Raw genomic sequence first — 144,179 nt, 5'->3', positions numbered from 1 at the left:
TTACAAATACAGATTCAATAAAAGCGGTATGCTGCCACCACTGTGATACATACAAAACACATGAGAGGGGCATCAGTCCACTGTCTACCCAATGAAAGCACACTTTGAGTGCCCTCCAGGCTCTAATGGAGCCATCCTTACACTGATCGCCGGAGCTCTTGGGGGCGTCTGTGTAAGTAGGTCAGACTGTATGTCCTACCTAGGGCAGATATTCTGATGTAATATATTGTCTGTTCTTCAACACCGGTGAAAGTTTTGCCAGTGGCATCTTAAGAATTTTTGAAGCCTCGAGCAAGGCATTTCTTGGGATTTCCATCTTTGCAACTAATTGTGTTTTGGTACCCATTTTCAACTAATTCAATGGCACACAATGCCAAACAATATTAAATCATTCACAACATTTTCAGAAAAAGGGATCACATAAAAAAGGCAAAATATGCCTTGGGGTAGGCTGAGCGAGGTTGAGCTAGAGAAATAGAGGTGACGAAGAGAGAAAACAAACTTTCCAGGGGGGCCCCTTGGAAGTTGGGGGTCCTGGGCAACTTTTGCCCATGCCTTAAAACGTCTCTGAGTCTTGCAGTCCTGAAAAAACTGCCCCATCCCCAGGGAGAAAACTCCCAGGGTGCTGCTTTGGGCGTTAGGTTATGTAAAACAAACGAGGCTTTCTAAGAGGCTGCATAAAAAGTGGTAGCTGCTCAATAAACTTTACGTTCCTTCAGAAGAGTCACAGTATTGGCTGTTCGTCTGAAAGCATAGCAATCTTGGTCAGGCAGGCAGAGATCTCCAAATATGGTGGCTTGTATGTTTTCAAAGCAATCGGGTATATCCCAGTGCCCGGGGTGAATGAAGTACAGGCCGGAGAGGTGAAAAAAAAACCATAGTTTTGCCCTCATAATTCTCCTGTTCCGTCAGTGGATCAACCACCAAATGTAATCAACAATTTTTAGTCTTTAGAAATTATCAAGATTAAATCTTCAAATTTGTTTGTTTTCACAACACGACTCAACTTTCAGAAAACTATTCCCCCCAATGCTGTTAGTGCTGGCTTATTATTGCAAAGTTCAACTAATGTCTTTGATTTGGAGAATGCTTTTCTGGATTCCCAATGTCTTCCAACAAACTCCAAAGGAAACAATTGTTCTTTACAATAGGAAATCGCAATTCAATGTAGCAAGTTCCTAGCAGCAGCAACATTGCATCATGGTTGAGTAGCAAAGACGCCGTGAAACATGAGGGAAGTCATATCCCACTGCTGGAAAGCAGAGTCAATCGTAGGGGCGCCTTCATCTCTTGAATTATCCACCTGCAAAACTCACTCCAGAGTCAAAGTCAAAGTCAGAAGATTTATATAGCGCGCTACATACCCAGAGGGTCTCAAGGCGCTTGAAGAAGGGTGGGGAATTACTTGTCGAATATCCAAGTTTTAAGTTGCTTTCAGAATGCTAGGTGGTTCTGAGTGAGGCGAAGGTGAGTGGGGAGTGAGTTCCAGGTTTTAGCTGCCAGGTAGGAGAAGGATCTACCTCCCATGGTGGTTTTGTTGATGCGAGGTACAGTAGCAAGGGCTTGGTTGAGGGATCATAGCTGGCGGGAGGGGGTGTAGAAGGAAAGTCGTGTGTTAAGGCATTCGGGTCCGAGTTTGTAAAGTGCTTTGTGTGCGTGGGTTAGGAGGCGGAAAGTAATCCTCTTATTGACGGGGAGCCAGTAGCGTTGACACTCTGTGAGCACGGCTAGCCTTTCCCACACTGAGATGGACTCAGCATGAGTGGGCTTGAAGTACCGCTCCGCACCCCGCCAAGTCTTACACTGTAAACCATACCTCCTGGTATGCCTACTGTCAACATGTCTTTGGAATAATGGGTCAGCATCCTGAAATGAAGGAAGGCTTGTGGATCGTGAGGAGGTTCTTGATGGCATCAATGTGCCAGTATCTGTTGAAAGGGTCCTGGTGAGGCGTCGTCATCAAGGTTGAACATTTGTGTGACACCTGTATTCTCCCTATTGGCCCCAAGGTTTGGTTCTGAATATTCTGTCAGAAGGCACCGTCTTTAAATTAGAAACAGTGTAATGCTGATAATCAATCAATCAAGGTTTTGTAAAGCGCACTACTCGCCCGTTAGGGTCTCAAGGCGCCAATCAAATTGAATTTCTGCCCTCACTAAAGCAAGCGCCTTCGCTAACACTTTGTAATTGAAAACTTTCCCTTGATCAAAGTGAAAATTGCATGCCTCACACATTGCAAGAAGCATAACAGGTCCTTTAAGACTGCAAGCTCGCCTAGAGCGACTACCAATATGTGTGTTTACGTTGATTGAGAGAAGTGGACGGATGTGATTGCGATAGACCACATCAAAGGGTGCTGCTGCTTGGATGAGAAGTCCAAGCGGTTGCTGGGAAACTCTGCACTATTTATTAACTGAAATATCGCCCATTGCAGTTGATCATGTTTCATTGCCTGTGCATTTGTTGGAACACCAGCAAGAGCAGAATCCTATACACACGTGACCTGCCTTGATTAAGTCAAGTCAGGCATGTAGCGGACAGTACAGGGTCACTACATCACCTTCAATATGTCGCATGACAAATCAATTGCAACCACTACATCAACATTACCACTACATTGCATGGTATGTCTAGTATAAATGCATGTGGAGTTCAATTCAATTCAAATGATCTTTATTCGGATTTAATACATCCATAAAAGTACATACAGAATGAAAGTACATTAGAAACATTAAAAACAATTCTTACACAAAAACAATGATCCAATTAGGTTAAGCAGCAAGATGACTTAAAGTGCATAATATAATGTACAAAGTGCATGGTGCGTAATACTAAGGAATATTAATCCATCAATGTCCACAGTTACCCAATATAGAAGTATCTCATACAAACATTCAATATTATTACTGTTTAGTAACTGATACTCGAGTACATAAACCAGCATAGTGCTATTATCCATTATCCAAGTTCCATGGTTGCCCTCGATTTCACACAGGCTTTTATGAAACAGCTAACAGAATAAATAACATCATCCATATGCAGCATTTGCAGAAATTGCAGAGCAGGAATAGATTCACGTAGATTATATTTGCGTAAGATTGGTCTTAAATATTGACATGTATACAATTTGTAGTGGCCACAAAAGAAGAAATAATGCAATAGATTTTGTCGTCCACCTAAAGAACAGGGACAATCCAATTCTTCTAAATTTTTATTGTAGCCAATGGGGAAGCTAAGCAGATAAACTAAGCTTCCCTCCCGGAACCTAAATAAAAGACTCCGATTCCATCTACCTATCGGCAATGTCAAGTATCTAATAAAATTGTTAGGGTTATCAGCATCTGGATCACAAATGCGTGAATATTTCATGACCACAGGTTTACTAGATTCTGATCTCATCCTTTCCTCAGTATATACCTCCAAAAGTGCCCGTTTAATACTGTTTTTGTGAGCGGGTACAATTAAGTTGGGGGAACTAAATAAGGATCCTAGTCCCACCTGTTGCAGACTGGTTTTGACTGCTTTTAACCAAGGTATGTGTTGAGATCTGTCACTAGACAAACAGTCGGATATAATACTACGAGTCAATGTTGCTGCTGGGTTTAACCAGATTTTATTCCAAAATAGGGCAGGCCTTGACTTTATAAAATCAACAATGTATGGCAGCCTCAATTCATTATGACAAATCAGAGTGGGAGCACAAGGGACTCCCCCTAGCACCCTCCTACAGAATCTATTTTCCGCCACCTGAAGGGTCGAGCTGTTACAATATCCCCATACTTCTGCACCGTAAGTCCCAGTTGGTCAACATTGGGTACGGTAGATGGTAAGAAGAGGGGTAACAACATCAGCTAGTTTCGGTTGGCGAAGGGATAGGATCGAGTTAATTGACTTGCCAATTTTGTTGCTTGCAAAAGCGGCATGTTGCTGCCATGAGCCTGAATTGGAAAATAACAACCCTAAATAAGGAAAAGTGCTGGTGCATTTTAGAATGTTATTACCCGATTTAATGGATGCAATGTTATACTTCTTTGGTCCGCAATTCATTATAAAAGATTTTTTAAAATTGGTATTTAAACCAAGGTCGGACATGAAGGTAACAAAGCCAGAGATTAAAGTACGTAGTGCATTCGGCGTACGCCCCATCAATACAGCGTCATCCGCATAAAGAAGAGTAGTGATGGGGGAGCCGTTTATTATGGGAACATCCTTAATAATCTCACTCAAAGTGTTGCTTAACCTGTTGATATATAAGATAAAAAGCAGTGGGGCGAGTACGCAGCCCTGTCTAACTCCTCAGCTGATAGGGATATCGTCAGACAGATCACCATCATTGTTAATTCGTACTCGTGCTTTTAAATCCCTATGTAAATAAGAAAGGAAATACACCAATGAATCGTCTAAACCATAATCGAGCAAAAGTGACCACAACCTAGAACGGTTAACAAAATCAAACGCAGAACTCAAGTCCATAACACCTAAATAAAGAGGGGATTTTTTAACAATAATATATTTAGCCATAATCAGGTTTAGATTTAAGCATTGTTCTGTGGTACCCACCTTACTTCTAAAACCCAATTGACTACAGTGAAGAATATTGTTATCTTCAGCCCAATCCCTTATCCTTCTGAAGATTACTCTTCCCAGAACTTTTAACGTGTTGTCGATCAGTGAAATCGGGCGATAGCAGGCGGGATCCGGCCTATCGCCTTTCTTGAATATGGGCACAATGACACTGTTCGACCAGGATTCGGGAATTGAGCTGTCATTTAGGTTATTAAATAGGTTGCATAAGAGAGGGGCCCAGAAGTTGATTTCTGATTTTATTTGGTCAATGGAAAGACCATCAGGACCTGGGGCTTTATTGCTAGCACTATCAGTGATCGCATCCTCGACCTCAAGTAATGAAAAGGTCAAGGGTTCATCACTGAGGGATAGAGAGACAGTGTCTGAAGGGGTAGCTGATATGGCATAGATTTGGGAGAAATGCTCTACCCATGCCTCGCCAGTTATATTACTATTAATTTGGTTGATGTTAGAACCAAAGGATCTTAACGACTTGACTTCTTTCCAGAAGCCCATTGAGTCCTTCAATTTGGCGGTGCGCGTAAGTGATTCCCAGTGATTGATTACTAGGGCTTCAGATCTAATGTGTAAGACCCTTTTATATTGTGATCTTAATGCTCTCACAAGTTGAGGGTCCCTCGGGCTGGTATTAAGTGCAGCCCTCAAATCCCTGTTGGCCCTAGAGCAAGAAGTATCAAACCAACGGGGTCCCTGGGAGATATTCTGCCTAACAGGTTTGGATGATTCAGTTTTAATTGCCCTGCATAGATCACCAAAAGCGCCAACCACCTCCTTGCCAGGACTTGTATATGACAGGCAAGTCTCGACTGTCTCAGGGTATTTTTTAATTACTCTGGAAAGTATCCCTTTATTGTCAGCTCCCTTCCATGCTAGTCTCAATCTATCGGTTGATAATGCTAGGTTTAAAGGACCTACATCTGGTTTCACTGCAACCCTTGAGGTCTGGGGATTGTGTATGTTAATTTTAAGCGGATAGTGATCACTATATGCAGAACAGACAACTTCAGCTTTTAAGATTATTTCACTTAACTCAGGGCATGTGAAAATATAATCAATCGTAGAAGCACAGCCCTGACCTATGAAAGTGGGGGTTGTTACGTTATTTATACTTGTACCTGCAAATTCCATAGCATTAACTAAGTCATGGGAAGCTATAAAATCTTTCAATTCTGCCCCATTCTTACATATTGGGCTATGGCGATACAAGTGTGCATTAAAATCCCCTCCGATGCAGATACCGTCGAAAGATCCATGCTTTTGCCCCCCCATAATTTCATCTATAAAATTAAACAATAATATAAAATTGCCATTTGGGCGGCTAACAAAATCATTATTATAAAAATTAATAATACATAATTTCAATCTGTTAATGTACTTGATAGCCATAAAACAACAGATACCTGGTGTAGGGATCAATTTAGTATGCACCCCGTGTTTTATCTTGGACCAAATTGATAGTCCCCCACTAGGTCGACCCATGGGAGACGGCAAAGCCTTAAGATTGTGACAGCAGAAGCCCTCAATTGTTGGTGACGTTGTACTCCATGTTTCTTGTAGCAACAATATATCACAATTATTATCAACCCACTTAAACCACTCTGAAATTTTCAATTTAGAATTTAGACCTGCTATATTCCAGCTAACAATAGACAGTACTGAGTCCAGAGGCAAATGAACAAGGGTCTGAAGTGGTTTGCTCAGGGTTCTTTGAGGCGAGTTTTCTGGGGCAATCGGGAGTTCGGATACCGGAGAAGAATCGACAAAGGTAGTCGAAGGTGGTCAGCCTTGCATGTCCAGGTCCGAAAATGGTGCATATCTATTGTACATTTGTAATGGGAAATAAGGTTGGTGGAATTGCATAGGAGGTGGGCGAAAATGCACAGATGGTGGTTGAAAATGCATAAATGGTGCTGGTTGTGGATGCGTTAATGGCACTGTGAATTGCATAGGGGTGGGCGAGGTTGTGTGGCCGGTTGTCTGTAGAAATAACTCAAGGGTAACATAGTTGCAACAGTTGGGATGGTTGAATAGTTACAATTTCTGTTTAGGAGGTTTCTTACTGTCCCAGGATTATTAAAGTTGAGGACTACGCAGTCACCTTCCTTGTCCTTGAGTAAAGGGCCAACCCACGATACCCTACGCGCAGATATAATCTCTCTGGAGATGTCGAAACCAACACCTTTGTGTTTGGTTAGCCAATCTATGCTCTTATTCCGCAATTGTACCCACGATTCCCCCTGATCCTCCCTCAATGGCGGGACACCTGCTAGAACCAGAACAAAAGGACAGGCATCCGGTGGCAGATGTAATGCTGGTCCTTGATGTTTGAAAGATTTAGTAGACCCTTGGGAGCCAGTGCCCACGTTGTTGTTAACCGCTGTCGGTTTTGGAGCTGCGCTTAAATTGGTTGGGCCACTATTGTTGCTTGGAACAGAGGTATTAGAGGTCGATGGAATAACAACTTTCCTAGGGGCAGGTATAGGAGTTGGTTTCGTGGATGTATTAGCCTTACTCATAGCTGGCCCCTTTTTAGTGGTTGTGGGTTTAACTGATGATTGTTCCGTCAAAGGAGAAGCGGAAACAGAATTGCTTAGTGCCGAACCCGAGGTACTGATGTTAACCTGTTTTTTTGATGACAATATATTGTTTGCATTTTCCAATTCCTTCAAAAGGCTATCTGCTCTAACTTGGTCCAAGATGATTGACCATTTCCTTTTTGTTTCACCAGTTTTAACCAGGTTATCCAATCTATCAAGTCTTTTAAAAACATTATTAAACTGGCTGATCATTTGTTTTTCAATCCGATTAAAAATAGTATCAACTATGGTTTCTATCATATTTCCGTTCTGTCTGGATAGATTAAAATTATCACCCATTATTGTAGTTTGGGTCCATGTAGTTTTAGAGTTCCCACATGGATTAGTAATGGATACATCAGAAATACTATCCAGGTCTGCAGAGTCTTTATCCTCTTTATCCTCTGTCAAGACGATTTGTACCCCCGATGATTTGTTTTTATTCCACAGACTTTGAGGTGTTGGTTGGTTTTTGTGGAATACAGGCTGTTTTCTTTTATTCGCACTTTGCTTAGATGTGCCTCTTTTACGTTTCTCCCTGCCCGGCTTGTTACTACTAGAGTCAATGATGTCCACATTAATGACATCATCCTGCGAGGCAGTTACAATTGTAGTAGCACTCTCTGTCTGAGGGGATACCGGGGATGTCGTTGTCAGTGTTGGCTTTGGCGTTGCTGCCACTGATGTTGTGGAGGCAGAAACTTGTGCTGTGTAGATGACAGTGTTTTCATCATCCAGAATAGTGGGTGTTAGAACTGGCTATTTCTGGTAGGCTAAGGCGGACGCCAAAGCCAGGCAGAAACCACCAATCTAGTCAGGGCAAGGAAGTCACACGCCCAGCTAACCCCTGCTCACCCCCTTGGTAGCTTGGCACGAGCAGTCTAGGCTAAACTCGGAGGCAATGTGTAAAGCATTTGCGTCAGCGCACAATAGCAACAACATACTAGATACACCACAAAAGAGACTCCACACAAGGTTATTATAAAAATACCTTTTGTATTGTAAAAGCATATCAGATAACATCACACATATACATGGTGCCAATTGGCACGGGCAATATTCACATGGGATTATTCACAAGATAGGGCCACAAGGGCCACTGTCACAATCAACACTTTAGTAGTAATGAAATACTATCAGAACTTAGACTAAAAGAGTATATAAAATCACTGTAGCACAAAGTAACAGTTATTAATCACATCCAGTAACTACTGGGAACAGGTAAGTACACACTACGCAACCCTAAACACCTTAGGAGCATGTCACGCAGGTACCCAGGACCTCACTAGGACCACCTGTACTAGAAAGAACAACCACCTAAGGATGAAATCCACTTAGGGGTATAACTCAGAACACACTACCCATGATGCATGAATATACATTCAGAGGAGTAGTAAAGAAAGAAAACACATGATGTATAGACCTACACATTCAGCGGTGTTAAGGACAGAGCACATGATGTAATCACAATACATTCAGGGGTGCAGCGCAAGAAGACACATGATGACTAAACATTCAGAGGTGCAGCGCATGAAAAGAAAGACACATAATGCATCAAACATTCAGAGGTGTCAAGAGTAAAGCAATAGCGCAAAAATCACATGAGGCCTAAAAACCTTCAGAGGTGCAGGAATAACACATGATGCAAAAGATCACATTCAGAGGTGCAATAACCATACCATTGCGCAAACTCACATAAGCCACCACCTGTGGCAGTCCCTAGGCCAATGGCCTTGTTGGGGCTCAGGCGCCCTGAGTCTCAGTGTCAGGGTGCGCTGCCATGCAGCGCCAGTCTCGACGTTCAAAAAGCCTAAACGTGGCAGGTGCCCACAAAGTGCTGGGCACCTGGAGAACAACAGAACTGCGCCACCTGAGCCACACAGGCTCTCAAAACACTGAGCCAAACGTTGGAGCCACACCGGCTCTTAAAGCAATGGTGCCCCCATGAGCCTCACCGGACTCTAGCCCTCACACTCAGGGCCAGGAAGGGACGAGCACCGACAATATGCCCCGAAGTCCCCCCCCTCTCGAATATGGCCCTCTCGGGAGCCAAACGGGCTCGTAAACATAATGCGGCCCCTCTGAGCCTCTCTGGGCTCATGCGCGTTGGGGCGACCCACTGCCAACTGGGGCCGCCCTCGAAGGCTTTGTAATGCGTTGGGGCGACCCACTGCCATTCGGGGCCGCCCTTCCTTGGTGCCTCGACCGGCACCACGAGAACCCCTCTGCTCCCTCACGGAGCAGCCGCATCACGGAGCCCCCCCCCCAGCCCTCGGGACTCACCGGGCTGTTCTCGGCGGGGGCTCTTCTCGGCAGGCCGTCCTCGCGCTCCTCCTCAGACGCGCCCCGCCCTCCAGCGCTCACTCGCGCTCTGGCCCGGCCGGTCTCAGGCAGCTCTCCGCCCGCTCTCCGTCCCTCAGTGAGCAGCGGGGAGCAGAGACGGCAGGCCGGGGCTGAGAGCACTCGCTGGATTCCCTCGGCGAGGTCGGCAGTCTTTCCCCGGTCCCGGCGAGGATGAGGCGGCTCTCGAAGGGGTCCCGATGGCAGGGACCAATCCTGTCGCGGCACAGGGGGCGAGCCTCCAGCAGCACCCGGGAGTCAGCCAATGGCAGTGCGGCTCCCGGGCAGGTAAACAATGACGCTCCGCTCCGTGGGCCAATCACGGCCCACTATGCTGATGACGCTGCGCCGCACGGGCCAATCCCGTCGCGGCCCCTTCGTTCTCCTCTCCTCGGCTCCTGATCGCCTTCAGGCCCCCGGGCCGCAGCGGTGACAACACGGGCAATGCCGGGTGGGCACCGGCCTCCATTAACTGCAGTATAAAAGCGCTACTAAGCGCTTGGGGCCAGATAAAGCGCTCCAAAGCGCTAAACACGATCCACAGCGCTACGGAGCAGGAAAAGCGCTCCTAAGCGCTACAAAGTCCAGAGAAGGCGCTCTCAAGCGCGTGGGGGGAAATTAAGCGCCACAGAGCTCCAGACAGCAGGCAGAGCGCTCCCAGGCGCTCAAGGGGAAGCACAGCGCCTCCAGGCGCTAGAAATCCACTCCAGCGCTCTCCCCCGGATAAAGCAGCTTCTCCATGCTGCCAGGGTCCCAGAGCTTCCCCAGGGGCAAAGCCAAGTCCCCCCTTCATCCCAGGCAGGGCAGAAGGGTCCCCCAGGAGTCCAGGAATCCAGGCACCCAGGGGCTGGGCAGCGCCCACCCCTGGTAGATCCAAGTCAGCCACAAGAGCTAGAACAAAGACAAGTTGGAGGGAGACACAGCTCCTTCTTATACTCAGGAATGCCTTTGAAGAACTTCGTGTAAGGGACCCCGAGTACTGGAATGTTTCTGGTTTACGTCTTCCCTGACAGCTTCAGGGCCAGAGGTGACAGTGGGCCGTCAGGATGGAGAGCTAGCAGGGTGGCCGACAGGCACGGCCCGGCACCACCAGACGCTCTTGCCTCCCATCCCTGACAGCAGAGGGGCCTTTCATCCACGGCTGACTCAGACCCCCTCCTCTGGGGCCTTGCAGACCCTGCAGACCCTGTCCTACTCAAACCGGACAGTCCATCCACCAGCAGGTCCAGGCACTCCTGGGCAGACTCACCAGCCAATCACACGCTAGCACCAACTTACACAAATATACCAACTTCCAAAAGTAGTACTTCCAGACTAGGCACAAACAAGCTGCATACATCATTTTGCAGCATTCATTCTCACGAGTTCACACATATCAAACTCGACCCCTGCACTCCCCATACAAAAGGAACTACCATGGGCATACATATTCCCCATTCATTCCTATGGGAGGGCAGGTCACTCACTCTTCATACAGAGAGCTCAAGCACTTTACACTGTACCACAGTGAAAAAAGTGCGCAGAGGCCTAGAATCACCAACACCAGGTTCCAGAAACAGGCTAGGAAAAAGCAAAAAGTCTAGGGGTAAACCTGCCCAAAGGGCCGGGTCCAACACAGCCCCCTTCCAGCCAAAACGCAGGGTAGACCAATCACTCCACTGATGGGCTTCACTGCTTTGGGCGACAAAAACCACGGACACGGACCTGCCCGGCAGGGACAACCCCCTGGTTTTTCGCCACTCTGAACCTACCTGGTTACCTCTAAACAATAACTCTCTGACACAACTAGGACACCCCACTGGGACTCCCTAGTCATCCACAGCCAAGACCATCCAAATCACAGGTCCTAACCAATCCACAGAGCGGTGGGCAATAACCCCTGGCACACAATAGCCATTCTCCACTCTCTCTCTCAGTGTAGCTACAACTACCACTGATCCAACAACCTAGGGTCCACACCCCCAAGCTGACCAGAGGTCTCAGGCAAGAATGCCCCAACCTACCTCTACTTCTGGGTTTCCGCACCCTCACAGAGAAGCACTCACCAGAACACAATTCTCCTACCAGATCAGGACCTCACTCCATCACTGGTCTACCACCTGGAAACTATTTCACTTCAGAGGTACAAAGCACACAGCACAGTCCCTCTTCAAGCAGGTGGGGGGACACAGCACACCGCAAAGCCCCCTTTTCTCTACCTTAGTGGAAACAACAAACTGCAGGTGAGCCCCAGAACACACAGCAAGGGCAGCCCCCTCAGTCTCTTCAGCTGATCCACTTCGGTAGAGATTCCTCTTGACCTAGAAGTTTCCTAATCTCCCAACCTAAGATCTAAACCCTCAGGTTGCACCGGGGTCAGAAGTAAGGACACCGTCCCTCTGCACCCCCTTCCAGTTCCATGACTACAGGCCCAGTATGTCTCAGGCTAGACAGAGCACACGCCAGCGGCGTATCAGCGACACACTCTCCTCCAGTACTCCCTATCACAGGGTGATTCTCAGTATGTCCCAGGCTAGACAGAGCACACGCCAGCGGCGTATCAGTGACACACTCTCCTTCAGTACTCCCTATCACAGGGTGATTCTCAGTATGTCCAAGGCTAGACAGAGCACACGCCAGCGGCGTATCAGTGACACACTTTCCTCCAGTACTCCTCGCAGGTCAGGCCACCACCCCAACCCGGCTTTCCCCCCTCCTCGGGGAACAACCTCCAGAGGCCCCACAAAGGGTCAAGCACTCTAGACGGTCAAATGCTCAGCGAGCCAGGACTTCTGCACCCTCCACTTAGGAGCGGTACTGCCAAACACTAGGACCGCCGGAGTTCTGGTTACAGACACTCCCCGTCCTCTAGACACAGGAAGATCCTCCTCAAATGACTTGTATGTACAGCCTAGGCCCCTGACCTGGCGCTCCCTTAGGGAACCCTCCGGGCCCTGAGATAAGGTTTCAGGCCAACGTGGGACACACCGTCCCACACTCACTCCGCCTCCACTGAGACAGGACGTGAGCCCCTACACCCCTACCATCCTACTGGGATCTAGCTGGGCTACACATGAACCTCTTCACCTACACGGATCATCAGATACACAAGCCACTGCTTTTAGAATCACTCCCTAATGCCACTGCAAGACACCTAGCACACCGCCAGACGTCCACCTTCTTGTCCAGTTCCTTTGCAGGACCTCCTGCACACCACCAGAGATACACCTCTCATGCAAGCTCTTTAACAAAAAGAAAACTCACACCAACTCCTCCAGTTCAGCACATAACTCATGCGCACACTCCCCCCCCTCGGACTGGTAAGGCAGTTTTTACCACCCCTGATTCTTCAACCTGACCACACGTGACACAGGTACCAAACTCTGGGAGCGGGGAATGGGATTTCCCACGCACTGGACAAATTTAAGCTGCCACCACTGGATCCTACCACACTGGGGAATCCAGACACACACACTACACTCAGGGAACAACCACCCCCTGAGCTAGTCTTTTCTCCTCACACTCCCTCTCTCTCCTATCTACCCACACACACACATGGGGATAGGATTTGGGATTGGACCAGGGACCCAGCAAGGGATTCCTAATCTATGGGAACCTCCCCCTCTACTGGCGTCCCGCCCTGTCACTTTCTCTCATCTGCCGCTAAACATAAAGCGCAGGAACACATTTGAAAATGACACTCTTGAGGAAAAAAATCAAAAACAATAATCCCAAACATGTGACTATCTGAAAAAAACAATTGCAGAGTTTTGTAATGTAGCCAGTTGTCGCTATGGCACTGAGCAAACGCAAGTCCCAAATCCGCACCGCTGACCCACCAATGTTAGAACTGGCTATTTCTGGTAGGCTAAGGCGGACGCCAAAGCCAGGCAGAAACCACCAATCTAGTCAGGGCAAGGAAGTCACACGCCCAGCTAACCCCTGCTCACCCCCTTGGTAGCTTGGCACGAGCAGTCTAGGCTAAACTCGGAGGCAATGTGTAAAGCATTTGCGTCAGCGCACAATAGCAACAACATACTAGATACACCACAAAAGAGACTCCACACAAGGTTATTATAAAAATACCTTTTGTATTGTAAAAGCATATCAGATAACATCACACATATACATGGTGCCAATTGGCACGGGCAATATTCACATGGGATTATTCACCAGATAGGGCCACAAGGGCCACTGTCACAATCAACACTTTAGTAGTAATGAAATACTATCAGAACTTAGACTAAAAGAGTATATAAAATCACTGTAGCACAAAGTAACAGTTATTAATCACATCCAGTAACTACTGGGAACAGGTAAGTACACACTACGCAACCCTAAACACCTTAGGAGCATGTCACGCAGGTACCCAGGACCTCACTAGGACCACCTGTACTAGAAAGAACAACCACCTAAGGATGAAATCCACTTAGGGGTATAACTCAGAACACACTACCCATGATGCATGAATATACATTCAGAGGAGTAGTAAAGAAAGAAAACACATGATGTATAGACCTACACATTCAGCGGTGTTAAGGACAGAGCACATGATGTAATCACAATACATTCAGGGGTGCAGCGCAAGAAGACACATGATGACTAAACATTCAGAGGTGCAGCGCATGAAAAGAAAGACACATAATGCATCAAACATTCAGAGGTGTCAAGAGTAAAGCAATAGCGCAAAAATCACATGAGGCCTAAAAACCTTCAGAGGTGCAGGAATAACACATGATGCAAAAGATCACATTCAGAGGTGCAATAACCATACCATTGCGCAAACTCACATAAGCCACCACCTGTGGCAGTCCCTAGGCCAATGGCCTTGTTGGGGCTCAGGCGCCCTGAGTCTCAGTGTCAGGGTGCGCTGCCATGCAGCGCCAGTCTCGACGTTCAAAAAGCCTAAACGTGGCAGGTGCCCACAAAGTGCTGGGCACCTGGAGAACAACAGAACTGCGCCACCTGAGCCACACAGGCTCTCAAAACACTGAGCCAAACGTTGGAGCCACACCGGCTCTTAAAGCAATGGTGCCCCCATGAGCCTCACCGGACTCTAGCCCTCACACTCAGGGCCAGGAAGGGACGAGCACCGACAATATGCCCCGAAGTCCCCCCCCTCTCGAATATGGCCCTCTCGGGAGCCAAACGGGCTCGTAAACATAATGCGGCCCCTCTGAGCCTCTCTGGGCTCATGCGCGTTGGGGCGACCCACTGCCAACTGGGGCCGCCCTCGAAGGCTTTGTAATGCGTTGGGGCGACCCACTGCCATTCGGGGCCGCCCTTCCTTGGTGCCTCGACCGGCACCACGAGAACCCCTCTGCTCCCTCACGGAGCAGCCGCATCACGGAGCCCCCCCCCCAGCCCTCGGGACTCACCGGGCTGTTCTCGGCGGGGGCTCTTCTCGGCAGGCCGTCCTCGCGCTCCTCCTCAGACGCGCCCCGCCCTCCAGCGCTCACTCGCGCTCTGGCCCGGCCGGTCTCAGGCAGCTCTCCGCCCGCTCTCCGTCCCTCAGTGAGCAGCGGGGAGCAGAGACGGCAGGCCGGGGCTGAGAGCACTCGCTGGATTCCCTCGGCGAGGTCGGCAGTCTTTCCCCGGTCCCGGCGAGGATGAGGCGGCTCTCGAAGGGGTCCCGATGGCAGGGACCAATCCTGTCGCGGCACAGGGGGCGAGCCTCCAGCAGCACCCGGGAGTCAGCCAATGGCAGTGCGGCTCCCGGGCAGGTAAACAATGACGCTCCGCTCCGTGGGCCAATCACGGCCCACTATGCTGATGACGCTGCGCCGCACGGGCCAATCCCGTCGCGGCCCCTTCGTTCTCCTCTCCTCGGCTCCTGATCGCCTTCAGGCCCCCGGGCCGCAGCGGTGACAACACGGGCAATGCCGGGTGGGCACCGGCCTCCATTAACTGCAGTATAAAAGCGCTACTAAGCGCTTGGGGCCAGATAAAGCGCTCCAAAGCGCTAAACACGATCCACAGCGCTACGGAGCAGGAAAAGCGCTCCTAAGCGCTACAAAGTCCAGAGAAGGCGCTCTCAAGCGCGTGGGGGGAAATTAAGCGCCACAGAGCTCCAGACAGCAGGCAGAGCGCTCCCAGGCGCTCAAGGGGAAGCACAGCGCCTCCAGGCGCTAGAAATCCACTCCAGCGCTCTCCCCCGGATAAAGCAGCTTCTCCATGCTGCCAGGGTCCCAGAGCTTCCCCAGGGGCAAAGCCAAGTCCCCCCTTCAGCCCAGGCAGGGCAGAAGGGTCCCCCAGGAGTCCAGGAATCCAGGCACCCAGGGGCTGGGCAGCGCCCACCCCTGGTAGATCCAAGTCAGCCACAAGAGCTAGAACAAAGACAAGTTGGAGGGAGACACAGCTCCTTCTTATACTCAGGAATGCCTTTGAAGAACTTCGTGTAAGGGACCCCGAGTACTGGAATGTTTCTGGTTTACGTCTTCCCTGACAGCTTCAGGGCCAGAGGTGACAGTGGGCCGTCAGGATGGAGAGCTAGCAGGGTGGCCGACAGGCACGGCCCGGCACCACCAGACGCTCTTGCCTCCCATCCCTGACAGCAGAGGGGCCTTTCATCCACGGCTGACTCAGACCCCCTCCTCTGGGGCCTTGCAGACCCTGCAGACCCTGTCCTACTCAAACCGGACAGTCCATCCACCAGCAGGTCCAGGCACTCCTGGGCAGACTCACCAGCCAATCACACGCTAGCACCAACTTACACAAATATACCAACTTCCAAAAGTAGTACTTCCAGACTAGGCACAAACAAGCTGCATACATCATTTTGCAGCATTCATTCTCACGAGTTCACACATATCAAACTCGACCCCTGCACTCCCCATACAAAAGGAACTACCATGGGCATACATATTCCCCATTCATTCCTATGGGAGGGCAGGTCACTCACTCTTCATACAGAGAGCTCAAGCACTTTACACTGTACCACAGTGAAAAAAGTGCGCAGAGGCCTAGAATCACCAACACCAGGTTCCAGAAACAGGCTAGGAAAAAGCAAAAAGTCTAGGGGTAAACCTGCCCAAAGGGCCGGGTCCAACAGTGGGCACGTCAGCAAAGGGATGTGATGATTTTACCACAATTATTTCTGGATTTATATGTGCATTACCATTGGTGCCGCTGGAGCTACTTGTGGGAGTCGTTTTGTTATTAGTGGGAAAAGAAACCATAGAGAACCTTCTCTCGGTCTCCACTATTTCGTTGAAGGCAGAGTCTATCATTGACTCAAAGGATGTAATAAGGGAAACAGAAGTGTCAGCAATCTTGTTTTCTACATCAATGTTCTCGCTGTCGCCCATTTTAATATCCGTAATAAGTGCTCACCTTAAGTAAAGTTGTTAGAGGGGTGGCCCGCCCGTCCACTGCAGTCCACTGACGGCCACAGACGGCCCCGCCCTTGTCCCGGGCTTCTCCCGGGACGCTCCCGCACGCTCCCGCTTGGCACGACCCACAGCAAACAAACCGCTACGGTGCTAAGGTTTCCCACGTCGATCTGGCCTCTCAAGCCTTTTGATGGTTACAGGCGGGGCGTGTGTCCAGGGAGAGCGGCCAGGTGACGAGAGGCGCGGTGTGCAGGGGCTTCTGGGATTTGAAGTCCTGCCCCGCACGCTCGCAGCCCTGGACCTTCACGCACTGGTACAGCAAGGCTCCCCTGTGGCGCTGGTGCGCAGCGGGACCCGCGAAGCGGGTTCCGCAAGTTGTAAATCCGGCGGAAGGGAGAGAAGGGTCCAAGCAGAGTCCACGACCCACAGCAAACAAACCGCTACGGTGCTAAGGTTTTAAAGTTAAAGGAGTTAAAGTGAATATGTACTTACCCTGGAATGCAGTGGTAATCTATTTAGTGGATAAGATATTTTTTGTGTATGGCGATATTATCGATAGTGATATATTAACATAAACCCTAGCAGTCACTAACTGCTAGTACTGATATATTAGTGAGCAAGCCAGATCCCGATTGTAGCAGCGATCTTGCATACCTGAACAGCAGATTTATCAACTTGATCCCCTGCTGAAAAGCTCTTTGAGTGGAATCCCTCACTTTGGAGCGCTATAAAGATGTGCTTTCTGTAAAGCAGGAGTATGCCTTGATTTCAGATGTTTTTCAATAGTGTACCTAATACTGAACTCCATCGCCTCAAAGGCGCCCTAAACTGTTGCACAAGCATCTGAATGGTGGTATTTTGTACCCTCTGCTGGCTGCGCTGAACGTCAGGATAGAATATATTTGATTTATGTGTATATGAGTGTGGGTAGAGGGTAGGTATGGGGGTATTTGCAGAATAGCTGGTTAACACCAAAGAATCTCTGGTGCAGTGAATGTCTGCACTGGTCTGTGTTGTTGCCCATTGTAGTCATCTAAAGTGCAGCCTATCAAAGTGGGAAAGCTGGCTCTGGTGACAGCTTCTAGGATGGTTGCTCGTGACAAAAGTATAGTCTTTATTTTATTGAAAATTTTCAAACCATAACAAGCATCAGTATATACCACTTGCAGCTATAGTTTGAAACAAAAAATAATGACCTTTAGTTAATAATATAACACTACAAGGGGAGAGAGGAGACAAAGAGAGAGAGAGGAAAAAAATAAACAACAATGAGGGAGAGAAAACAAAGCCAACAAAGGGATGCAGTACAAATTCATTTTGTTACTTCATGTGCTCAATCACGGGCTCCCATATCTGTATGCCCAATTTCCGTCTTCTTGCCGTTTAAAGAGAATAAAGACTAAATTCCAGATTGTAAATAGCGTAAAATTTAGCTCTCGACATCTCAAAGGAAGGAGCATCCTTCCGTAACCACACGGATGCATTACATTGCCTAACGACAGCTGTGGCCATAAAAATTAAATCGCGAAATGTGTACACCCCCTGTACCTGCGTAGAGCTGTCCTCAACACCTAATAACATTACAATTGCTCTCAGTGTGCAACTCTTTATAAAATGCATGAAATATGTCGAGAATCCCCTCACTCGCTTCCCCTATCCTCCTCCCAGAGTCAGTCATGGTGCCAATTATTTTGGGACGCTTCCTCAGCTCATAGCCTTTGTGCCAAACAACGCCCTGTGGCTTCCCCATATTTGTAGATCTCCTCTCTATATAGCTTGTATTTACTAGCAATTTCCTTGCTCCACACTAAATTAACCTTGGCTTTACAGCATGCTATCGTGGTTTGTAATGGCTTGATAGCAGCAGCTGTAGATATTCCTTGGACAAGCTTCTCTTCCGCAATTCTGAGATCATTCAGGAGATCCTGCATAGTAATTTGGAGTTGTTTCTGTCTAAAGAGTCCATAGCAGAGAACTTCCCCTCTTAGTCTAGCCTTTAAGGCATCCCATACTATAGCCCTGGAGGTTGAGTCCCTGTTAATATCCAAGAGTTGCAACAACCAGATTTTCATATGGTTAAGAAACAAAGTGTCCAATAGAGGCTTCCTATCAAAAGAAAAGGATCTTGCTGGGATGATTTTAATAATGGCGGGGACATCTAACAGCAGCCGGCCATTATCTGTCGTAATTCTCGGCCACACCTGCATTTTAGCCCCGGATGTGAGTGCCCTTGACATAACAACATAGTCTAGCCGGACCAATTTGTGATGTGAATATGAATAAAAAGTATATCCTGGATCCGAATAATTCAGAGTATGCCACACATCGACAAATCCATGATCAGCCACTAACTGCTGTAGTGCTTTGAACACGTTGGGTTTTCTACCCCAGTAATTGTTATTATTTAGCCCCGATTCCTGGCAACATAGGCGAATATTAAAAACCCACATAAAATCAGGGGAGTAGACCATAATGCTAATTCAACATTCAACCCTTCCAAAATTGTTGCCTCATTTAAATTTGATCCATCAACTGTACACGCTACAAACTTGGCAGCTCCTACCACACATTCTGTGGTAACTGATCTGCCATAGTTATCTGCCAGTATCCTTCCCATACCCTGAATCCTCTGTCGTGCCAAGATAGCCACTCCCCTTTTTGTGGTAGCCTGTAATGACCCAGCAATCAGTGTATAGCCAAACTCACAAAACCCTGCGATTACCCCACGGAATGTGTGTTGCCTGTAAGCATAGAATGATAGGTAACCGTAGATCCACCGCTACCCGCTGCCTTTTTCCACTACTGTTCAGGCCACACACATTGAAAGAACATATATGTATCCCTAAAGGTGTCATCCTACCCCCATACCTAACTGCAGTCCTTCCTGTGCATATGTTGCATCTGTTAGTATTAACAGACCTAAAGCAGTCCAACTTCCTCTTGCCATGGATTGATTTTTTTCTCGCCAGAAACACACCACCCCCATCACCACCCCCACTCAGCCTGACCCAGCCCTGTGCCCCCTTCTACCCTCCCTCCCTCCACAACCACAGCCCCCACCATCCCGGCTCCCTTCCCCAAAAACTAGGCAATAGGACCCAAGGTCCCATGCGATGGGAAGCTCCCCTCCCACCCGGTATCCCCCTCTTTACTTGCCCAACCTACACACCAAAGATACAAAAACAAAAACACATCCGCTACGATCCTATCTCCGATTCTCCTACATTTATTGCAAGAAAAAAGAGAAGAAAGAAGAAAGTTTAGCCAAGTATAATCATTAGATGTCAAGCCTATACGTGAGTTTTTTTAACAAGCTGGAGGTACCAAATCCTGTGTTTAGAAACTGTCCATAAATAGAGTGAAATACTCCTTAGCTTGCACCTCTGATGTTAAAAAGCGTGTTTGCTCCTTATAGACGATTTTGAGCGTTGCGGGATTCAACAGAAAAACTTGTGCTCCCTTGCCTTGGAATGGTGTAATGAATTGGTGGAGTTGGTGGCAAAAATCAGGTCTGACAAAGAACTGAGTATACTTCCCCTCCTGCTTCCTATCCGTGCTTAATCATATACTGCCTGGCGAGCGAGGAAATTATTCAAGCATATCAAAATAGCCCTGGGCTTTTGAGCAGGTTGCCCTGCTTTAAGAGTTGGATGTTTAAACCGAAACCTATGTGCCCTTTGGATTTCAAGTTCCCAGTTTCATACTGATAGTTTTGGAAAGGCCTTTATAAACAAATCCACCACAAATTTCCGAATATCCTTTTCCTCACTTCCCACTGGAATGCCCAGAATTCTCAAGTTTTTACGCCGCAGGCAGTTCTTTAAGTCAACCATTTTCCATTGGGTGTCATCCTTATGTGCATATGTGCATGCATGGCTTCCGTAACAGATTTCTGGGCGGCCACTTCATCCTCAAGGGTGGATATGCGTTCCTCTGCCTCATTTCATTGATCCTCTCCATGAATTCGGTACAGGATTTTGCATTCCTCCTGACCGTGTTCTGACGTTTCCGACAGGCACCGTGTGTTTCCTGACTCTCCATTCGTGTCTCCGCTTTGTGATCCAATATACTTTGGTATATATCCGCCGCAGAGATCTCTTCATCAGGGTTTTCTGGTGGGGCTTCTGCTGTGTGACTGGAAGACGCCCCCACATTGTGTGCCATCCCAGGTGATGGAGAGTAGTCCCATAGCGGACTCTCTGTATCCTCTGGGTGCATTGTCTTTTCCATGGGTGCCTGCTTCTTATGCACCGTCATCGCCCATATTGTCTTGATCCAATTGTATGCTGCTCAACTTGCTGCCGCCGCTGCCGAATGACCCTTCTTGTGATTGTATTCTAAGGCCTGCCTCAACTTCATCATCTGATGTGTTAGAGGGATCTTACATAGAATTCTCCAGAGTCCTTTTCCTTCCCTAAATCCTGTAGATCCTGTTGTTTGCCAGCGGATTCCGCCCCTTGCCCTCTAGCCTAGCCCACCATGGTTGACTCCATAGACACAGTGTGCTGTACGAGATTGACCTTACCCCCCCCCAAGATGTGGGGATAGAATCTTTTGATTTTCCACCTTTCCTTAGAATTCAAGTTGGACCAGGACTTATTATTATTTAGCTGCTCCGGGTGTTACAGAGCCAGCTGAACATTTTCCTGGGGCAATTTATTTACCTCCGCAGGATCAGTGCTTTGCAAGACAGCCTCTGTGCTTAACCAATAGTGGATCTTGTGTCATTGTGGAATTCCTTTTGTTGGCAGACAAGAATAATGCGGGAACCTTCCCCCCCTCCCCCCTCCTCACCCCCATGAGGGATGTCCAGATTTCCCACTGCTCCCTCCTGTGCATCAGCTCCACTGCGCTGCACACAGAGAACAGCACCTCCTCTGCCGATCCCAGCTGTATCCGAGGCCACCTGGGTCTTCCCTCCTCTGGCTGACTTGGGCGGCATGATGAGAGGAGATGTGGCCGAAGCAGGAACAGAGGAAGACACACTTCCAGGAGGATCCGGCACCAGCAACAGCCACAGAACCATGAAGGCAGGGAGCAGACCACACCAAAGAGGCTCCAAAAAAAAAGAAATTCCCAGCGACTGCACCAACAGCATTGCAGGACCTCCCAGGTACATGTCATCTTTATCGGATGCGCTTAAGACCGTGTTTGCAGTGTAGAGAGTGCGGCGGGATCGGGAGCTTGCTGCTTACACATCCGACCCAGCGGACGCCATCTTGTCTTCTCAAGTAGAATAGTCTTTTTGCCTTGATCAATGACACATTTCTCAATTGATGCAAAGCACTCTTTAGCAGCCAAATGAAAATATGATTTGGACCAGTCCAAGCATCCAGGGCCCACATAAGGCAAAAGATGCTCTCATAGCCTGCTTGGGTGGGGTAAAAATATAATGGTAATCAATTTATATCCACTTTTAAAGGGCTCTTCGGTTGGTGAGAGCATCTGTGCAATTGTGTAGATTTGTTTTTTTTGCAGTAACCTGTGATGATGGAGGAGAGAAGTGGATTAGAGGTTGCCCGATGTGCATACGGTGTTTGTTCCATTTGTGTATGTTTGTCGTTCTGACCTTAGCCTAGTGTAGTATGGATGTGGCCCCTCAGGTGAGTGGTGGATTGTGGCAGTAATATGCCCTTTGTGTGTTCTTGTTGTTGTTCACTGTACCTAGGGTGGTAGAGGTGTTGTCTCTTAGGTCACAGGTGATCTGAGGAGTTGGGGTATTGCTGATGTGTGTCATAGGTATATTCTTTCTGTTGAGTTTTGTTACATTGAAGGATGGATACTCGTAGGTTATAAAAGATCAGCACTGCACACGCTTGTGGCTTCACAGCGCCCGCGGCTCCTCTGACTCCAGCTCCACTTCCCACATGCCTGAGGATAAGCACACGCCACACATGCAACTTTTTTTAAAATGCCACAACACCCCTCACACTACTAACGTTAAGCGCAAAATACACTCACCACAGTGATTCTTTGCTGCTCATTAACCCTCTCCTGTATGTGCCATATATTGCTGCCCGCTCACCACAGTTGAAACCTCACACGTATTGCATCCACAGTGATACACAAATAGCTACCTTCAGGCATTAAAAGTTCATTACAGCAGCTTGGCCAAATGCCCCAATTCCAATGCTAAGTGCAGGTACAGGCTCCCGCAGGTCAAACGCTCCTTGCCTCACCGGTTCACTCCTCACCAGTGTTTCTCGTCCATATGAAATAGGCTGCCCTCAGCATCTGCTGCACAATTACGCCTGCCTGTTAAAATGCCCTGCTGTCTGTCTGGTGTAAATCGACACTGATGGGGCTACTAGGCGCAATTCTTCCTTACAGGCTTCAATTTCTTTCCCTGGTACATAGTGGCTACATCAAGTGCTTCCGCGTATTTGCTGGTTAGTAGCACGCCGCGCTCCGGAGAGGGGTGCGAAGATCCCTATGATGAAGCATGACACCAAGGGTTTGCTGTCTGTTGTTAGAATATGTAGTTGTTCTTAGGATGGGTTGTGCGTGTTATTGTGAAGAAGGGAGGTATGTAGTATACTGTGAAATTCCTAGGGCAACTTCAAAACATATTTAAATAAACATGCTATAAAAATGTATTAAGGGGAGAAACAAGCAAACACTCAAGATTAGAAAAATACAAAAATATTTGTTATTTATTCTTTTCATTAAATGTAGTTCAACATATACATTTCATAACAGAGAAGTGAGCACAATGAATCACATACATACTGCATTCATCCCTCTATTCATACATACATCTCAGACATAGGTTTGAATGGTTCACATTAATCACTTATTTGTGTATTTCTGATACATAGTGATTTCAACTATGTGAGGACATTCCCCATTATGCACAACTGATAGAATATGTTAGTTGATTCTATAAAAAATATATGAAACAAACAGGGTGAAAAATGTGGCAACTGTTCTATGGAAAAATGTGATTGTCAAGTGGTTTTGCTATCATTTCTTCTATGCGCGTTACGGCAGAACCTGCCTTCTTCAGGAAAACCACCTCAAATTCACCTCTCAATATATATGAGTCACAATAGTGTTCATTGAACAGGGTTGATAAAATGGACTTGCCAACATTTTTTCTTGTTTGGACTTATATGTCCATATGCAAAAATGATGCTCCTTATTCAACGGGAAAATGCCTCCAAATTGTGATTTATAAATGTAACTGTATATAGTAATATCCTGTGTGCATAGGATTGGTATTTGCAGATCTAACAAGCATTGGCAAAGTCAATAGGTCTTGTCTATGCAAGAGCTATTTGCTTTGCCAATGTATTTTAGCCATGTTGCTGCTGTTCAGGGTGGTTAAATGTTTGTGGCGTAGATGAGAGTTGCATTGAGTGGAGTGGCATAGAGTAGAGCAGCATAGCATAGAGTGGAGTGGGGTAGAGTATTGTGGCGTAGCATAGAGTGTTGCACAGTGGCATAGAGTGTCGTAAAGTTGAGTGTTATAGAGCGGAGTGTTGTGGAGTAGAGTAGAGTGTTATGGTGCAGAGTGGAGTATCATGAAGTGGAGAGGTGCAGTACAGCAGCCAGGGCGCCTGACTACGGAGTGCAAAACTCACGGTTCAATTACCAGCTCCGGTGGCAGCCCAGCACCATGTGACTCTGGGCAATAACTCACTTAATCTCCCCAAAGGACCCCAGCGTCTTGAGATCCTTAGGGGTGAGTAGTTTGTGCCTTACAAATATCAGATTGATTGATTGATTAATTGAGTAGAGTAGAGTTGAGTAATGTAGAGTGGCATGAGTAGAAGGCTGCCGGGCCCAGGCACAGTTACCGCAGCGACCCCCCTTGCTGATGTTACCACATTGCGTTTTGGTGCATTTGCTGCTAGTGCTAGGCCCACCCACACAAATGGGCTACTATTTTTATCAGGAGACAAGTGAGAACTCTGTTTGAATTGTGTAGATCCCTGCAAATTTGGGAACTTTCCTTCACAGATATGTGAAGAATGTGTGCTTTTAACCAATGTTTGAGGTTTGCATGGGCTTCTCCTTCACTCGAGTTTTTGGAAATGTCGGAGTTTGGTAAGTTTCCTTGGATGGTGGCTGACTTAGGGCCCACAATCTGAAGTTACCCACATTGTAAAAACAAGTATTGATTTTGCTAAGGAAATGTGACATCTCCAGGTCTTATTTTGGAGCGTTTGTGTCATATTTGTATTGGTAATCAAGGAAGTGAGCAACCCGGAATACCCTTGAGGGCTTGGGTAATGAAAGTAGAAGGGTAAAATTGCCTTCAAGGGACTTATTCAGTCTATATTTGTTAGTTGAAATTATTCTAGAAAGGATCAATGGATCATCCTTGGGGTGAATTAATCAAAACTGATCAATTTATATTATCAACATATAACATATAAACAAAGACACAAGGTGTATACGAAAAGGTTTTTATCAAATAGTTCATTAAATCAACTTCATATACAGATAAATAAACAAATAAGATTTTAGGACTGTGGGTACACATATAAATAAATTGCTAAGTGACTCAACAGAACCTAAAAAACACCTATCCCAAAACACATTGAGTAAAACAAAGAGGGGGATGAGATGTATTGTCGACGTTTCGGTTTCTTAATAATGATTTGATGAAACCATCCTCAGGACCATTATCAGTGCTGATCTGTATAGAAATATTGTAATCTGCTCGCAAATCGCAATCACAGTTTCACGCAGTGAAAACGTTGGTGGATCACAGTATCCTAATGCCTTAACTAGTGGATGTGGAAAGCACTCATCAAGGCTGGATATGAAGTCAAATCTTCACTCCCATGCATGTATATTATAACGCAGAAATCGCCCGGTGTCACTCGTGCGGAGTCTTATCTGCTTTTTAGACACAGTCTGAAGTAATTGTGACCAGTATGAATTTTAAACAGGTCAGTAAACAGTCATTTGTCCTGCAGCGCCTAGGATTCTGGCGAAGTGGAATCACAAACACGTCCCGTCTGAAATGAAGTGGCTTCATTTCAGACGGGACGTGTTTGTGATTCCACTTCGCCAGAATCCTAGGCGCTGCAGGACAAATGACTGTTTACTGACCTGTTTAAAATTCATACTGGTCACAATTACTTCAGACTGTGTCTAAAAAGCAGATAAGACTCCGCACGAGTGACACCGGGCGATTTCTGCGTTATAATATACATGCATGGGAGTGAAGATTTGACTTCATATCCAGCCTTGATGAGTGCTTTCCACATCCACTAGTTAAGGCATTAGGATACTGTGATCCACCAACGTTTTCACTGCGTGAAACTGTGATTGCGATTTGCGAGCAGATTACAATATTTCTATACAGATCAGCACTGATAATGGTCCTGAGGATGGTTTCATCAAATCATTATTAAGAAACCGAAACGTCGACAATACATCTCATCCCCCTCTTTGTTTTACTCAATGTGTTTTGGGATAGGTGTTTTTTAGGTTCTGTTGAGTCACTTAGCAATTTATTTATATGTGTACCCACAGTCCTAAAATCTTATTTGTTTATTTATCTGTATATGAAGTTGATTTAATGAACTATTTGATAAAAACCTTTTCGTATACACCTTGTGTCTTTGTTTATATGTTATATGTTGATAATATAAATTGATCAGTTTTGATTAATTCACCCCAAGGATGATCCATTGATCCTTTCTAGAATAATTTCAACTAACAAATATAGACTGAATAAGTCCCTTGAAGGCAATTTTACCCTTCTATATTTGTATTGGGACAAATGTGAGAACACAGAATAGTAAAACGTTTGTAACAACCAATTGGATTTCTCTGTATTTTGGGCTTTCAAATGTAAGCCACTGTACAAGAAAGAAGATATTTTGTAAAATGGCCTCATGAATCACATGATGGTATGGGTACCCACAAATTCAGAGGTATTCAAATAACCACTTTTCCTAAACTCTGTATCTTGTGTACATTCCATGCCCATTTTTCACTCTTTATATTTAACATATGAATTGCTGAGTATATGTTATGCCATGAAAAGCAATTGCACGGTACAGCTTAGTTGTTTTTGGAGAACCTACAAACACTGCATATCCCAGCGACCAGAAGTGCCTATCAAGAATAACAGTATATTGCTTTGTGACAAAAAGTTACAGATGAAACGATTGTCAGAAATAGCAATTTTTTCCTACTCAGTTTCATTTTTTTTTTATTTCAACACTTAGTTTGTAGGAATACCTGGAATGAGTTATACAAAGGATCCCCAGCTGAATTTAAAATGTTTTCAACTTTTCTGAGATGCATAGCGTTCCAGGATCACCCCCATGGATTTCACACCTGTTTCTATCACAAACTGCAAAAAGTCTGAAAACACACAACTTTGGAAAGCAGACTACCGCTTAGAAAAATGAAAAAAACCTATGGGAATTTCTTTTAGATACAACTATGCTTGTTCCTGAAAGCTGAAAGGAAGGTAAGCCTAGCACAGCAAACCTTTTGTTGTTGCCGTTTTTAGGGGGGAAACATACCTTTTCTTGCAGAGGACATTTTTGCCATTTTTTCCACACAAAATAATGCGGGTATTTTAGCGATTTTCTCGGTTCCTATCTTCTAGGGGCAAATACAAACCCTGGGTGTCTTTCGAGTCCCCAGGATGTCGGGGGAAAAGGCATGCACATTTGGTGTGGATACCTTTTGCGGAAAGAAAGATTTAAATTCGGGATACCCCTAATATCCAAAAAAGTGCTAATTACTGTGGGGGTGCTGGGAGCCAGTAGGGAGCCATAGCAGTCAAGAGGTTAAGCAGGCAGAGCAATATTTCTAAATGTTCAAAGCTGCAGACAGAGCAAAGAAAACAGAGCACGTATTCATTCACACAGAAGACATGAACATCACAAGGATCAATTCAGTTTGGCTTGAAAATTATAGAAGCAGAAACATCTGGGACATTAAGAAAATACCCAAAAATGAAATATCATAGGAGCAGCATGAAGAGCTCAGACGTGGACATAAAGTGACTCTAAAATGGCCTCAGAGGCAAGGGAAGGGCCAGAGGCTCAAAGTTGGCCGCTCTTCGTTGTTCCCCTGATCTGCCCTCTGGGTGGCAGATGGGAAAAGGCATTGCCTTTTAGTAATTGTTGTCATTTGTCAGTAAAGCAACCAGATGGAATAGTGTCGAGAGAAACACAGAGCCTGCTTTGAACCAGTGAAACAGTAAACAGTCATCACTCTCTGTGACCTCACCAGGCACCCACAGTATAGATTACAGATCCAACACACTCCAAGCACCTCTTTCTCAGCAAACCACAAAGAAATGACAACATATCACAGACATCCAAGATGAATTCCTGGAATTTCAGCAGAGTGCTGTCATTGTCATAATCCAGACGGACGCCAGATGGACAAACTGGGAACATTGGACTTACTGCTTTACTGAGGTCACAGGGGATACCAAAGTACAGGGCAGAGCTGAAGGGGAATTTGGAATTTTCTTTTGTCCACATTTGTCAATTTGTAAAGTGAAGGTATGCCAATCCTGGTCAACAAGGCGGGTAAACTTCCCACCAGAGGAGGTCTCATTCCTGCTGGTGAAGACCAGGAGTTGCGGTAATCGAGCATTAAAACTGTGGCAGTGAAGGATAACAAAATGTTTAGGCAGCTAAAGGTGTTCTGCTATCTAGCAATTGTATCATGCAACTACCTCTAGTGTGGCATCCTAGAACTCAAACTGACAGGAGTGATGACATGAGGACCTGTATGTTAGGTTGGAGAGGGTGGTCTTGTAGTATGTGCTTTATGGGAGGACTTGGGTTTGGTGGGTGAGCTCTTGACACATGCTATGGTGCTATAGCAAAGAATATGACAATTCTGGTATGTGTACAAATGTTTATGATATATGCGAGAACAAATATGGCACACACTTGGCATCACATATTCTATGTCCCTTATTGAAGAGATGGTGTGTGGTGAGTGCACTGCCTGGTCTTCCTTGCTGGAGGATGTAATGTAATGTGTCTTGTAAAGCGCACTGCTGCCCTGAGGTGTCGTGGCGCTGTAGACCGCTGGGGAACCCGTCCTGGCTATCCCTGTGAGATGGTCCCTACTGGGTATCTCCAAGGTGAAACCAGGCATCCCCGGCAAATGTGGGGGGGCCGTTGTAGAGATGAGGCAAGCTAACACCCAGAGTTGCCGAGTGTGATCCCTGGTTAGAGTAGGCACCGAGGCAAGAATTATCGTGTCCGCTGACCCTGGTCCACGACCCTGCCGCGTCGGAAATTGAACCCTGGTCCCAGGCCGTTCCCTGCTTCTGGGACTGCCGCCTCTAACCAGTGAGCCACACCACTCCACTCCAGGATAGGATAGATTGGTTGTCTACAGCAACTCTCACAGGCCATCCAATATGTGTTCCTAGCATCGGTGTGGTAGGATGTTGGTAGGTGTTGTCTTATAGGGAGATTAAGGATCACTCTTGGCTCTCAAGCTTTACGACCCCCAGGGAACGTAAGGTGGTTGTGTAACTTTTATTTCTCACTGGGGAGGAAGTTTTAAAGGTTACGGGCTTGGACTGAGAATGAAGGACCTCCATGCGGTGTTTTTGTAAAGCGTGGCACTGAAATTTGCTAGTGTATTGATAAGGTAGCTCTTCTAAAAGTGGCAAATGAGATAGAGTTCTTGAGGACACCACCTCTATGAGCAGTTTTTAGGAGGGGATTGGCACAAACTGGCTAATGAGAAGTGACTACCAAAATATCAAAAGTATACAAACGAGCGATGAGTGGAATGCATGAATTAATCTGAGCCACTGGTAATTACTCAAGTTGCATCCATGCCCACCATATCACCCCGGTTTAAACCCAGCCATATTTAAATCAGTCTTGACCCTGCTTCAATAGGATCAGTCCAGCCCAAACTTCTTGATCCGGAACACAAGCAACCCAAGACTAACTATACCCTGAGTGGGGCTCTTCAGTTGGGTGCAGCTTAATACTAATGGCACAGGGAGCATGTGACCCATGTCTGAACATATTCACCACACTTAAGGTGTTCCATTGAAGTTTACAACAAAGTCATCAGCGGCATGCTTGAATCAATCTCAGCAACTGGTATTTACTTGGGACTACATCCCAGTCCACCGCTATTTTGCACATCATGCACCTCGTGTTGGGCCCAGACATATACAAATCCGTTTATACCCCACTCCAATAGGAACAGTCCAGCCCTAACTGCCAGGTCAGGTCCTCTCTGAACTGGAACCGGAACACAAGCAATCCATTTCACCCTGATTGGGACTCTTCAGCCAGGTGTCGCTTGGTTCCAGTACAACATCCACATCTGGGTATACCTTTCAAACTTAGGGCGCCACAATGAAGTATACAAAATTGTGATGGGTGAAATGCTTGAAATAATCTCAGCTACTAGTAATTTACACAGGCATCGACCTGGTCCTTCGTTATTTTGCACACCATGCCAACTCAGTTTGGACCCAGCCAAATGCAAATCAGTCTTGATCCTGCTCTTCAGTTATTTGTGCTCTGGTGCAGGGAGGACCTTTCTTGAAAGGTTTGGCTGGACTGCTTCTGATGGAGCAGGGTCATGGCTGATTTGCAAATGGCTGGGTCTAAACTGAGGTGGCCTGGTAGGCAAAGGACAATGGTCTGGGATGTGGGCTGAGTCAAGTGGCTGAGATTAACTGAAGAATTCTACCCATCACTTTTTTGTATACTTCAGTACCAACATGTGAAGGCTTATTTTCGAGCTGCACTTATATTACTGCATCATATCGACCAGCAGTCTATTGTCAAGGTATGTAGATGTGGAGTTAGAGTTGAATATGCTGGAAGGCAATATGATGCAGGTGATATCAGTGCAGGCCAATATTTTTCAACGTGATATTCTGACACGCACCCGAAACAATCGCAGTATCTGGAAAATGATCCTTGGGTGATGGTAAAGGCATCGAACTTGCAAACAGCAGTTCTTTATAGCCTAAATCAATCTTCGTTCTGGCACACAGGTCAGAGGAGACTGCAGGAAATGGTTGTTGCATTAGCTACAAACTACTTGCCAAATCTTTCAAATAGGGAAGCTTTTTTGATACCCATGTGTCAGACCACTAATCCCCCAGTGAAATCTCCAGACAACATCTCTTGAAACCACTGGCCTCATGGGGTGGACAGGAAAAAATCATGCACATACTGAAAGTTATAGCAGTAAGTTGAGAATGGCAGGCTGGATACTTCTGAAGAGTTTACTCTAGAGTTGTAGGCTGGCTGTGCAGGCAGACCGTTTTTTGCCTCCTTGCTGATAGGGATTGCAGTGGCAAGTAGCCAACCTTAGGCCCAGAATACCCTGGCCCTCCTTAGATGCTTTTTAATCTTATAGCATCAACTTCAGAAGAACCCTGGGCTGAGGGAAGAAGGTCGGCAGCAGCTCCTTCTCTTCAGAATATGTCCAGCCCTCCTCGCCTGGGTTCTTGTAAAAGAGTGTCAGATGTTCGCGAATTAGATCTTGCAGGTAGGTATTTTACTCCTGAAGGAGCTACTTTTCTCATATACAAGAGAAGGAAATCGGTATCCAGACACGTTTTCTTCCATGCCTTCCCAGGAAACAAAACACTATGTGTAGTAGATAGTTTAAGACCATGTGAAACTCATATTCTACACAGCAGATGCTTATTTATTTAATGCACCAGTACGGTCCAGTCTCCTGCTCCGCTTTAGCTCAATGGATCAGATGAATTCTATCTGAAGCAGGCATTGTTACCTCTGTTTTTGGTGCTCACTCAGTTAGAGGTGCACTAGCCTTCAAATCCTCTAATGTTGTTCCACGTTTGGACAAAAGTATCCAAATAGCTGACATGTGTATTATATAGTGGTATAAATTGTATCTCGTTATTTACCCACCATAGATTAGTAATTTAGACAAATTGTCTCATCTGGCAGGGGAAGCAGCCGCCAATCTGTGGAGACCAATGGAATGTCTTGTAGAATCCGGGCCCATGCTTGAGCATGGTTGGGTTTATGACGTCCCCTCTGTACCTCTAGTTGTATATTAAGACTCTCACACTCCAACCACTTGGACAGCTCCAGTCTCCATCGCTGTAAGGAGGGATTTGCAGTGGCCTTTCAAAACATAGAAATGTGCCTGTTGGAAAACGAGGCAGCATCTGTGAGGCCTGCACAAATAACATGACTACATTTGTCCTTCACTGGAAACCAATTGTAGAGACAGACTCTCAGAGGGTAGGGTTGCAGAGCAGTCTGAAGCTTAATCAAGGGAGGTGGTGTGGGCTAGTAATCGCCATTTGCAGGTGCACAACAATAACACTCTATAATTGATTGTCCAGTCTGTACTTTGCTTTATAAAAGTAAGAGTACAATTATTAAGCACACACACTACTCAATACCTATGCACCAATTTACAAATATACATAAGCTGTTGCAATTACTTTGTGACATTGCATAACATTTCCACCCCTCCCACAGGGGGGGGGTGAAGTCTAACACCACCACTCCCATGAATGCACATCATCTTGCCCCCTTATGCAATTAGTTGAACATAACCTGGGGAGTGGGCCCTGCGCACTGGCACCATGCCAGTGGCGACCCACCCCATTACCTCAACAAGCATTAAAAATGGGTACACCTACCTTGGTGACACATAACCCTGACTGAGCATCTCCTACTGACCATAAAGTATGCACCTTTAAATCTTCGGGCTAACAGTCTGGGTTGTTCCTCATCTAACAGCAGCAGTAAGAATACATGTTTAAGCATCACTTAGAATGACAGTACTTAGCACATTTGTGGATCATTTGAATGGATTGCAATTACAGCCCCTAAAAGCATCACAGATGAAATCACAGGATTACGCATGTACAACTAGACATCCTAGCAGGAATGTCTGGCAACATAACCCCCCTTTGCTTATGACATCACCTTTCACTAATACTTCACATTACTCTTCTGGTGTAATTACACCTCTTTACCTCCAGGAGATGCTCTTCACCAGACATCCCCAACTCAGCCATTCACTCCGTGATGCACTTCTCAATACACCCTCTGCTGCAGGACAAACGTTCCAGCCTAGAAGGTGTTAAATGCTGGGTGAGCCTTTGAGGGGTTATTCCTTTCAAGTACCCATGTGACTTAGGGAGGGACTTCCCTTCATGCTGGGGGGAGACTGCGCTTCTCCTCCAGCTCCCCAGCACCTTTTTCACCAATGAGGGTGCCCCCCCCCTCTGGGCATTATGGGGTGCTTCAGGCTCCATTCTATGAATATTTTATTAGCGGCTCTCCCGCTGCGCTGGGGAGAGCCGCGATGCAGCTGGCGGCCTCCCGCCTCCTCTGCCGGCCTCGGTGGGGGTCCCGGCCCCCCCCGTCATCCCAAGGTAAGTACCTCTGTGACTTGGGGAGACCACCCCCGGCCGCCCCACAGGCTGGTGGGAGCCCAATCCCACCCGGGCCCTGGGCGCTCCTCTCCTGTTCGTGGGGTTCTGGTCCCACCGGCTCCCTAACCAGCCAGCACCCTTGCGTGCTGCCGCGGGAGCGAGCACAGCAGATATGGTCTGCCCGCTACGGCACGCAGATGCTGAGGCTCACTCTGGCGGGATCCATCCTTGGGGGAGTGCGGCTGCACTCTTCCAGCCTCCTCCTTCCACACGGGGCCAGGGGATGGGGTCCCTGGCCCCCAGATATCTTCGAGAGGGGTGCGACGGTGCTCCCCTCTCTCCGGAGTCTTCAGGGGACAGAGTGGGCTCCTGACACCCCGATCGGCCATCTTCACTGGGAGCACGACGGTGCTCCTCAACTTGTCTTCTCCCTCTTCAAGGCCTGGGGATCGGGTCCAGCGCCCCTTTGGTGTATTTTCACGGGGGCACGATGGAGCTCCCCCTCCTCCGGCATCACTGGGAGCCAGGGTGGGCTCTTGGCCCCCTTCCTGGGCAGTTTCACAGGGGCGCAATGGCGCCCCCGACTTTGCTTCCTCCTGGGGAAGCCCCCGGGACCTGACGGGGGGAGTAATTGCGACCAGCGGGGGAGCCCCACGCGCTTCGTCATCGGTCCCAGACGGGGTCAATGGTCGCCTACCTTCTGGGGGGCATATCTCGGCCCCCAGGCTTACGCTTTGCTCCATTTTTGCGTCTTCTTGCTCTTAGTGGTACCCCCCACCCCAGCCTCTGGGAGCACGCTCTTTCACCCTCCTTGTCTCCAATAGGGTGCACTATGCAGGGAGCGGTCTTCACTGGCTCCCTGCGCCATCCTTTCACATGGCTCTCCTCCTGGCCCTCTCTTCTCCCTGCGCAGAGGCCCCTGCTTCTGCGCACCGTCATGGACTCTTCTCTTGGCGCTGTTCAAGGCCCGGGGGGCAGTCAGGGGGTTCCTCCTCCCAACTGCCCATTTCCAGTCTCCAGCATCTTCTGCCTCACCAGACCACACTCCAGAGAGAGCTTCTCTTCCTTTGCAAGCACTTTTTAAAAGTTGAGTAGGGGGCTGGCAGGAAGTCTCTTTTGGTCCTATCAAACAGCAACACATCACTTCCCTGCCCCCTCCTTGTTGTCCAGCCTCTGGGTTTGTTCAAAATGGCATCGTCCAGGGTCTCTGGCCACATGGTCTCTGAAAAAGACCCTTCTCCCCTTGCCGCCTTCCCTCCTTGGTGCAGCCTGGTGCCTGGCACCCAGTGGTAGCTGCTGATGGATGAGCCTGTAGCTCCACCTATCTTCTCTTTGTGGAGAGGAGGCCTTAGCTTGTGGAAGAAAGGTTATCAATCCATCCTGCTGAGGTCAGCCCTCAGCCGGGGTCTGGTTACTTCTGGCTCAGAGAAATATGACAGTTCTGTATGACCCAAAAGCAGTACAAGTATTACTTTTCACTCTCCAGAATACTCTTTCTCACATCCGTTACAGTGGTCTTTAGAGGGTGTCTGGAATCTGTAGGCCTTATGGAAGTTACTCTAGCCCATGGGCTCCACATCCCCATAGGGGAATAATGAAGTGAAAAACAGTAAAACATACTGACTTTCTCTGGCATGTTCCTTCCCACTGTATAAAGCCTATTCCATGTCACCACCCAATTCTGCATAAGTCCTGCCACACCATTCACGTTTAGCTGCTCCTGGACTGCGCACACTAGGAATCTCCCCTGCGCAGCCCTTACACGTGTGCACACGCATGTACACATGTGTCTGCATGTAATCAGCCCGTTGTCTCTTACTCCAGCTGCTGCGCAGTCGCCTGGTCGAGCCCGGGGGACACCAGTAAAATCCCCATGCAGTCTCTTTCATTATGAGTTTACTGTGGGTGTGTCCCAACTTATGAGGCTCCCCCACAGTAAAAGCTCTACAATTAGGTGCTCAAAAAGCATAAATTTGCGGTGGCCCATAGTGTCAGAACCACCTTCTAACAGTGCCGGAGCGCCAGGTTCACAAATCTGGAAGTGATCATTCTGGTGTGTGGTTTGGGAAACATGGTAAAAATATGCATCTTTTATTTAGTTGTTTAGGGGTCAGGTACACTCTGTGTAAATAATAGTACTGAAGTAATTTAAATAAGGCATTTCAGGAAGTCTGAGAGGTATATCCACACCACATTAGCCCAGTCTTAATTCATGTCCCATATCAGCTGTCTAGAGCGCCCGTAGCGGGTTAGGGTCGCATTTAGATTGGGAGAGTTAGACTTGGCATTCAATCAATCAGCATTTGTAGAGAGTGGCACTGTCACCACTGGGTGTATTGAGCCCTGTGGTGCGAGGTCTCAGTTGTACAGCTCCCCTTGCGACAGGTCTTGAGGAAACGGCTGGAAGAGGGAAGAAACGAGCAGAAAAGGCAAAACAGAGGTGCAGAAAAATAAGCAAGCAGAAAAGGCAAAACATAGGGCAGAAAAACATGCAGAACAGGCAAAACAGAGGCCAGAAAATCGAGAAGAAAGGCAAAATAGAGCAGAAACAGGCACAACAAAGGGCAGAAAATGTTTAGAAAAGGCAAAACAAAGGGCAGAATATAAGGCAGAAAAGGAAAAACAGAGGGCAGGAAAACGAGAAAAAAAAGTCTAAACGGAGGGCAGGAAAACGAGCAGAAAAAGGCAAAATGGAGGCCAAAAGAAGAGCAGAAAAAGTCAAAACAAAGGGCAGAAAAACAAGCATTGCATGCCATTACAATGCAAGCTGTTACAACGGCTTGCTGTCGGAGGCAAAAGCTGTTGGATTTTCAATCCAACACCTTCCCTACTGTTGCACAGACTGGAGTTGGAATAGTAAATTATACTATTCCAACATCCGGCGCCCCCCTACATCAAGTCTTTGTAATGACTTGCGTTGTAATGGTCTACGATGTTACAACGCGGTCGTTGTAATGACCATCCTCTAGGAGTACTATTTCTCATCTTATTTCCTCTGAATCCTGGCTTATGCACTATGCATCCAGCTATGATGCTCCCGCCCTCAATGGCACCATGGATGCACATCAGAATACGTCCTTGCTCCCTACCACAGACCCTCCTGTAACTTTTAGCTAGAAAGAGGTTAGGGATGCTATTGTCGACCTTCCAAAGAAAAAAGCCCAAAGTCCTGATGCATTAGTGCTCGATGTTTTTAAGTTAATTTGGACTTATGGGCAGCTACCTAACTCTCTATGTCAACACAGCTATTCAGAGAGGTATCCCTTCCTCGTAGTCCTATTCCGACATCATCTCCATTTTTAACAAGCATTTACAATGCAATGGTTTCGCCTTTGTTAAAGTTAGAGCTATTGGCATTGCTCTTGACATTATTTTTATTTATGTATTTTTTAACATAAATAAATGGCATTGTCATTTACAATGCCACTAGCTTTATCTCTCGCAAATGACACACACAGAGCCCCCCCCACACACACAGCCACACAAAGCTCCCCACACACACAGCCGCACAAAGCTCCCCACACACACAGCCGCACAAAGCTCCCCACACACACAGCCACACAAAGCTCCCCACACACACAGCCACACAAAGCTCCCCACACACACAGCCACACAAACCTCCCCACACACACAGCCACACAGAGCCCTCCACACACACCCACATGGCACAAGCAGGCAACAGGGGCACACTGAGGGACAAGGAGAGTGACTGGCGAAGGCTAGCTAATAAAGGCACCGCCACCCTCAATGCCAACAGCTCAAACCCTCACAACCGCGAGACCCACCGCACCGCAAATGCCCGTCTAGCAGGGAGGTGTGTCTGAAGAGAGTTTATTGTGCATGTATGTTTGCCAAACTATAGGTTTGATTACACGTGGAGTTTGTGTTCAAGTGTTCACGTGGAAATCTATTGGCAAGAACTCGAGCCTGTATAGAGTTATATGGCAGTAAACTGTGTCTTCACGGGGATACAGCCGCATGGAGCTGTGCCCACAAACAATTGTGCCTGCAGGATACTGAATGCGCAGAGCAAGCACTTTGTTTAGTCGCCAAAGAACACTTTGTATAAGCACAGATAGCTGTGTTGTGTCATCGAATAATAGTTTCCAAAGATATATGCACCAACTTGCCTAAAAAGTGGAGGCCCACAACGCTTAAATTCCGCTCACAAAAAATGCCTCTCCATTAGGGCTTCGATTGTACAAGGGTTAATAAATGTAAAGAGCTGCGCCAGCATCTGAACTGTCTATCATAACTCATACTTGTCTGAGATCACATATTTTTCTTAACTCTAAGTACAGTGATTTAATATGCATGATAAATAATGGGCACGAACGATGAAGGCTGCATGTTTGATTGAGACAGGTCAAAAAACACAAGAGCCCACTCAGTTGTGGCCAGCTGCCAAAAGAGAAAGTGCACTCAAAACAACCCTGTATGCACACCACACGTGCAGGAGCTCTCCCCATACCCACCCTGCCACGCTCTGCCCACAAGGTGGCACCTCGGGGACCCGGAGCCTCCGCTCCTCCGCAGTCCGCTCCGGGGTCAGAGACATCTGCAGGCTGTTCGCCACATCCAGGACAAACTCAACAGTATGCGCCCCACTACTACCCAGAGTGACAAGTGCGGCTCCACCTCCTCAAGCTGCACGAGAATTGTTTGCCTGTTCCAGAGTTGACAAAGCCGAGGAATGCAGCAGCCCGCCCAGCCCTCGACCACTCATCCCTCAAGAAAACGAACTCTAAGGTTTTCACAGATCACTTCCCTCCAAAAAAGAAGGCCTAATCACTCTCGTGTGACAGCACTTCTCTGTCCAACCCATTCCTGGTCACGCCCCCTCCTCGGACACAGGCACAGCACATAAACAACGCCACTTCAGAAAGGAACACCAGTCCAGCAAGCAAAACAAACCGACGGAACCAGCCGAGTGAATTTGGGGGCGACTCGACTCACGAAGGCCGACAGCAGAAATAGTCCTGCACATGCGGTGCAAACGGGGAATACAGCAAGAAAGCATCAAGTCCCGTGTAAAGGGCGTGGCGATTATATTTGATTTATGTGACTTTACACATTTTTTCAGCATGAAATGTTGCTGTTATGAGGCTTCAGCAGCTGGTGATAATTAGAAATAGCTGTACTTTAATATGCAGTGAGCACTTTATCATCACTTCGCACTTTAGTAGGGCAGTTAAGAAATATGGACACTAAGCACTTTAATTAATTTTTTAATGAATATGAATCTGTTATAGGTAAAATTGAGTCACTTGGTATACAAAGTATGAAGAGACTTTTGTGAATTTACACGCAATGGCATAAACCAACTTCAAACACAATGCACGTGGCCGAGTAACAATTCACCACAGACGTCTATGTAAACTAAAATATACGAGCATAATAAAATAAGCACGAGCTTGAAATAAATTTGAAGTAGACGTTTGTATCCAACCTCGATGTGGGCCAAGTCAAGTCAAGTCAAGTCAAGTCATAGAATTTATATAGCGCACTACATACCCAGAGGGTTTCAAGGCGCTTAGGAAGGGGAGGAGGATTACTTGTCAAATATCCACGTATACCACTGGGAGGCAGGGAGGCAGGGGAGCGACCACTCTGCTGGGAAGCGAAGCGAGTCACCAGGATGTAGCGCACAATGACCTTCACAAAAACACCAGATGAATTTCCCAAAACAGACAGTGCACAGACACCGCGTGCACAGTCACCTCACTTTCTATTGGTAGTGCTTGCACTACCTTATCTGCTGGCGGTGCCCTTTCATGCTGGCCTGCTTCTCTGCTGAAAATATATAAACTCTCCTCTGATGGGAAATGAAACATTTCATAACTCTGAGGAGCAACCACAAGAACAGAACAACAACTGCTGCAGCAGCTGCTGGCCTTTCAAAAACAAAACTACTCAGAACTGACGGCAAAAATGTGCAGACTCATAAGGAACAAACGAGGGTTCCTATTTTTCAATACATTTGTTACCTCATAGAACAAGTGCATTCGAATTCGACTTTAAACAATCAGCCTGCGCTTTGGAACACCTGATACAGATTGTTTTTGCTGCCGAGCACACGGGGGAACGTTCACATACAAGGCACGTCAGGCTGTGAACAAAGAAACCACATGGCTCTGTGTATTTATTCCAACGGTTTGATGTGCAATGTGCACAGTAGCATTTTTAGTTCACAAAACAAGAATTTGCACTCATCCACCGTTTTACCACATCTAATGTTACACCTAAAAAGTACGATTTCAGGAAGGGTTATTCTGCTTTCCGGGGAAGGAAGTGGGCGTTCCAACCGTACGGCTTTGTTAGCATTCACATACTTGAGAAAGGGACGCTCCCTCACAAGAGTAGAAGTAAACCTAGAGTTGGAAAGGGGTGTAAAATACACAAAATTGGTTGGGATGCAAGAAAAACGGTTACTCCTAGAGGACAAAAACGTAAAACTGCATCCTTTCTAAGCATTTACACTTGCGTGGATGTACACCATGTACTCCGGGAATATTTTGAGTTCTCCCTAAAAATTGTTAATTTACTTTAAATTTTCTTTTACAACTACTGTAGTAGGTTTACATATATTTGTAATCAGGCCCGGGGCAATGGCCCTGTTACTAGAGTAAAGAAGCTGCGGCTCCATGACCAGGATAAAGAAGGAAAAGATACACAAAAACTGATTTGAATAAAGACTCGTATCTCTAATTTACCCATATCTGTTTAATTCAGAAACACTTGCATGCATTAAGTATCCATGGAGTAACTCATCTAAGACAGTATAAGGAATTCATTAAACAAAGGGCGGGCATCTGAGACCGCGTCATGATGCTCATTCCACCCATGTTGTCCCAATCATATACCTGCTGACTGGAAAGGACTGCACACTATACACGCCCGGCAGGCCTCCCCAACTCCACCCAGCATGCCCTCACAACAATCCACGATCCAAAACAGCCCTCCAAACAGCGCACCCTGACCGGAGAGACCACTGTGCAAGGAACCGCAGCGTCTTTGCATCCCACACCCCAGTCCCGGCCCGCTCTCCTCGCTCCCATCGGCAACGACCTCAATCGGCGGAATTCCCTCTACACAGCGCCGCTGCCTCCCCTGACCCTGTGCACCAACACAAAGGGCAATGCAATCGCGCGACCACGCGCCAAGTGGCAAACGTGCCCCAAACCGAACCATCGCTAGACCCGAGGCCCGCCTGCCACGAGAAGGAACGACTCACCGCCACAGAACACACGACGACCGCAGGAAACGGGAAGACGCACAACGGCACCGGATCAGCGCAGAGCCCAGGGAAAACAAGCGGGAGGGGGAGCAAGGGAGGTGCCGGCAATGCCGGACCAGACACGGGGGCGTTCCCGGCGTCCCGTGACGTCGGCAAAAGCCAAAGAATGTCGGGAACGCCCCCGTGTCTGGTCCGGCATTGACGGACAGGCCCCTCGTCCAATGGCAAGGCTCCGTTTACGGAGCCAGCCAATCAACGACGAGGGCCGAACCAAAGCACCCTACGGTTCTCAACAGGATTTCGCCTGCGCGGAAAAGCTGCGCAGAGCGCAGCTTCCGCTAGGCGAAACCTAAAAAGGGCAACAAGCATGACCCTTGCTCTTATCAGTTCACTTCATTGATAAACTCAACAGTTAAAGTAATGGGGAGAGCACTGTTGAGTAGGTTAACAGTGTGGGCTAGTAAACATCAGCTTTTTTCCTATGTGCAATACAGCTCTCAGCCTGGGACATAATATTGGGCATGGGTTTTGATTAAACTATGGCTATTTTTCTCAGAGTTGTGGATTCAGACCTTATTGCAACTGTCCGTTATGGGCCCGTATGGGATTGTACATCCAAATTGTGATGTCAGACAGGCTGTATACTCACACCTTTTAAATTAATTTCATATATAAATAATCCGGAAAGAGTCCTAAGTGCAGAAGGGCATGATTTATCTAGGGTGACTGGACAGCCCATGCCTGTTTTGTTATATGCCGTTGACACAATCTTGATATTGAGAACTGCTTTCGGATTACAGCGGCTCTTGAGCAGTTTCATCTATTTCATGGACAGCCTCAATGCTACCACAAATTACTCCAAGTCTAATATCATGGTACTGGGTCCTAAAAGAACCAAAAGCAGAACCCATTATCTTAAAGGTAATATGCTCAGCAAAGTTAAGACATCTCCTCACCTCGGGATCCTCATCGACTCTTGTCTCAGTTGGTCTCCTTTGATTAGCGCCAGAAGACACGACTTCTCAAGAAGTCTTGTTTCGGTCTTTGACTTTGCTTCTAAAATTGAACTAAAGTGCATGCCTGCAATGATACACATCTAGCAAGCTAAATGTCTCACCACTGCAACATATGTGCTAAGATTTGAGGGTACTCTTATCACTTCTCCAAGCTATGGAGAACTGTTTCTTTAACCAGTTGGCTCCTAGTGGTTTTCCCCTCCTGTGCTGGAAAGTAAGATTTATCATTGTTCATGACAAGGTCAGCTCGTCATAAGCACAGCTCCACTGTGCCTCATGACGAGCTGAGCTCGTCATGAGCAGGGAAGGGGTTAAGCACTTACATTCTCTACATTACAGCGGGTCCTCCTTTAATGTTCACAAAGAGCTTGTTGTTGACTATGTCTCTGATCTAGTTCAGCTCCGCCCCTTGTCTTCGTGGTTAGCTGCTTGTATTAAAATGAACTTTCAGCTCAATGGAGTCCTCATTCCAGATTCTCTAAACCTTGGCTATGCCAACAGAATTCCATTGCTTACATATGTGAAGGACTGGCTTAAAAAAAAAGAAATCTTTTTATTTAATAAACAAGTATACAAACATTCCATCTTTATTGATAGTGATTACAGTTAATGCCATCAGTAGTTTCAGGTGGGGGATTCAGTATTGTCCACCACAGAGAGGAATCACCGCTCCCTCAGTTATTTTTAAAACTGTTCCTCCTTCGTTCCCCAACAATCATGTCTTCGTGTAACTAGGATCTGTACTTGTGCCATGGACTCCATATTTTCTCCCATTTTCTGGGGCACCCCCTGCTTTTGTATACAAATGTTTCTGCCAGGCAGCACCAATCTAGTTCTTGCTTCCAATTGGTGAGCTTTGCTAGTTCACATCCCCTGATGCAGTGGTCCGAGTCTGACCAGCCCAGTCTATAGTGAAGCGTCCGAGGGGTGTAAGATCTATGCAGGACTCTCAGCTGAACCAATCTAAATCTTGCCTGTATGTCAATTTCTCTGGGGCTCTGAATTACTTCCTGCCAATCGTCATCCTCTAATTTTCCCAGGTCAGATTCCCAGTTGGCTCTCGCTGGGAAACAAGAGGATCTGGGAGATTGTTCATAATATTCCGATAGGTTAGGGATGTTGATTTGTTTAACATGGGATCGAGTAACAGTCAGTCTTCTAGAGGAGAGTATTCAGGGATGGTTTCTCCTTTTGATATGTAGCGGTGCATGGCGTGTCTCAGTTGTAAGTAACGAAAATGCTCTGTTTCAGCCAGTTGATATTAGGTCTTGAGTTCCGAAACGTTTAGCATTTTCCAAGTCCGCCATACGTCTCTAATGGTGTCTAAGCCCATCAAGCTCCATTTACGAAATCCCTGTAGGTGCCCTACGTCGCCCAGTTCATCACTCTCCCAAAGTAGTTTCTCAGCTGAGTCAGCCTCGAGTCCCACCCCAGCAGTCTAGTATTGGAGTGCCATGCTCTTTTGGCTTTGTGTGTGTGATGGCAATGGTTTCCCTCGCTGGTTCCTGTAGAGGGTCGCTAAGTGTCCTCTGCTTCCCATCGCATCAATCCTGTATGCCGGTTCTGTCTGCGGCTCAAAGATCCAGCCATTGATGTTGATCAGTTGAGACACTAAGTAATTACTCCGAATGTCTGGGACTGCTAGTCCGCCCTCGTACATTCCGCACTGTAGTTTGAGCAGAGCTATTCGAGGACCTGACTCCCTCCCACAGGCGGTTGTGCTGCTCCCCTCTAAAGTTTTGAAGATGGAATCTGGGATTCTGTATGGGGTATTTTGCACACATAGAGCATGCGCTGCAGAGCCATCATCTTGAATAATGTTGCTCTGCCCATAAGGGAGATCGGCAGGTACCGCCAGTGCTTTATGTCTCCGCACAGTCTCTCCAATTGGAGATATATGTTAAGGCTTAGGAATTCCTCAGCTGCCCTTATGATCTATATGCCTAAGTATTTGAATTTGTCGTGGTGTACCAGGGCTGCACAGTCAGTCATGAGTGGTGGGAGTGTGCCCGCAAGAGTAAAGATAAGAGATTTGTCCTGGTTCATCTGGTACCCAGAGTAGGTGCCAAAAAGCTGAAGTATGTTTATTAGACTATGGAACGTTTGTTTGGGCCTGTGTGCGTAAAGCAGCACATCATCTACGTACAACAATATACGCTCTTCCCACCCCCGCCCATGTCTATGCCCCAGATTAAGGAGTCCCTTCAGATCCATGCCATCAGTGGTTCCAGTGCTAGAGCAAATAATATTGGTGACAGCGGGCATCCCTGTCTCGTGCCCCGATGGAGTGTGAATGTTCTTGAGACCGACCCATTGACAAGCACCAAGGCTCTTGGGCATTGGTACAAGAGATAAACCCAGGCACAGAAGTGTGTCCCGAGGCCCAGCCTGAGCAGCACAGTGTCGAGATAGGGCCACTCGCTGTTGAACACAGTTTGGGTGTCAAATGACATAAGAGCGGCTGGTATGTGTGGTTGTGCTGCCGTGGCGTAGATGACACTGTATAGTCACCTAAGATTAAGTTGGGTGCTTCTGTGGGGTATAAACCCAGACTGATCAGGGTGTAATTAGGTGGAGATTATAGGTATGAGTCAATTAGCCAGTACCATAGCTAGTACTTTGGCTTCATAGTTGGGAAGGGTTATGGGCCGGTATGAACTACATAAGTCTGCAGGTTTGCCTTTTTTAGGGATGACTACAATTGTAGCCAATCTTAGGTCTTCGGGAAGGCATCCCTCTTTCAGCACAGCATTAAACATATCCAGCATCGGCTGTGCCACATTTGTCGCCACACATTTAAGGAGTTTTGCTGCTAGTCCATTAGAACCGGCCGTGTTCCCAAATTGTAGGTCTCGTATGGCCCCCTTCCACCTCCTCTTTTGTTAAGTCCTCCCTGTCATCGTCCGTAAGAGTTGGAAGGGAGATGTCTCTGAGGAGTTCTACACTTTCGTCCCCCGATCTAACTGTTGCTGATTGGTAGAGTGACTCATAATAAGATACAAATACCTCTGCTATGTCTGCTCCCGATCCTCACCTTGTACCATCTGTTGTACAGATTTCAGTGACCAGGTTCCACTCTCTATCTCTCCACTCTAGCCATGCAATGAGTTTGTTGGCCTTGTCCCCCAGGTCGTACAGTTGTCTCTGTCTAGCTACTGCGTGGTGGCGAGCCGTCTCCTCCTCTAACCCCTGAAGTTCCTTTTGCTTAAGGCATATTGAATATAGCAGCTCACGAGTGTCTGCAGCGCCACCATTGGTGCATTTCTAGTAGCCTTATCTCATGCTTTAATGTATTACATTTAGAGCGTATCCCTTTCTGAGAAACATCACTTACAACGCAACTTTTACAACGACCTACCATTACAACGGAACTTTTACAACGCAAAAACTTTTACAACGCATGTATTTACAACAAATTTTTTTACAACGCAGGTACCTTTACAACGCATACCATTACAACGTAAGTATTGGTAAGTATATAATTATATTTTAAATGTTATATGTTTGGGGTAAAGGGGTATTTTTAGGGTTCAGGGTCAGTTTTTAGTTTTTGGGTAAAGGGGTATTTTTAGGGTTCAGGGTCAGTTTTTAGTTTTTGGGTAAAGGGGTATTTTTGGGGTTCAGGGTCAGTTTTTAGTTTTGGGTAAAGGGGTATTTTTAGGGTTCAGGGTCAGTTTTGGGTTTTTGGGTAAAGGGGTATTTTTGGGGTTCAGGGTCAGTTTTTAGTTTTTGGGTAAAGGGGTATTTTTGGGGTTCAGGGTCAGTTTTTAGTTTTTGGGTAAAGGGGTATTTTTGGGGTTCAGGGTCAGTTTTTAGTTTTTGGGTAAAGGGGTATTTTTGGGGTTCAGGGTCAGTTTTTAGTTTTTGGGTAAAGGGGTATTTTTGGGGTTCAGGGTCAGTTTTGGGTTTTTGGGTAAAGGGGTATTTTTGGGGTTCAGGGTCAGTTTTGGGTTTTTGGGGTACAGGGGTACAGGGTAAAAATAAATTAAAATTAAATTTAAATTAAATTAATTAAATGAAATGAAATGAAATTAAATTAAATTAAATATTTTTTTAATTAATTTACGATTATAAAATTAATATATATTTACCAATACTTACGTTGTAATGGTATGCGTTGTAAAGGTACCTGCGTTGTAAAAAAATGCGTTGTAAATACCTGCGTTGTAAAAGTTTTTGCGTTGTAAAAGTTCCGTTGTAATGGTAGGTCGTAAATGTATGCGTTGTAACGACACCAATCCTTCTTTCTTAATGCCCCTTATAGTGGCCTGCAAGTATTCCCTCACCACTACTTTGTATGCTTTCCACATAGTGAAGTGTGCGACCACCGACCGCGAATTTCGTCAAAATATTGCTGTGTTCGCTCGCTAAATTTATCTTGGAATTCTCTGCTCTGAAAGTGCTGGGATGCTATACGTGGGGGTGTGGTAAAATTCATGCCTAGGCGTTGGATAAGGACCTCTACTGGTGAGTAGTCCGAGATGCCTCTGGCTTTATGTTGTGCCCCTCGGACGTGTCCCACATGCATGCACTGCATGAAGAGATAGTCTGGACATGACCCAGATCCGTGTGCGGCAGAAAAGTGCGTATACTGTCTGCTGGTCTGGTTATGCAGTCTCCATAGGTCTGATAGACCCATTGCCTTCGCGAATATCCATAGCGGCTCTGTCCCTACCGTGCGGGTTTGAGCTGTGGTTCTGTCCAGCTCGTGTGACATCACCGCATTCATATTTCCACCCAGTATGTGTATCTCTGGTGGATTGTCCAGTAGTGTTTTGCTTGGTTCAGGAAGGGTGCCTGCATGACGTTTTGGTGGGAGCTATACTGAACATATATTGAGGTTTGTTCCCCCCCTCCACACTTTATCTAGCCAGTGTCACAAATCTGGCTAGTGAGTCCTGCCAGGTGGGGTCTCCAATCAATGGCACTGAGTTTATAACCAGTATGGCCACGGGATCCTGTTGTAAAGCCCACTTGAGCTGCTAACGTGTAGCTGTATCTATTAAGTGCTAGATACTGGTTGCCTTTCAAGTGTTTCTCCTGGAGAACGACCTAGTCGGGAGTGCCTATGTAGGTACTACATGACCATAGTCCTTTTCATTTTATCCCTCCGGCTATTCACGTTCCAGGTCAAAATGTTCAGTGTGGTCGTGGACTGCGGTGTTGTAGCCATGTCTGAGTGTTAAGCATGTGAGGGTCTATTTCCACCTCCCTCTCCACCCCTCCCTTATCCGATTGCTGCCAGGTGAGTTTGGTCTGAAACGATGGGTCAACGCAACAATAACGTATAACAAACATAATCGTATAGTAGAAAACAAATCCCCTTCGTAAAACCCCCCTCCCTGCTACCCTGCACTGTAGGTTTGAAACTACCCAACTCCCCAATTTGCAGAGCGCTTGTCGCCCTAATAAAACCATTTAACTACAACTTGGTGTTGGCTGGCTTCGCCACGTGTATACCTGCAGCAGCCCTCCTGCCCTTCTGCATCTGAGGGTTAGCCATGTAAGCAGTATGTTGTCCAAAGTCATAGACACCTCCTCAGCAGTCTTTTAGCATGTTGGATAGGCCCTGATTACCATACAAAGTCCTACGTTCCTGTTCTTACTTGTCTGCCAGGCCAGGTACGATCGTTGCATTTTCATTGTTGGTATTCAGATGATCCTTTATTCTCCCCTCTGCCCCCCGCCGCTCAGCGTCCAGCGTCGTCTCCAGAGTATATGTGTGCTTCTGTTTTGTCTGTCTGGGTTCCACAAGGAGGAGAATGCCTTTGAGCTTCCTGTTTCCGGCCTGAGTCCTGCCACTGCTGGTGATTCATTATTTTCCCTCCTTCAAGCCACTCCATACTTCATCAGGTGTTGTGAAATATAGAGATTTGTCTTGGTCAATGACTCTAAGTTTAGTGGGAAATAGCATCATATATTAGAGTTCTTTTGATCTTAGGGTTCTCTTTACCTCGTCAAAGGTGCATCGTTGCCGATGTACCGTGAGGGTGAAGTCTGGGTAGAAGAGGATTACAGAGTTTTCAAAGGTTAGATCGCCCTTTGTACCAGCTGTCTGTAGTATTATGTCGAAGTCTTGGAAGTTAAGGATGCGTGCAATTATTGTCCGCAGATGGACCCTGGAAATTGGCGGTGGTGTCAGTGCTCTATGCACTCTCTCCACAGAGCAGAAGTTCGAAAGGCTTGGGTTTGAGGTGGTTAAGTATGAGGTCTTCTAGAAAGAGTCCCGCGTCTAGGCCTTCCGCTCCTTCAGGCACCCGCACCACTCTGATGTTATTTCTCCGGGCTCGCCCTTCCTGGTCTCCGAGCTTCGCCACCATCACTCTGTGTTGTTGTGTGAGATACTACATCTGTTTCTCCATTCTTTGGGAAGTGGTTTGCAGTTCGGCGATATTTGTTTCTCCTGAGCCTACTTTTTCAGACGTCTTATTGAAGTCTGCTCTCAGCAAGGTCACTTCGATTTGACCATATCCATTTTGAATTAGAGCGTTGTCCCCAGTTCATGTATTGCTTCCATAATTGCCCCCAATGAAGGCTCCACGGGGTCCGGATTTCCGTGCGCCGCTGCCCCCTCTGCCATCGGTACCTTATCAAGTTAATTGGTCAGCTGCGGTGGAGCACTTTTGGGGCGCATTGTGTATCCTTCCACTGAGACAAACGGCAGGAAAGACACCGCAGGGTCTCAATCCGGACCAACCACCTCAAATGGCCCTCAGGGCCTTTCCCTGCAAAGCCACCTGAGATCTTCCCGCTGCAGCAGGCCCAGCAGCGGGGATTTCTTCATACAACGGTTCTATCTCAACAGTTTGTGTGATCGTCAGGCCGCCATGTGGTTCCCCACCGAGTGGGGCGGCGCCTGTAGTGCTCAGGTTCTTATTCAGGAGAAGGGATCAGATTGTTTTACAGGGATATCCTTTCCCCCTGGGACCATCCAGTCGGGCACTCCAGTGTCCCCCGGTGTGTTTGGAGCGTAGAACTAGCCCCGGGCCACATCACTTATTCAATGGCCTACGGGATCCACAGATCTAGGTCCTCACAGCTGCGGCTCGGTTCTTGTGTATATTTGCAGCGTCTCTGTGCAATGGCCTTGCCTCCGGGGGGATGGGGGACCCTGGGATGAGCCAGCCACTGTTGTTCATGGTCCCCTAGGAGACAGTGGACCGCCAGCCCCGACGACCAGTTCGCAGTCTGCGCTGCAACGTCAGGGCCCCTGTTGCAGTTCAACCCTGGGCCACGTCGTCAGCTCCACCCGGCGCATCTCAGCCAGTGGAGGAGGACTCCAGAGTGGGCAGATCGTTATTTGGAAGGTGGCCGCTTCTGAAGGAGACCACCAGTTCAAAGAGACGTGCCACTGCGCCGATCGGCTTCCACATCTCAGTCCGGATTCTCGCCATCGGCCTCACCAGTCTCTCCAAACGTTGGCCACACAGAGCCCAGCACCTCGCAGGGCACTGCCACAGGGCCGTGGGTCCGATCGGGCTTCAGGGCAGCCTCATTGCCGTCGGACCTTTCCAGACACCGATGCGGCCTCTCTACAATACAGCGCAATGCCCTGCTGCTGTGTAGGTGTCCAGGTGGACCTTGCCGGTCAGAGCCCTCTGTATGTTTTCGGATTTAGTTGAGGGTGGGAGGGCTGCAGCGGAGCTCTTGAACTACGCGGCCATCTTGGCTGGTGCCAGACAAGGACTGGTTTTTTTAAGCTTGGATGCTCCGACCTGTTCAGCTGCCCAGAATCCATATCTAAAGCTGACATTTCTTGAGTTAGGAAGACATTTATGTCACTTAAATTCAAAGCTAGAGAATCTACAGCTTTCACAGTGAGATCTTATGCCTTGGTCCAAACTTTGCCCTTACTGGAACCCTATCTCACATATGGGTTTTCTAATAATCAGTGTTTCTTGCTTACTTGCTTCAGGGTTAATCTAATACATAATGTGTTACGTGTTCCAAAGGGATGGGTGCATGATGAATTAGACACTTCTTGCCAATGCGACGGTCGTTCGGCTCGATACTTTGCACCTTGTCCTTATATGTCCTTTTTATCTGTCCATACGCAAACACTTCTTGAAACCGATTTTGGCAGGGTTTAATTCCAGATGTGCTAGGCCCGCCTTGCGGTATTTGCAGATGTTGGTTAATTTTAGAATTAGTTTTCATGTGGTGTGTTTTTTAATTCTGCAATCAAAGTAAGAAACACAGTGATTATTGACTGACGTAATGTTCCTAATGACCGCTTGCTCCTCTGTGTTGTTTTTTGATTTTTGATGTTGGATCCACAATGTATTTATTATTATATTGGTTTTATTAATTATACTGTGATCATAACAATTTTAGCATTTTATGGTTTACCTGTTTTAAACTGAATAAAGATTTTTGATTGATTGATTAATTAACTGACCATGCAGCTTGGTCCTTTCATGAAGCTATGAATCCTTGTTGTATGGCCCACACGTGAGTTGTAGTCATTTCCAAAGCCCACGGATACCTCTGTGTACATTTACTATACACACTGAACTGATCAGTGACCTCAAGCAGTCACTGATTGATTCTGCCATCAGAAGCAGTGACGGCTCCTTCACTAAGGTGGAGAAGCATCATCCCACTGCTTCAGCTGAATACAAAAAAACTAAATAATAATGTTTGTTATTATCATTTTGTTTTTTGTAGCACCTAAAGTGTGTATGTCGCTTTGAACGGCCGTCTTGGGCAAGCCAAAGCATCATGCGCACTCTGCATGTTCTCCACACAGGCTGTGCTAAAGCCTGGGTCTAGCACATGCCCAGCCTGCTAGCCCTTATCTTAGTGCCGAACCACGGGGCTCAGACCAATAACAGCCATGCTAAGGCAGCATTATGATTGGGCAGGGGATTCTGCTTCCTGCCGAGAGGAGGACGGAGAAAGAAGAGGCAGTAGCCGGCAGTAAAGAGGTGAGTACTGTTTTTTTATCATTCCAACCCCTTCCTTGTTCCCCCTCCCCCACCTTCCCTGGTCACTAGCAGCCACTACTGATATGAGCTGCTGTGAAATCATAGTGTCACATCATCTATGCTTTTCATTTGAGTTGTTTATTCAAAGGAATGATGGACCTCACATGCACCCCTCCGAACAGAGATGGGCACCCCTGCTGCTCTCCGATTGGAAACACCCCCCAGTGTGGCAAGAGACCAAGCCTGGGCACAACATTATTTACCCAGGGAGCAGTGAAGCAGTTCTTTGAACCAGTTTTTCTCAAACTGTGGGTCGCGACCCCCTGGTGGGTCATAAGTTGATTTTGGTGGGTCATGAAAGTATAAGCAATAAATAAAGATGACTTTAAATTCTGTATTTATCTTGTCAAATTTACAAGTGCTTTAAAGACAGAGGTCAAATGTCAGGCTGTTTTATTCCTTTAACATTGGTATTGATATTTGTTTTCTTTCACTGACTGCAATGTGGGAGGAGTTTTTTAAGTTAATTATGTGACTGCTCTGGCTCCCGGTCAACAAGAGGATAACCTTCAAGCTCCTCACCCACGCACCCAAGGAACTCCACAACACCGGACCAACGTACTTCAACAGATGACCCAGCTTCTACACCCCCACCCGCCAGCTCCGCTCCGCCGACCTCGCCCTCGCCACAGTCCCCCGCTTCCGAAGAGCGACCTCCGGTGGCAGATCGTTCTCCCACCTGGCCGCCAAGACCTGGAACACCCTCCCCATCCACCTACAGCAGACCCAAGACCTGCTGACCTTCAGAAAACTCCTCAAGACCTGGCTTTTCGAGCAGTAGCAGCATCCTCCACCCCAGCGCCTTGAGACTCTCACAGAAGTAGTGCGCTTTACAAATGATATGATTGAAGGAAGACATATTGCAGGAGACACACCTTCTCTCTAAAGACCACTTTAGGTGGAAATCCTGGGCTTTCCCCATACAGCTGTATTCCACTAAAACCTCCAGATCAGCTGGGGTTGCCATACTGGTTTCCTGCTCCTTTCGGGGCAGGCTCCTCTAGAAGGAGTCAGAAATGAAAGGTCGCCTACTCAAATATCAATTCCCCTTGGGAGGGGTGACTTTTGTAGTGGGTTCTATATATGCGCCCAACGACGGGCAGATCAAATTCCTCCTCCAAGCCCTTCAAGAAGTCGCTACTACGGCGGATCGCCACTTATTGCTGGGAGGAGACCTCAACTTTGTTTTTGACAATGACCTGGACCGTTCCTGCCAAAGAACGCACCAAGCAGGGTTTCTCACATCCCCGGGGCTGGCCTACCTTCAGGATTTGGGGCAACTCGATCTCTGGCGTCACTTTTATCCACGCACCCGTAGCTATGCGTTCTATTCTGGAGCACACAAAACGTATGCACGGCTAGATTACTTTCGCTGCTCCTCCTCACTTCGGGCCCATGCGCTAAGCACCGACATCCTAACAGCTTCCCTTTCTGACGACTCCCCCGTCCTGGCCTCTTTCCTCTTGCCGGCTTCGGAGCAACCCCCTAGACACTAGCGCCTATGCGACACGCTGCTACATCGCACGTCTGTGATAGAACAGGTCCAGAAGGCCATCTCAGGTTTTATAGCCCTAAACGCTAACCCGGACACTTCGTTGGCCACGCAATGGGGGGGGGGGGGCGCTGAAAGCCGTCATACAAGGGGAACTCCTAGCCATAGCAGCTGCTGATAACAAAGAAAGGACTCGCAAGCGGGCAGAACTGACCCAGAAAGTTTCAGAGTTAGAACAGATGCACCAACGTACTGGCGCTTCCCGTGCCTGGTGGCAACTATGCATAGAAACGCAAGCACCTTGCTGCCTTGGACCAAGATAAGGCCGAGTACGCGGCCCTCAGGCTTCGCCACTCCTACTACATGGGGGGGGACAGATGTGGCCGTTTATTGGCCAACAAACTACGGGAGGCCAGACAGAGACAGGGGGTCCATGCAATTCTCATGCCGGAGAGTGAGTCGGTTTCTGACGTCGCGGTCATAGCCGAAATGTTCCGGTAGTTTTATGCTGATCTCTACACCGGGGATCCCCTAGATAACCAAACCAGCGCTGACTATAAAGCCAAAGCCCGCATGCCCACTCTGACGCGAGCTCAAGCCGATCACCTCGATAGGGCGATACAGATGGAGGAGGTTGTCTCAGCAATTTCGCGCCTTCAGCTGGGCAAGTCACCAGGCCCAGATGGCTACACGGCAGCCTTTTATAAGGTGTTTTGCAGCCAGCTAGCCCCTGTCTTGACAGCTTTGTTTAACACTTTTGAACAAGCGGGAGCCATTCCTGGGGAAATGCTAGAGGCAGCAATAGTGGTTATCCCTAAGCCAGGGAAGGATAAGACGGTCTGCAACGCATATAGACCTAGCTCTCTTTTAAAAATTGACATCAAGCTGTATACCAGCATCATAGCAGCCCGCCTAGCTCCGTATATGGCCCAATTGGTTGAGCTGGACCAGGCAGGCTTTATCCTGCAGAGGCAGACCAGCGACAACACTAAGCGCATTTTACATTTGATTGAATTGGCATCCCGCACAAAGGGGGAATATATGCTCCTGGCTATAGATGCGGAGAAGGCCTTCGATAGGGTGCACTGGCCCTATTTAGAGATGGTCCTGCTGGCTGCAGGCTTTGGTGAGAAGCTGCGGGCCCGGATTTTAAATTGCTATCGCTCCCCCTGGGCAACGGTCCGTGTTAATGGTCATACATCCTCTCGGTTCCCTATCGGGAGTGGCACTAAGCAGGGTTGCCCTTTGTCAACCCTACCTTTTGCACTCTACATGGAGCCCTTGGCCCTTAGACTCCGGCAGCACCCTCTCATAACTGGGATTACATTTGGGGGAGATGTCCACACCGTTAGCCTCTATGCAGACGATATCCTCCTCTCTCTCTCCAACTCAGTCACGGCTATGCGCGCACTCTTTGTTGAACTAGGCTGCTTTGCTTTATTGCAAGAGGAACACCCGGTGTTATGGGCCTCAACCGTGGTTCCCTACTTGGGAATCCAACTGGCTCCCACTATACTGGCTACCGCGGATATTAACTACTCCAACTCCTGCATGTTAGCAGCCCAATGAGTGTCCGACAAGCAAGTCACAACCAGAGGCCTCTGACTACATCCTCCTCACAGGTCGGCTCCGTAACACCAACAGACACCTCCTTCACTTATCCAGGCTGGTCTCATGCTTGGCAAATCCAAAGGTCTAATTGTTGGGCCTCACGCTTGGGAGTCATCATGGGGCATATTATCAAGACAGGCGATACAATTATCGCCGTTTTAGCGGCAGAAAACTGCCGCTAAAACAGCGATAATGGGCTTGATAATATGCTCTATGGAATTCCAATTGAAACCCATGTTAGATGTCCTTCAGCTTTAACATGGGCTTCAATTGGAATTCCATAGAGCATATTATCAAGCCCATTATCGCCGCTTTAGCTGCAGTTTTCTGCCGCTAAAACGGCGATAATGTTATCGCCTGTCTTGATAATATTCCCCCAACTTTGTGTTTATCAATGTAATTTGGCCTGAATCCATCAAACCTGGCTACTTTGCACTGTTGCACCTTCAGATCTCTAACCCTACGATTCATTGCTCCATTCCACTCACCTCCAAGCATGTCCCAACAGGACCTCTGAAGTATGTTCCTACTGCGCACACAGAGCAACCAATACAACAAAACACCCTACGTGGTGAATGGAAACACCGGAAGAACAAGGACAAAAACACACATCCTGCTGCTCACAAAGTGTTTCAGGGCACCTAGCGAGAGTAACAAGGTTTCAACCAGTACCCAACCATGCATAGACACTCTCTGTTCAACCACAGACAGACGCTCTCTGGTTGATTGTGTATTGACGCTCTCTGTTGAAATCTGTTCATCCATGGATAAACACTCTGTGTTTCACTCTCTAGTCATCCATGGATAGCCACTCTCTGTAACACTCTGGTCAACCACAGATAGATACTCTCTGTTAGAGCTTTCAGTCACATATAGACATGCTTGGTTTAACCACGAACAGACACTATCTGTTACACTCTCTGGTCAAGCACAGAAAGATATTCTCTGTTCAGCAACGGATAGATTTTCTCTGTTCAGCCACAGCAGACACCCTCTGTTCAACCATGGATGGACACTCTAGGCCCGATTCATACAGGTAATCCAAGTCCTGAAGTTTTAGTTTATACCTAAAGACAAATTTTAGACCTGAAGTCTAATTTTAAACCATAAGTTATACCGTTAGACTTTAAGACTAACTTTAGACCTGAGGTCTGACTTTAAACCTGAATTCTGACTTAAGACCTGAAGTCTAACTGAAGACCTGAAGTCTTGGATTTCAGGTCTTCAGTTAGACTTAAGGTCCTAAGTTAAACTTCAGGTCTAAATTTAGACTTCAGGTATAAACTTAGACTTCAGGTCTAAAGATAGACTTCAGGTCTAAACTTAGTCTTCGGGTCAAAACTTGGACTTCAGGTCTAAACTTAGACTTTGTGAATAGGGCCATCTCTCTTCAATCACAGATCAACCCTCTCTGTTCAACCACGGATAGACACTCTCTGTTCTACCACGGATAGACACTCTCTGTTCAACCATGAATAGACACTCTTTGTTCAGGTCTAAACTTAGTCTTCGGGTCAAAACTTGGACTTCAGGTCTAAACTTAGACTTTGTGAATAGGGCCATCTCTCTTCAATCACAGATCAACCCTCTCTGTTTAACCACGGATAGACACTCTCTGTTCAACCACGGATAAACACTATCCGTTCACCCACTGATAGACACTCTCCGTTCATCCATGGATACACACACTGGGCACGATTCAAAAAGGTAATCTTAGACCTGAAGTCTGAAGTTTATACCTAAAGACTAACTTTAGACCTGAAGTCTAATTTTAAACCAGAAGTTTACATTTAGACCTAAAAACTAAATTTAGACCAGAGGTCTAAATTTAGACCTGAATTCTATCTTTAGACCTGAAGTTTAACTGAAGACCTAAAGTCTTGGAATTCATGTCTTAAATTAGACTTTAGGTCCTAAGTTAAACTTCAGGTCTAAATTTAGACTTCAGGTATAAACTTAGACTTCAGGTCTAAAGATAGACTTCAGGTCTAAACTTAGTCTTCGGGTCCAAACTTAGACTTCAGGTCTAAACTTAGACTTCAGTTCTAAATTTAAACTTCAGGATTAAGTTTACATTTGTGAATAGGGCCATCTCTCTTCAATCACAGATCAACCCTCTCTATTCAACCATGGATAGACACTTTCTGTTCAACCACGGATAGACACTCTCTGTTCTACCATGGATAGGCACTCTCTGTTCAACATTGGATACACACTTTCTGTTCAACCAGGGATAGACACTCTCTGTTCAACCATGAATAGACACTTTTTGTTCAAACATGGATAGACACTCTCTGTTCAACTACGGATAGACACTCTCTGCCAAGCATGGATACACACTCTCTGTTCAACCATGGATAGACACTCTGTATTCAAAGACGGATATGCACTCTCTGTTCAACCATGAATAGACACTCTTTGTTCAAACATGGATAGACACTCTCTGTTCAACCATGGATAGACACTCTCATCCAAGCATGGATACACACTCTCTGTTAAACCATGGATAGCCACTCTGTATTCAAAGACGGATAGACACTCTCTGTTCAACCACGGATAGACACTCTTTGTTCAACCACGGATAGACACTCTTGGTTCAACCATGGATACACACTCCCTGTTCAATCATGGATAGACTCTCGTGTTATGTTTCATATAGGTACCCTAATATAGGCCTGTGTAACATCATATCCCTTCACCTACATTACCTCCCCTACACTACACTGTAACAAGCCTTTTTAGGATTGAACCTTTTACCTAGTTCTAGTCCTGGGTGCAGAAGGAGGGTTTCTCCCAAACAATAGAGTCCTATAACTCCATCAATAGACTCACACAGTATAAATGAATATTCATAGGAGTTCCTAGAAACCAGGCTGGGGCTACACTACCTTCCTCCCCGTATCTCCATACACAGCTCATCCCATACGTCATCCTCAAATCCAACAATGGCCAATACAAGCAACAAGGGACAAAAGAGCCCTAGATACTTTCTGTATAAATACAGCACCTCTTGCTAGTGTTAGTTAAAGGGAACCGAGAGTTCCAGGCTGACACACTGACCAGAGACTCTGAGACTCCTGCATGCAGATGCTCCAGCTGACAGTGGTCTGAACATCCCTTGCGTGGTGTCCTACTCAAGACCAAGAAGGACTCCAGCATTCTCACACTTCAGGTAATGGGGTTCGACTAAATCCTAGAGGGATTCTTGGCTATACACCTACTCACATCGTAGGTACACTTAGGTACAGCTAGATAGGCATCGTAGGAGTACGCACACTTTTATCATGCATTTTATATTCATGTATTTATTCATGCTTATGCAAGATGGTGGAGCTGTACCATACTTTTATATTCACTGTACTGCTAATTATATATCTCTGCTACTGTCTAATGGTTGTTGAAGCTCATATATTTTACACAAGAATAACAACTGTTCAATAAACGCTTATTGAGATGCCCAGACTGTTTATTCAGTGTATCTCTTAGAAAACTAAATGTGCACGAGTGACTGAGCGTAAAGAAGTAAATTGTTTCCATGATCTTGAGGGATCAGGGTTGTCATGTTCTAAGGTTGCCAGAAACTAATCTCTCCCCGATAAGAGGAGACACTAGTGGCACTGTGAGCTAGCTAAATGCAAATAGGCTAACATTTCTTCGTGGAGGTGGACGGAACCAGTCTGCCACCAATCCCACAGTTTATGTTATCCAAACACGCAGGTCCTGCATGGGTACTATGGGAACTACACAACACTCTTTTCAACCATGGATAGACACTCTATGTTCAACCAGGGATTGACACTCTCTGATCAACCACGGATAGACACTTTTTGTTCAACCATGGGTTCACACTCTTGGTTCAACCACGGACGGACACACTCTGTTCAGCCACGAATCGACACTCCCTGTTCAACCACAGACAGACACTTCTGTTCAACGACAGATAGAAACTCTCTGTTCAACCGTGGATAGACACTTTCTGTCCAACCACGGATAAGCAGTCTGTGCAACCATGGATACACACTCTCTATTCAACCATGGATTGACACTCTCTGACCAACCATGGATAGACACTCTCTGTTCAACCACGGATTCACACTTTTGGTTCAACCACGGATAGACACTATTTGTTCAACCACGGACAGACACTCTCTGTTCAACCACAGACAGACACTCTCTGTTCAACCACGGATATACAATATCTGATCAGCCATGGATACACACTCTATGATCGACCACAGAGAGACACTCTCTGATCGACCACAGAGAGACACTCTCTGTTCAGCCATAGATAGAAACTTTCTGTTCCATCATCTGACCACGGTTTCGACTATGAACGCATTCACACATTAAAATACATGCCTTTAGATGGAATTTGACCTATAGATTATGGCGGATATCCCTCTGATACATAAATGTTTGTCAAAAGGTCCCTGTCGTGGTGAGCTCCTCTAATAAACCTCAGTCCAGACCTCCAGCAGCAAGACACCACCTTCGCTTCTGTTACAGGACTGGAACCCAACGTCTAGGCAGGAGAACAAACACCCGGCTCTGTCATATCCTGCAGTTCAAGTACTCTAGGTTGGGAGGAAATGCTGTCTTCTGATAGGGAGCATGCTGCTGACTTTGATCCTAGGGAACAGCGTTGAATCCTGGCACAGGTACTTCACTGAAAATCGTGTGACACTGGGCAAATCACTTTATCTCCTCCTGCCTAAAGGCTAGATATGTGCAATGTATAATTCACAGAAGTTAAGCCCCGATTAATGTGCACTATCTTGCATCGTTTTCCAGCACCCCCAATGATAACAGCCCCCTTGTTCAAAGCAAGGCTCGTGCCAGACAGTGCTCACACGCACCCACACCCCTTCCACCCAGGTAAACTGACATGCAGCACCTTCTGCATATAAAAGCAGTTAGACTAACGTAGAGCTCTGCCAATGCACCTCAAACATCGCCTTCATCGTCACATGTTATTTAATTACGTAAGCACGCTCCTAGCTCTGTCAATGCACCTCAAACCTCATCTGAAGGCCCAGTGGTTAATTTGTAAAAAGATAAGTGCGGAGGCTCTCACCAGGAGGCAGCTTGCAGCAGCCCATTTCTCCTATTAGCGCCGCCTAAAATAGACCCAACTACTAACTGTGAAAGTTGGGAGAGGATGTTGTGTAATGGCCAGAGCTGCTGACTTTGGAGCTGGGGAACCAGGTTCAAGTCTTGGCGTCAGCTCAACATCCTGGGCAAATCATTAAATCTCCTCATAAATGAATGTTTCCTTAACTGGTGCTCATGAAAAGCGCCAGTGTTGATGATTAGTAGCCGGTGCTGAGCACCGGAAACCACTGGTTCAAATTAAGTACTAGAATGGCCCCGATTTGTTTAATTACATTATAAGCCAGCTCCTAGCTCTGTCAGTGCACCTCAAACCTCATCTGAAGGGCACTGAGCAACTTAATTACATTATAAGCCCACCCGTAGCTCCTTCAATGCTCCTCAAACCTCGTCTGCGGTGTCCATGATAGAAGCACAAAAGCCCCTCTCAGCTCCACAGCACCCACTGCTGTTCATATTGACCCACACACACACCTACTCACATTCTGCCTTGCTGACATGCTCAGAAGAGAAGAACACTATTAGCTGGTCAAGGAAATAATAATGTTTATTTACAGTTTACCAATACTTAGACATGTAACGCAGTGATATAAAATGGATGCAATCGCTATAAATACCAGTTATAAATATCAGCAAGAAAGTTATACAAAGGCACCCTGAGCAGTTCCCCTGGCCTGGACTACTGGATTTACTGGCTTACATTGTTCCTGAACAAGAGGCCTAAGAAGGAACCAGAGAACACCAAATGGAGCAGCCTTGAGGAGGATGGGAGGGTCAATGCTACTGCCTTACTTTTCTGTGCACAACTCCTGAATTCTCAAGTAGTTTTGACAGCCAATCGGCTTCTTACTTAGCAGAAGCTACAGGTGTCCATGACATAGGGAATCAACAGCCAATCACCTATTTGCTTAGCAGAAGCTATAGCTGTCAATGTCTAGGGATTTGATAGCCAATCAGCTCCTTGCTTAGCAGAAGCTACAGCTCTCCAGACTGTGATGACTGTATGGCCACAGCGCGGCAATGAGTGATACCTCGACGTCCTCTGGCCGAACCCAGAAAAACATTAAAAAATCTAAAGGCATGGCAAAAGATTATAGAAATGTTCATGGAAACTTCAAACATTCAGAGGAGTCTGTTCTCAGACCCTCACATACAATGTGGATAAAGATGAGTTAAAAATGGCCACCATGGAGGAAGGCATTATGAGAATTATTTGCCTCTTCTGGGATTAGAATATTGAAGGGTAGAACCCTGGTAAAGCCCCCGGACTCACAATGTCTCCATGTTTGTTTGAAGATATTTCTGAAAGTGATCCTAAAAAAGTGTATGCAGACTGCTGACAGCGGGGACATGCTAGCACCTGAGCATGGGTGTGGTCCAATTCATCCCTTCTTCCTGGTCGCTGGCACTCGGGTCCTGGAATGGGGGGGGGGTAATCTTTTGCAATATCACTGCTAAACCTTGAAAAGATGAGTTATTTCCACTATTCCGAAAATCTCTGATTTGTAGATTGCGATTGAGGGTAAACATTTTCAATTATGCTTTAAATTAGAAAAATATCACATTATTGTTGACTTGATGAATGAGAAGCAACAGCTATACCTTATGTTCCTATCTGTATTCAATGCTTCAAAAGGAATGTATTGAGAATTTGAGTTCTAATCTCAGGGTAGTTCAAGACAGGTGACCTGCAACTCCTCGCTTGCATGTAGATCCACATATCAATACCCAAAGCAAAGATGAAAATAGGTCTATGTATTAGTGCAAACATTACGGTAGATTTAACACAATGCAGCACAGCAACCAACTTTGTTGTGCTGTATTGCGCGAGCAGAGCATTATCTATTACGACTGGGCGGCTGCCGCGGTCTTCCCCTGCACTGGCGCCTTTAAAGGCTGCCTTGCACTGTCGAGTGTGCGCTGTCTAGCAGAAAACATACTTTTCCAAACACAGAAGGATCCCACGTGGTATGTTACCATTACTTGCATTTTTTACATTGTGCAACATTACTTCACAGGTAAGTACATCTGCAGAACGTACTGCAGATGTACATACCTTAAACTAGTTTACATCATAGGTAAGTAAGTTTTTAATGTATTTAAGAGAATTAACCTTAATTGTATATGTGTGAGAATGTATATATATCTCTAATCACTGAAAAAACCAAAGAATAAAGGGACGAAAATGTCAGTTAAAACATACCATTTTAAAGTAACAAAACCACAGAAATTCACCAGTTATTGTTCTCTCAAGTAAATATAACTCATGCCCTATTAGTAATTCGACACCAGTGCCATTCACACTTGCACATTGGAAAATCTCACCTTTGAGTCTAGAACAGTATTCGTAAACCCTATTTCACGTCAACAATCATAAGGCACTAGTGTGTATGGGTTCAGTGATCCACCTACAAAGCAGGGAATGTGTCTATGGGGGGGGTGGGGGCTACAATCAGCCTTTGTGGAACATCTGCTCTGTTCATCACCAACAATAACTAAACTATGGTGGGGCAGTTGTAGGACTGAGCATATGCTTGGGACCATGATTAAAGACTTCCTATCAGGAGGGCCTCAGTTAGAACCGACTCAATCAACTATCTCCCCGGCAGAGACAGGCTTCCCCAAAAACTAGGGAGAATGAAGCTGGAGGTCAAGTAGCCATTAGGGTCTGGCATCGGCCGTCAGCTTTTTTGATGTGCCAATGCTTGTTTCATCATGATTCATTAAAAATGTTGTTGGGGGAACTGCTGGCCCTAATCATTCTAAAAAAATAGAAAAAACGTCTATAAGCAAAATGTTTTTTGAATTACCAAAATACACATTGCCTTAGCAGTCCCTGGTACTTAAGGGAACTACTTTGCGTGTGGATGTGTTCCTTGTGAAAGGGAAAAACAACAAGTCACTCACAGTGAAGTTATCTAATGGTCGAAGTGAGCTGACCCACTGCCCATTGCTGTAGCGGACTGAAGAAGAACATGAACGGCAAAATAACGAACCAGTGGGAGAAGAGGACTGACTGAGAACCCCTATAAAGAAGTATATTATACACATAATTTTAGTAAAATCAAAAGATGTTGGCTGACGCCAGACCTAAATAGGAAAATAAGAGTTAAGATGGGGTGGAAGAGCAGGCAGTGGGCAAGCCTACCATGCAGGGGGGAAAAAACAAGGACCCGTCCAGGCTCTATAAACAAGACCATTAAAAATGAAATAATATTAAAACAGAACTTTTTTTAAAAACAATCACAGTGATTTTGATCACAGACAACATTTGGCTGAGAAAAATATGTCATGACGTATTGCTTCAAAACTGAATGCACCAAATCCCTGAGTCTCCAGGTCACATTCCGTAACATGTCCAGGCTAGGCCAATGGCAGCCCCTGGCCTCTTCTTACCTGTTGTAGCCATAATGAGGGTGATTTGCTCCTAACTGCGGCCACAAACCACACCTAAATGTCTTAGGTCTACATATGCTACCAATCACCTGTGAACAAAAGGCCTCCAGTGATTCTGCTACATAACTGTCAGAAAACATAAATCCAAGTGCAGCTGTGATGTCTTCAAAGTCTGGGACACTGCATGTGCATCCTGACACCAGCCACCGCCCCTGCCTGACCTAGCAGTAGGGCGGTGGACTCTGGCCAGCCTCCTTTAGACCATAGTTCAGGTAGATGGGCATCATGGGAGCGAAGGAAGCCTTGGGGAGGGTGGGATACGGGGTCGAGAAGTCCTGTAGCGAGAAGATGGGCTCCGGGCTCTGGCTGAATGTCTCCAGGGGTGACTCTGGTGAGGGTTGGTGATCTTCTGGAGTATCGGCTGAGCACCCCATCTCTGGGCTTCCCTCCTGCGACAGACTCTTCCGCAGCTTCGCCCGGGCGTTCTGAAACCAAACCTATGGACAGTTTTATCAACAATACCCATCCCTCTGGAAACGAACATGAGAGTCCCATGCCCACATGGAGAAATCATTCTAAATATGCAATCCCGATCCCTGGGGCAGACACCATGCAATTCTAATCCATCCCTTTCTTTTCTATGTTGGCTTGCCTACAGTGGGGTAACTGTCCCTCCCCCCCACCCCCGACCAACTTTCCAGCTCCTCCCTGTTTTCCCAAATATCAAATCAAGTTTCATGCAACCCCAGCGAGCCACATCGAACAGTACTGTTTTCCTAATCCTAATAGGCAGAGTTAGGACAGTCCCCTCCCCCACCCTATTCACTCACACGCTCTTTTTACTTTGAGAAATTTGTGGCTTGCACACTACAAACTGCATTGTTCCTAAATGAGTCCCATTGGAACAGATTGTCATCCAATGACTTATTGTAGTTGTCGGTTTGTGTACAAAGGCAGGATTGAGGAAGAGCTTTTCTGATGTGGATACCAGGTGGAGGGGAATCTCACAGGAGTGTTATGTGGAGGTGGAATCTGATGGACATGTTTGGAACACTCGGGTGGATTCTTTCTCCATTGAAAGGTATTTGGGCGATGCGGTGAGGCTTTCTAGAGAAGTAAGATCTTAGATCAGCTCTTTGTTATGTTATTAGGGACTTGTTATGTTATGTTATGTTATGTTATGTTATTAGGGACTTGTAAAGCGCACGGCTACTAGATTGTGTCCTGGCGCAAAAAATACTGGGTGGGGCAGATGAGGAACCAGCTATGGGGTTCTGGTCGGCGGGTGAGGGGTGCTTAAGAGCCATGTTTGGGGCTAGCACACATCTATTAGTTGCTAAGCTTTTGGCTGAAAAGTACTCTTGATCATGAATAATTGTTTACAGACAATCCAAGATTGAGAATCTGACTTCAGCCCACTTGCAGAGGAAGGAGATATTACGGGAGATATCAAGAAATGTAACGACGACAATTGGAAATCAAGAAACAAAATAGTTTTTGTTGGACCCGGCCCTTTGGGCAGGTTCACCCTTAGACTTTTTGCTTTTTCCTAGCCTCTTTCTGGAACCTGGTGTTGGAGATTTTAGGCCTCTGCGCACTTTTTCACTGTGGTACAGTGTAAAGTGCCTGAGCTCTCTGTATAGGTGTGGTGAGTGGCCTGTCCTCCCATAGGAATGAATGGGGAATATGTATGCCCATGGTAGATTCCTGGTGCGTGGGGAGTGCAGGGTCGAGTTTGATATGTGTGAACTCGTGAGAATGAATGCTGCAAAATGATGTATGCGGCATGACTGTCTAGTCTAGAAGTACTACTTTTGGAAGTTGGTATATTTGTGTAAGTTGGGTCTGGCGTGTGATTGGCTGGTGAGCCTGGCCCAGGAGTGCCTGGACCTGCTGGTGGATGGACTATCTGGTTTGAGTAGGACAGGGTCTGCAGGGTCTGCAAGGCCCCGGAGGAGGGGGTCTGCGTCAGCCATAGATGAACGGCCCCTCTGCTGTCAGGGATGGGAGGAAAGAGCGTCTGGTGGTGCCGGGCCGTGCCTGCCGCCCACCCTGCTGGCTCTCCATCCTGACGGCCCACTGTCACCTCTGGCCCTGAAGCTGTCAGGAAGACGAAAACCAGAAACATTCCAGTACTCAGGGCCCCTTGCACGAAGTACTTCAAAGGCATTTCTGTGTATAAGAAGGGGCTGTGTCTCCTTACAAGTTGTTCTTGCTCTTGCTCTTGTGGCTGACTTGGATCTACCAGGGGTGGGCGCTGCCCAGCCCCTGGATGCCTGGACTCCTGGGGGACCCCTCTGCCCTGCCTGGGCTGAAGGGGGGACTTTGCTTAGCCCCCTGGGACTCTCTGGGACCTTTGTGCAGCATGGTGGAGCTGCCTTGCTGGAAGGACCTTGATACTTTGTGTTCTAGCGCCTTGGAAGCGCTTTGGTGCTTGCAGCCCTGGAAGAGCGCTTTATTTTGATGATAGCGCTGGGGAGCGCTCTGCCTGCTGTCTAGCGCTTTGGAGCACTTCATTTCCCCCAAGCGCTTGAGAGCACTTTCTCTGGACTTTCTAGCGCTTAGGAGCGCCTTCCTGCTTGCTTATAGTGCGGGACGCGCTGAGGATTCCTGCCTGCATTGATTTAATTATGCACGAGTGCCCACCTCGATCTGCCGCGGTGAAAACAAACCACGAAGGGGCCGCGACGGGATTGGCCCGTGGATCGTCGTGTCATCGGCGAGGCCGCGCTGCCATTGGTTGGCGGCCTCGCGTCATGAGGGGCTCGTCGCAGGAGCCGCGACGTGATTGGCTGGGCCGCCCTGAGGCCGGGGGCACGAGGGATGAGGCGAAGGAGAAGCATGGCGGCGGGTCGGCCGGGCTCCAGTGATCTGAGGGAACCCGGCGGCCTCTGAAGAGGCGAGTGGTCGGCTTCTGGGGCTCCCGTGTGCAGAGGGAGCCTCGAGTGAAGGAGGAGCGGCAGGCGGAGACTTGCGGCGGGGGCGCGAGGCACATTGTCGGTGCCTGCCCCACCGCGAGCGAAGGAGAGCCCCGCCCGCTGCCGGTGAAGAGACCCGGTCCCAGGGAGGGAGACCGGGCGAAGAGGAGCCCCCGCCGAGAACAGCCCGGTGAGTCAAGAGGGCTGGGGGGGCTCCGTGATGCTGCTGCTCCGTGAGGGAGCCGATAAGTTCTCGTGGTGCCGGTCGAGGCACCAAAGAAGGGCGGCCCCGAATGGCAGTGGGTCGCCCCACCGTGAGCACAGAGCCCGCGAGGGGCTCTGGAGGGCCCGCATTGCTTCGTGTTGGTGCCGGTTTAGAGGCACTGCTTCAGGGCGGCCCCGGATGGCAGCGGGCCGCCCCAACGGTGTGTAGCGCCTGATGAGGCTCGTGGGGTCCATGTTAGATAAGCAGGGGCGTCGGGGCATATTGTCGGTGCCCGTCCCCTCCTGCCTGGGAGAAGCTCGTGTCCAGAGTCCGGCGAGGCTCATGGGGGCACCATTGTTTTAAGAGCCTGTGTGGCTCCAACGTTTGGCTAATTGCAGTAGCAGAGCCTCTGTGGCTCCACCGTTTGACCAGTGTTGGCCAGAGCCTGTGTGGCTCCAACGTGCGCAGTGTTTGTTTGAGAGCCTGTGTGGCTCAGGTGGCGCAGATTTATTCTAGGGGCTACTGAGAGCCCTGCCACCGCTTTTTGTACACAGTTGCCCAGCACTTAGTGGGCATCTGCCACGTTTAGGCTTTTTGTACTTTGAGACTGGCACCCTGACACTGAGACTCAGGGCGTCTGAGCCCCAACAAGGCCGTTGGCCTAGGGACTGCCACAGGTAGTGGCCTATGTGAGTTGCTGCGCAAGTATATGGTTATTGCACCTCTGAATGTGATCTCTTGCATCATGTGTTATTCCTGCACCTCTGAAGGTTTTTAGGCCTCATGTGATTTTTGCGCTATTGGTTTACTCTGGCACCTCTGAATGGTTTTTTATGCATCATGTGTCTTTCTTCCATGTGCTTTACTCTTGACACCTCTGAATGTTTTATGCATTATGTGTCTTTCTTTTCATGCGCTGCACCTCTGAATGTTTAGTCATCATGTGTCTTCTTGCGCTGCACCCCTGAATGTATTTTGATTGCATCATGTGCTCTGTCCTTAACACCGCTGAATGTGTAGGTCTATACATCATGTGTTTTCTTTCGTTATTACTCCTCTGAATGTGTATTTATGCATCATGGGTAATGTGTTCTTTCCTAGACCCCTAAATGCTGTGTGATACTTAGGTGGTTGTCCTTTTTAGTACAGGTGGTCCTAGTGAGGTCCTGGTTCCCTGCGTGACATGCTCCTAAGGGGTTTAGGGTTGCGTAGTGGGTACTTACCTGTTCCCAGTAGTTACAGGATGTTATTCATAACTGTTACTTTGTGCTACAGTGATTTTTATATTCTTTTATTCTAATTTCTGACAAGTATTTCTATTTCGGAAAGTGTTGATTATGACAGTGGCCCATGTGGCCCTGTCTTGTGAATAATCCCATGTGAATATTGCCCGTGCCAATTGGCACCATGTATATGTGTGATTTTATCTGATGTGCTTTTACAATACAAAAGGTATTTTTATAATAACCTTGTGTGGAGTCTCTTTTGTGGTGTGCCTAGTATATTGTTGCTGTTGTGCGCTGACGCAAATGCTTTACACATTGCCTCCGAGTTTAGCCTAGACTGCTCGTGCCAAGCTACCAAGGGGGTGAGCAGGGGTTATCTTGGCGTGTGACTTCCTTGCCCTGACTAGAATGGTGGTTTCTGCCTGGCTTTGGCATCAGCCTTAGCCTACCAGAAATAGCCAGTTCTAACAGTTTTGTTATTGTAACCTCGCACACCATACGACCTGTGGTAATTGACTGGCACATATTTGCTAAAGGTGTATATACTGCACCCAAGCTAGAGATGCCCCTCCAACCAGCATGACATCCTGGACAGCTGCCCCATGCCATCACTAGTGGAAGGAGCAAAGACAGTGAAGGGAGAGATTTGTCGCCATCACACAACACACCCACAGTAAGCAGCACGCCTCACAACTCCTTCACACACAGACACATGCAATCCACAAACCACAGATATGATACTAACATACGAAGCATCAAACAACAAGCTAGTAGTGGAGATCTCTATTTCTTCGCCTGATCTTCCGAGTGCCTCCATCTTCTGGTTTCCTGTCCATGCTTTCACACAATTTATTTGGGCTCTACTAGTACACATCTGGCCCTTGTTTCTGCTTATACCCTTTTAACAAATAGTGTAAGCTGATCATGGCTCCACATCTGTCCGTCCTGTTACTTTAGCACTTGATGAAGCACTTTGCCACTCACAGTAGGTAAGAATAGAATTGCGAACCTATGCATGCCCTTCCCGCTCTCAGCTAGTCACCTGCGTTCACTACAAGTCTCCACAATCATTGGCTTTCACTTGCTTCATTTCAGCACTTGCCCTAATGCTGGCATTAGGCGTAGTTAACCGCTTTGAGAGACTGAGGAATAAAGGTGACGGACGCACATAATTTATCTCATCTTGGTTGAACAAAAAGCCACGATCCAAACGTTCCTGTGTCGTTTGGCAGTAGATGTGAGTCCACATCAGCCGGGAGGGAAACTGGAAGCAATCAGACAGGCAGCGCTCAGAGTCGTCCTGTACTGGATGAAATGGCCACTTTAAAGTGAGCAGGAAGCAACACTATGGAGCCTCTGCAGTTTCACTCAGGAATGTAGCAAGTTTCCCAAGTATTGGCAAAGTAAATAGGTCTTACCTATGCAAGAGCTTTTGTTTAGCCTTGTTGTACACCATTGTGGCTGCTGTACAACATGGCTCAAAGTTTGTGTGGTGTGGGGTGGGGTAGATTGGAGGGGTATAGACTGAGGTAGAGTGGAGTGGGGCACAGTGGAGTGGGCTAGACTAGGGTAGGTTGGGTAGAACAGGGTAGATTGCAGTGGGGTAGACTGGCGTGAAGTACAGTGGAGTAGATTGGAGTGGAGTAGAATGGGGTAGATTGGAGTTGACTGGGATAGATTTGAGTGGTGTGGGGGGATTAGGTTAGACCGGGGTGGAGTGGGGTAGACTGGAGTGGATTGGGGTAGATTAGAGTGGAGTGGGCCATGCACAATGGCACATTGGAAAATGTCAACTTTGGGTCTAGATAAGTGTTTGTAAACCCTATTACATGTCAAAGTGATAAGGCAATAGGGTGTATGGATGCAGTAATCCACCTACAAAGCAGGGAATGTGTCTAGTGGGGGGCAACGATCGGTCTTTGTGGAATATCTGCTCTGTTCATCAGCATTGTTAGCTACTAGTTGGGGCAGTACTAGGAGGAGGTCATAGGAATTAGAATATGCTTAAGTCCAGGATTAAGGCTTCTACCAAGAGGGCCGGATTCAGTTAGAACCCACTCTGCCAACTGACCGCCCCCTCAGCACAGGCAGGCTTCCCCCAAAACCAGGGAGAAAGGATCTGGAGGGCAGGGTTACCTAGTTACAACAGGGAGAACGTAGAGGGCAGGATGCCATTTCAAGAGAAGCGTGTACATGCTGAAGACAAGAAGGTGGATTGAAGTGGAGTGGGGTACATTGGGGAGGAATCTGGTAGGTTGGAGTGGGATAGATTGGGTGGATTAGAGTAGGGTAGATTGGAATGGAGCGGGGTAGATTGCAGTGGAGTGGGGCATAATGGACTGAGATAGATTGGAGTGGGATAGATTGAATGGAGTGGAGTCAGGTAGATTCGAGTTGAGTAGGGTAGAGTGGTGTGGGGTATATTGGGATGGGGAGTAGATTGGAGTGTGGTGGAGTGGGGTAGACTGAGAGTACAGTGGGGTAGATTGGAGTGGATGGAGTATATTGGAATGGAATAGATTGGAGTAGAATGGGGAAGATTGGAGTGGAGTGGGTAGATATGAGTGGAGTGTGGTAGAATAGAATGGGGTAGATTGGAACGATGTTGAGAGTGGTAGATTGGGTAGAGTGGAGTGGGATAGATTGGAGTGGAGTGGGTTAGATAAGGGTGGAGTGGGGTGGGGTAGATTGGTGGGGTGTAGATTAGGTGGATTAGAGTAGGGTAGATTGGAATGGATTGAGGCAGATTGTGGTAGAGAGGAGTGGGGTAGACTGGAGTGGAGAGGGGTAGATTGAGGTAGAATGGAGTGGGATAGATTGGAGTGGGTTATAGTGGAGTGGGGTGGGGTATATTGGAGGGGTGTATATTCGAGTGGGCTTGATTGGTGTGGGGTAGATTGGAATGGAATGATGTAGACTGGGATAGATTGAGTGGAGTGGGGTAGACTGGAGTCGAGTAGATTGGAGTGGTGTTGAGTGGGGTGGCGTATATTGGAAGGATTGGAGTGAGGTAGATTGGGTGGAGTGGGGTAGACTGGAGTGGAGTGGGGTAGATTGTAGTGAAGTAGATTGGGGTAGATTGCAGTGAAGTGAAGTGGGGTGATGTAGATTGTAGTAGAAAGAATTGAGGTAGATTGAAGTGGAGTGGATTGGGGTAGATTGGAGTGGAGTAGGGTAGATTGACATGGAGTGGAGTAGAGTGGAGTGGTGTAGAGTGGAGTGGTATGACATGTTGTAGAGTATCTTAGAGTGGAGGGGTGTAGAGTTGAGTGGAATAACATGTAGAGTTTCTTAAGAGTGGAGGGGCATAGAGTTGAGTGGAATGACATGTAGAGTTTCTTAGAGTGGAGGGGCGTAGAGTGGAGTACCGTGTCGTTGAATAAAGTGGAGAGTCATAGAATGAAGTGGCATGGTGTAGAGTGGAAGGGCATAGAGTGAAGTAGAGTGTTGTAGAGAGAAGAGGTGTAGAGTGTTGTCGAGTGGAGTAGTGTAAAGTGGAGTGATATAGTGTGTAGTATGCAAGGTGTGATAGTACAGCGCCATAACAGACAACACATTTCCAACTGAAATGACCATTACATTTGCACTGATATACAATTTTTCCTTGCACAAACAATAATGTGCGATAATCTCATCACCTTGTGCACTGATATGTTTTGGCTGGATTGAAATATTTGTTTCCACTACACTTCAGAATTACAAAAAAAGGGCCTTCGTTTCTACTTTCCTAATTCACACTTGAGTAAGATGCCTTGGTCAACTTGAGGTCCGTTTGGAACCTCAAGCCAATAACGAGACAATCTTTAACGTGGCTTTTGCCTTCCGACCTCGCTGTACCCTCATGCACAAAAAGGTAAAAATGAAGCATAAATATCTGATGTAACAAGAAGACACAGATATCCATTTAGGGCTGCTTTGTACCAAGTGAAGTCAGAAAACCTGGATTAATCCCAACTTTCCCGCTTAAATTGTGTGATTTTAGGCAAAACATTTATTGAATTGATCCTCCCTTTCTTCATTATCGCACATGAAAGCACCTTCAAATGCATACCACCACATTGAGTTTTAGTTAATGGAATATAATTATGGTTTATCTACAAGAATCTGGACCACATACATGGTTCACATTTCAACTGCCTTGCATCTTAGTTCACTAATGGTACTGCCACAAGTGTGGGGGCAGAAATGGTTCTGAGTTCATGTCTAAACTCTATCACTTTTAACATGTAGTTGTGACTGCAGTGCAGTAACGTGACATATTGATATAAAGAGCATGCACGTTAAAGAAATACACTTTTTGAGTTTTGAGGAGACAGTAATATTGTAACATATTTTAGGCGATGCTTGTGTTATGATATACATAGGCAGCAAACTTTAAGGGCTCGGCTCCTGTACCTGCTTTTCTGCTGACAAGGAAGGCTTCATAGAATGGAAGATACTTTGCCCTCTTTATGAGTTGGGCATGAGCGGAACACCGCTCCGTCTGGTCACAAAAGTCTCGGGGGCAGATTTACGAGCCCTGTGCAACAAATTTGCACTGCTACTGAGTCACATATGTGACGCAGCCACGGCGTAAAGCAAGCGCCACGCTGCAACGGATTTACAAAGTGACGCATCTAGGGAGATGCGTCACGCCGTAAACCCCTATGCCACATTATACCTGACATCAGGTGTAATGTGGGCATACCGTCGGTGTGTGGGCGTTCCGTTGCAGGAAAGCCTCGGAAAAGTGCCTGAGTGAAATCACAAGATTTCACTTAGTCACTTTTCCGACGCCGCTGCGTCAAAACTTTGTGCCTGCTCGAAGCAGGCGTAAGGCGTGACACACAATGATAAAGATAAGCCGGTTTGAAACAGTGATGGAGTTGTGTCGCATCCGCGACACAATTCCAGCACTGCGTCAACCTTACGCCAGGCGATACGACACACATCTGCCTATCCTTGCACCACGGCGCGCCACATTGTAAATGCAGCGCATCCGTGCATTCGCGCAAGGGTGGTTTTGCGTGTCGCATCTGTTCTGGCGCAACCCTGCTTATTTACACAGATTCGCCAGGCATTGTAAATATGCCACCCAGTGTTTACACTCCCGGATTTCCCAACTAAGGGACCACCGAATCCAATTTTACTGGCCGGAAAAAACGTCTGAAAAATGCTTTAGGCTTCGCCAGCATCCTTGCTTTGTACCCCGGACCTCCCCTTCCTGCACCTGTACCTACAGTGAAGAAAGTTATTTTCTTTTCAGAGTATTGTTATCGGTCAGGCACGTGGTCTGGGGCTGGCGATCCGGTGCCTCAGGCGCGCTTCCGGCCTCTGACGTGCCAGGCACGTGCGCACTGCTTCACAACACGTGGCCATGTGCGATACACGTCAAGAGACGAGAATTTATGTCTCACGTAGGCTTCTCCGTAAATGATGACGCTCTCATAGTATTTTTAAGCCCTTCACTTCTCCTTGTTCACAAGGCCCAGACCGCCCCCACCTCCCTGAGGTCATGGAGAGGCAAAGGGTGTCATGGCCTCTCTGCTGAAACTGCGTCATCGTGCCTGCTGGCTTCTCACTCAGACACCACAAGGACAGCAGGCTTATCAGATGCCTTCAGAGAGGGGTTACAACAAAACTGAGCCCAGCAGGGTAAACTGGAGACCGAGCATGGCTTGAGCTGGTGCTAGGCCCTGGGAAAGCTGCCAAGGGACAGGTGGAACAACAGTACTGAGCAAGCAATGCTAAACCCGGGAACAGGGGTGAACCTGTTCAGTGGCAGCAGTGCCCAGAGCCCTTAGGGCCCCATTGAACCATGGTAGTTGCTATATTTTACTACCCATAAAGCAGTTAAATGGGACATCTCCCCTGTTTGCACAGCACCCATTTCATCCTTGCAGGCTACTGCCCAGGACCCCAACACATGCATGCACTGACAGCAAGAGAGGCCATTTATGGGCGGGTGACTGGCACTGCCTGCTGCATAGGTAGGCAGGGGTACGGGGGTGCAGCTAGGAAGTGAAAAAACTAAATCCACACACTAACCAAAGGGTGGACATCTCTCCTCTGTAGTCTCCATCGCTCAGCCACTGGAAGCACACCCATGCTCACAGTCAGCCAATCACAACGCTGCTATGGTCTGAGCGACATGTTTCGGCAGTCAGACGCTGACTGGAGGCCTGGTCATGTTCTCCACGTAGGCTGTAATGCAGCTTGTATGGAAACATGCGTAGTGCCAAAGACTGTGTTGGGCGGCCCAAGCAGCCATTGCTCACTTTAGGAGGGTGCTACCACTCCCCCCCTGCCCCGCCCCCTCACACAAAGCTGTGGCCGGAAGTAGGAGAAAATAAAATAAAATAAAATTGATAATAACACGAGTTATTATCACTTTATTTTGCCTGTGTTTCACTGCAAAAAAGCTGTGGGGCGATGCTCCTCGGCCGTAGTGGAGGGGCTGTATACCCTATAGCCACTGGTGTCATTAATGCTGGGTGTGTTAATACCACACCTGTTTCACAGGACTCCGAAGGGGGCCCTAACAGGTATCTCACTGACCTCGGTGATGTAGGTGCACACAGAAACACAAGTGCCTCTGGCTGATAACATGATCTAGACCCTAAAACCAATAGAGGTGCCTCGTGTCAAACAGAGGAACACATACACCAACAGCAAAGTCAGGCCACTCACAGCAATCAATAAAACACTGACTGCAAAATAAGACCAACTCACAGTGATAAAAAAAGAAGTACAGCAGGAGAGGGGTGACTCACAGTGATCAATAAAACAAGAGAGATATAACTCAGCGATCAATAAAACACCTACATAAGAGCAGGCTCATAGACACTCACAGTGATCAATAAAACAAGAGAGATATAACTCAGCGATCAATAAAACACCTACATAAGAGCAGGCTCATAGACACAGTGATCAATAAAACACTGACAACAAAATAAGAACAACTCACAGTGATGAAAAAAGAAGTACAGCAAGAGAGGGATCACTCACAGTGATCAATACAAATCTGACAGCAAAATAAGTTCAACTCACAGTGATAAATAAAACAAGCAAAGCAAACGAGGGATCACTGACAGTGAACAACAAGTAAACACAGCAATAGAAAGGCCATTCACAGCGATCAATGAAACATGTACAGCAAGAGAGGGGCCATTCACAGCGATCAATGAAACATGTACAGCAGGAGAGGGGTCATTCACAGCGATCAATGAAACATGTACAGCAAGAGAGGGGTCATTCACAGAGATCAATGAAACATGTACAGCAGGAGAGGGGTCATTCACAGTCATTCACAGCGATCAATGAAACATGTACAGCAGGAGAGGGGTCATTCACAGCGATTAATGATTCACAGCGATCAATGAAACATGTACAGCAGGAGAGGGGTCATTCACAGCGATTAATGAAACATGTACAGCAGGAGAGGGGTCATTCACAGCGATCAATGAAACATGTACAGCAAGAGAGGGGTCATTCACAGCGATCAATGAAACATGTACAGCAGGAGAGGGGTCATTCACAGCGATCAATGAAACATGTACAGCAGGAGAGGGGTCATTCACAGTCATTCACAGCGATCAATGAAACATGTACAGCAGGAGAGGGGTCATTCACAGCGATTAATGAAACATGTACAGCAGGAGAGGGGTCATTCACAGCGATCAATGAAACATGTACAGCAAGAGAGGGGTCATTCACAGCGATCAATGAAACATGTACAGCAGGAGAGGGGTCATTCACAGCGATCAATGAAACATGTACAGCAGGAGAGGGGTCATTCACAGCGATCAATGAAACATGTACAGCAGGAGAGGGGTCATTCACAGCGATCAATGAAACATGTACAGCAGGAGAGGGGTCATTCACAGTCATTCACAGCGATCAATGAAACATGTACAGCAGGAGAGGGGTCATTCACAGCGATCAATGAAACATGTACAGCAGGAGAGGGGTCATTCACAGCGATCAATGAAACATGTACAGCAAGAGAGGGGTCATTCACAGCGATCAATGAAACATGTACAGCAGGAGAGGGGTCATTCACAGCGATCAATGAAACATGTACAGCAAGAGAGGGGTCACTCACAGCGATCAATGAAACATGTACAGCAGGAGAGGGGCCATTCACAGCGATCAATGAAACATGTACAGCAAGAGAGGGGTCATTCACAGCGATTAATGATTCACAGCGATCAATGAAACATGTACAGCAGGAGAGGGGTCATTCACAGCGATTAATGAAACATGTACAGCAGGAGAGGGGTCATTCACAGCGATCAATGAAACATGTACAGCAGGAGAGGGGTCATTCACAGTCATTCACAGCGATCAATGAAACATGTACAGCAGGAGAGGGGTCATTCACAGCGATTAATGAAACATGTACAGCAGGAGAGGGGTCATTCACAGCGATCAATGAAACATGTACAGCAGGAGAGGGGTCATTCACAGCGATCAATGAAACATGTACAGCAGGAGAGGGGTCATTCACAGCGATCAATGAAACATGTACAGCAAGAGAGGGGTCATTCACAGCGATCAATGAAACATGTACAGCAGGAGAGGGGTCATTCACAGCGATCAATGAAACATGTACAGCAAGAGAGGGGTCACTCACAGCGATCAATGAAACATGTACAGCAGGAGAGGGGCCATTCACAGCGATCAATGAAACATGTACAGCAAGAGAGGGGTCACTCACAGCGATCAATGAAACATGTACAGCAGGAGAGGGGCCATTCACAGCGATCAATGAAACATGTACATCAGGAGAGGGGTCATTCACAGCGATCAATGAAACATGTACAGCAAGAGAGGGGTCATTCACAGCGATCAATGAAACATGTACAGCAGGAGAGGGGTCATTCACAGCGATCAATGAAACATGTACAGCAGGAGAGGGGTCATTCACAGCGATCAATGAAACATGTACATCAGGAGAGGGGTCATTCACAGCAATCAATGAAACATGTACAGCAAGAGAGGGGTCATTCACAGCGATCAATGAAACATGTACATCAGGAGAGGGGTCATTCACAGCGATCAATGAAACATGTACAGCAAGAGAGGGGTCATTCACAGCGATCAATGAAACATGTACAGCAGGAGAGGGGTCATTCACAGCGATCAATGAAACATGTACAGCAGGAGAGGGGTCATTCACAGCGATCAATGAAACATGTACAGCAGGAGAGGGGTCATTCACAGCGATCAATGAAGCAAGAGAGCAAGAGAGGGGTCATTCACAGCGATCAATGAAAGATGTACAGCAAGAGAGGGGCCATTCACAGCGATCAATGGAACATGTACAGCAAGAGAGGGGTCACTCACAGCGATCAATGAAACATGTACAGCAAGAGAGGGGTCACTCACAGCGATCAATGAAACATGTACAGCAAGAGAGGGGTCACTCACAGCGATCAATGAAACATGTACAGCAAGAGAGGGGCCATTCACAGCGATCAATGAAACATGTACAACAAGAGAGGGGTCACTCACAGCGAACAATGAAACATGTACAGCAAGAGAGGGGTCATTCACAGCGATCAATGAAACATGTACAGCAAGAGAGGGGTCACTCACAGCGATCAATGAAACATGTACAGCAGGAGAGGGGCCATTCACAGCGATCAATGAAACATGTACAACAAGAGAGGGGTCACTCACAGCGATCAATGAAACATGTACAGCAAGAGAGGGGTCACTCACAGCGATCAATGAAACATGTACAGCAAGAGAGGGGTCACTCACAGCGATCAATGAAACATGTACAGCAAGAGAGGGGTCACTCACAGCGATCAATGAAACATGTACAACAAGAGAGGGGTCACTCACAGCGATCAATGAAACATATACAACAAGAGAGGGGTCACTCACAGCGATCAATGAAACATGTACAACAAGAGAGGGGTCACTCACAGCGGTCAATGAAACATTTACACTGACATCCAGATCAGAGCCGCTCCCAGTGATCAATAATGCACAGCAGTTGAGAGGCCATTCTAGGAGATCAATAAAACATGTACAGCATGACCAATTGCACAGCAAGAGCGAGGTCACTCACAGCGATCAATAAAACACTGACCGCAAAATAAGAGCCACTCACAGTGCTAAGTAAAACAAGTACTGCAAAAGAGAGGTCACAGAAACATCAGACCCACTCACCAATAAAACACGGCAATAAAGAGGCCATTCACAGCAATCAATAAAACATATAGACTGATAGAAAGATCGGAGCAAATCAAAATGATCCAAATCAGAATAACAGTCAGAGAGAGGCCACTCGCAGGGATCAATAAAACACGTACACTAACAAGAGAGGGTTCCTCACTGTGTACTCTCTAGAAGAGATTTTTAGGGGCATTCAAAGGGCCACAGGTAAAACTGGTGGGCCACCAAAACAGGCAATTGAGAGATGATTTTTAATTTACCTCAGCACTCTCTAGTTAAACTGCACTACTGCTGCAGTCAGTGTCGCTAAAAAGTACATTGGCCAGCTACAGAGTGCCAAGTGCTAGACTTTAGGTCTACACTATTCTATTGGTTCATAGCGGAGGTGCAACACTCTCACTGCTATTGCAGCCTTTCCCTGTCTTTTTCTCCCACTGTCTCCTGGTTGTTAGGTCTCGCCTAGACAGCTCATGCTCTGTCTCGAAGAGATGTGTTGTGTTCTATGTTATGTTATGTTATATCAGCTTGTAAAGCGAGCTGCTACCCGAAGGTGTCCTGGCGCTGTGCACTTTTTCCTGGGGGGCGTCCAAAACCTGCAACGGACCCATAGCTAAACTGGGAACAACCAGGTTTTCAGGCCCTTTCTAAATGATAGAAATTCCATAGCAGACCTTAGAAAGAGCGGAAGCTCGTTCCAGGCAGAAATGGCTCTGTGGGCTCACAGGCCCCCCATCTCCTACCATTGGTAAACTTCAATGCTGCTTTCATTTTCTTTGATGCCGGTTGTCGTGGCATGTGAGTGTCGTGCCCTCTTCTTGTGTTTGGCCCGTCCATAGCACATTGACCAAGACCGACTCCTTACACAGCTTTTGGTTTGCGGAGCTATTTTTTTCTTTGTTTTCAAGCACTCCACAGGAGTACTAGTGTTTTCAGGCCATCTCTCTTGTACACATACAACTAAAATGTATGTGCGTATACATAAACAAATGCATTTCTTGAAAAGTTGTTAAAACACAAACAGCTCTTGTTTATCTATTTTTGCACGATCTGATGGTATTGGTATGCATGCTCTAGCGTACCTCTTGCCATAGAGCAAACACAAGCCAATGGTATTGGAGCACTTTGAGGTTTACCAGTTACATTACACAACGAAACATTCATTTTTGGCACTGATCCTGCTTCAATTAAGGTTTTCCTTCTCCGTCGTTGCTTGCCCATCTGCCTATCCCCTCCAGCTTACCTGCTTGACATGCCCCCACTACCTCCTGCGTCGCTACTGCTTTTTAAAAATGTTTTTGCATGATCCACTGGTATTGGGGAGCTTGTTCCGTCCTTCCTCTTGCCATAGTGCGAACACCAGCTGATGGTATTGGAGCGCTTTCACCAAACAATGACACATTCGTTGTCATAGGCAGCGTCAGTGATTTGCCCAGAATCACAAACTGTTCAGTTGATCCAGAGATTCAAACCTGGTTCACTACTACTCCTGCCGGCAACTCTGGCCACTAAGCCACATCCTTGCTTCACTTCAAAACTCCTCAACTGTTTCTCATTATCACTTCCACATTTGTTCAACAAGACCTTGTCAATACCAAACAAGCATTGGCAAAGCCAATAAATCTTGTAATGAGAATGTCTTTTAGCCATGTTGTCTAACATAGGCTGTTCCACATGGCTGAAAGCCACTGAAAAAAGTGCTATGATGCGGCCATCGCAGGCCACGTCATACCGCTTTTCAGTTTTAGGAGGGGCAGGACAATAAACTCAACATGGGGGGGGCGGAGAGACTCAGCATCCAGTAACTTTCAGCCATGCTGAACAGCAGATGTGCTGCTAGACAACATTGTTAAAAGACATTCACATTGACAAAGCCAATAGCTCGGGAACTGCTGAGACCTATTGGCTTTGCCAATGCTTGTTTTTTTCTGCCTGCATGCTTCTCCTTTATTCTCCATGAAAGGCCAGATAGGATGGAGCATGTTGGGAAGAAACTGGCACTAAAGATAGCACACTGCTGAACAAAGTGTAAAGGGAAGCAACACTGTAAAAGAAATTAACATTGCACACACAGATGTGGCCGGGCCATTGAAAGTTCGAGCCAGGTTCGAGCCAGATACCGGGCTCTGTCTCAGATCAAGATGAGCCAAAAATGAACCAAACGTTCATGGAAGCAGAGTGGCCTTGTGGCTACATGTGCCTACCATGTAACATGGGGAACCAGGTCCGAATCCTGTGCTCACCATAGCCCTTATTTATGAAGGACTTGCGCCGCCGGTGCGTCACTTTTAACATGGGAAAAAGTGACGCACCGGCAGCGCAAGTCCTTCATAAATAAGGTCCCATATAATGTAAATCCTGGCAAATCTCCCTGTGCCGTAAAAACACATGGAATTTTTAGTCCGTGTCTGTTGTGAGGTTCCCTCGTGTCTTTGGGCAAGGTTAGCACTGTGTAAAACTGCCAAAAAATGTGTATTCCAGCTGACACCCACGCTCTAATCTCACCCTCCAAGATTTAAAAACAAAGCTTTAACCTCTGATGTGAGAAATGGCGACCCCTCTAGTGGTTGAATTGCACAGTATGAAAACGGAAAATATGGGATCAATACCTGCTTCCCAACTCGACCAAATTGTGTGATCCTAGACAAATCATTTATTTCACACGGCCTCGTTTTTGCTTATAATTAAACCAAAGAGTACTTTCAAGTGAGTTCAGGGTGTGCACTGTGCCAAAACCTCTTCTCTTTGATTTAATAGCCTATTATTGCTCCATCTATAACAAGAATCTGGGCCACATATACGGTACGCAGGACAACTGACTTGCCTCTTAGTTCGCTAACAGCACTGTCAAGAGGACATGGCAGGAATGTTTGTCAGTTTATGTTAATAGTTCAGATCTGGGCTCAGCATTCTGTAAATCCCTGCTAACTCCCTTCGCCAAAAAAAGTGTAATGTAGTCTCAGTTGTGAAGAGCTCTTATGCCTTTGGCAAAGATCAGCACTATGTAAAACTGCCAAAAAATGTGGATTCTGGCTGACACCCACGTTCTAATCTCACTCGCCAAGAAGAATTAAGGACAAAACATTAACTTTTCATGTGAGTAAGTGATACCCATCTAGTGGCTGAATTGCACAGTGTGAAACTGCAAAATAGGGGATCATCCCGGCTTCCCTGCTAGTACACCAAATTGTGTGATCCTAGACAAATACTTTATCACTGGGGAGGAGCCAAGCTTGCGACCGTGATGGCCGCAATGTAGTTCGGCTCCGCTAGCCGTCCTGCCCAACACACATATCCTGACACGCATCCTGCCCCGAGACGACATACTCAGGAAGATTTGGAAAGATGAAGGAAAGCTTGTACTCACCATCTGTCCCGGGGGATCCTGTAGAGACCGGGGACTTGCCCGGGGAGGTCAGCCGGCGAGATGGTGTCGACGGCGGCCCCTGGTGGAGAGGAGAGGTCGGCTGGGAGAGGCCATGGTGCGGTTATGCCGATGGCAACGGATAGGGCCCGGTCCAGCGGCCGGAGGGCCCCGTGGTGAGGTGCAGCACGCCGTGAACGGGGGAAGACCGTGTAGGAGGCTCCCCCCTTTGTTGCCTTGTCCGGCCATCTTGAAGCCCTGAGCCCGGAGTCGGCGTGTGGCGCCCGCGGGGCGGTGGCGCTGGCGGTCCCCCTTTTGGTGGCTCTCCTTTCTGCACCCAGATTGTCATTCCTGGGGCTCGAGGGGGCTCCCGTGGTGGCCTTGCTTCAGAGCCCGCTCCAGAAGTTGAGGCACACGGGGACGCGGCTGGACCTGCAAGATGGCGGCCGGCGCCCTGAGTCACGGACTGAACCAGGGCGGCGAATTTGTGTCACTGAAGTGTACGGGGATCTGGTCATGTGAGCGGGAGCCCACGCTTGGTGATGTTCTTGACGCCTTAAAGACTTTACACGCGACCCTGGCCAATGATGCCCTTGTGCTGGATAGAAGAACGGCCCCCATTGCTGGCGGGCCGTCCCTCATGGATGTGGCTCGGCTCTGAGTGTGTGCTGTTTCGTCCCCCTCTGTTGCCGTGAGGAGTGCTGTCACTGTGCATCGGCTGGACTGTACACCAGCGGCCCCGGATTCCGGGGTCGCCTTGATCGTGGCGGGCGTGGGCGTGGGCACCGCGTCGGGGCCCGTTCCTGCTCGACTGATCGGGGAACAACGTAGATTGCCGATTCGAACTGCCCCGGCGCGACCCCAGTGTTATCCTGCGGGGACGACTCTACTTTCCTGGGCGGTGAGACTGTACCCACACTGTTTGCTGTTCCCGTTGTCGTTGCTGAAACGTCCAAACTGCCGCACAAAGTTCTTGCTTGGCCGCTGGTTGCTGGAGTCCTCTGGTGTGCTCCCATGGTCTGTCCTGTTTCGACCATATGGCCTCACCACTTTGACTTGTTTGCTGCCCACTACTCTACCACGCGCGGTAGCGATGGCTAGGAAAGGACAGGGGTGAGCCGGTTCTGGACCCGGAGGACTAATGGTTGGCGGATGGAGATGAGGAGTGCCCTCAACCATGATACTATGGGCGATTCCTTCGAAGGTTTATGATACCCGAGACTATGTCGATTTCGTTTTGATGTTGCATTACTGTGTGTGATGGCGGGGGGTAGGGGCCGAATGGTTCGATTGATGGCTCTCCTCTCCCCCTGGTTCTTTTTCCTTTTTGTCTCTTTTGTTTCCTTTCCCTCTCTCTAACTTTTCCTATATTTTGGGTCTCCTATTTAGGGCGACAGGCATGCTGCTGGGGGGTAGGCCGTAGCCTTCTGCAGGGGTGCAGGGTGAGGTGGGTGGGTTGGGGTCTTTTTCTGACCGTTTTTTAGTTTCTACGGCTCTTTTGTGTCCCTTTCTTAGGACGCCGTGGCAGTGCGTGTTTCCCACGGTGTGATTGCTTGTTGGGATGGGGGGGTGAGGTATACTTACTTTATACGATATTGATTGCACAGATATCCTGACTTGAACGCCCCACCCCCAATAACGTGTTCTCCAGTCACTTTGCTTGCCCTTATCGCTGTGGGGGCGCGTACAGCAGCACGACGTTCCTTCTTTTCTTTCTTTTTAGCGTTCCCCCTTTTTCTTATCTTCTGGGTCAGTATAGAGAATGACTGTAACTCCTTTTGCCGTTCTGGTTACTCAGTTGGGTATAAGTATAATAATTTGGTGGTCTGGGTGCATGTGGCGGGCTACGATGGGTACTGATTGGAAATATGGCATCTATATCCTGATTGCTGAAGACTATTGCTGATAACCGTTTTTTATTGATGCCTTAATGTTTTGCTGCTTGATTCGTGGCCCGCGATGGGCACTCAGACGAATAAACTGTAATTGATCCTGCTATGATTTCTATTATAAAATTAACCTTCTTTGATCCTTCGTCCGGCGGTCACACTCAGCTCCTCTACGATTGAACTACTAGTCCGCAACGTACTGGGTGACTGCCGTGAAACCTCTTTATTGATTTACGTGCTTTTCAGATTGCTTTGTGGCCGGCCTAATTGGTTGTAGGCCCGTATTTGTATGCTACTATCTGCACAATAAAGGTTTTCCAAAAAAAAAAAAAAACTTTTTCACTGTGTCTCAGTTCATAATCACATAATAAGAATCTAGGTCAAATATAGGGTACACATGACTATGGACTGACCTCTTAGTTCAGTAATGGCGTTGTAATAAAGGTGGGGCCAGAAAACAGAATCTGCAGTATACAAGATGTAAACTGCCCTCTGACTGCTGCAGTGCCTAGAGATGGCTGCCGATCAGCAGAGGCTCGCCCGCTATGGCAGTAGAGTGTCGCCCCCTGCCAGCAGCTGAAAAACTCGAAAAATAAAACAATAATAACACAGGTTTATTATGGTTTTATTTTTAACACGTTCAAGTCTTGGGCTGGGGCAAGACGATGATAATCTGGAGGGGAAGTGTTGGGTACTGTGTTCAGTGTGCATTACAGTTTGGCCAGTCGTCGCAGGCCGGCTAAACCTTTATGCACAGGTTGGAGATAGCTTGTACAGGCTCCCAGTCTCCCTAGGAGTGCAAATTGGGGGCGTTTAGGACGATCCCGATGCAGCTTTTATGCATGAAAGCAGCATCAGGATTGCCCACATAGGAGTCTGGGAGCCTGTGCAGTGCAACAGAAGAGCACTAAGCTGGCGATGCGGTGAGGGGCAGATAAGTGTTTTTTAGTGGATGTCCGTTGTCACTCCCTCCCACCCCCCACCCACCACTCAGCCCCTTTAATAGCCACCACTGCAGCCGCTGTTGCTGCATTCATCTTGCTGCAGCCTCGCCGCAATGCCAGCCTGGCATCTGACATCTACCTGGACCCCTTCCGCAGGGGACAGTTGGTCACATGACCAGATAACACTGCCAGAAGACCCACTGTCATCCTTTTCACCACGTGTGACCTAATCGAAGGCTACCTTGTGCCTTAAGACAGATGCACCAGTGGCTGTCCTTCGCTATGGGGGAGGGGCATCACCCCACTGCTGTGCAGCAGCGAAATAACTCAAGGCCATTATCATTTTATTTTGTCCTGCTGCGGCAGCTCTGCAGTGTGGCTGGGCTGCTCTGACACAGGAGCAGGGGGAGTGGCAAGTACACTGTGTAAGTGCACATGAATGTTTGGCCGGCCAACTGGGGCCGACCAAACATTCATGCGCACTTACCATGTTCTCCACCCAGGCGAGAACATGCCAAGTCCCCATTCTTTGGTTGAGTGCCGAATCGCGGCACTCAGACCAATCACAACACTGATTTGCAGCATTGTGATTGGCTTAGGGGAGCCATTGTGCTTACCAATCACAACTCTACATTGCTGCATTGTGATTGGCCTAGGGAGCTTGGGTGTGCTTCCTGATCGTTCAGGTGACGCTGTGCGACGAGGAAGAGAGATGGAGGAAAGACACAGCGGTATGGTAAGTTTTGGGGTTTTTTAAATCATTTTTTTAATTATTTTCATTCTCCTTAAACCACCTACCCCACCCTATCTCCCCCCGTCCCCCCATTCCCCAATCGGTGACGGCTGCGACTGGATGCACCCCTGCCCTTCTCTTCTTGTCCAGGTACTTTCCTGTCAATGTTGCAATCTATAGCGCTGCAGTGTGAACAGCGTCATGCGCCACACGTACAGATAGTGACAGTTTCCGGTGAAGAGAGGGGGTTGGGCCCAGTCATGGAGGCTAAGAGGTCACTGCTGGTCTATGTTTTACCGTTTTTGTCTGGGCCAGCACAGCTGCGGCTGCAGCTGCCATGACCAAAGAGACCGGTGGTGGGATACGATGGGGCAAGGGACGAAAAGTTATAGGTGGGGCATTGCTCCCTCGCCCCTGGTTACTCACAGATATAAAATACATACGCTAACTGCATACATGCCAATAGACTTGATTCATGCGGGAGACTACCGAAATTGCATTTTCTACAATAGAAGTCAATGGGGAATTTTCGTTCTACCGATTTTATATTTTAAATCTCCCATTCCCTGTCCTCAAATGTTGGCATGTATGCAACTGCAATATCAGATCCACTCACAGTGATCCATAAAACACTTTCACATACAGTAAGGTCTGGGGCTATGCACAAAACACACACTTATAGCAAGAGAGGGTCAAGACACAGTGATCAATAAAAAACATACAGCAAAATTGAGACACTCACAGTGATCAATAAAATACATACAGACTGCAAATGAGGGGACATTCACTGCAATCAATAAAACACATACAAGAGCAGCGAGAGAGGCACTCACTGTAATTAACAAAACATACAAAATCCGCAAGAGGGGTGCCACCCACTGCAATCAATAAAACACATACAAAAACAGAGAGAAAAAAGTGAGAGGGGGCCACTGACGGCAATCAATAAAACACACACAAAACTAGTAGAGGGGCCACTAACTGGCAATCAATAAAATAATGAGTGATGGGTTTTATAAAGCGCACAGCTACTACAAGAGTGTCTGTCCTGGTGCTAAACTGTTCAACCAAAAGGAGTGATGACCATCTAGTCCTTAAATAGGTAGGTTCTTATTTGTTTGTGGAACAGTTTTTTGTCTGAAATGCATTTGAGGGGAGGAGGAAGGTCGCTCCAGTATTTAGCTGCAGGTACTGAGCATGTTTGTTGTAGATGATTCTAGGACTCTAGTAAATATTCTCGATTTTATGCCCTTATGTGGTTATATCAAATCATACCCTTATACAGGCATAAGAATCATACCCATATTAAGACATAGCCAATGCAGTCCAAATACGGCAAGGCTACTCCCATAGACTCCTAGAAAGCACAACGTGTTCTTAAACATAAAATTCCCCCTGCTTCTGTATTGATTTGTCCAAGAACTCCTGGAGTCCTGAAAGAACTGCAAGTTCTTAGTGACGTCTTATGTCCAACCTTACGTCAAACTCGGCACCTTCCAGGTATAAATATACAAGCATCTGCCTTAAGCAACACACGGTGGTTTGGAGCAGATCGGCTATCTACTTGCCCGACGCCCTGCTGATGCGAGTGCCGAAGGAAGCCGACCCTCCCATTGACGCACTAAGAGAGACACTGTCTTTTCTCTTGCCAAGAAATCCAGCTCCAGTGTTTTCCGGTCACCCTTGCGTGTTGCTGGGAAATCGAGTCCCGAGAGAGAGATACAAGATCTCCTTCATTCTATAACCAAGGTACGGAGCTGATTAGACCCACAGAGAATTCTTGATTCAGATTCTTGGCAAAAACTGTAACTCATCTACTCCTTCCCTGTACTAGGCTTAGGTTAGGTACACTGGGGTAGGCGTATCTTAGAAACACCAGTTGAGTATGTTAAGTCATTATTTTATCGTATGTATTTTATCCATTTTAAGTATCTTATGGCTTAGAAACCATATAAATGCTTTTACAGTATTATTTCATAATACTCATTTTACTGTATGCACTTTACTTTATGACAAGTATTGCAATTGTGGCATTGAAAGTAGACTGCTCAATAAATAACCCTTTTATTGAAAAGGCCCGTCTCTCTATTTCTCTGCACTTCTGGTGAAACGAAGCATGCACGATTGACTCAGTGAAATAGCTATCTATTGTTTCCGCGACTCTGGAGATATACTCCTTATTCTGGGGGAGCAAAGTTGTCATGTTTATGCAGTTGTCAGAAACTAATCCCTTCTTGTCTATTCAGGAAAGTTAATACCTTCCTGTTCACTCAAGAAAGTTTCTAGTGACCCCTGAGCTAGCTGGCATTCATAATTAAGTCTAACATATTCAATAGAGACCTAGTCGACCTCAGTCCTACGTCTACACTATCATTTATGTTATTCCAATGCGCAGAGCCTATTGGGAATATAGGAACTACACTACAGGCTGAGACACCCCCAACTTTTCCTTTTTGTGGAGAGAATGGACAACATGTGTACTAATTTAGAGAGAAGATAGCTTTGTGGGCAGGAGTTGAATAATCTGGTTTGAAGGTAGTAGGGACGGCTTTTATAGAAAGCAGAATGAGCTATTAGGTGCAACTGTTTGCGGAAAGTGAGGTATGTTTGATGAAATTAAAGAGCAGATGGATAGCCATGTTTTGAACTTTTTGTAGTATATGGGTCAGATAGTCTGGGATTCCTGAGTACAGGACATTCACATAATCCAGGCTGGATAGGATCAATACCTGTACCACCATCTTCTGAACATCCCCAGGAAGAAGTTTGAGAAACTTCCTTAGCATTCTCAGAATCCAACGTGCATTTTTGACTACCGCTGTGATTTGAGGTTTGAAGGATAGCTGAGTGTCCAGTAGCACCCATAGGTTTCTGGCCACTCCAATGGGGGAGGTGTGGCGGGGGTGCCACACAACTGAATGACCAGATCCCTAAACAAGGAGGGAGGGGATTTTTTCCAAATAGCAGGATCTCGGTTTTGTTAGGGTTGCATTGTAGGGAGTTGGAATTGAGCCAGCCCATCACTGCTGTAATACAGGCAGAAAATGTAGTTTTGGCCATGTCATTCTTATTATTGTATGTCAGCAGGAATTAGGTGTCATCTGCATAGGAAACTACCTGGATATCAGAGGATTCAAAAAGAAAGGTTAGTGGAGTCATATATATGTTAAAAAGAGTAGTGCTCAAGACCGACCCTTGAGGTACTCCATACTTGATAGTTTTGGCCTCTGAGAAGAATGGTTTGAGCCACAAAGTTTGTTCCCTGTGTTCAAGAAACCAGGTCAATGCTTTCCCTACTACCCCAAAGTGGGCAAGGCGTGGTATCAGGATCTCATGTGAGATTGTGTTGAATGCCACTGAGAGGTCTAATAAGATCAGTGCAGCATTATGCCCTGCATCCAGCATGAATTTGATGGAGTCAGTGAGCTCCATGAGTGCTGACTCTGTGCTATGGAGAGCTCTAAACCTGAACTGGGAGGGGTGGAGGAACTTGGAGGTTTCTAAAAAAGAACATACCCTGCATGTTTACTGCTTTTTAAAGTATTTTTTAGATCCCTGGAAGTAGGGATATGGATCTGAAGTTTGAGGGAATTTTTGAGTCTGCATTCTCGTTTTTTAAGTAACGGTGTAACAGTGGCCTTTTTCCACTTGACGGGTAAAATGCCCGATTGTAGAGAGGTGGAGAATCAATCAATCAATCAATCAATCAATCAATCAATCAATCAATCAATCAATCATAACATTTGTATAGCGCACTACTCACCCGGCAGGGTCTCAAGGCCCTTGGGGGAGGGGGTCTGCTATTGCTCGAACAGCCAGGTCTTGAGTTGTCTCCTGAACGCGAGATGGTCCTGGGTCAGCCGAAGATGGATGGGGAGGGAGTTCCATGTCTTGGCCGCCAGGTAGGAGAAGGATCTACCTCCGGCGGTTGCTCTTCGGATGCGTGGTACGGCGGCGAGGGCGAGGTTTGTAGAACGTAGCTGGCGGGTGGGCGTGTAGAAGGTCAAGAGGTCGTTGAGGTACTTGGGGCCCAGGTCATGGAGAGACTTGTGTGCGTGGGTGAGGAGCCTGAACTTGATCCTCTTGCTGACGGGGAGCCAGTGCAGGTCCTTCAGGTGGGCGGAGATGTGGCTGCGCCGGGGGATGTCCAGGATGAGTCGGGCGGAGGCGTTCTGGATGCGTTGGAGTCTTTTCTGTAGCTTGGCTGTGGTTCCTGGGTAGAGGGTGTTCCCGTAGTCCAGTCGGCTGGTGACGAGTGCCTGGGTGACCGTCTTCCTGGTTTCGGTCGGGATCCATCGGAAGATGGATCCCGACCGAAACCAGGATGCGTAGGGTGTTGAAGCATGATGAGGAGACGGCGTTGACTTGTCTGGTCATCGAGAGGGAGAGTCCAGGATGAAGCCCAGGTTGCGTGCGTGGTCTGTTGGCTTGGGAGTGGCGCCCAGGGCGGGGGCCCACCAGGAGTCGTCCCAGGCGGAGGGAGATGGTCCCAGGACGAGGACTTCCGTCTTGTCTGAGTTCAGTTTCAGGCGGCTGTTCTTCATCCACTCTGCAACGTCTTTCATCCCTTCATGTAGGTTTGTTCTGGCGGTGGCGGGGTCTCTGGTGAGGGAGAGGATCAGCTGGGTGTCGTCGGCGTAGGAGATGATGTTGAGGTTGTGTTGGCGTGCGATGGCTGCAAGAGGTCTCATGTAGACGTTGAAGAGGGTGGGGCTGAGTGATGATCCTTGCGGTACGCCGCAGATGACTTCGGTGGCCTCGGATCGAAACGGGGGGAGGCGGACTCTCTGTGTTCTTCCGGTGAGGAACGAGATGATCCACTCCAGTGCCTTCTCTTGGATACCGATGTTGCTGAGGCGTTGAACTAGGGTGCGGTGGCAGACGGTGTCGAACGCTGCAGAGGATGAGGGCCGCTGTTTCTCCGTTGTCAAGCAGGGTTCTGATGTCATCGGTGGCTGCGATGAGGGCGGTCTCTGTGCTGTGGTTGGCTCGGAAACCGTACTGCAAGGGGTCGAGGGATCCATTTGTCTCGAGGAAGGCTGCAAGCTGTCTGTTGACGGTCTTCTCGATCACTTTGGCGGGAAAAGGGAGGAGCGAGATGGGCTGGAAGTTCTTGAGGTCGGTGGGGTCAGCTGTTGGTTTCTTCAGTAGGGCGTTGAGCTCGGCATGCTTCCAGCTCTCCGGGAAGGTGGCGGTGTTGAAGGAGGCGTTGATGATGTCACGGAGTTGGGGTGCGATGATGGAGTCGAACTTGTTGAAGATGTGGTGTGGGCAGGGGTCGGTTGGAGATCCGGAATGGATGGTGTTCATCGTGCGGGCTGTGTCTTCGGTGGTTACCGTGGTCCAGGTGCGGAGGGTGGCGGTGGGGGGGCGTTGATTCGACGGTTGGGTGCGTGGATGGTGCACTGAAGCTGTTGTGGATGTCGGCGATCTTGCGGTGGAAGAACGAGGCGAGAGAGTCGCCGAGGTCTTGTGAAGGAGTGATGTCGTTGTTGCCGGTGCTGGGGTTGGAGAACTCCTTGACGATGCTGAAGAGTTCCTTGCTGTCGTGGGCGTTGTTGTCCAGTCGTTCCTTCAGTGATTTCTTCTTGGTGGTGCGGATAGGCTGGTGGTGCTTGCGGGTGGCATGTTTGAGGGCGGTCCTGTTGTCTATGGTCTGGTCGAGGAGCCCGGCTTTCTCGAGGGTACTGCAGTTTTTCTTGGAGTCCTTGAGTTCGTCGGTGAACCAGGAGGCTTTCTTGCTTCTGGGTCTGCTGGGGGGGGGTTCTTTAGTGGCGCGAGGTCGTCGGCGCAGTCGGTCAGCCACTTCGTGAAGTTGTGTGCTGCTTCCATCGGGTCCGTTGTGCTGGCGGGTGGGTTCTGGCTGATGGAGGTGGTGAGCTGCTCGGCGGTGATCTTGCTCCAGTTCCTGTGAGGGACCTGTTGCGGGTGGTGGTGGGTCGTGGTTCTTCTGAAGCTGAAGTGGACGCAGCTGTGGTCGGTCCAGTGAAGTCCGGTGGAGTGGCTGAAGGTGATGTGCTTGCTGGATGAGAAGACGGGATCAAGCGTGTGGCCGGCGTAGTGGGTGGGGGTGTTGACCAGTTGCTTGAGTCCGAGGTTGTCCAGCAGGGGGGAGGTGTTGCGGTCCTTGTTGTTCTCCAGGTGGAAGTTGAGGTCCCCAAGGAGGATGTAGTCATCGGAGCGGAGGGCGTGCGGGCTGATGAAGTCCGTGATGTCTTCGCTGAATTGTGTACGTGGTCCCGGGGGTCTGTAGACGAGGGTGCCTCTGAGGGTCGTCTTTGGGTCGGTGTGTATCTGGAAGTGGAGGTGCTCGGCGGCGGCGAAGGTGTCGCTGGAGTCGGTCGTGATGCGGATGGTGTTCTTGTGTACGATGGCGATGCCTCCTCCGATCTGGTTGAGGCAGTCTCTCTGGATGATCTTGTATCCGTCTGGGATGGCGATGGCGATGTCGGGTGCGGAGGAGGCGTTCATCCATGTTTCTGTGAGGAAGGCGACGTCTGGTGAGGTAGTGTCAAGCAGGTTCCAGAGTTCGATGGCGTGTCTGTGGATGGAGCGGGTGTTGAGCAGGATGCACTTGAGGTTGTTGGTACTCGGTTTGGTGGCTGTGGTGCAGGTTCCGGATGCAGGAGAACTTGCAGGCTTGGCAGGTGAAGGGTCCGTGGGTGCGTCTCGGGGTGGCTCGATGGCAGGCTATTGTCCGGTCGGGTTTGAGTGCGATGAGGGTGGCGGCGTCGTAGGTCCGTCGTGTAGGCAGGCATCGTCGGGGACCAGGGGTCCTGGCGCTGGGCGCGGTCCAGGCGCGGATGGGCGCAGACGGGCTTGCATGGGGTCGTCATAAGTAGGCAGCCGGGAGGAGGGTCAGCGGCGGGCCGGCGAATGGGCTGGCGGGGGGCAGGGCCGCAGGGAGGCAGCGGCGGGAAAGTCTGGTGCGGGCGGGCGGCTCCTGGTAGATGAGCCCGAGAAAGGCCCCTAGTGAACTCATAAATTGGGGCGGAAAGGGGTCCAGTGAAGAGCCAGCTTTATTTTTGGAGAAAGAATTCTCCAGTTCATTGCTCTTAAGAGAAATAGATTGTGATAGTTTAACCTGTGCCTTGGGCATGGGGGACACGCGCTGTTTGGGGGCATTGTGTATTGCATAAGAGTCAGGTTGTCCTGGATTTTTGGTATTTTGTCCTCAAAGAAAGTGCTCAGGTGAGACAAAGAGATGCACTTGTCTCAAGTGAGGGAGCAAAATATTTAAGATCTGTGAAATTAGAGATCTATTAAAAAAAAATGTCCTTTGCGTTATTAGCTATTTCTATTGTTTTCGAATAAAAAGTGTGCCGTGCAGTTTTCAAATTGCTATGATATGTGCAAAAAACACATACAAAAAAGCACGAGAGGGGCTACTTACTCACTGCAGTGTTTTAAATGTTTGGGGGGAGTTTTATATAGCGCAAACTCAACCCAAAGGTATTGGAGAACTTTCCAAGAGGAGATTAAATGATTTGCCCAGAATAACAATATGTTTAGCCCGTGCTCAGACTTGAACCTGGCACCCCAGTTCCAAAGTCAGCAGCTCTGGTCGCTATGCCACATCACCTCCCCAATAAATAAAACACAAACCTAAACAGCAAAACCATTGAAAAGCGCCACTCACTGCAACCAATAAAACACATACAAAAACAGTAAAAGGAGCCACTCACTGCAATCAATAAAACACATACAAAAAGAGCATGAGAGGGGCAGATCCCTGTAATCAATAAAACACCTACAAAAACTGCAAGAGAAGGATCAGTCACTGCAATCAATAAAACACTTTCATTAACAGGGAAAGAGGGGCCACTCACTACAATCATTATAACACCTATAAAACAGCATGGGAGGGGTCAGTCGCTGCAATCAATAAAATACGTACATTAAAAGTGAGAGAGGGTCACTCACTGCAATCAATAAAACACAAACACAAAGAGAAAGAGGGGCCACTCACTGCAATCAATAAAACGCATACAAAAACAGTGAAAGGAGCCACTCACTGCAATCATTAGAACACATAAAAATTGCAAGAGGGGCCACTGGCTTCAATCAATAAAACACATACAAAAACAGCGAGAGTGGGCCACTCACTACAGTCAATAGAACACATTCAAAACCGTTGAAACTGGCAACTCACTGCAATCAATAAAACACATACAAAAACAGCAAGAGGGGCCACTGACTTCAATCAATAAAACACAAACAAAACAGTAGGTGAGGGGCCACTCACTACAGTCAATAAAACACATACAAAAACAGAAAGAGGGGCCCACTCACTGCAATCAGTGAAACACGTACAAAAGTAGCAAAAGAGAGGCCACTCACTGCTATCAATGAAACACATACAAAAACAGCAAAAGAGGGGCCACTCACTGCTATCAATGAAATTCATACAAAAAGAAAACAGCAAAAGAGGGGCCACTCACTGCTATCAATTAAACTCATACAAAAACAGCAAAAGAGGGGCCACTCACTGCTATCAATTAAACTCATACAAAAACATCAATAGAGGGGCCACTCACTGCAACCAATAAGGGTCAAATGTATGAACACATTTTCCCATAGACACAGAATGGGTAAAACCCTTTGATACATCTGGCCCTAAAATACGTAGATTAACAGCAAGGGGGGAGGCCACCCACAGTGATAAATAAATCAAGTAGACTGATAGCACCATCGGACTCACTCAGTGATTATTAACTTACACACACTGGCAGCAAAATAAGTGCCTTTCTCTGCCATCAATGATATACATTGAACGCAAGGGAGCTGAATCACAAAAAAAGAGTGACATTCCCAAACATATCTCATCCATTGCCACCATTCTTGCTCCTGCACTCTGTCTCACTGTAAGTGGGAGGAGCTGAAGAACTCACCAAAGGCTAAGGGTTGCTCTTTACAGGGGAATATGGGTGTGCATGGTGGCCGTTTCATCTGAAGCTGGGCATGGATGGATCTTGAGAAACTGGGAGCACGGTTGGGCATGGCATTAGGTAATTTTTCAGGGCGTTCTTGGCATGGCACACTACCACATACCGTCCATGTTAGCCTTGACCGATGTCGTTCAGTGTTTCAGACCAAGGGTCCATTGTCCAGAACAGGAATGACTTAAGAACTGCCCTATCCGTGATCTTAGTGTGAGAGTACAGTGGTCTTTTAATCTAGTGGCGGCTACTCCGCTAAGGCAGAGGAGCGTTGCCTCACTGAGTTAAAAATAAAAATAAAATGATAATAACGCAACATTAATAATGTTATGTTATTATCATTGTATTTTTTTGTACGGAGCCCGAGCCAGGTTAGGGCGGGGCAGTCTTGGCTGTCCGCACAGGAAGGAGGAGTGATTGCTGCAACATAAGTGCGCATGACGGTTTGGACGGCCGTCTTGGGCCGGCCAAAATGTCATGCCTACTTAGCATGTCCTCTACCCGGCTATATTGCAAGGCCGAGTGGAGAAATTGCACAGACTCTCACTACCTGTCTGAGTGCTGAACCAGGACGCTCAGACCAGGGCACAACTCCTATAATATAAAAAGAAGTGGGGGGACTGACAATATGCAAATGACCGCATGACGTCACGTGCTGAACGTGTCCCAGTGTCTGAAAATTACACCGGGACACATTCAGCTTATTTCTGTGGAGCCCAGCTCCTTGGCAGGGGGGACGGCGTCCACCCTATGCAAAGAGTTGGGGGATGCCGTCTACCCGTGTACCCCCGACTCGAGCCCTGACTCAGATCAATCATGACGGTGCAGTCATGCGGGTGACAACAGCGTTGTGATTGGCTAGGGGAGTCCGGGAGTCCTAACGGCTGCTCCTGGTTTTAGTTTAACCATTAGAGGGAAATGGGAAGACCGGGGCATAGTACGGTGTCAGGAGTTCTGTAGCACTGTAAGCACAATGCTCACCCTTTCACCTATTACTACAGGATTTCATATCCAACCACCACCTCCTGTAAGACTGCTCCACAACTCAGCTCTTGATTCAGCGTAAGTTTATCCACCTTACTCCTCGCTCTAGGGCCCAACCATTCCACCTTCGCCAAGGCACAGGCTGTCATTCGACCTTCTCCCAGACACAGCCATCCGACCTGCGCCCAGGTCCATGCATAGCTATTCAACTTTCATCCAGGGCCAGGCAGTCATTTAACCATAGTCCAGGCCCATGTATCCATGAGACTAGGTCGATACAGTCCTTTTACCTTGGTCCAGGCCCAGCCATTCAACCTTCGTCCGGTCTCCCCAGTATTTTTAACCCAGCGTTGGGCGTCCAGTTTATATTCATTAGGACGTGTATTTTTTTATTTCTGTCTTTGACTGTTAGTTAGTGGAGTGTTTGCCATGCTGTGGATATATGGGAAAGTTTGTGGAACCCCAAGTAATCTGTGGTAAACATCCAAACTGGGGCTTGCATGGAGTGGGCAGCCTGGAGTTACCTCTTTTAAAGCATGATTTTGTATAAACTCCCATCTGAGGGACTCATGTTAGGTGGTTATACCTATGCCCTACCCGATCACCTCCTTCACCAATGACCTGGAGAAACCCTCGGCCCCAACCTCCTTAACCCTTATTCCTGGCCTCATCACGCTCACCTGCAGCACTCTTTTGGGTAAGCCGGTCTTTTTGGCCAACTGCTCCCAGTCCTTGCCATCGGGGTTGTGCTTGACGGAGAAGTACGACTCCATGGTGCGCAGCTGGTGGTTCTTGAAGGAGGTCCGAACCCGCTTGACCTTGGGGATCCGGGGTTGCTGGGGCTGTCGCGGCCGGCGCTGCTTGCGCAGTTCAGGGGAATGCTCTCCGTCTTCGGACTCTGGAAGGCAAGGGCGACATGGATGAGAAGTAAAAGAGTGCAGAAAGCAGAGACTGAGCAGAAGAGATGAGTTGTGAGACACTATTTGTTCTGTCCAACTCATAAGTCATAGATGACCAAGACTGCTTTCAACCCAAGTCTGGCCCATGGTCAGGCATGTCAGCTAGCAGTCACCGTGTGCAACGGCTATCACCACAAACTTGCCTTTTGGCCCCTGACACCAATCGTTCATCGCCTGGCTTAGTGGTAGCAGGGTTGGCACAAGGATCAGTAACCAGGCCTCAATTAGATCCATATTTGCTATCTAAGGCTTTTTCACCTTTGCCTGAACATATGACAGCTGTGCCGTGATATACAAAGCCTGGGTTTCTGAGGTTGCATTTAAGCATTTTTTATTCTAATTGGGTACATGAAGTTGTGAGTGGTCATTCTCAATCTGTATCTTAATAGGTACCAGTTAAATGTATTCTACAGGGATACCTTGTTGGGTTACCAATATGGTGACGGATCTCCAGAACAGTTTAGAGCAAATAATTGCATCCCATATTAAACCTCTAGTCTCTAAACTAGATAGGCTATCATCCATGCTAAACAACAAGTCTATGGGGACAATTAAACCACATAACTCCCAAGGCAACCCGTTACCCACTGCTCCAGATGGTGTCTCTGTAAAGGTACCCTGTCCTGAGGTAGCTAAACCCACTGCTCTAGCAGTTTTAAATAGAAAACCAGGTCCGGCAACTATTGCTGTTAAATCTCCAAATTTCGTACCACCTTCTATACCTGTAGTCAAACCATCAGGTTCTAATACTTCTCTCGCTGTGGGGCAAACTGTTAAATCCAGTCAGCATCCCAAGGAGGGTAAAAACATGGCACAAAAAAAAGCAACATCAACACCAAGAACTCTCCCATCTAAAGCAACCTCCAAACTTTTGCCAACAATAAATCTGCCTCCAGAAGCTCAACCATTTGTAGTGGCCCTAGTGGGAGTTCCACCCCTTAGTAAGGGGAAGAGAGAGCAGGAGGTTGAGCTACATAATAAGTGTATACAGTGGCTAAGCTTGAATAGACCCTTACCTCCCAATATATCAGGCCACATACTGGCAGTGAGAAGAGTAGAATGGATTGGGAGGGGCCCTAAAACAGTGCCAGTGGATATTATCACAATCAATTTTAGGGACTCCTCAGCTGTTGACCACATTTGCAGTACCTCTTCTTATAGAGAGTCGCAAATATTCCCTATGCATTTGTCCTATTTCTATCCTATCCCAAACCACAAACTGCCCCAAAATAGGAGACCACAGAACATCAGGAATCGTGTCTTCCATCCGAACGGGAATCACTTCTGGCAGCCTTTTGGGGAGGGTTTCCTACCACATGCCCGCTCTATCCGATACAACCCCATTGGAATATGTTTAGCGTTCTCGAGGAGGTGGATTGACTCACGCAGCCATGCACACCCCCAAGAGAACACAAAGAAGGCAACCCAGAGGAAGGCGTTGCAATTCAGGAAAAGCCACTACCCTCTGATGGCTTTGTGACTCTCTCCCCTCAAGCTTCAATGAGGGAGGAGACAAAGGTTGATCAGAGACTGAATCAGGCACTACCAAGTGAACGAGGGGGAGAAAAGGATGAAGTAAAGGTCGGGGAAGGCAGTATAAAAATACTCTCGTGGAATATCGCAGGCCTAAAAAGTAAGCTACATATACCTGATTGGTCCTCCTTTATGTCCACTTATGATATCTGCCTAATGCAAGAAACCTGGACCCTTGAGACTAGTGAAAACCCTGGTTTTGCAACTTATGACATCCCTGCAGTCACAGGAGGGAAAGACCGCCCTTCGGGTGGCCTTGCCATATGGGTAGGTCTACACTTAGGTATGCAGGGCGTACAGGTAGACACCAACTCGCCTGATATCCAATGTGTTTTGCTAACATCTGTTGGCCGATCCACACTGGCTATTATTAACATCTATTCAAGGCACACCATGAATGGAAAAGAATCGAGCACTATTCAAGCCTCGATCATTTCCTTCAGTTACTTGACCCTGCAACCTCGATCATTCTAGGCGGTGATCTAAATTGCCAGTTCGAGCCACTGGGCAGATCTGAGTTGTGTGAGGAGGATGAGGTTGACTTGCTTTGGTAAATTCCCGCCACAAAAATAGCCCCAGTAAAGGCCTGGACACCGTTAGTCTTACAAATTAACGCCCTGACCCTTGCAATGTCTTTGCAGGCATGCAATGGAAGGGGCAACAATAAAAATTCCAGCCTGCCCACATATAACAGGACATATAAAACTTCCACTATTGATTATCTTATGATGGAGGCTAAAGACTGGGGCAAATTTAAAGACTTTGAAGTTGTCCCAAGGCATGATAGTGACCACAATGCCTTGGTACTATCGCTTAAACCTGGTGAATTTGGATTGACTAAACCTGCCTCTAACTCCACCCTGGTACCCCCACCATATATTATATCTAATAATAGGAGAATAGTCAAATGGCCTTCTTGCCTACACTCTCCTACCCGACTTGCACAAATCTATCAGTTAGCTGTCCCATTAATAAGTGATATGGGAAATTCCACCTCCCATGGGCAGACTATAGAAATCCACAGAAAGTTAGTTGAGAGTCTTGGGGAAGTATTTTTTCCGGTTAGCGGGACTAAGTTGCGCCGAAATAAAACACACCCCTGGCACAACCATACATGCAAAAACCTTAAGAAAGACCTACTTAAGGCTATTAAATCTAAGGATGTCCCTAAAATTAGAACAACCAGATTGTTGTACAAGAAGGCGCTCACTAGAGCAAAGAGTGAGTGGGAGGAATCTAGGTGGGAAGAGTTGAGACAGGCACTGCTTCTAAAAGATTCCAAGACTTTTTGGCTAATTGTCACTTCTTCAGTGATAGGTGAGAGAGACACTGGGGTCTCGAACATCGCTGCTATAGTGTGGGAGGCTCACTTTAAGTCACTCTACACAAGCCCTGAGTTGGAGGATATTGGGTGGCTGCTCCAGGGGGAGATTCTAGAACTGGCTCTGGCTACACGGGATGATGTGCCTCGGGACCTCCGGCATGAGAGTCGACTGCCGGGGGCCCCGGAGACTGGGAGTTTGGTCCTTTGTACCCGCACGGCTCGGGACCCCTTGCATGAGTGCCGATTGCTGGGGGCCCCGGTCACTGGGTCTTTTCCTTGCCAGAATCTTAGTTCTGATCGGGCCTCCGAGACCTCGCCTGCCCCAGACCCCCCGCATGAGAGTCGACTGCCGGGGGCCTGGGGATCCGGGGTCTCAAACTCCCGTACCTGTACACCCCGGGACCCCCTGCACGAGTGTCGACTGCAGGGGGCTCCGGGTTTTGGGACTTCCCTTTGTAGAACCCATGACTCCAATCGAGCTTCCGAGACCCCTATGGCCCCAGACCCCCCGCATGAGTGCAGACTGCCGGAGGCCTTGGACCCTGGACTCGGACCCTGTCCTGCAATAGTGGAAAAAGTTGCCCCTACTGGAGCCCCCACTTACTGTCCAGATAACATCACACTCAGGGAAGTTGAACTGGCAATTGAGAAATTGCTCCCGAATAAGGCCCCGGGCCTGGATAAGCTCCCTGGAGATCTTTTTAGATCTCAGCCAAAGATCTAGGCCCCATACTTGTTGGTTCTGTTTAATGCTGTCCTACGGGGCTCCCCAGTCCCTGAGACCTGGCTAGGGGCTGAGATTGTTCCAATTTTTAAAAAGGGTTGTCCGCTTGCTCCATCAAATTATAGACCAATTAGTCTACTCGATACTACTCAGAAATTGATGGGGCGAATTCTGCTGGAGAGGCTATTGGGCTGGATGGAGGAAAACAAAATTTTGACCACCCTCCAAGCCGGTTTTAGATCAGGGGTCTCGACCTTGGACCAGATCTTTCGACTCCAGGTCCTATACTGGAAAACTGCAAGAGTAGAGGGTGGCAGCCTCTACCTTGTTTTTGTGGACCTGCGGGCCGCATTCGATCTGGTCCCGAGGGAGAGGCTCAGGACGGTGCTGGAGGAACTTGGTCTCCCTCCTTACTTACTAGACTCCATAACCCGGCTCCACACTGGGAATTATGCCCAGGTGAGATGTGGGAAGAATGGGGAATTATCTGATCGTTTCCCTGTCACACGAGGAGTACGCCAGGGCTGCGTACTAGCCCCTACCCTCTTTAGCTTATATGTCAATGGCCTGATAGACAGACTTAAGTGTGTCAAGGACAATGATGCACCACGCCTGGTCACTGGCAGGGTGCCCGCTCTGATGTTTGCGGACGACACTTTGCTGTTGTCGCGGACATCATCGGGCATTCAGCGGTTTTGGATGGGTTTGTTTCTTTTTGCGCCTCGCGGGGTTTGGAGATCAACTTGGAGAAAACCAAGTTTATGATCTTCAACCCCCCGAGGCACACCTGCCGCAACCCCACATTGAACGGAACCCCCCTTGAGAGAGTCAAGACCTTCACATACTTGGGAGTGACTCTGACAGAACAATTCACATGGGACCAGCAAGTCTCTAAATCCTCCCTTAGACTTGCACAGATAATGGGTGGCATAGGCAGATTTTGCAGCGCCTTATCCTTTAAACCGGTTACCCCTGCCCTAGAGATATATAAAACACAGGTCAGGTCTGCAGCCTTATATGCTGCTGAACTCTGGTGACACACCAACACATGTAACCTAACGAAAGTGGAACATTCCTTCATGCGGCATTTGTTTGATCTCCCGCAAAGTACGTCTCTGCTCCCATTACGCTTGGACCTGGGCCTGGAACCTATTACTGAGCTGGCGGCAGCCCGACCTCTGCTCTATTGGAGAAGGCTCTGGTCTGTCCCGGAGCTGGAACCGTTTAGAGCAGAATTCAAAACCACTTGGGGACAGTTAAGACCAAGAACATACCATGGCTGGCACATGTTAAGTCTCTTTTTTATCAAATCGGCCTTCCCCAACTTTGGGATACACTGGAGGATAGCTGTTTGAGGATCCAAAGGACTGTCCTGGTGGCAGCTGTAAAAGCGCACAACCTCAAATTGCTACATTGCTCAAATTCCCTGGGCAGACTGTCCAATGAGTTCCTCACAACCAAAGTTGAATTCAGGATGGAGGCTTTCCTGGACCAGGTGCAACCTCCACTGGCAAGAAAGCTATACATTCAACTGAGACACGGCTCTCTACCAGTCGGGGAATTCACTTCAAGATGGGCAAAAGGGACGAAGGCTAACTGCCCTGCCTGCAATCATGCCAGGGAAGACATTATACATATCCTCTTTTTCTGCCCAGCATATGGTGAAATTCGGAAGTGCTGGATCATCCCACTTTGCAAAAACTTGGGCTTTAGGCACTGTGCTCTTGCCTGTAGAGTCTTAACCTATGACACTACCCCTCCCATTGCCTTAGCTGTTTCCCGGTTTCTTGTCGGTATGTGGAGGAGAAGATCCGCAATAATCCATAAGGACTAAGGGACCATTGCTTTCATTTTTAACTACTCCTTTGATATCTATTGTTTAATAACTTTTTAACTCGATGTAGTTATATTTTAATACTGTGCTTGTATATATTTTATTGCACTTTTATGGTCTTTGACCGAAATAAAGTTATCAAAGTGAAGTAAATGTATTCTATCTCTGGCATATCTCGGCAGGCCTGTGCCATGTCATGATAGTACCCTAGTTTAACCTATGGATAGGAGCTGATGACTTTCTATAACATAAACAGCAGTCACAGTACATGCCTTTCGCAGGGTCCATAACGTCCACTGGGCAGGGCGCTGCCCGGTTGTTTTGCCCTCCTGTCTAATCAACTTGTTGCTGTTTTGGAGAACTAGCTTTACTTTACTTCCCAAACACCACTTGGTATCAAAAGCCTGGAAAACGTTCAAGAACACACTGATAAAGTCAATAATACACAAGGTTTTGAACCACATCCGTGTACCTACAAAGTTTTTTTTACTGTAAATGTATTTCATTTATTTAGTTGAGTTTTATAGAGCATAAATGTAGCACGAAGGCATTAGAGCACCGTACAAGAGAACAGGGAGTCAATAATAATCCACATTTGTAAAACGCGAACAATCACCCGTAAGGGTCTCTTGGCGCTGGGGGCCGTCGAGACGATTAAGCAAGCTATTGCCCAGAGTCACATGGTGCTGGGTTAATCTGCCACCGGCGCCGGGGATCGAACCGTGATCCCCTGAGCCCGGAGTCAGTCACCCTGGCCGCGGCGCCACAATTCTCCCTAATAATGAATAACAATGAGGAAATAAAAAGACTTAAGTAGCACAAATAAAAAGAACAAGGCAGCCATTTTCAATCACCAACAGGTCGACTTAATGAAGGAAATATCTCTGCAATAGAAACATTTTCAGTTTCTTTTAAGGTGACATGAATGGATGTGATGAGTAGACCTTGTGGGAGGGCGTTCCCTTGGCTATGGCCGAGATTTCCCTCAGAAGGTTCTCAAGGTTAAAGCCCTGACTGGACAGTCAGGGCTTTAACTGGGATGATAAACTGGGGGTCTCTAAGAGGGGCGTGGTAGACCTGCTTGAAGGGGCGTGGCCATCACAATTAGGGGGCGTGGAATAACTCACGAGAACTAGAAAGGATGATACAATTGTAAAATGTTATATGAGACCAGTGCAAAGCACAGGCAGGCAAGAGACACACTTTAGCATGTATAAAACAATAGTGGTGTAGGCGTGGTTAATAGGCCCTAGTGCAAGAAAAGGACAAGGGCCCTCAGGTTGCTGTTTGAACAGTGAAATCCAGTAATAATCAGACTTCAGTGGGTCCCTCATGCCTATGGGCCCCGGTGCCTCTGCACCTGCTGCACCAATGGAAGCTATGCTCCTTTATTCAACAAGTGGGGACAGCAAGACAGGTGTGGAGGCAAAGTATGGCACAGACTGCAGAGGTTACATGGCTGCAGCATGGCAGACTTTAAAGAGTCGCTACTCTGGGTTAAAGAAATACTATTTTTTAATTATCAAGTTCAAACACGATGTTTGCTGTACGGTTTACATTTACAGACTTATCCTGACCAAAGAAAATACCGAGTACATGTTATCCCTGGACATGCCTGCAAAAGGCAAGTGGCCCCAGGCAGAGTTGTAGCTGGGTGGGGGTGGGGGGTGGGGATGGAGGTCCAGACCGCCCAAGGCGGCACTCTAGTCTTTTTGGGGCCTCCATCTCATTGTTGAGTGTGCGGTGGTGGCACCTGACACACTCTAAGCTCACCAGCCCGCCTGTGAGCGATGGCAGTGCCAGTCAATGCATAAATAAGCATGGCATGCTGACAAAAAATGCTCTCAGATGAGTCAATCGGTGTTTGTCGAGCGCGGCTACAAACCCGTGAGGGTCTCAAAGCGAGTCTCTTTTCCATGCCCCATAGATTACAATACAATCCGTGAAATTTCCACAGCCAGGCGCATAGCTTCTTTTCTCATGGTTAAATCAGTCGGAGTAGACATTTACGGCTCCACTTCAGCCTAAGGCTAAATTGCAACCGCATTTGTGTTCCGGCAACATCAGGTGCACACAGGAGGATGGAAAGGCGCTATGAAAATATGTAATAAAGGGTCATGAAAGCATTAAATAAACAGGCCAGCTCAAGCCAAGGTCCACTTGTGGCTCGCATCATTCTAATGTGGTGTCTGTTCATGGGTAAATTCCCTTTTGGTTTTGAACACCACCATATCCAGCAGCAAAGCAAAGGTCGTGGCATGTAGCAGGAGAGGTATGGTCAACACAAAGTCACACAGGGCAGCTTCAAGAGGCTCCAAAGCGTCTCTAGCCAGGCTGCTGTATTCCAGCAGAGAAAGGAGGCAGCGTGGCCAGGATACCTTTAAAACAACATTCCTCCTCTTACGATTACTTTTCAGGGCCGGAACGGAAGTATTACATGTGACCAGTGGTTACTTTTTTTAAAAACATAATTGCCAGGGCTCGTCAGGAGGAAGCTTGCATCCATGTTAGCGCCGCCTAAAACGAAACCAACTACTTACCATGAAAGTGGAGAGGATATGTCCTAATATTTACACAGATGCTGTATGCGAGCGCTATGATACGGCTGGTGCATTCTCTGGCATCTGCTACATACGATTAATGATTTATGTTTCCGATTACCTGTTTTAATATACGAAGTATAGTGTACAGCAGCCATGTTATTAACAATAAACATCTGTTATTCATCTCCAAGATACCATTGGCTGAACTTGCGCTTTTCAAATACACGTTATGTTACTTTATGAGTGCAGTGAGACATAGCATATGTTGCCTACGACCAACATTCTGATAATAAGATTGCCTGCTCTACTGTGTCCGCTCTCACACTTGTACAACTACTTATGCTTTTTTAATGCCATTACCACAGGAGACCACAGCAGAAAAAAGAGCACCACACCAGGGCACAGGGAATTGTCACCACTGCCCTCTTTTAACTCTGCCACTAAGGCAGCATTCAAGGGAAGCCCTTTCTCTCGTCTTGACTTTAGGACTCTGACGGGATAACAGAGGTTATGAGGGGTCAAGGGAGGAGGCAGGAGGCTCTGAGTCACCCAGCTGATTTATGATGAGAGCCGGCTAAGGGTGAGATCCAGTTTGTGCGAGGCCAGCCTTGGCAGAGGACTCTGCTGTGGGTGCACATATCGCAGCTTGCTAGATGCGTCCTATGGGTTCAATTTGGTCTGGTCTGGGAATACAAGCTATCTTGCAAGGCTAGCCTATGAACCAGGAGATCAGTCAGTGCTGTGTTGTGGGATGTGTAGAGGCTGAACACACTTTAATATCGGGGAGATTAGGTGTGTTTTTTTAGGCTTGCTTAGGACCTAAGTAAGCAGACATGTTGTTCTGGGATACTGTCCCGAGATCCGTGAGACCTGGCTGCCTGTATGCTACAGGTCATGTAAGGGCTGCAACCACCAGACTGCCCCAGAAATGGGGAAACCTAGTATGCTTTCGGGGACTAGCTAGGCAGATTGCCTTATTTGAGAGACTGCCACAAGAACAGGGAGACCGGGCTCTGTTATTGGGTGTGTATCAGTCGCATCCAACAGTGAATGGTGAGTCTTTGTGAGCGCAGAGTGAGTTGTGTGGCTGTATGAGTACACTGGATAAGATGTATGCCCTCATGAGTGAGGGTTGAGTGGGGTGAATACACCGGATGAGTGGTGTGCATTTCTGAGTGCAGGGTGAGCAGCCTACTTTTGTGAGTGTAGGGAGAGCGAAACAGTGTGCATCTATGAGTGCAGTGAGGGGTGAGTGATGTCTGTGTGAGTGCAGGTTGAGCAGTGTGCCTGTGTGAGTTTAGGGTGAGTGATGTAGATGGGTGAATGCAGGCTTAGTGATGTGTCAGGGAAGGGTGAGTAATGGGTCTATGAGTGCTGGGTGAGTAGTGTGGCTATGTGAATGCGGGGAGAGTGATGTATCTGTGCAAGTGCAAAGAGACTTGTCTGGCTACTCCCGGAGTTGTGTTCGCCAAGCCACCTCTTTCTCAATTTTGCTTGAAAATGCACCATTTGGCCACTTTTTTTCCCAAAATTTTCTCGAGGGGGGAACCCCCCGAACCCCTGTAGGTGGTTCAGGCTCGCCTCAGTGCAGACTAGTATTTACGCCCTACCACTTTCAAATGTCACCAGCCGCCACTGGTCCTAATGGCCAGAGCTGAAGGCTTCAAAGCTGGCAGGGACATCTTAAGGATTTTGGGGGCCCTGGGCCAGACATGATTTGGGGGCCCTTGCTCTGAACAACTTTGAGTTTATGATCCAGTTTCAACTCTTTCATGCCCTCTTTGGCCAGTTCACTCACTGCCAGTGCACTGGCACACTGGTCCGAAATTCTAAATATGTTTACATCTAATATTCAGGGACAGTGATGTGTGTTTTCAATATTGTAACACAGTAGCACCTCACTAATATTAGTGCAAATAATCTATGTCGCCCACCTCCTATTTCTCTTATGTGAGGTACGGTTTTGATCTAAATGAAACCTTTTTATGGATGTTGCAAGAAACATAAACACAACATTTGTCTGACAAATGTCTGCAATAGACTCTTCCATATTACCCACATTAAAAATAAAAGGAAAAGGCTATTGACAACAATCTGAAAGTTATTCAAGGGCAACAGAGCAAGACTCTCTCAGGGGGCCCCCTGAAAGGCTGGGGCCCTGGGCCAGAGTCCACTTTGCCCATGCCTTAAAACGTCTCTGAAAGCTGGGCAACCAGGTTCGAGTCTCGGTATCGGCTTAACATCCTGTGATTCTGGGCAAACCTTTAATCTCACCGTAAATGAATGTGTCCTTAACTGGTGCTCATGAAAAGCGCCAGTGTGGATAATTAAGTGCCAGTCCTGAGCACCGGAAACCATCGCCTCTGATTATGCACTGCATGTGACTCACGTAACGATGAGTGAGCCATCGTAGTTAAGCCTCACCAGTCTGTATTTCCAGTGCATGGCACAAAAAAGGCAATGCTTGAAAACCGAGCCCGGAAGGGACAAGTTTAGATGCCCCAATGCTCAGCACCACAGCACCCACCCAACTTAAAGCCCTAAGGCCAGTTTACAGTTCAGGGGAGAAAATTATTCCAACTATTCTCGAATGGAAAAGCTGGATTTTTCCAGTGAAATTAGTACAAATTCTGTTGTTGTTGGGTTGAGTTTTAAACAGTGGTTAGCCAACCACTTTTGGATTCTGTCTGGGGTATTGGAGAGTAGAATAATACCATCAGAAGATGAAATCTTTACACATATCTGGATATCCTCTACATATTGATTATAAAGAATTCCAGAGTTTCTCAGGAACTCCCCATAATGGTCAAGCTATAAATTGAACAAAGTTGGGGAAAGAGTTTGGCCCTGTGAAAACCCTCGTTTTAGGTTGTTTTTGCTGGAAGGTAGTTGACTCTATCGAAGCCGGCTAAGAGTTCCAGGGGAGCAAGAAGGCAGGAATTACCTGTCTCAAGGTAGGGGAGGGATTCGTCAGGAATAATAAGCGGGCAGTTTCTGTGTTACAGCCTTGTCTGTAAAAAGATTGGAAAGTATCAAGGATATTACCCCCAGGTCCTTTATGTCCTCGTCCCATTCATTAACAATGTGGAGATAATCATCTCCCGACAGAAAAAAAGACAAGAGGAATGCCGGGACCTAATACTGACCCTCCCACCGGGAGTACATAAACAGTACTTACCCAGCATCCCTCCTGTTCTTTTTCTCTGTCTGTCGACAGAATGGACTTTGGATGTGCTGGTGCTGATCCTGCTGGGCTGGAGTGGCGGTGCTTCTCTTCACCCCCCGCCCGGCTGCCAGGCTGTGCAGGCGTGGGGTGTCCTGGACTATCTCTCGGCCTGCCGGGCTTGCTGGGAGTCAGTCTCTGTTCCTTCCAGAATCCTGCTTGGCCGCCCGGCCCTTTGCGGCTGGGGCATGTGTTTCTGTTGCCTTCTGGTTCGCGGGTGCGTCTTCCCGAGCCTGGCTGGGTGAGACGTGCCTCGCTTGCGAAGGTTCCTCGTTTCTCCAGGAATCCTGATGGCTGTTGAGGGGGGTGCCCTTGGCGCTGGTGTTGGCCCCAGCTCCGGGTGAGTCCCGCTTGGCGGTTTTATTTCCTCTCTTCATGCACTTCGTAACATGCTTTGTGCTGTTTCCTGGGTGTTCTCTGCTTTCCACAGTTTTGGTGACTCAGTGGACCTCCTGTGGCCAAGAGTGGGATGCTGTTGCCCTCCGGTTGGCCTGGGTTGTTGCTGACGTACTATGCTCCGGGGGCATCTGTGTCAGCTCGAATGTTGACGTGACGCTGGCTTGCGCAATTTCGCTTGCTCGCCCTTTGCGGTACAGGATAGGCCTCTTTCGTGTAGGCGCGGCATGGCGGCAATGATGCTTCCAATCCCCTGTGTGATTGGAGTGTCCTTCGTGTTGCACGGATGGCTCAGTGGATGCCTGGTATTGCGGGGTGCTCTGTCTCTCCTGTTGTGTGCTCCCGCCGCCTGTGCCTTTTTGGCTGTTGGCGGTTTCGGTCCCTGCATTGTGTTGGTAGGGTGCCGGCTCATTGTTGGGGTTCGTGGGCTTTCTTCCTTTGGAATGGGTCATGCTCCACGCGCGGTGCGCAAGTCTTACGCTGGGTGCGGCTTATGTATGATGCGGTCATTCATTGCACATAATTTCTACGTGCTGCACTGTTTTTAGGCTGCGGGTTCGGACCCCGGCCTTGCTGGCTACTCTGCTGCTATGCTGTGCTGTCTGCGTGGGCTGGTTTTGGTCCCGGCGGGTGGTGCTGGGCCCTTCGCCTAACATTTCTCTCCCCCTGTGGCCGACTGCCTCTAGGGAAGCCCGCTCTCTTCGTTTTTGGCACTGGGCGGTCTCTGTCCTGCCTGCCGTCCTTTTGGATGTTGAGGGCCTCGCTGCGGTGGCTTGTGGGGTCGGGCTCTCACCCCTTCCCCCCCCTGCGCTTGCTGTGCGCTGGCTGTTTCCTGCCTGGTGGCTTTCCATCCATGGTTGGTTCTGCTTTTGCTGGTTCTGGACTGGTATGGGCGATGCAGTATTGGGGCCTTGGTTAGTTTCCTCGGGGTCCCCGGGTCCGTCTCGCTTGTTTCCCGGCCTGGTGGTGTGCTTTGTCCGGCCTTTGTTCCTGGCTGCGTGTCTCCCCTTTCCTGTGTGGTGTGCGCTGGTGTCATCCCTGCCACGCCTGCATGTCAGACGTTTCTTTCGTGTTTTGCCTGGTGTTCCGGGATATTGGGCTGTCGTCCTGGGTGGTGCTGTGTTTCTGCCTCCCTTTCGGCGCGGTGGCTACAGTTCTGTTGTCTTCCTGGGGTTCCCTGCCCTGGCCGGTGGCTGGCTTCCCTGGGTATTATGGATGGGGCCCTGGGCCTCCTGGGCCTGCGTGGCCGCCGTGCTCCTCGCCCTTGTTCTGGTATGGGTGGTTGTTCTTCGGCTGCCCTTCCTCCCCCCTTACTGGTGCTTGCCCTCTTTTGGGCTTTTGGTCCTGCCGGGGTCTGCCCTCTCTTTCTGATGTGCCTGCCTGGTCCTGCTCCTCGGGGGGCTGGTTCCGCAGCTGCCTCCTTTTTCCGGCGGCCGGGGTTCGTCTCTGCTGGGGTGTGATTCGTGGGGGCTGGCTGACTGGTGTTGTCCCCTGCCTGCCTCTTCCTTGCTGGATGCTGTTCTCCTGGCTCCGGTGCTCCCTTTGCCCTGTTGATGGCTTCTGGGGTTTCCTTGGCTTTGTCCTCGTGTTCCCTGTTTTGTTGCACCCCTGCTCTGTTTCCTGTGTCTTTGACTTCCTTCGGTGGGTCCTGGCCACTTCTCCTGGTTCGGCCGTCGGTGCTGCTCGGTCTGGTTTGGGCTCCTGCTCTTCCTTTCCTTTGCACTCCCCTCCCCTGGGTGTGTTCCCTGTGGTGGTTCTTCTGTTTGGCCCTTGGGGTTTTTTTTCCCTTCTGTTTGGGCCTGGCGGTCTTTCGCTGTCACCCAGTCCTGGGCTCTGGCCCCTATTTTCCCCTCATCTGTGCTGCGGTTGGAGTTCCGTCTGGGCTCCGTGGCAGTTGCTCCCTGGGGGACGGGGGTCCTGGTGTGGTCTGGTTCCTTTCCTGAGTGCCTGGCTGGGGTCCTCTGGCTTTCTGGTTCCTGTGTGTTTCTGGAGCCGGTTGGTCGCTTTCTTTGGCCCTGCGTCCTTGCCTGTGCTCTGTGTCTGGCCAGGAGGGTCGCTCCGCTGGTGTCGGGCCCTGTTCTGGTGTGTCCTTCTGGGCCTACTCCTGGTGTCGGTTCTCTTACCGGGCTTGTTTCTCCTGTGGATGGGTGTCTCGTTTCTCTCCCTGGTCCGGGTGTCTCCGTTCTGGGCTGTTGGGGTTGCCCAGGTGCTCCTTCTTCATTGGCCCTTTTTCTGGTTGCCTTGTCCAGGCCTGTGTGTGGTCCTGTTGTTCGGCGCTTCTGGGTTGGCGTTTCCGGGATTGCCTCCTGTTGCTCCTGGTCTGCCGTTTTCCTGCTGGTTTTGAGTTGCCTCATTGGTTTGCTGGCTGTGCGGTCTCTTCTCTGCCGGCTGTGGTGTGTGTTTGCCAGGTGTTCCCGGTTGTTTCCTGGTGCCGGTGTCCTGGCTCGCTCCTGTCTCCCTTTGCTTCTGTCTACTCTGCTCAGAGTGTGGGTGTTTACCTCCCTTCTCTTGTTGGGGTGCGGGTCTGTGTCCTCTGGGCGTCCTCCCCCGGGGCTGCGGGTTGTCGGGGGTATGCTGCTGGTTGGCCTCTAGCTTCTCTGCTTCCTCTGGTTTCAGCTCGTCAGTTTTCTCTGTTTGTTTCTTCTGCCCTTCTGGGTGGTCCAGCGGTGGTGTGCTGGGGGTCTCTTTTTGCCCCCCTGTCATGGCTTCGGACTTTGGGCTGCCTGGGCTCCTTTCGGGGGCTGGTGCCTCCGTAGGTGGGTTGCTTGGCTCCAGTCCTGGCTTTCTGGTTCCTTTGCGCTGTTTCTTGGAATGTTTTCTTGGCTCCTCCCAGGCGTTGGCTGGTGTCGGGCCTAGTGGGTTTCTGGCCTGTGGGCTGTGCTCCTTGGGCCTTTTCCGCTGCTCCTGGCCTTGCTGCGTGCTTGGTCGGCGTGTTCGGTGCCTGTGCGGTCCTCCGCTGTGCTGGCGCCCTCTGTGGTTCGTTGGTTTCTTGCCTGGTTGTTTCCTGGTTTGGGGGCTGCCGGGGGTTCCCGTTGCCCTGGGCTTGTGCCCTGTCTTGTTTTCCCTCCCTCTTGGGTTGTAGGTTCTTGGGGTTGTGGCCGGTGGACCTGTCACCTCCCTTGCTGGGTGTATTCAGTTCCGGCTTGTTGGTTTCCCTGTGTTTGCGGGCCTCTCTTTTGTTTGGTCTGCTGGCCTGTGGTCTTTTGGTTTGGCGTCCTCTGCCCCTGCTGGTCTGTGTTTGGGAGCTGTCCTGGTTCGGCTTGCGGCCCCCTTCCCTGTGGTGTTTTTTGGCCTCCTGGGGTTTTCTGGTTTCTGCCTTCTTCTCTCTCTCTCCGGCCTGGCCTCTTGCGGCTGCTCCTCCCTCTGGGTGAGGTGTGTGGTGGTTGTCGTTGGGTGGCCCTGGTAGTGCTGGTGTTTCTTTCCTGGTCCCTGGGCCTCCTCTGCGGGGTTGGGTTGGCTTCCTCCTCTGTCCTCTCTGGGGGCCGGGTCGTTTGGTTTGGTGGGTTTGGTCTGTTTCTGGCCTGTGCTTCCCTCCTTCCTTGTTGGTCTGGGTGTTTGTGCCTGCGCCCTGTTGGTCGGTCTTGGCTTCTTTCCTTGCCCTCCTTCAGGGTGGTCGTATCTGCTCGGTGTATCTGCGGCTGCCTGGTCCTGTGTGCCTTCCTGCTGGTTCTGGGCTGGGCTGCCTTTCGGGTGGATCCCTTGGCTGTGTCCTTTGGGTCTTTTTTCCTGGCTGCCCTGTCTTCGGTTTGCCTGGTTTTTGGCCTCCTTGTTGTGGCTCTGGCCTTTGGTCGCCGGTCCGTGTTTGGTCCATGCTGTCCTGTTCTGGGTTGTGGTCCGGCTGCTTCCTGCGGCCCCCCCTTCCCTCCTTCTCATGCTCCTTTGGGTTGCTGCGTTTGTTGTGGTTTCCTGGGGGCATTTGTGGGTTTGGAAGGCCGGTGTTCTGCTTTGGTATGCTCCACATTGTTAATGAATGGGACGAGGACATAAGGGACCTGGGGGTAATGCTCTATTACTTACCAGTAATCTTCATTACTCCGGGTCCCGTTGTCCTCGCCCCATTCATACGCCCCTCCCTCCCGCCCGGGTGGCCGGCCTTCCTGTTTGAGCTTGGTTGTACAGGCGGGATGCTGGGTAAGTACCACTTATGTACTCCGGGTGGGAGGGGCAGTATTAGGGTCGCAGCATTCCTCTTGTCTTTTTTCTGTTGGGAGATGATTATCTCCACATTGTTAATGAATGGGACGAGGACAACGGGACCCGGAGTAATGAAGATTATCGGTAAGTAATAGAGCATTATTTGCCTGGATATGGAGAGATGGTTGTGGGGCAATGCAGCTTTCTTCCACCTCCCTTAAGTGCTGAGACAGGGCGTAAGTTGTTAATTTCATCAATGTCAGCTGTGGATATTTTTTAAGAAGAGAGCGACTTGGCTGATTTTCAAACAATCAGGGAAAACACCTTGCTTAAGTGAAGAATTCACCAGGGAGGTCCAGGAGGAGTTTTAGCAAATTGGCCAGTTCCTTGCTAATGGAACAAGACATTGCGTCTGAGAGGTGATTAGATGGTTGGACATTCCTTATAGTCCCTAATAACACTGAGTCAGAGACAGTATCAAAGTGCGACTAGGCCCATTAGGTTTTGTGGATCAATTTCCAGTCTTCTTGGTTGTCAGATCCTAGGGGAAGGGACTGTCCAATATATTTTAATTTCTTTGTACAGAAGGTCTCAGAAACTTTACATTTGTTTTCTGGTGCAGGGGCCGTGCTAACCCAAGCAAGGGTGTTTGCCTGTTAAATCACATCGAATAGACATTTTGGACAATTTTTTGATGATGTGAGAGAATTTCGCTCTGAAGATGTTTAATTTATAGTTTCTTCAGACAGCCCAGAGTCTAGTAAGATTAGGAGAGAGTGATGGCCTCCAGAGTTTCTCTGGAGATGTCTCAGATGCTTTATTTCAGCTGAAAGGTCCTTAATATCAATGCTTGTACTACCAACGCTTTGTCAAGACTCCTCAATTCCAGCTGCCAGGGGGTCACAAAATGCTGCACATTGATAAGTTTTAGCAAGACTTGAGGAATGTGGTTAAAATCTTTTTTCTTCCGAAATTCGAAGATCAGCGTAAGGGAAACTGATTTTTCAAAGCATTTGCCACACTTTACCTTGAATAATGTCTCTAGTCATCTCGTCATCTCCGAAAGTATATCTAGATAGAGTATCCAGCAGTGTCCATCATTGACACCTGTACACTGAGAAAGGGCCCAGCCTGCCAGTGGCGGTGCAGAGGAGCAAGATGGAGTCCGACTAGTGGACGCTAGCGGAGCTAGAGGGTAGCGGTCCAGATCGAAATGCGCCTGGTGTGAGAGCAACTTAGCTTTTCGCCCGCTCCGACTCCCTCCCCCGGCTGGGTCAACGTCGGATGCTGGACTCACCCCCCACACCTCCCCGTTTTGACTGCAGGTCGGCGGCAGGAGGCAGGCGTTCATGCTGTCTCAGAGAGTCTCTCCTGGTTCAGCGTTGTGTCTCGGTGGGCCTGCTGCGTCGGCTCACCAGCGCCCCCGCGATGGCTCCGAAGATTGCAGCGAGTGTTGCATCGAAAGCGGCAGTGGCGGCTGCTTCGAGAAGAGTGCGGAGCGAGGCAGCTCCAACCTGAAGCGTGGCTCAATGAAGCGTGGCTCAATGGTTAGAGTGGCAGACCCTGATACAGAGATCTGGCCCGGGACCATGGTTCAATTCCCGCCTCAGCGACTCTTGGACTCCATCTCCCCGGACCTGATAATTCTTGCCTCGGTTCCTAGTCTAATCATGGGTCCCACTCTGACTCTGGGCAATAGCTTGCTTAATCTCCACAACGGCCTCAGCAGAGCTTGGATACCTGGCTTCACCTTGGGGGTGCCCAGGAGTGGACATCTCACAGGAAAGCCAGGAAGGGTTTCACAGCGGTATGAATACAGCGCTACGAGACCTCTGGGTAGAAGGCGTTATATAAATACAAACACAACCACCAACGAGAGTGAGGGAGTCGCGGCAGGCACCGACGGCCCCCTGGGACAACTCTATAATCAACGTTCAACAGAATCGAGGAGAGCGAAGTATAACTACAGGTAACAGCAGGCTGAAACCAGCAGGACCCTCGGTGGTGGAGCTGCTACACCAGAATAAAGCTGCATCTACCACTGTGAGTACTGTCCCCGGTAATCGGTTGGAGGGGGATCCCGGTGCAGTGGTCGGGGCAGCAGTGGGGGACTGGGCTGATGTAGGCGAGAGCGCTGAAACAACGCATCACCCAGTCATTGGAACACAGGATAAAGCTGTGTGCCTGGACGCCTCTTTGATTAAAGGGAAGAAGAGGGTTTACCAACAGGAGTTATTGCAGGGGCAATCTATGGATAGCAATCAGTCACCTATAGGCACTCCACCCCCTAACCTAGAGAGGGATGAAGATCTGCCTTTGACAGCAAAAAAAGGTCCAGTTCGCTCAGGCAAAGGGAATAAGCAGAGGAAGGATCTCTCTTGGGATTACTCAGCTAACACCCCTTTGTCAGGAGCCGCAGATAAAGCCTCAGCTGCGACAACACCCGAAGGGCCCTCCACACTGGAGACGATTCATCAGGCCATATTGGCCCACAGAGAGGAGGCGCATCATGACAGCAGGAAAACCCAGGCAGGAATGCGGAACTGTAGGGAGTAGTCCGTAAACTATCCAAAAGCATTCTCCAATATGGGGTAAAGAGTTACACAGTTAGAGGATAGGGTAATGGGCGCTGAGAGTGAAACCGCAAGGGCAGTTACAATGGTGGAGGCTCATGATGCCCAGATAAAGATATACAATGGAAGCTGGAGGAATCAGAGAACCGACAGAGAAGGAACATACTAAGAGTGCTCGGGGTGCAGGAAGGAATGGAGGGAGCTGACGTCAGGAGTTATATCATCAGTCTGTTTTCCCCGAACTTTCGAACTGGAACTGGGTTTCCGAGATACAAAGGGCACACTGTATCACCTTCAAACAGCGCCTACCAGTGAAGGAAGGAGACAAACCTCAGGCCATCCTGGTCTTTTTTGGGAAATTTTTTATTGAGGCAATCCATTTCGGATAAGGCAAGACAGGACGCCAGGAGGTCTAGCGGGGAGATATCGTTCTTTGTAAGGCCGGACTTCTGCCACATCATGGTAGAGAGACGTTGGAGACTCAGACAAATGCTGAAGCCGTTTCAGGACAAAAAGATTCAGCCATTTCTGATTAACCCTGTGCAACTGAAAATTATTAACCAGGGGGCCACCCGTTACTTCTCTTCGGAGATCAAGGCTAAGGAGTATTTGGACTCTTTGGACCCCCTGGGTTAAAGGTGTTCTGGGGTTATGCTTTTTGATTTTTCCTTAAAACCATCGATCGTGCACACCAGCAAGGGTTCACTAAAAGTTAACACAACACAGTCTCCATTAAAGATCTTCTTTGAGGGGTCATTTCACCCTATTCTACGGGCCATTTTAAAGTCGGAGAAGAGGGGGGTTACCTAAACCAGTTTTTTGACTCAAGTAATGAAGTGACTAGTTTTTTAACGCTGCCCAATGTTCATAGGTGTTATGAGGTAGGGGGGTAACATTTGCTAAGACCACAATATAAGGGGTAGCAGCTGGAGGTAAGTTTAAGGTGGACGGAGGTTGAATGGGGGACTCAGAATAATCCGTAGGGACAATACCTCTATAACAGTCTATCGGCTGACTAGACGGCCTAAGGGTCAAGTCTCTGCTCACTGCATCAGAAGTACAACCAGGATATTGTGCAGGGGGTACTTTATGAGAGGGAGGCTTTCTAGTACGACCAGAACTGGTTGCTGCACATAAATCATTACATGTAGCAATGTTCTCACCCATGGGCTGTATGTTGGTAATTCTACAAGAATTGCCATCCCCTGTGGCAACCTCACTATTATTCAGGACGTAAGAGCTTGGTGATGGTACAGGTGAGTGCATATGACTAATGTATTCCTCCACCTTAGCTAACCTCACTTCAACAGCAGATAATTTTAGCTGAATAGGTTCCAGAAGTGTTGTCATCATAATTTCAAGCCTACCCCAGAAGTTCCCAACTTGCAAACTAAGGATTTAGCTGATACATTGGGATTAAGGACAGTTTTTTGGACTTCACTCTGCGCACTAGGACTATCTGGGGTTCCTCAACCTTTCCATTGAGACTATGCACAGGTTGGCTCTGCTTCCGGGTGACCCTAGCATTCCTTTTTTTTAGGCGGGGCTGCCACCACAGGGGCCAGCTTAAGCTTGGTTTTATGCCCTCTTGTGGTAACTATGGGCCTGACCGGACTAACTTCTGATTCCGTAGATGACAATGGCACAATATCTACTGAGTTTACTTCTAATGTGTTCTGAATAGGACCAGGCCGGGGGGAAGATACATCAGTATTAGTCAACATGCACGGCCCATTAAGCACAGGGGTCAAAGAAAGTCTGGAGGGAGGTACAAGCGCATCCAGTGACAACCTCCTTTCCGTAAGTTTGATTTAATTTATTAACACTGATTCTGCCCTCTGTAGGAAAGCGTCCATAGTCCCTGTAGACCCCTGTCCATTAAGTACCCTTTGTTTACTCATTTTGACCCCAAATGAACACAAAAGTTTGTCCGAAAACTAGATACCCAATGCAGATCGCAGGTTAAATGGGACAAACCTCAAGTCAAGGAGGTAAGATGGATTGCCCAGCCCAGGTTCGTCTGGCGCTGTCCGCGCGCGCGTCCCGTGCTGCGGAACCCAAGTAGCCACTTTATGCGCCTCCAGGCGCTGGAAGACGCGTTCAGGCCGCGCCTTCCTCGCAGCTGCTGGTGATCAGATCCTCGCGTTGCCCTCTGGGACTGGAAGGCCCACCAGAGTGTGGAATGGCCTAGTCGTTGGTGGGGGAGTTAGTGTGCGTGCCCCTGATTCAGGTGGTATCAAGAGGAACACAGGAGCACCCGCAGTCCCCTCAGATTGCTTACAGTTCTCCCGCAGCAGTGCTCCCACAGAAGTAAAGGCGATCTTTTAGTAATGATACAAGGGCATACGTCTGCCTGAGTGATGAGTAAAGAAAGGTTGCACAAAAAACAATTCTGTCAGCGTTGACTCTTGAAAGATTGTTCTGGAAAGTCTCAATAACGTTTTTTGAATTCAACAAAAAACAGTGGCGGTCGGTAGTTTTAGCAGAGAGTGGGGCAGGGAGCCACACAAACACACATACACATTCTCTTACACCCATGCATTCACATGCGCGCAAACGCCCACACTCACTCACAACACTCACAAATACACATGCATACATTCATGCATTCAATTCTTCGAATTAACCACAGCTCCCAGTCGGGCCTACAAACCGCCCCGTGTTTTTGAGGCGCACTTTTAAATAAACAGCTTGTGAGTCTACAGCTTATAGTGAACTAGACGCATTTTGATAGGAGACAATATACCACCCATAATAATAATAATAATAAAACATTTATTGAGCGCCTGGCTGCACAAAGCTGTGTGTCCCTGCGCTAACTGCAAAATGCAGACCCATCGAGAGGAACCTGGTCCGAGAATCGGTGTAGGGATTACGATTTAGGGAACAGGTGAGTTTTAAATTTGGCTCTGAATCTCATTTCGGAGGGCTCCATCCGCAAGTGGATCGGCAGAGCATTCCAGTACTTAGTGGCCAAATAACGGAAGGACTTTCCTCCTATTTTAGCTTTTGTGATGCGAGGGATTTTGAATAGCATCATGCCCGACGATCTCAAATCTCTCATCGGACGGTGAATGGTGATGAGACTTTTCAGATAGCCGGGGCCTCTATTCTGGGCAATGCGGTGAGCATAACAGAGAGTCTTGAATATAATTCTCTCTTTAATAGGGAGCCAATGGAGTTTAACAAGCGCATTTTTAGTGGAGGCTTTTTTCGAGGGAGACCGAGCATTAATCGTGCTGCTGAATTCTGTACATATTGTAATTGGTGCAGTCCCTTCTGATTTAGGCCTAACAAGAGAACATTACCATAGTCCAGGTGAGGAGATATTAAAGCATGAACTATGGTTTTTCTGGCTTCGGTAGGCAAGAGATCAAGTACTTTACGAAGTACTCTTAATATGCCGAAGCATTTACTTGTCACCTTATTCACATGGGTTTTGCCTGAAAGGTCGGGGTCCAACATAATGCCTAGAATTTTTACTGTCTCCACAGGAGTAGGCAATTCACCTAATTCGCTAGGCCACCATGCATGAGACCAAGCAGAGACAGCTCTTCCTACTATCAGCACCTCTGTCTTGTCTCCATTTAGACGGAGGCAGTTATTATTCATCCAAGTGGCTATCGCTGACATACAGTTAGAGAAGTTGGTAGCTAGTTCTCTACTGTCTGGGGTTAGTTTGAACACCAACTGGGTGTCGTCAGCGTAGCTGACAATGCCCACCCCAAATTCCTCCGCAATGTGTGCCAGGGGTTCCATATAGATGTTAAATAATGTTGGGCTCAAACTAGAGCTCGGAGGGAATGCAGAACGTGTAAGAAAGCATGGAAATAATTTGGAGGTCATTTCTCTAGCCTCCAGTTATTTGGCCGTATGTACATGTTATGACTGAAGAAGTTCTTAAAAGGCCACCCCTTTATATCATGTGGAGACCCCGTTGGGGCTGCATGAAACCTTATTTATACAGTCTGCTGTTGGCTGCATGATGCTACGATTAACCTGACATACTTTTCACACGGTATCTTAGAATGAGTAGGGAGTGATGGTACCTTGTACAGTTCTTGAACTGATATTGGCTATGAACGGTATACTTTGAAAGAAATATCTGAATTTGAGCTATAAATGAGCTGTGTAGCTTTTTAGGGGAAATGAAATAAATGCTTTTGGACAAAAAACAAATAACGGATTTGACTTTATGGCACTGTTTGTGTTGGTGGCACAATACCTATATGAATAATGCTATTACACAAGTCAAGAAGTAATATGATACAATTGTAATAAACTACTTTATTGTTGATGGGTATGTAACATGGGACTACCTATGGGTTCAATGGTGATATGATGGATGAACTTAACCCTGTAAGTTATAAAAATCCTAAACAACTTTCTGCTACATACTGCAAACATTTCTTGGGCCCCTGTTTTCAAATAATTATCTAACTAACATGCTAGGTGTTGCTGTGTAGACTGCAGGAGACCAGATTCCCTCTGACCCACGGTGTGATCCTATACCAAGCAATTAATGCATTATTCTACCAGCCTCCACCATACTCCGCAGCGAAGTACGGTTCTCACACCACCCCCAAAGGACCAGCGCCTGGATCTCTGTGTGTGGGGTGGGCGCTACCTACGCGAGGAAGAAGGGCCTTAGTGTGTCTCGTGCACAGAGGACAGACATTGAAGGAGACCTCTGTTTATCAAAGCCGTGGCGCTGACCTGCCAGCTAAACCTACTATAGACTGGGCCAGAAACCGAGCATCAACACAGACTGTACAAGAACCCAGCCCCAGTACAGAGTCCATGCAACGCAACTGCCCAACCAAACCTGACAAAAACCAACCGAAAGCAAAGCCCGTCCTGAAATGTACAGCAGCCGCCTGTTTTCTTAAGAGAAGAACAGGGAACAACATGTGGCGGGAGAGGCGGAGGTACGACTAGGAAAATAAACGGACATGCAACAAATCCGGCTCTGCATGGACGGCCCTACCTGCCTGCATGTGTGTAGCATTAGGAGTGGTTATATCACAAACTCCTCTATGTTGGGGCCAGCACCCGAGACACCATCTTAGGAACACAATGTCACATCGAATAAAGGTATCTAATATCTTTCACAGCAGCACTAACGACATCGGAAAATTTCTAAGCGACAACTTACACGGACATAGCAGCTAACAAACTCTGACAGCACGTAACATCCAGTCACGGCGCTCGCAATACTAGCGGGGGCTGGGGGGTGGGGGAGTCGAGCGTGGGGAAGAGTAAAATAAAGCAAACAACTTACCGGGTCCGCACCGCCTCTGCTGCTGGTCCGGGGTCCGACTCCCACACTGCGATGGCGCCTTCAACGTCCACGTGACTGACTGGAGTGGCAACCCCGCAGCGCCAGGATTGATTCAGAGCAGAGTGACTCACCGCCCGCCTGCCCATTATGAGAGCGAGGGTTGCAGCGTTGCTCAACCCTCGCTTTCCTAAATGCGCAGCCGCCAACCAGACGCAACACTAGTGCGCATGAGTGGGCTGGTCAGAAAAATTCTCTGACCTGAGCCCAGCATGCGCACTTGTGCTGCTGCCTGCTGTGCGCTCCGTGCACCCCCCCCCCCTTGCCGGCCCTACAATGCATGTCAGTCAGTGTGTCAGCATGACGCCAGACCGCCTACCCGGGGGTGGGCGGTCTGGCGTCATGCTGACTCAAAGTGACTCATATACATTATCTTAATGTCCGGAGCTGCGGGCGCGAAAGGCTTGTGGGGCAACGCTCCAGCGCCCCTAATGGACGCACCGCCAAACTATTGTCCTTTCTACCTCCACGGTACTCCGCTGCGTGTTCCAGGGACCGCAAAGCGCAGTTCGCCCTGAAGAGCACGAAAAACGCTCTTGCCACCGAAGAAAACAATGTGATGACTGGGCAGGTTGAAAACAGCTTATTCATATTGCATACATGGTACATTCCTATGTTTTTTCTTTTGTTTCACATGTGTACGTGCATTTTTCATATTCAGCTGCTAACTACAGATACAACTGGTAATTGCAGATGTTGCTGCTGCTGAGAAAGGCACTAAATGTCAAAACACAAACTACCATATATCACTCAAAGTGTGAACTAAGGCAGACCTAGTGCTAGCTAGGAAACAGAGTTAAATGTGTGTTTTGCATTGTGTTTAGTGAATATGATCCAATTAAGAATATTTATTTTTACAGGCCAAGGAAAAGAGACAACAAATGCACTGTGTAACAACTGCCAATGTATATGCCACTTTTATTTTTCAATAAAATCTTTAAATCAAAAATAAAGTACTCCTATTTATTAAACCTGGCCCGAACTGTGAACTAAAATACAAACTGTCTTGTGCAACAATATGTGGCAAGCAAAAATACAAGCACTGATAGAAATGTCCGGCCTGACTCACAAAGCCATTATTGAGTGTAACTTCAAGGTCAATGGCAGTCAAGGACAACATAGGCCATCCAGCTCGCCCCTTTCCTGGGCTCCTCTTTCAGTACACAATTAATCATTTCCAAGGCGTACCCTCTGTTTTATTGTGACCATCACATATTACTTATTATCCTTTTTTAACCAATCTCTATCACACTAGGTTGTCATTTCATTGATATTAAAAGAAATAAAAGGCTGAGTTGGCCATGTCAGGACTCAAACTTGTGACCTTCAAGTTAGCCTACAGACAAATGTGTGCAGCAGTCCCACACAGGCCTGATTGACCTCCAAGCTTAATTGCGTATCTTTTAACAATGTGTTGTTTAAGAAAGATGACTTGAACACTCACCTGGAGTGCAGATCCCCAGACTGACAGCTCCCCCATAGCTCCGCCTTCTTCGTCCCCGGCCTTTCCGCTGTGGCTTGCTGCTGAGGAGGGCCAGAGCGGATATGTCGATGGTATGTGTGTCCGCTGGCGGGAGGCGGTCAGTAACCAGGAGGCCGCTATCGGTAGGTGGGCCAGGGTCTGTCTCTTCCTGCTCCTGTTCTTCCTCTGGCCCCATGACCTGGCAGTGCCGGTGGCAGTAGAGCTCACCCTCTCTGAGGCCAAAGAGGTCGCCGGTGCGCAGCGCCACACCACAGTGGAGGCAGGAGAAGCAGCCCACATGGTAGACCGCCTCGCGGGCCTTCATCACCATCTCCGAAGACGCGATCCCTGCATGGCACTTGGCACAGCGGTTCACAGAAAAACGCCTGATGGGAAAAGAACTGGTTAATTCAAGCAGAGAACCCAACAAAAAATAACATAATATTACTAAAATAAAAATAATAATGAAAATAATAATAACCCTCATATTTTTAAAAATATATTAACACTAGGGAGTGATACGCTGATGATGATCATTATAATGGTAAAAACAGGATAAATAAGATACCAAATTATAGACAGGTAACTCTGAAAAATATGGCATTAAATAGACAACGAGCACAAAACTCGAGTTGTCTATGATGTCACTCAAAACCCCAAAGTGAACAATATCTCCTTAATTCACAGTTATCCATATACAGGTGTATGATGTATGTGCTTTTATGATCTGTCTGTACATAGATCGAATAAAGAGTTAAAAGTAAAGTATGATGTATGTATTTCATATACCCATCTAAAATAAATAATTATTTCAATGACTGTTAACAGACAGTGGCAACTGTGGCGTCACAGTAGTGGCACCCACTGTGTTGATGTACTTGCAGTTAATACCAGCATTTAGATAGGGACAGGGACCCAATAAAACTTCAATACTTATACCAACAGTTGTAATATTAAAACGAACAGTACTATTAAAATGATAACTTTGAAAATATTAACAGTAAGGATAAAAGCAAAAATACAATAATCATTTGAATTTAAATAGCAAGTTAAGAAAATTGTCTTTATCACTGCTAATAGTAATAGAACAATTATAGTGCTGATTATAATAAATACATGTATGCTATGTTATGTTAAAAGCATGATAGAGTGTGTGTTCTGCCACTGGAAAGTCTTTGCAGCTAATTGTATAACTTGTTTTTATATATTTTTTATTGCCACTCTCTTGCAGTTCTAAAGTGCTATGACTAATGTTACTATAACATTAATTTGTACTTCTTTCGTCAACCTCATAAAGATGAAATACTGAGCCAGCCATAAATGTATTCAAACGTCTGAGTTTTAGATTACACACATAACCCGGCAATGGGTGCATGTACACTAACCCTTCGAGCTACCTAACCCACATAACCAAAAAGACGATGGTGTTTAAGATTTTCACTTCCAGCGTTTTCGGGAAGACTTCTATAAGGCCCACATGGCATCTAGGCAGCTAAAGGCCATGAAAAGAAAAGAAAGTAAGGTGCAGTGGCATATACACTCATGGATCAAAGCGTGCCTTGTAATAGCTCTTCGATCTGGCCCAAGGGGCTCTGTGGGATTGGGATGTTATCTGAAGAGCCCACTATCTGAGGTTCCCAAACTTTGCATAACAGCTAAAGGATAGACACAGCCCCCATCTGCACAGCCTGTTTTCTGGGTAGGTTCTACCTCACCTATAGTAGTCTGTCTTACAGTAGATGCCCCCATCCTTGGAGAAACAGGTGAGCTCAGAGCCCAGGGGCAGCTGGCACATGCAGCACTTGAGGCAAGAAAGATGCCAGTGGCGGTCCACTGCAAACAGGAAGTACCGGTCACAGATGTGGGCACCACAGCCGGCACATGAGGCTGCAGCTGGAACCTGCATGGAGCGTCGATTCTACGGACAGAGAAAAAACAACTCTTCATTGGCCAAACGATTCATATAGTAACAACTCCACCTCCTGGTGTCAAAGGTCAATAGCACAATCATAGCATAACCTCACTTCCCCAACCAATCAGAGGGCATACATTGAACCAAGCTCAACCCTTTCTCAGGACAGGTTGAAAGAATGGCATAACATAAACGTCTGAGACATTAGGTGTTCAAATTCTTCTTCACTTCTCAGTCATACTTTAAAAAAAAATGTAATAATATCCATAACGCACATATTATACAGTTAATTACTGTAATGCACCCCTCATATTGCTCTCTAACAGCAACCCACAATGCACTGTGTGGCCCACCAACCCTTATCACATTACCACAACAAAATAATGGCATTCGCGACAAGAAGGGTATATAATGTAGCTCAACTTATTCAAGGAAAAATAATAATAAGCAGTTTGAGTTTTAAGACTCAATAAAGAAAAAAGATATCCAATAAAGGAACTTTTACACTGTAGTAGTACATTTTGCATTTACATTATCACTTGTGCATGTTCTAAAATGTATGTTGGATCAGCCATCAGACCAGAAAAAGAGAGGTGGAAAAAACACCTTAGAGCCTTTAAGAATTTTGTTGTAAGATACCCCTTGCCGATTGACATTAGATACTAAAAATGTACCTCTACATTTCATGAAGTCAGGGCTGTGGCAATTAAGAAAGTATTAAACTGAAATGGAGGGATAGAGATAAAAAAAAACACCTATTTTAAGTTTGCATCATTTCTATAGAGTTTTAATGAATAATTGAATACACTATTGAAATCAAAATAGTGGTTACCACTAAGATAATAGGGGCTCAAACTTCGTGGACGAGTATATTGAAATGACTAACCGAGGTATTCTTAAGTTTGATTCATGAAGTGCAATACTGACCTCTTAAATGATTGGTACTGTTTATAACGTTTTAGCCAACAGAATACACTACTGAGAGAGCTTCAGTGTTGAATACTATTGCCTATCAAGGAGATAATCAATTTATTAGTGAGACGATTTAATTCAATTGTTTTATATTTCAATTGTTTTTATTAAAACTTCATTACTATATTAGACTAAAAGAAGATTTTAATACTTGTTATTGTCAAATTCATGTTGTTATACTTAAAAATATATATATTCTGAATTAAATTTTGCACAGAGTAAAAATATGTGGGAGCACGCTTAGCTGATTAATCTGACCCATGTAACGGCCTTAAATGAACAGGTTTCCAAATGTGCCTCTTGTAAAAATAATTGCTCAGTACGTGTTCACACGATCATTATGAAGTGCAATTAACAATTCTGAGAATAACCTGGTGGCTACTTCTGTACTACTTAATACTGAAGCACACGCATTCCACTTGATTTGTATTTTGCTAAATTTTTTGTTTTAAAATAAGGTTCTTAATGAAAATTGATATTGCCTCTCTTCAAACACTGCCTTAAGGTACAATGCTTTCATATTTAGTGCTGGACAACAATTGATTATGACTGAACTTTAATGTATTCCACTTGTTTTATATTTTTCTATATTTTAGCTCAATAACAAGGTTCTTATTGAATATCAATATTGCATGCCCTAAATACTAATATTTAGTGTTGTTACAACAGATTATGATTATTAAAAAATGAGTTTTGCCACATCCTCTGTTTTATGTTGTATGTTTTTGCTATATTTTGAATGTTTTCCTTTCTTTATATTTTTCTTGTAAATATGCATTGGTCGAAAATAGTTAAAATATAATACTACATTCCTTCAGACATATTCTACCAATTGGCATGAAGCTTTAAAATTCAGTGTGTGGTAAAACATCTGATAGTAACTATAAACTTCAACAATGAATTCCACACATCCATTTCGTTATTTCATGGTTACGTAATAACAAATGTTTGATTGCATCATGCATCTCTTCTTATCTAAACAATACACATACTAGTCACAAACAGGCCCAATAATATCAAGTATATCCTGTTTCGAGCTACACAATGTCAATTGTGCATTTTTAAGGTTTATTTGTTGAGATTTATTTCCTTTCATGCATATGTTACTCTTGGCACCCGGCTATCACCTTTTACTTTCACTTATCTTTCTGTTCTTACGCTTTATCTGTTTGCGGTGTACTTGTTAGTTCACTGTATATTTATTTGCACTAATTTAGCCATTCGAATGTTGATAATCCGATAACCCTGAAATAGCAACATCTGTAATCACGAAACTTGTGTTGGCCAAAGAATTTCCTTTTGAGCAAACCACTGTACATCTTAATCTTGAGAGTCAAGTTATTATTTCAAATGACCTCAACAATAAGCATTCAATGAAAATGTATTAGTATTAAAAAAATAGTGCTGTATCAAGGACTCCATATTGTGCTTGAAACTTACCGTTGGCAACCGTAGGTCTTGTGGCCCCTTCTCCATCCCTCTCTCAACCATGTCTCCCTCAGGAAAGCCTTGGAACAGCATGGCTGAGTAACAGAAGCCATAACCCCCAGCCATTGGGGACACTGCGGTTCACCTGCAGTGTGGTTCAATGCAAGTAGGCAGACTGCTGAAAGAAGGAAATGTGGGTTAGAATTAGAGGCTTTCCCAACTTTCCATTAAATGCGTATACAGTGATCAACTTGCTCTCATGCCTTCCTATGCAGAACTGGTAAAAGAAGAGGCCACTGTTAATACCTCTCACTGGTATACTATGCCAATATTTGTGAAAGTAGCACTAACTTTTAGAGGGAATCAAGCAAACACGGATCACTGAGCAGTGTACATCCAGGGTCTCCGGGGAATGAGTGTTTTGATCAATTTAAACTTTTCATATAAACTTTCATACCAACATTCAACCTGTTTCTGGGACATATATTCAAAGAATAAACTACTAGGTAGCAGAAAGAATTGCCAAGGAATGCAAAAGTTGCAGAGGACTAGAAGTAAGGCTTCTTGGTTTTGCAGTCTACAATGAGGCCACCGGATTAAAGGACCACATCTATACTACTATAATAAAGCAAGAACTTTGAACCTTTGAGGCGGGTAAACTCAGGAACCACAGCGCCAATCCACACACCCGATACATCATTGGAATCGTGAGGGTCTGCAGATGGACATAGGCTATATAAATTTAAAAAAACGTTATTTAAAAAATTGACGATAAAAAAAAGTAGTCCCTTGGAAGTCGCGCCGGCCGTGTGCGCTAACGACGTGCGTGCTGACATCAGCGTGGGGAGGAGCGGTAAAGTTTGCAGAGGCTGAGGAGCGGCGGCGCCAGCGGTGGGCTTGCAGCGTGGAGCGGACAGGAGCAGTGAAGTTTGGCAGCGTGGAGCGGACAGGAGCGGTGATTTGGCAGCTTGGAGCGGACAGGAGCGGTGAATTGAGGAGCGGTGGCGCCCGCGGTGGGCTGGGGTAGGTGAGTGTGGGGAGGCTGAGGAGCGTCAGCGCCCGCGGTGGACTTGCATCGTGGAGCGGACAGGAGCGGTGAAGTTTGGAAGCGTGGAGCGGACAGGAGCGGTGATTTAGTAGCTTGGAGTGGACTGGAGCGGTGAATTGAGGAGCGGCGGCACCCGCGGTGGGCTGAGGTAGGTGAGTGTGGGGTTGCAGCGTGCAGGAGCGCGTGGAGGAGCGGTGATGTTTGAGAGCCTGAGCGCGGGGAAGAGCGGTTATGTTTGAGAGCCTGAGCGCGGGGAGGAGCGGTGATGTTTGAGAGCCTGAGCGCGGGGAGGAGCGGTGATGTTTGAGAGCCTGAGCGCGGGGAGGACCGGTTATGTTTGAGAGCCTGAGCGCGGGGAGGAGCGGTGATGTTTGAGAGCCTGATTGCTCCCGGACAACGTCGGGACGGGCTGCTAGTCTCAAATAAAGCACCAGCCAAAGCCTGAACATGACCACTTGATCATATATAAAATATCCAGCATAAACCCCAAAATAGCTACTAGAGCACATCCAAATACACAGCTGCCTCAAATCTTTACATAATGACTAAACCACATCTTAAAAAGAAAACTACCACATTTCTCAAAGTAACAACCAGACCACTTTTCATAAACAGGAAATGTCTAAATCTCAACGCAACTATTTTATGGGTCTATTATTGCACTGATTTTGATTAGTCCCTCCCTCATGGGCCTTACCTCGTCTTCCCCGTTCTATTTCAAGACAAGGGTGAAGGCGTTATATGTATTTTTGAAGGATGCTGCACTATATCCCCATTATATATATTATATCCTGAGGCCATGGGGTGTGCCCACTCCTGAGCAAGTTAACACCCCACAGACCCCCACGTGTAGATGTGCCACTGGAGTGTGATGTGAAGTCAACTGGTGAATAAAGAGGGGGCTACACTGTGACCAGCAGGTTGGACGTGTATGTCTTTAGCAGCCTTATTAACCCACTGAGCAATATTCCTACTAGTGGAATAGCACATTTTGGGCATAATCTAAGAGCTATGTTTACCGCCTCCATACCCTCTAGTTCTGTGCACCCCCCTCTCACATGTTATTACGTCTGTTTTTCCCCAAAACACCACCTTGTCTGATTTCCAAACTGCAGCAGTGGCTGAAATAGAGTGAAAGTGCTATCTCAGGGTGAGTCTGTGAACTCTTTGAACCTAAGGACCATTTAGCATCCTGCAGGTTCAGCCAATCCATTTAACCATGTCCATGCCTGGACTCCATGGTGGCTGAGGTCTTGAGATGTTGGTGAGGTCTATTACTTTTATCATTTGTTGCCCCTTGTACATTTTCTCTCTCACTTTCTCTCTGATTTGTGGGGAGTGGTTGCTTTCTCCTCTTTGACCTCTCAGTCACATCTCTTGCCATCCTGCCAAAGTGTCTCTTACCACGTCTAACAGGTGGCTGTGCAACACTGGCCTCCGGTTTCTCACAGTTTGATGCAAACACAAGGAGATGATGAACGGAGCACTGCAACTTTTCAGACACTCACCCCAGCAACTATTAGATGTGGGTTAAATCCATCATCATTCTTTAGCTCACTTCGCCACCCCAGTTCAGACCCAGCCATTTGCAAATAAATCTTGACCCTGTTCCTAATAGGAACCGTCCAGCCCGAACTGCCAAGCCAGGGCTTCCCTGGACCGGAAACAAGCATCCTGGCACCAGTTTCGGGGTAATGCCCCTCATCAGCCAGGCTAGCTTGAATCCAGTGGCACCTTGTCTGATGGAGCACAAACAGCTCAAGTGCACTTCAAGAGGAGTTGAATACATAGGTTATGACATGCACACATGCGCACTAGGCCCTCACTTTGGGATTCAGACTCGCTAAGGGAGATCCATGGGCCCTTATTTATGAGGCCTTGCGTCAGTTTTGCGCCGCCGGTGCGTCACTTTTTGTGACGCACCAGCGGTGTACAAAATGCGCCTTGTTGCGCCATATTTAAAAAGTGACGCATCTAGGTAGATGCGTCACTTTTTAAACCCCTGCGCCACATTATACCTGCGTCAGGTATAATGTATGCAGAGGGGGCGTTCCCCCGCAAAGAGCCTGGTAATAGTGACGCAGTGAAATCTATGAGATTTCACTGCGTCACTTTTAGGATGCTGTTGCGTCGAAAGCAACTTAAAACGTGGATATTTGACAAGTAATTCCCCACCCTTCTTCAAGCGCCTTGAGACCCTCTGGGTATGTAGCGCGCTATATAAATTTATTGACTTGACTTGACTTGACCTTTTCTGGCACTTTTCAATATGGCACTTTACCAAGCAGGTTTGCATTTTTAAATATATTTAATTGAGGGAATTTATGCGTTTTAAGGGTTCATGGATGGGCTAGGATATATATATATATATGTATGTATATATATATATATATATATATATATATATATATACCTCCCAATTCCACTACCCTTAAAAATCCCTTACTACCCGATACCCATGATCTTTCCCTAAACCCTAAAAGGACCATACCACTCCGTACCACTTACCCGACCCTGAACCCAAAACACCCTCCTATCCCTGAACCCTTACCCATCCTGAATTCTAAAAGCCCCTTACTATCCTTTATTTTCCCCTACCTCCACCCTTACCACCTCTTATTTACACTCACTCTTGCGCGACCCTGAACCCTAAAAGCACACCCCTGTACCCTAACGCTTCCACCATGTGGTAAAGACATGCGTGGTAAACATGTGTGCTAACAACTGATATTCACAGGTTTTCAGAGCACAACCTTTCGCCTAGGCAGAAGTGCTCTGCTCTGACATCAACGTTCCATGTTTGGTATTGCTTCATAGAAACAGCAAAATACATAATTAAAAATAGATATATAAAAAATGCAAGTCTAAAAATAAGTGAGCTAATTGAAATAAAACGTAAAGGTGGTAAATGAGCCTTCGAGTTCCCACGATCTGGTTGGTCAGTTTAAATCATCTGTGCGCCCTCTAAAGCTAACGCTATGCACCATCTATTCCTATTATTTTGAGGTACTCTGCTATAAGGAATCACAATCTCATGTAGTTGGATTGACCACTAGGTGGCAGCCTAGGTATGGAGAACTGCTCGGTCCAATCACAATCTCCTGGGAGGAAAGGAAACTCTACTCAGCAAACTTGCTGAGGGTTTACTGTAAATTTCGAAACCGGCTGAAACTTTCAGAATAATTAATTAGTTTATTGATTTATCTTTTAAGCTACTTATATAACGATAAAACCCTACATTAGTGAAAGCCACTAACAGTATTCAAATACTAAATGGCAGTTGGCGCCATTAATTGAACAACGTCCTGTTGCACTCAAAAAACAGCGCCACACTTTAACAAGCATTTGCAATGCATAAAGTCTCGCATTAGGAAAGTTTGAGCTATTGGTATTGTAAATGACACATTTTTTATTTATGTGTTGGTTTTGAAAATAGCAAAAATAATAGCTTTGTCATTTACAGTGCCAATAGTTATAACTTGTGACACCTATAGCATTTGTAATACAATATGTGTTGTATTCACGTGACTTAGATGTATTGATATTACAAATAACAATGGCTTTTAATTTTTTTAATAATTAAAACTTAAATAAAAGTTATTGTAATTTATAATGGCAATAGCTTAAACTTTTGTAAATAACTTTTGTGAAGAATATGTTCAGTGTATTTTATTGTGACGAAAATCCAAGAATAGAAGTGAAATACTAACCTCTTTTTGTGACATTTGTAATAAAGCTTGAAACATTGAGAGAACATATTTGACACAGTTGTTGTTGAATGGTTGCACAGATTGATGCTGTGGTGGCGCTGAGTGATGTTGTGGTGGCGACTAGTGATGCGGTGGCATTCAATGATCCTGTGGTAGCGCATAGTGATGTTGTTGTGCCCCTTAGTGATGCTGTGGTGGTGCTGAGTAATGCTGTGGTGATGCGATAGATAGAGTGAGTGGGATAGATAGATAGAGTGAGGGCGATAGATAGATAGAGTGAGGGCGATAGATAGATAGATAGAGTGAGGGCGATAGATAGATAGAGTGAGGGCGATAGATAGATAGAGGGAGGTCGATAGATAGAGTGAGGGCGATAGATAGCTAGACAGATAGATAGAGTGATGGCGATTAGTATCTAGATAAATAGATAGAATGATAGATAGATAGAGTGAGGGTGATAGATAGTGAGGGCAATAGATAGATAGATAGAGTGAGGGTGATAGATAGTGAGGGCAATAGATAGATAGATAGAGTGCGGGCGATAGCAAGATAGAGTGAGGGCGATAGATAGGGTGAGGGCAAAAGATAGATAGATTGATAGATAGAGTGAGGTAAATAGATAGATAGATAGATAGATAGATAGATAGATAGATAGATAGATAGATAGATAGATAGATAGATAGATAGATAGATAGATAAAAAATAGATAGATAGAACCCGATTCACAGAAAGAACTTACTACTTTTGGTATTCACAGAAGTTAGGATTTTGTCTTAAGTTTGTCTTAAGACAAACTTAAGACAAAATCCTAACTTCTGTTAAGACAAACTTAAGACAAAATCCTAACTTCTGTGAATACCAAAAGTAGTAAGTTCATTCTGTGAATGCCAAAAGTAGTAAGTGCATTCTGTGAATACCAAAATAGTAGTAAGTTTAGGATTGAGTCTTAAGTTCCTTCTGTGAATCGGGCCCATAGATAGATAGAGTGAGGGCGATAGATAGATAGATAGATAGATAGATAGATAGATAGATAGATAGATAGATAGATAGATAGATAGAGTGAGGGCGATGGATAGAGTGAGGGCGATGGATAGAGTGAGGGCGATGGATAGAGTGAAGGTGATAGATAGATAGACAGATAGATAGATAGATAGATAGATAGATAGATAGATAGATAGATAGATAGATAGATAGATAGATAGATAGATAGATAGATAGAGTGAGGGTGATAGATAGATAGTGAGGGCAATAGATAGATAGATAGAGTGAGGGCAATAGCAAGATAGAGTGAGGGAGATAGATAGAGTGAGTTCGATAGATAGATAGATAGATAGATAGATAGATAGATAGATAGATAGATAGATAGATAGATAGATAGATAGATAGATAGATAGATAGATAGATAGATAGAGTAAGGGCGATTAGATAGATAGAGTGAGGGCGATAGATAGATAGATAGATAGATAGATAGATAGATAGATAGATAGATAGATAGATAGATAGATAGATAGATAGATAGATAGATAGATAGATAGATAGATAGATAGATAGATAGATAGAGTGAAGGCGATAGATAGAGTGAGGGCGATAGATAGATAGACAGATAGAGTGAGGGCGATAGATCGATAGACAGATAGAGTGAGGGTGATAGATCGATAGACAGATAGAAAGAGGGAGATAGATAGATAGATAGAGTGAGGGCGATAGATAGATAGATAGATAGATAGATAGATAGATGGATAGATAGATAGATAGATAGATAGATAGATAGATGGATAGATAGATAGATAGTTGTGTGTGCGGTTGTGTGTGTGGTTGTGGTTGTGTGTGTTATGCTTTGTTTTGCTATGCTATGTTTTATTATGCTATGCTATGTTTTGTTGTGTTTGGTATGCTATGCTATGTTTTGCTAGGCTATGATATGTTTTGTTTTGTTATGCTATGTTTTGTTGTGGTTTGTTAAGCTATGCTATGGTTTGTTGTGTTTTGCTATGTTTTGTTATGCTATGTGTTGTTGTGTTTTGTTATGCTATGCTATGTTTTGTTATGTTATGCTATGTTTTGTTATGCTATGCAATGTTTTGTTTTGCTATTCTATGCTTTGTTTTGCTATTGTATGCTTTGTTTTGTTATGCTATGCTATGTTTTTTTGCTATCCTATGCTTTGTTTTGTTATGCTATGCTATGTTTTGTTGTGTTTTGCTATGTTTTGTTATGCTATGTGTTGTTGTGTTTTGTTTTGCTATGCTATGTTTTGTTATGCCATGCAATGTTTTGTTATGCTTTGTTTTATTATGCTATGCTATGTTTTGCTATCCTATGCTTTGTTTTGTTATGCTATGCTCCGTTTAGTTTTGCTATCCTATGCTTTGTTTTGTTATGCTATGCTATGTTTTGTTGTGTTTTGTTATGCTATGCTATGCCATGCTTTGTGTTTTGATATGCTATTCTTTGTTATGCTATTTTTTGTTTTGCTATGCTATGTTTTGTTATGCTATTCTTTGTTATGCTATGCTTTGTTATGCTATGCTTTTTTATGCTATGCTTTGTTATGCTATGTTTTGTTATGCTATGCCAAGCGTTGTTTTGTTAGGCTATGCTATGTTGTGGTGGTTCAGGTAAGCGCCAGTGTAGGCGAAGCATCATTTGACTCCCTGCTGCTGCGCTTGCTATTTTATTTACCTGCTTATTATTAATTCCATTCGTGGAGTTCAAAATTGATTTTAAATTGTACCACATGCTTGGCGCTTGAAGCTCGGTTCTGTGCGTTTTATTTACAGCGCGTTTTAAATTGAAAAATTAATTTCTGGCTTGGCTGCAATTAGGGGGCTCCTTAGGACATACCTGCACCTAAAATTGGTTGTGATCTGCACCGCTGTTTGGCGGCCCGTTAGTTGGACTGGGGGTTAGGCGCCATCTTGGGAGGGGAAGTGCCGGCAAGAGATGCCATCTTTGTTCGCGCTCTAGCTCTAGCTGCTGCTGCAGACATAGCACGATTGGGTGCTATTTAAACGCCCCTATGATGACGCGCAGCGGGCGCGCCAGAGGCGAGCCCATCTTTGCCCATCAGTGACCATCCGGGGCCCGGGGCCAGAACCCCTGGTCAAAATTTGCCCTACTCCAGAGGTGAACTATTGGAGCTTAATATGGGCAAGTCTCACCTTGATCAGGATTGTATACATCTGCTGGCTCGGGAGGGCCTGCTGATTTCACCCAAGAGCACAAGAGCGCGGCAGCGCGACTCTAATACTTATACTCTAAACTATTGCCTGCTGAATACGCGTTCTTTGCAGGGCCATAAGTTGGAGGTCTTTTCACTTCTGGAAGACGGGGAGCTAGATGCCCTTGCGCTCACCGAAACATGGCTGGAGGATTGCTCGGCGCCGGACTTAGTGGCGGCCCTTCCAGACAATTATCTGGCACTCCATTTCAATAGGGAGGGAGCTAAGAAAGGAGGTGGAGTAGCCCTTCTCTATCAGGCTCGTCTCCGCGCCGAAAGGTTTCTTTCCGAAACCCTAGGGGGAGCAGAGGTTATGGGGGTTAAGCTTAGGCGGGGAGCGGTATGTGTGGTGTTTTTGGTGGTATACAGACCGCCTTGGGCGTCGCCAGATTTTCCGGCTCTTTTCACGAGATTGGTTCAGGATTTGCGCTCGAGATATGACAAAATGGTTGTCGTTGGGGACTTCAACTACCATTGGGAAAAATACCCCAAAGAGGGACAAGCACTACAGATTGAGGAGGCTATCTCCTCCTTAGGTTTCACCCAACAGGTGAAGGGACCGACACATGAGAAGGGGCATGTGCTTGACTTAGTCTGGACCACCATGCCAGCCCAGGGTGCTACAGAGATCCTGCCTTGTGCCTGGTCTGACCACTTTTTAATAAAGGGCAGAATTTTATTGAAGGGCCATTTGTCCAAGCCTGGGGAAGATTGGAAAATGGCCCGGAAGTGGAGAAACTTTGATGGGGAAAAAATGGTTTACCTCCTGGAACAGTCCCCTTCAGCAAAGGAGCAGGATGCTAACATTGATGTCCTCTGTGGTCACCTTCAGCATAAACTGGGGAGCGCCATTGATTTGGTGGCACCCCTTCATAGGGTGAAGAAGGTGGCGAGAGGAGCTGGGGCCCCTTGGTACAATGATTCCCTACGGGATTTGAAACGTGGGGTGAGGAAGAAAGAACGGGCATGGCGCAAAAAGTATGACGCCATTGCCAAGAAAGAATACATTTCATCCTTAGCGAACTACAAACTGGCCATCCAAACTAGGAAGGCTGCTTTCTTCGAGGAAAGAATAGTTGCAGCTAGAAATCCGCAGAAGGAAATCTTTCGGGTCCTGGCGGAGCTCAGGATAAACAAAGAGCAAAGTACTGAGTTCACCCAGGAGGACTGCCAGAGGTTCCAGGATTTCTTCGTGAATAAGATCTCCGATATTCTGGGAGAAATTGCTGCAACTACACCCCTCGAATGTCCTTGCCCACTGGACCTCACTGCCCCGCCAGATATTTCCCATTTAGCTGAGTTCTCCCCAATTTCAAAACAGGAACTATTTAAGATCACGGACCGAGTCAAATCGGGTTCCTTGGTGGACCCATGCCCTCCTGATGTGTTCAAGTTGGCATTGCCAGGAATTGAGGAAGAGGTTTTGCATTTACTGAACACCTCCCTTTGTACAGGACAGGTCCCTCTAGCTTTTAAAGAGGCCCGCCTGATTCCTCTACTAAAGAAACCCGGATCGGACACGAAGTGTTTGAAAAACTTCCGACCCATCTCCCACTTGCCTTTCCTGGCTAAGGTGATCGAGCAGCATGTGTTAGCATTACTCTCAGGTCATCTAGAGAGCAACAACCTGCTGGAGTCCAATCAGGCAGGGTTCCGTGCTAACCATAGCACGGAATTAGTCATGCTATCAATCCTGGATGAACTGAGAACTCGGGCTGATGTAAAAACACCGAGCGCCCTGGTACTATTGGATCTCTCCGCGGCTTTTGATACCGTGTGCCATGAACAGCTTTTGTCGCGGTTGAGATCCTTTGGTATCAGGGGTACAGCACATGCATGGCTTACATCATTCCTGCAGGGCAGGACGCAAAGAGTACAGTTGGGAGACTTACTTTCCACCTCTGCTCCGATCACCTGCGGGGTTCCACAGGGATCTGCCTTGTCACCCCTACTCTTTAATATCTACCTGCAGCCATTAATCGCACTCCTGAATAGGATGGATTGCCTAGTGTACAACTACGCCGATGATACCCAGATAATCATCCGGCTGGATGATGGCCCGGGAGCGTCCACCAGGTTGCAGGATATACTTAAAGCCACGATTAACTGGATGTCCGAGAACTTTGCCCATTTCCATCTCGGGCAACCCCTGGAGCGAGAAATGTTGGCCTGTGGAGCTGGGTGTGCCACCGAAACCGGCGACTGCAGTCAAAAGTCTAGGCCTATATGTGGATGACAAACTATCCATGAAAAAGCAAGTCACTACGGTAGTGGGTACTTGTATAGGCCTGATACGACAATTAAGGAAGATCTCTGCTTTACTTTCATTCTCTACCTTGAGACACGTGGTCTCAGCCACAATCCTGGCTAGGCTGGACTACGGGAACTCCCTGTATATAGGTTTACCCCAGCGGTTGCTGGATAAACTACAGGGGGTCATGAATGATGCAGCCAGGTTGATCTATAAGAAACCCAGGACTGCCCACTCTTCCCCCCTGATGCAGGAGCTACATTGGCTCCCGATTCGACAGAGGGTTGTTTTCAAAGGATTGTGCATCGTACACAAGGCGCTGTATGGTAAAGCACCAAGAAATTTGAAATCCCGCCTATTCCCATATATACCGGGCAGGACCTTGCGCTCGTCGGACGCTACCCTTTTGTTCCAATCCCGTTTCAAATTGACTACGGTGGGGGGACGTGCTTTCTCCAACACACTCCCAGCCTTGTGGAACAAACTGGCCCCAGAACTTAGGAAGGAAAGCAATTTGCTATCCTTCAGGAAAAAATTAAAAACCGTACTTTTTAAGCAAGCATGGAGCAGACCCTAGGCGCACTAGTGGGATCAAGTGAATGCCTACCTCACTTTGTAATCTGGACAAACAGCGCTTAGAGACCCCGGTGGTTATAACGCGCTATATAAGTTAAATAAATAAATAAATAAATAAATTGTGTTTTGTTATGCTATGCTATGTTGTATTTTGTTATGCTATGCTTTGTTGTGTTTTGTTATGCTATGCTAGGTTTTGCTATGCTTTGCAATGCTATGTTTTGTTATGTATGCTTTTTTGTTGTGTGTTGTTATGCTATGCTATGTTTTGTTGTGTTTTGTTGTTTTGTTATGCTATGCTTTGTTATGTTATGCTACGTTTTGTTCCGCTATGTGTTGTTGTGTTTTGTTATGCTATGTTTTGTTATGTTATGCTATGTTTTGTTATGCTATGCTATGTTTTGTTTTGCTATCCTATGCTTTGTTTTGTTATGTTATGCTATGCTATGTTTAGTTTTGCTATCGTATGCTTTGTTATGCTATGCTGTTTTGTTGTGTTTTGCTATGATTTGTTATGCTATGCTATGTTTTGTTGTGTTTTATTATGCTATGCTTTGTTTTGCTATGCTATGTTTTGTTATGCTATGTTTTGTTATGCTATGCTATGCTTTGTTATACTATGTTTTGTTATGCTAAGCTTTGTTTTGTTATGCTATGCTATGTTGTGTTTGGTTATGCTATGCTATGTTTTGTTCTGTTTTCTTATGCCAGGCTATGTTTTGCTATGCTTTGCAATGCTGTGTTTTGTTATGTATGCTATGTTTTGTTGTGTTTAGTTATGCTATGCTATATTTTGTTGTGTTTTGTTGTGTTTTGCTATCTTTTGTTATGCTATGCTTTGTTTTCTGTTATGCTATGCTATGTTTTGTTTTACTATGCTATCTTTTGTTTTGCTATTCTTTGTTATGTTATGCTATGGTTTGTTTTGTTATGCTATGCTAAGTTTTGCTGTGTTTTGCTATGTTTTGTTATCCTATGTTTTGTTATTCTATGCTTTGTTTTATGTTATGTTATGCTATGTTTTGTTCTGCTATGTTTTGTTGTGTTATGTTATGCTATGGTATGTTTTGTTTTACTATGATATGTTTTGTTTTGCTATGCTTTGTTATGTTATGCTTTGTTTTGTTATGCTATGTTTTGTTATGCTCTGCTATGTTTTGTTGTGTTTTGTTATGCTATGCTATGTTGTGTTTTGCTATGCTATGTTTTGTTTTGTTATGCTATGTTTTGTTTTGCTATCCTATGCTTTGTTTTCTTATACTGTGCTTTTGCTATCCTATGCTTTTGTTTGTTATGCTATGCTATGCTGTGTTTCATTATGCTATGCTATGTTTTGTTATGCTATGATGGTATGTGAGGGTATGTGAGGGTGTGTGAGTGTGTGTGAGGGTGAGTGAGGGTAAGTGAGGGTGAGGGGGGTGAGGGTGTGCGAGGGTGAGGGGGTGAGAGTGAGTGAGGGTGTGTGAGGGTGAGAGGGGGTTAGGGGGTGTGAGGGTGAGGGGGGTGAGGGTGAATGAGAATGAGGGATGTGAGGGTGAGGGGGTGTGAGGGTGAGTGAGGGTGAGAGGGTGAGGGGGTGTGAGGGTGAGTGAGGGTGTGTGAGGGTGAGTGAGGGTGTGTAAGGGTATGTGAGGGTGAGGGGGTGTGAGGGTGAGGGTGAGGGGGTGTGAGGGTGATTAAGGGGTAGTGAGGGTGAGGGGTGTGAGGGTGAGGGGGGTGTGAGGGGTGTGAGGGTGAGGGGGTGTGAGGGGGTGAGGGGGTGTAAGGGTGAGACGGTGTGAGGGTGAGGGGGTGTGAGGGTGTGTGAGAGTGAGAGGGTGTGTGAAGGTGAGGGTGAGAGGGTGTGTGAGGGTGAGAGGGTGTGTGAGGGTGTGTGAGGGTGAGGGTGTGTGAGAGTGAGGGGGTGTGTGAGGGGTCAGGGGGTATGAGGGGGTGAGGGCGAGTGAGGGGGGTGAGTGCGAGTGTCTCCAATGAATGTCGCTGCTTTGCCTTCTTTGAAAATGTTCAGTGCTGCAAATAGAGCATGCCACCCTAATTATCACAGCATGAGGCCCCAAAGTGATAATTATCACAGCATGCAGAGAGGTGCCCCACGCTGATGGAGCACTCAACTGCACATTAATTATAGTTGAGTGCTCCAGCAGCCTGGGGCGCCTGTTGACATGCTGTGATAAGTGGGGTCTCATGCTGTGATAATTGTTACTTGCGGTGCACAAGCTGTTCCACTGTGAAGCTCGTTCACAGACCTGAATCGGCTCGTGCCCATACTACAATTAAAACGGGGCGGGAACAGGATACTGAATCCCGCCCCTCCAGGACTCCCTGACCTGCCTCATGGTTGCCAAGGCAATATTTCTAAAAATATTGTCGTGCTACCATAAGGCAGGTCATGGAGTCCTCGAGAGGCGGGATCCAGAGCAGACAAATCTGCTAAACAGGAGCTTTTTCCAATGGCAGGCCTTCGTTTCCAGAGGCCTGCCAATGGAAAAAAGGGGCGTGGCTTCACGCCATACTGAAATCCCCTGCTCACAATATCTCTTTGCCTGCAGCAGGGCCATGCCCTGCAATGCAGGCTTCGACCTAAAAACACAGGTTTAAAAAACACAGTGGCATATTTGCACAAATAGCGATTTTTATCGCCGCCTATCGCCGGATATTATCGCAGAGATAACGTGCTATTAGCAACGTTTATTTCCAATGCGATAAAATATCCGGCGATAGCGGCTCAATGCGAGAATATCGCTGGAAATCCAGCGATATTCTCGCACTAAGGCCACTGGGGGCTTAATGTAATAATCCACCCCCCATTGACTATACAGGTAAGTCGACTTTTTAGCAGGCGTTAGAATCTAGCGATAATCGCGCCTACCGCAATTTTTTTTATTGTTTTGCCTGCCTTGCTAATAGGCGATAACTGTGTTAGTGACTGTTTTTAGTCGCTAACAGTTTGGGTACACCCACTTTGCATGTCATTAGCGATAAATATCGCTGACATGCAAATGAGGGCCCCAAACCTGTAGCTATCGCCTATAAGCTGTCGCTAACTGCTGTTAGCGACAGCTTACTAATAGGCAATAAAAATAACGCCGCTTTAGCGGGAAAAATTCCCGCTAAAGCGGCGATATGGCCCTTGCTAATATGCCCCATACTTATGAACACCAAGTAAATGGTACGGTTTAATACATTATGCTTAATCGTGAATTTTCCTCCACTAGAGTAGTAACAAGTCCCTCTGTGACGAAGAGGAAAGTTTCCAAAGCATTGATAAGATTAGCATGGATTCCAAAAAAGGAGCACTGCCTGTGAGTGAGGTGCGCCCAGCCCACCGGAAGTGGTCAAAAGAAATGGATTGTGTTGTGCAGGACACTTCTGGGCACCTAGGGGCCCATTCAATGCAGGTGAGAGCCAGTATTGATTAAAGGCACGTCCACACAGTAGTCTCGTTGGGTGGCGAATGGCCCCGTTTATTTGCACGACCGGATCACGCCTTGTCCGAGCGCGTGCATGGGACACATCCGCCCACGCTGGGGCTGAAACACTGTAATGGTAAACTCATTACATCCCATCTTAACTTGGCATGCAAAGTCTTTTAGTCGGGAGCTCGGGCAGGATTGTCTCTCAGTCTGTACCTGGGGTGGGAGCCCCTACCCTGGGCCTGAGCAGCTGGTGTCACCGGCGCTCCTGCCTGGTCTCCTGGGTCCGGGAGAGCTGCAGTGGTTTCCTGGTGGGCTTCTCCAAGGCATTTTGGGTTGTTGCTTGGCAGGATGCTCCGGTCTTCCGCCCCCGAATATTCATCTTCTGCTCCTCCTGCGGCCGATCCCGCTTCTTCGCCCGTGGTTTTGTCTATAATTATTTTATTGAACCAACAGACGTTTCTGGTTATTTCCTCTCCGTTCTTCTCCATGGTGATCATGGTCCCCTTGACAGTAGTCATGGTCCAGTATCCTTGTTCATATGGGTTACGGAACTTTCCCCTTGGTCTTCGGTCTCGCCCTATTACTCGATCTCCGGGGTTTAGATCGCGGGGTCTGGCCCTCCTTCAGTGGCTGGCCCTTTGGTTTTGTTGTTTCCTTCTCTCTAGGGATTCGTCCTCGTTGTACGGAGGTGGGGTCCACCCGGGGCAGGTAGGGATAGTATCACGGCATGGTCCGTTAAAAATCAGCGCCCACAGGGCCTGACGTGAGGTTCTGTGTGGTGAGCTTCTGTGCTCCCGAAGGAATAACTGGAAGTGGCGTTCAGGGTCTTCGTTTTCAGCTACTGCGATGCACAGGGTTTTGTTGAGAGTCCTCATGAACCTCTCAACCTCTCTGTTAGCCTGGGGCCATTGAGGGGTGATGCGGCGGTGTTGTACTTCATGGCATTTAATGAATTTGCACAACTCTCCTCCCTGAAATGGGAGCCAGTTGTCACTTTTGATCACTTTTGATCTCTTTGGGTCATCCGAACATCACAAATGTCTTTTCCAGTATTGGGGCAATCCCGGCAAATGCTGTAGCGCTGACAACTTCGACTACTGGATATTTGGAGAAACTGCACTCTATTACCAGAGTCGCCTGGCCATCCGGGAAACTTCCGAAATCGATGCTCACTTTTTCCCACAGGAATTTCCCGTCCTCCTCTGTCTGGATAGGTGCATGCCGCTTTGGCGCACTGTTCAACTGGCACGCTGGGCACTTTCTCACCATCTCTTCCACTTGGCCTTCCAACCCTGGAAACCAGACCTTCTCCCGCATTCTGGCCTTCATCTTTTCCATCCCCTGTGGGCCACTTGTGTTGCTTGGTGTTGTAGTGCAGCAGTGATGTCTATGCGGGACCCTCGCAGCAGGATTCCCTCCTGAGTCACACTCAGCACATGCTGGATTCTCCACATTTTTGTGAGGTATTCTCTGTCCAGCCCCGACCAGTAGCTCGCCGTCTGCAGGAACTGATTCCAGTAGCCCCCTTGGACCACACAGCGCACTCTGGTGAGGACTGGGTCTAATTCAACAGCCGCCTTGATCTCTGCTAAGGTTAATGTGTTTGGCCATGCGATCGTCAAGATCATGTTCAGTTGTGCCTCCAGTGCTTCGACTTCCTTCTCCTCTTCCTTGCCGTCCCTTGGGGTTGGGTGTCAAGAAGGAAAATCGCCTGGTTTTTGGCACCAGGCCTGGACACTATCTCCATCTCGTACTATTGGAATCTGATGGCCCACCGCTCGAGCCTCGGGAGTGGGTGAGGCACCGATCCCTTGAATAGGGGAACCAATGTTTGGTGGTCCGTGATGACCATGAACGGTTGGCCACAGACGTACAGATGGAAGTGCTGGCACGCTCACCGGATGGCCAGGGCTTCCTGCTCAATCTGTGCATAGCGTTTTTCCGTGGGTGAGAAGGACTTGCTGGCATAGGCCTCCGTGGCCCATCTTCGCAGCTTCTGCTCGTAGGTGAGCACTGCTCTGAGGCCTACCGGGCTCGCGTCAACAAGGATCTCCGTGCATTTGGCAGGGTCAACATATACTAAGGTAATTAAACAATGATTTTTTGGAAGGGCATAGCAATGGTTTTTAAAACTAAGGCTGATCACAGCAGCTGTGTTCTAATAGGAAAGGATTCGCTTGGTCACGTTGCACTAACTAATAGAAGGTGTAAGAACCTTTGCCCACCTATCAATAATGCAGTTCATTGTAACCAGGGTAAGTTGCCGGGCCCAGCTGCTCTTAGTAAGATTCAGATGGTAATTATCTTCTTTGCTGAGTCATGTAAATAGATCTATCAGCTGAAACTGCAGGCTCAGAGGACCCAAGTAGATCCCTCGGAAACGTCTTCCAAGATTCTCTGGGGATTCAGGAGGATGGGATCGGCTGGTCATTCAGCCCATGATGCACCTTCCAGAATGCTCTACTCTCCTAGGAATATATGGCAGGGAACATTCAATCCCAGCATTCGCCGACATTGTCATATTCCGCCTTTTCCAATGATAATAACTTCCTGCAGGGCCGGCTCTAGGCTCACGGTGGCCCTGGGCAGGGAGCGTAGGTAGGGGGCCCGGAAGAGGGGGTCCGGGCGGGGACGGACCGCGCAGGCCAGTAAAGAGGGGAGGGGGTCAGGGAGTTTAGAAGTGGAACAGAGCCGGAGACCGCCAAATCCCTGCCAGGGGCCACCACGCAAATATATATCCATCCTCAGAGGATTAATATATTAAGGATATATATTGGCGTGGTGGCCCCTGGGGTTTGGTGGCCCTGTGCAGGTGCACAGCTTGCACATGCCTAGAGCCGGCCCTGCTTCCTGTGCCTATTTCTAGCACGATTATAACTAGCCCTTACTTCTCGATCAGTGGTTTTTCTTGAATTAGTGTACATTTTCTTGAAGTAATTTTTGGGAGCATGGCGATAAGCGTCAAGAAAGAATTGTGTGATACACTTTATGTCTTTGTTGAAACCTGGAGGTAGACTTTTTTCAGCCACCCTTCATGCTTCCTTCTGTTCAATTGTTTTTAAATATCCCATACTGGTTACTATTTCCTGTTCTCTGTGTCTAACGAGAACCGTCTCTGGCTGAAATTGCATTTATTGAAGAGGGGCAGACAAACGCCCTGAAAGTCAAGGTTAAGGGAAACCTTTTGCCTCGAAGTAGGCCTTCCTCCTGAGATTGCCAGAGAGTCAGAGACACTGTGCTTCAAGGGGAACGTCTCACTCCTCTTTCTACCTGGAGATCCCAGACTCGGGGTCCTAGTGTGATCCATCTGAAAACAAGGGGCCCTAACCGCAAGCTAACAAGGGGCCACCTTCCCCCAGGAGTGCTGAGAACTTCTTGGGACTAGCATAATTCAGGTTCAGATCCCCACGGCACGCTCAGCCTTTCATCCTTCCAAGGTCGGTGAAGTGAGTCCGAACAAAACTCCTTAATAATAATAATTACGCAAACGAGTCCTCTATGTAAAGCATGGTGAATATAAAAACGCATACAGATGACACATTTAATAGCTAGAGCAAGCCTGTCTACAGTGCAGTGATGGGAGTTTTTGAAAGGGATTCGAGGCATAAATCACTGAGCCCATGAACACACATCCTGAAACTACCAGGCATCTTTGATGAGATAATCTCCTCTTTAAGGCGCGGATAGGGCAGGCAGGGCCCTCTGCAGACAGCCGGCAGCTCTGAAGGTCGCCCCTCCTGAGCCCTGCCCCCCCCCCCCTCTCCCCCTCCTGCGGGATGAAGCCACAGCAGAGATGGGGTGGAGGGGTAAAAGCCCTATTGAAATGGCTGGCGAGACACAATGTGGACCGGCTTCTGTATTAGGATTAAATTGGACGCAGGTGGCTCCATCCTAACCCTGAGGGCGGCGCTCCTCGAAAGGTAAAAGAGAGATGCTGTCGGCACCTCCGTGCTGCACTTCTGACCCGAGAGTGCGTTTCGTTGGTGTATGCTAAGTGCTAAAAGTGCGTGCCATGCTCTGAACATGGAAAGTGTAAACATAGGCAAAGACAAGGCATTGTTTACGGCAGGCGTCTCCAAGGAGAAGCGTCAACTACCTGTAAGTAACTCTCCTGTGTGCAGCCCAGCCTACTAAATTAGAAGCTTTGCTTGGCTGAACTAATATATGAAAACCAAAATTGAAAAGTGTGTATCTAAGGGGGGCGTGGCTTGGACGACAATGTGGACGGTCGTCTAAGTCCATCAGCTCCATACCCCTGAGGGAAAAACAACCTGCCAAACACGCCAGATCTGGAACCTAAGCGAAGAATGAGGCAGGGGAAGATCTAAACAACAAGGCAACCAACAAGAAAAGAGAAGAAAGCGGCCGGAAAACCAAGAAAACCAGTACAGACGCTCAAGACGGGAGGCAACAACACGAAGCACAAAATGGCGCCCTGAGGCTATTGGAAGCCAGCGGAGAGAGAGAGAGATAGGAGAAGGTAGCGGGCACAGCGCCGCAAGGCCACCCTCGCCAGACAATCGCCAGACAATCGCAAGCGCAAGCGGTGACTCACTCTGACTTGCAGCAAAATGCCAGGCAACGACAACGCCCGCTAAAAAGAATCTGCACAACGGAACAACGGAACTCCCCAGTGATCAGCGCAAGAACGGCAAATAAGCCTGCACATCGACCCAGCGTCCCACCTGACAACGCAAAGGACAAACCTACCGATTGAGGCAAGGTTTCAAAACCGGAAGGAGCTGTGGAGAGGGCGCCATTGCCGGAAATCTTCACTGACACCGACACAGGCGGAAGCGGAAGAAGGGGACCGGAAACAGCGAAGCGGAAGTGCGGCCATCACCGGAAGTGCCCACACGAACGAGAAAGCGGCAGAGACGGGCACTGAAGGCTGCGCAGTACTCCCCTCTCAAGCAGGTACAGCGAGAAACATAGAAGAACGGAAAACGGAAAAGGGAGTGGGACCGTAATCGGAGGCAGCGACCAACCAGGGAAGAGCGGGTCGGAGCGCGCCCAAGATCACGGAAGGGCGGCCGCCATAAGACTCCGACACAAGTAAGGAAAGATGCAGAAGTGACACCGGAGGCCGCGCAGCAACCCTCTCTAAAGCGGGGGAAAGTGGGACACAGCGGGGAAGCAGTGGGAAGCTCCCAAGACCGCCTTCAAAACAGCAAGCACAGCGAGGGGGGTCAGAACGAGGAAGGGAGCACCAAAGACTGCAAAGACTGCAACGAAGTGCAAGGAACAATTAGGCAGGCGCAGGCTACGGTAGCCAACACAAAGGAAGGGCGGAGCCTCACACACTACCAGAAACAGCCACGGAACACGGCCGGCCGGCACCACCAAAAGGCACTGGTACCATGGTCAAGCATCACTAGCGGCCAAGAGGTGAGCGTGGAGGTGTAAGGAGGAAAACAGCGAACTAAGGACTGGTAGTGCGCACAGGGGGGGCTAAGACTGCAACAAAGCAAAATAAACGTGAGTGCCAAGACCACAGATAACAGAACGTGGAGGGAATACTGGCCCATAAGAGCAGTGCAGCAGCCGCCCCAAGTCAAAAAAAAAAAAAAAAAAAATAGTGGGTCAGGCAGCACGCAACAAAGCCACAACCATAATCACCTCAGACAGCGCCGCCCTCACGTCAGGAGCAAGCGGTCCAAAAAGCCGCGAAAGAGACAAGGCACACGCTGGCAGGGCCCAAAGCAAAGACAAGAACAAGGCACATCAGAGAGCCCAGCAGATATAGATCTCAGGGCATCCACGCACCGACGCCAAAAGCAGCAAACTTACCAAAGGAGGACCAAGCAGGGGGGCGGCTAGACAGCATCCTATCTAGGCGGGGCATCGGAACAATGGCAGGCAACGAGGGGAATATGCTTGAAAAAAAGCCCAAAATAGACAATCAAGGCTCCCCTTTGAAAACAAAGGGCGAAACAGTCACCCTAGAAACAATCCTACGGAGAGTAAACGAAGGCAACGAAGTTGGGAAAGAGACAAGGCTCAAAGTGGAGAACATGCAACTCGAGATGGCGGCTATAAGAGCGGAAATCCACAAAACGAACACAAGAATAGAAGCAACAGAAAGCCGAATAAGCACAGTGGAGGACGAGACAAGGGACAACACCATGGCCATAGCAGAACTGCAGAAAGCCACGAAAGCCATACAAAAACAGCTAGCGGAGAAGGACGACAGAGCAAGAAGAGGCAACGTAAGGATCCTGT

At 47.4% G+C, this 144,179-nt stretch overlaps 1 protein-coding gene across 1 annotated transcript; it reads right to left on the bottom strand.

Annotated features, from left to right (window-relative positions):
• Positions 1–59,287: 59,287 nt before the first annotated feature.
• On the bottom strand, positions 59,288–123,873 carry LOC147717747 (LIM/homeobox protein Lhx9-like). The gene is made up of 5 exons (XM_086920556.1): positions 123,749–123,873; positions 121,140–121,342; positions 119,407–119,810; positions 94,062–94,279; positions 59,288–62,500 (listed from the first exon to the last, which is right to left on the bottom strand). Exons 1-5 carry the CDS (start codon positions 123,860–123,862, stop codon positions 62,237–62,239), a joined length of 1,203 nt encoding a protein of 400 aa, XP_086776682.1. The 5' UTR covers positions 123,863–123,873; the 3' UTR covers positions 59,288–62,236.
• Between the last annotated feature and the right edge of the window lie 20,306 nt (positions 123,874–144,179).

Source organism: Lissotriton vulgaris, chromosome 5 (genome assembly GCF_964263255.1).
Source record: "Lissotriton vulgaris chromosome 5, aLisVul1.2, whole genome shotgun sequence".
In the NCBI taxonomy this organism is placed as follows: Eukaryota; Metazoa; Chordata; class Amphibia; order Caudata; family Salamandridae; genus Lissotriton; species Lissotriton vulgaris.
The sequence above is the reverse complement of the archived record's forward strand: the minus strand, read 5'-3'. Positions and strand labels throughout refer to the sequence as shown.

What these genes read in the sequence shown, in the direction of transcription:
- LOC147717747 (XM_086920556.1), bottom strand. Translation starts at nt 123,862, where the DNA reads ATGGCTGGGGGTTATGGCTTCTGTTACTCAGCCATGCTGTTCCAAGGC. An exon ending in TGTAAGACAGACTACTATAG is followed by an intron (nt 119,811 to 121,139) that starts GTGAGGTAGAAC and finishes TTTTCCCATCAG; the next exon opens with GCGTTTTTCTGTGAACCGCT. An exon ending in TACCCAAAAGAGTGCTGCAG is followed by an intron (nt 62,501 to 94,061) that starts GTGAGCGTGATG and finishes GTTTGGTTTCAG; the next exon opens with AACGCCCGGGCGAAGCTGCG.